Raw genomic sequence first — 144,179 nt, 5'->3', positions numbered from 1 at the left:
GACGAGTCAGTAAGGAGCCAAGTGCCGATCTTGACATGTCCAGCATCCTGCCCCTGGTGGATGCTCAGCCAACATCTGCCCACAGCGGGAGGTGAGGGCATCTCCGTGGGGTCGCTCAGGAGCACAGGTGTGGCCATGAGGCAAGAGACATCATTTTACAAAATGAATTGAATCGCATAGTGTGTTCAAGGTCCATCCATAATCTAGCATGCTATTAGTACTCTGTTCCTTTTTACATGGGTGAGTCATGGTCCGTTGCACGGACAGGCCACTATGTGTGTGTCCGTTCATCTGTGGATGGGCTTTTGCATTGTTTCTACTCTTTGGCTTTGGGACCAATGCTGCCACAAACATTTGCATGCAAGTTCTTATCTGATGTTCAGCGAGAGAAACCAGACCCAGAAGATCGCCTACTGTATAATCCCATTTAAAAGAAATGCCCAGAATAAGTAAATCCGTATAGAGACCGAGGGCAGATCAGTACTTGCCAGGGTCTGAGGACAGGGAGGAACTGTTTCATGCACTTTCCTTCTGGGGGTAGTGCAGGCTGGTGCCCCACAGACGTGGTGTTTACACAACCCTGGGAATGTAGCAATGCCACCGGATCGGACCCTTTTCTTATGGTTAATTTTCTGTGATGTGAGTTTCGTGACTAAAAGCCTCGCTCAGGCAACTTCTCTGCCTGCTCCAGGTCTCTCTCCTTCCGTGTCTTGCTCCGGCCCTCCCCTCCTGCGTTTCCCCCCCTCAGCCAGTCCCTACCCTCCTGCACTCTCTGAATTGATTTTTCTCACTCTTCTTGGCAGGTTAGTGATCACCGTTCTCAGCAGAAATCCCTTCCATTTCATTACCCCTGGTGAGAAACACAGGGCGGTGGGGGGTAGCATGGGGTCTGTGTTTCGCTTCCCTCACCATCTCTGCATCAGGCGAGACGTCGGGGCGGGTGTGGTCTCTGCACTGGACACCCCCAGGGAAGGAGGTCAGTGGACTCAAAGGCGGTAGAGACCCCTTCTTTGCTCTTTCCAGCCTCCAGAGCCCTGTCCCATGGCCGCTGTCTGGCTCCCTCCTTTCTCTGCCCTCAATCAGCACGGCATTTTGAGGGCTTCCCCTGACTCGCAGAGTGCATTTCTGTGCATCGCTCCACTTAATCGTCACACCACATCTGAGAGGTTGGGACTGTCACCTCCATTTTCCAGGTGAAGAAGTGAGGCTGGGAAATATGGAGCCGCGGGTCTGCAGGTTCTGGCAAGGTTGTCCTGGACTGTGCCAGACTTGGCTAATTAAGGATGTCTCCATCCGTCTTCCTGCCCTGGTGGGGTCCTGGCAGAAGGAGCTTGGCATGTGGGATGCCATGGCCTGGGGTCCCAATCCCAGCTCGGCCACTCACTGGTCATGCAGCTGTGGGCAAAGGGCACCATCTCCCTGGCTCTGCTCCTTGAGCTGTCCAGCTGAGAGGGACAGAGATGGCAGAGGACGAGCTCCTAAGACTGGGAGCCCCGTGATGCAAGCCGGGGCTCCCCCGGCACTGGCTGTGGGACCCAGGGGAGGCTGCATCTCCTTTTGGGGGCCCTCTCCCCCGCCCTCAAATCATGCTTAGGAATAACACCCTCCTCTCTGGATTGTTGCAAGGGTCATGAGCTAGCTCCCAAGCACCTTTTAGCACAGGCCTGGCATGTGAGCAAGCATTTAATAAATACTCTCAAGTGAAATAATACCATTATATTTCATTGAATCTAGGAGGCTCTCACAAGGGTAAGATGTACCCTGAATTCACAGATGCTACCGTGTGAAAAAAAAAAAGCGTGCTTAGAATAAGAAACACTGTCCTGTGTGAGGCACAATGCTGAGCGACTTACATGCATTTTCCTATCGGATCCTGATGATATTCCTAAAACATGGGGTCTACCTTCCCATTAGGTAGGTGGGAAAATGGAGGCTCGGGGAGAGTGAGATCACTTCCTCTATGTTACACAGTTGGCAAGAGGTGAAGCCAGGATCCACTCAAGTCTGTCTATCAAAGCCGACGTTCAGATGAAACAAACAGATATGATCATATGAGCGTGTTTTGCAACATAGTTACAGTCCTGTGTAGGGTGAAAGACAAACATCATCATCATCATGCCCACTAAGCATTTTATGATGAGGATTTCATTTAATCCCGGCCAACAACTCTGCTATAATCCTCATTTTACACGTGAGCAAACTGAGGCTCAGAGAGGTAAGGCAACTTACCTTAGGTCACACAGCCAGGAAATGGTAACCCACATGAGCTCCACGGTGGACGTCTTAAACCTGAACCTGAAGTTGGGTGCAGGGAGGTGAGCTGGAAGGACTCTGTCAATGCTTGGGGGTCTCCCAACTGCCCCCTGTCTCACCGGGGCTCTCAGCCGTGAGTCCCCCGAGCTCCCACCCACTTCTCTGTGACTGTTCTGTCCTCAGCCACTCTCCCTGCCTGGGGGGGCGGGCAGGGCTGGGGCAGTGGGCACGGGGAGAGAGTGCACAGTATGCAGATCGCTCCATTAAAATTTTATGTGGATTCAAAAATTCAGTGTTGACTCTGGTGACGCAAATAGGTATGAAAATTCTGAGGAAGGCACACTCATTGTTACCGAAATCAAATGGTTGAACGGCCACTAATGAGGCAGACAAGGAGCCTTGCTCACCCTCTGAGGATTGGGGAGACAGAGGAGCGATCGCGCTACATTATTCATACCCTCTTGTTTGAGCTTCAAATCTCAAGGAGGCTCTGGAAGGGGAAGGGAGAGAGGGCAGAGGCGGCGGAGGGGGTGGGGGGAAGAAGACCCCACTCTGCCAGCTGCAGAAGGCCAGTGACTAATTGACAACTACTCACAAAGCCCCCTTCCCTAGGGCACCCCTCTTCTAGCTCATTTGCAGCGCCGGCCCACAAGCACCTGCCGCGGTGCCCGGATCTTCCTCGTGTGGTTGTGTGTGAGTCACGGACGGCAGGGAACAGGCTTTCTGGGCCTGGCTCTGTGAGTTTGGGCTGGTGGCTAAACCTCTCTGAGCCCCAGTTTCTTCCCCTGCAATGTTGGGGAGGCCACGTGGCGCCTCTTCTCACCTACGTGGAGGGGAGGTGGCATTTCTGAGGTTCAGATGCTGCAATGCAGTGCTTCTCGGATGTGATGCTCATGGGAGCCACTCAGGGCTCTTGCTGGAAGGCGGGCTCTGATGCAGCAAGGCAGGGGCGGGGCCTGAGATTCTGCATTTGCGGTCCAGCTCCCATTGGCAGACCCTCCTTGGAGAAGCCAGTGGCGCCATAAAAGTGGGAAAGCGCCTTGCAGGGTCGCTCTGCTGGTCTCAAGTCTTCTGCGCATTGGCATCTCCGACGAGTCTGTGAACACACAATGTCCACCCACATCCCTTGGAGGTCAAGTTTAACTGGTTGGGTCCAGGCATCTGTAGTTTTAAGCCCCACACCTCTTGGTTCTTAGATGTAGCCTGAATTGTTGTCATTCTTATTACTAACACTCTTCTACTGTTTAGCCCCCTCATATTAACTGCCCATTTTGCAAGCTCTCCTCTCTCCTAATTCCCCGTCAGCAACCATTGCCACCATGTCATGGATGCGGAAACGGATACATGTCTCCCTTGTCACTGAGCAAAACTGTTGGCCAGAATGAGCCTGAAGAACCAATCGCTCTGAGTGGGAAGAGAGGTTGGACCCCACAGGACTGCCCTCCCTCCATGAAGGATGCACTTGGGGCCCGCTCTCTAGAGGGGGTGGGGCACGTATGAATGGCAAGTCGCCCTGGCAATGCCCCTCCCGTTCTTTCGGAGACCAATGCCCCATCACACGGACGACGCGTGCTCTAAAAGCAGAAATGAGGCTCCCGAGGAGGCTCGGAGGTAAAGCCAGCTCGCGAGGGGAAGGGATTGATCTCTGCCAGCGAAAGCTGTGTGGAACGTGCAATCCCACCGCTGACCACGCACCCGGCATAACTAATAAACAGGTTCCCCAGTACTCCCTGCATTTCGTAATTATTACTCGGCTATAAAAATCCCTTCTCTCTCCTGCCAACGTTATCTTAGTAAACGTTATGAGCGCTCACGAGGTTAATGCAGGGCTGTAAATCCGCGGTGGGTCGAACAAGAGAGACTTGAGGAACTGTTCATAAATCTACCGGAACGGCTCCCGTTTGTTTATTTAATAAAATATCATTTCCTAGAGATGCACGGGGCACTGCGGGGTTCACACTTTGGAGGGCGCGCGGGGAGGGAGCGAGGTGAGGTCCGCAGAGGACGGCTGGTCCTTGCACACGGGCATGCGCACGGGCATGCGCACAGGCGGAGCACGTGGCTGCGTGGCGCGCGGGGGCAGCGCTGAGGTCTGTCATGGCATCAGCCGTTCTGAAATCAGGACCTGTTCCTCTTAAGGCAGCCTGTTCTCTCAGAATTATTTAATGGGCCTCGTCAATACTTCAAAGCCGAGGACATCTCCCCGAGACAATCTTCTGGGATTTGTTAGGGGCGCTTTGCCCCACGCTGGGCTGTTAAATCAACAAGAAGTCAGGCTTCCCTACATGGTGTGGAAATGAAATGCTAAGAGCATGGGCATCGGAATCGACAGACAAGGGTTCTACAAGCAGCGCCGCCCTTTACCAGGAGGATGGCCTTGGTGCTCACCTCTCTGGTCTTAGTTTCCTTCTCTGCGCTGTGGAAGTCGCCATGGGTGCCTTCGGGAGTACAGACCGGAAGTGCAGAGACACGGCACGGGCACCATGGCTCTCGTTCCTCTTTCCTTCAACTGCGAGGCCACAGCACTGCAGTAACTCCGAGGACCCTTTGTTAGTTAATTTTGCTTGAAGGTCATCCACAGGGCCCTCATTCTTTTCTTTTTCATGGACTAGTCCCCAACCTGGAAACACAAGACGGTGGGATGGGTTGATGGGAACAGAGATGCTGCAGAACCCTTAAGTGGCACCCCTGCTTGCTGGGGATTAGCATCCCTGAGCCTCTGTGCTGGGGATTAGCATTCCCGAACCTCTATGCTGAGAATCAAGCCACTCACCCAAGGAGACAGAGAGTGTGATCTGTTGATGAGGATCTCAGAATCTGGGGGCCTGGGTCTGAGTCCTGATTCTAACATTTAACCAGATGAGTGACCTCTGTGGTCAGGTAATTTCACTCCTGGATTCTTGTGAAATGATTTTAACGTCTGTCTTTTGGGGTTCTGAGTATGATGTGAGGTACTATGGATAGAGCGTTTGTATAGGCTTGGCATGTTGTACAAGCTCGACAAATAATGGATAGATGAAGAGTGGAGGAAACAAGAGAGAGGTAAAAATGAGGGTGACCAACCCGTCTTAAACAGTCTTAAGTCTTAAATCAGTCTCAGTCTTAAAACAGGAAAGTCCCATATCTTGGGGACTCCCTTTGTCTGGGAAAAACTGGATGGCTGGTTGCCCTAGCAGGAATGGATAAGTCAGTGCTTGAAGCACTCTTAACTCCAGGTTTAATCTGGCCACAGCTATTGATGATTTAATAACAGCTGGCTGATTATGGAGGCTTCATCTAAAAGGCTCTAATTCCCTAAGGCTAATTGCTGAGCGTTTGATTAACCCAGTGGCTCTCATTAGAATCACCTGAAGAGCTTTCCAAACATACCAATGACTAGGCCTCACCCCAGACCAGGGTTTCTCCATCTCACTACTATTGACGTATTGGGTTGGATTATTCTTTGTAGTGGGGGGCTGCTGTGTGCAGTGCGGGATACTGAGCAGCATCCCTGGCCTCCACTCTAAAGATGCCAGTAGCGATGCATTAGTCTCCTGACAACCGAAAATGGATCCTGGGTGGCAATATCATCCCCAGTTGAGAGATGTCCTGGACCAATTCAAGAATCTGGGGAGTGGGGTAGGAACTGAGCTTTGGTATTTTGTAGGAAGTCCCCTGTCCCTGGCTGACCATACCTTTCAGTCAGGGCCAAATTCATTGTGAATGTGGGTGGACGCTGATATCCAAGGTAAACTTCGGAAGGGGCTGGAGCTGATTTGGGGTTCAGCTCAAGATGACCATGGAAAGAGGAGGTAGGCAAAGGTGATAAGAGGTGCTGAATTCCGGCCCCCAAACGTCTCCTCTTTCACCTGCTACCCAGCTCAAATCTCACCATTATATACGAATTTCTCTAGGAAGTTAAAAGTGTCCATTTGAGTTCTCTTTATGATGCTTCAGGAAGGCAGGACATGACACTTTATTAGTCATTCATGACTTCTTCATGGTGGAAGCTGTGCTGGTTCACAAAACATTTTGGCATGCTGAATCATTTGAGTCTTACAGCTCTCTGGGGTATTTGCACACATTTCAGAAAAATGACCTTTAGAGAGGTTAAGCAACTTTCTCAGAGTCACACAGCTGGTTGGCAGCCTAGCAGAAAGCAAAACTCAGGACAAGTTACTGATTTGCAGTGACTGGCCTGCTTTGCCTTTCATTTCTTCCTGTTCCTCAGAGGGCCAGACACTAGTTGAAAAGTGTGGCACCTGTGTTGCAACTTGGCCAAGAAGGAAACATTCACTGGGTGTTTCCTATAGGCTAAGCCTTGTATTTGTATTATATCCTTGAATCATCTCAAAGTCCTCGGGCAGGGATTGCCATAATTCTCTCTTTGGGGGAGAAGAAGGCTAAGGTCTGGAGAGAGAAAGCAATCTACCCAAAGCCATGCATCTGATAGTAAGTGAAGGAACAAGGACTCCCAATCAGGCTGTGGGGACAGCATTCTATGGAGACTGCTGGCTATAGAGAATAAATGAAAAATTTGATACTTGTTCAAGTTTGTCAGCTCTTGAAAATGAGAGGCGCTCCATTTTTGGTAACATTCTCAGAATTACTTAGCTCCTAGTGGAAGTGGCCACCAATCAGATGTGCCTCCCTAGCATTCTGATTAAACATTAGGACAAGTACATATTTCCGCCTTTTTTAGATTAAATCAGATGGGTCAGAGGAGAAAAAAGAAAAAGAGGGGTGTTTGTGTGTGTGTGTGTGTGTGTGTGTGTGTGTGTGTGTGTGTGTAAGGGGGAGGGTACAAGGTCTTCCATGTTGATTCATGGGAGTAGCCATCTTCATTTTGCTAAAAAAAAGGGGGGGTCTATCTTTAACCCGGAAGGGCTCAGCCCAGCTCTGCTGTGATTGGCTGCCACACACAGGAAGCAGCTACAAGTCTTGAACTGAGGCAGGAAGTGACTCTGAGTGAGGTCAGTGGGTCTCATCTTTCCTGCAAGGTGAAGGGTAGTGACAATCTAATTGTGGAAAGCGATTACAAGGATCATAATAGTACAAATTGAGAGTGAGTTTTCTGACTGCTGGGAGAGGAAACATTTTAGGATTGGTTTCCTCAGAGAAATCCATCATTTTGATTTTAACTGTGGTGGTTAACACCACGTTCACGCTAATTTTAGAAACATTCTGAGACAAGAATAGGTTGTCAGGCAGTAGGTAACTTACATTTTCTAGTCTAGAGTAGATAACGGCTAAAACATTGCCTTCAAGAAAGTTCTATGTCTTTAGAGCCACAGCAGAAATTTCTAATGTAAGCACAGAGATTCCTGGCCCAGGTAGAACTGTGTATCAGTTGGAATATTTATGTTGATTGCCACCAGCCGCAGAAGTGAGAGAGAAGGGAAAGGTGGGGTTAAGAGGAGCCACGTCTCACATCACAGAGGAGACTCGGAGGATAAGATGGGGTCCACTAGTAGGGTTAAGTGGGATGGTGATGGAGGCAGGAACAGCACCCGCAAAGCTTCTCTAATGTGGGACTAGAAGAAAGGATCCTACAGTAGGGATTAAGTCGACTGGATTCACGTTCTGGCTCTGCCTCTTACTAATGGATGGATGATTTTGGATTTGTTCTTACCCTGCTTTGGGTCTCAGTTTTCCAGTCTTGTGATGGGTATGGGGGGAGATGGCCCATAAGCAATCTACTAGCTGTGACCCTTCTTGGAGTGTGTGTGTGTGTGTGTGTGTGTGTGTGTGTGTGGCACTTTTGTGACTCATCCAAGGCCCTTGGAGTGGTTTTCTGTAAATGTGGTACTTCACATGATCACCTTGGGAAGAGATTTTCTCAGGCCTCAGAAGTTGATGGTTGTTACCTTGACATAGTTGCTTCTCTCCCCGGGGACCATGGCTTAGGTTCTTGAGTAGGGGGCTAGGGTCAAGAGAGCATTCAGAGGCCACACGCCAAGTCAGCTGGTCTCTGCTCATGTTCATTCCATGTTTTGGGATACATCAGTTCCTCCTTGAATTCACAAAGCAAATCAACAGTTAAACATGTGAATGTTGGTTCCATCTGCCAAATTGATCCCAAGACTTCTTTGGTGCAGTGGGAAGGCGTGGGTTTTGCAGCCAAATGGATATGGGTTTAAATGGTGGCTGGGCCACTTGCCTGTGAGCAATTTACTTAAACTCTGTGAGCCTTAATTTACCCACCTGACAAATGGGGATTATAATAGGCAACATTAGATAACAATAGAGCCAACCTCATAAGATTATTATGAGGATCAATGTGTTAATTCATGTAAAACAGTATAATTGGTATGACTTGCAGGAGGCATGAGGAAGTGTGGGAAGTATTAGCCCCACTGAGGAGAGGTGTGTGACAATCATAGAAAACTTCCCATAGGAAGTTGTACCTAAGGTGATTAAACTGGGTGTAATGGATGTAAAAAACTTGGTCCAATACCTGATGTGAATTACATGCTCAGAGAGAAAGAAGAAGAGAAGGAGAAATGGGACTTTCTGAGGTTGATGGGGAATCTTAGATGCCTCCCAGCCCCCTACTGATTCTGATGCACCTCAGTCCTGAACCTTCTCCTCTTCCTGCTTCTTCCTCCTGCCCCATTGTTGCACGCATGCTGGGTGCTGGCCTCTTGCCCTGAATCCTACTTCAGGGGCACCCAGCAGGCACAGACTTGACAGGAAAGGGAGAGAAGCAAGCTGGAAAGAGGGACTTGAAGAAGATTGATGTCGGCATTGTTGTCATGGCAACGACAGGATGGGCTCGAGGCCCCACTGCCTGGAGCAGCTCCTCCAGCTCTTCCTGGATTCCAGAGTCTTTGAGGGGGGTCCAGAGGCCTGGGTAGGGACCCTAAGAACACAGGTGGGGCCTTAGGGTGACAGCCAGTGAGAGGGAGGCCCTGGGACCCAGGATGATATTCTGGTAGCACCTGCTAAATCGATGGACTTTTAAAGAAGACCTGTTCAAACCCCTGAATTAAAAGGCGGGGAAACTAAGTACTAAGGAAGAGAGTGGTGAGGACACATATTTCCTGGGAATCTACTGTGTACCTATCTGGTACTTTCAGCCAACTTCTAATTACTTGTGTCTCTTTTTCCACCAGACTGTGTGATCTGGGGGAACAAGGTGGCATCTTGGATAAAGGCTAGGTATCAGATCTGATTTAAATTCCTTCTCTGTCACTTACTAAGTAGGTGGCAGTGCATATTGTCTCCCTTCTCTAAGCCTCAGTTTCCTCATCCACAAAATAGATAAAGATTATGGCATATAATATTATCTGCCTTATAGGGTGGTTGAGACTTTTGAATGGCATAATTGATATAAAATGCTTCGTGTAGTGCTTGGTAAAGCATAAATACTCAATAAATGTCACATGTAATAATATTACAAGACTATTTAGAAAAAAGAAAATTCACATTTTACTGGCTAAAAAACCCCCAGTTATTTGAGTAGCTGTGGAGGGGCAAGATCTAGTTTACTTCTTGAACCATCTGATGTCCCTTTGCTTTACTTACATTTATATCTATATTTTTCTGCGCCTTAGAGAGCAGAGCCCTATGGGCTAATGGGAGCACATAGGTCACCAGTCAAGAGACATAGGTTAATAATAATAATAGTTCTCATTTATTGGGAACTTAGATGTGCCAGACTCCTCGCTGAGCTTTTGACATGAATTTTTCTAACAGCTCTTCAAGTTAGGTGCTCTTATTATCCTGTATTATGAGAGGAAACTGAGGCTCAGAGGGGTTACACACATCTTTCAAGGTCACACAGCTGGTAAATGGCAGAGATGAGACCTCAGTCACCACTGGAGTTTTTTACTGAGGATGGCAGGGGAAGTGTATCGGTGCTGCTGACCTTGGTCCTGAAACATTAGTGACGCGAGGGACTGAGCTGTTCCTTAGAATGCGTGTTCATCAGTGCCTCCTGCTCTGCCTCCCCCAGGACACAGGCGAGGGAAGAGGCAGAGAGAAAAGGCACAGAAGGGAGGACACAGGGAGAGAGTGAGAGAGGATTAGGGTCTTTTGGAAGGACAAAGCTCCTGACTGATCGCTAAGGGAAATAAAAGTGACTTGATATATATTTTGGATAACAATGTCGCTTTGGAAAGTGCTGTAGGGGACATTCGATCCTCTTTCTCCTTGCCACACTAGTGGCCAGTCGTTTGTTTTCCTCACAAATGGGGTCGCATTGTCCCTACCTCACAGATTTGTTTTGAAGAGTCAAGGAAAGAATAGTGAACAACCCAATCATAGTGCCTGGCACATATGAGTGGTGAGTACATTCTCTTTAGCCCTTCTCCTGGTCTCACCAGTAGCCTCTGCCCATATTTCCTCTGGCTCAGGCAGGAGACCTGCCAACCAGTCCCTGTCCTAGAACGTGGGTTTCCCGGGGAGAATTTCTGCAGCCCAGCCACCCAAGTTCATTTGTAATGCGGGCTTTCCCGGCCATAAAGCTCCAAGCTACTCGGAAGAGTTAGGAACCACATTTCTTTGCATTAAAAAGTGCCTCGAGTGAGGATCGTGTTCCAATGGTGGCATGTAAATGCCTCTTTCAAGAGGGGAAATTGCTTTGAAGTTACTATTTCCCTGGCTTTGATAATAATCTGCTTAATGTCTTGTGTCAAACTAATTACAGCATAATTACCTTTTTTAATAACAGGTACTTTTAATTGGTGCAGGGTTAAACAATTCTGTTGTAAAACTCGGTTGTTTTACATTCATGGCTATAGTTTACAAAGAACTGGGACAACCTTGTAATATTAAACACTCCATAGAGCTGGGATGGGTCATGAATGAGGAGGCTCCATGCCTCCTCTCCATGACACTGGACCCCTCTTTTTGCCTCACCTGCTCACAGACAGAACTTCATGTGCCAAACTCTTGGAAGGGAAGAAGAAGAATGCTTAGGGCTACGTGTGTTCACATACATCAGCTGGCTTCCTTTATAGCTGTACATGCACAGAAGCATGTGAAAGAAATATCACAATCTCCATCATATGGATGTGTAAACTGAGGCTCAGAGAGGTTAAGCAACTTACTCCAGGTCACAATGTCAAATGACTGAATCAGACTTTGAACCCATGCCCCTTGCTTCCAAATCCTGTGTTTTTAAAAGGTGGTATAATCGAGCAGTTAAGAGCTTGGGGATGGGTCTGGAATTCAAAGTACTTAGACTTGATCCCAGCTCTATATCATAATTGCTGTGTGACCAAGAGTAGTTTTACACCTTCTGTTTTTTTCATCTGTAAAATTGAGATGTAGAAATGGTATCTCCTTCATGGGACTAATAAGATACTATAAACTAACATAGGCTAAGTGTCTAACATAGCAGGTGCCCAGACAATGGTAATCCCTCCCATCCCCTCTGAGCATTGCTCTGACCCTGCTTTTCTCCCTCCAGATTCCTTCCTTATAGAACCCCGAGTACCCCATAGATGTATTTCCTCACGTCTTGGCTGAAAAAGTGCACACACTCATCTCATTACTGCAGCTTTTTGCATTTCATTAAAAAACCTGACAGGCCATTTCATAATAATTTATTAGCACAGAGTCAATTTTTATTAATTACAATCATTAATTTATCAGTGTTCCCGTCATCTGAAGTTTGGTCAGAAGTGAAAGGCGAGAAGTGCAGAGAGAAAAATGGGGAGAGTGGAAGTTGCAGGGATCAGGATCCAGTTGGGTGGGGGTGGGGGTGGAAGGGGTTGGTAGGCTCAGTGGGATGGGAGCCACCATCTTGAATGCAGAGCCCAGGAGGGTGGCAGCATCTAGCATTGGAGAGCAGGAAGGAGTCTGGCCGTCCAATGATGCTTCCTTCACTGATGCAGAAACAAAGGAAGTATATGAGTAGGGCTTCACTGACCTCAGGAACAAAATCTTTGTCTAAGTTCTGGCTCTGTGTTGTCCTCCATCTCAGCTCCTCCCCTGCTTCAGCTTGCTCACTGAACTTGGGTTTTCATTTTTCTAGTTGGTGTCTGCCTCTCCCTCCAGGTTGTAAGCTCCTGGAGAGAAGTGACCTTGTCTTAGCTATCACTTGGTCTCCAGAATCTTGCAGAGAACTCAAGAAATACTTGCTGAATGGATTAGCACATGAATCATGTACCCAGCCCCTGCCTCTTTTACAGAGGCAGACACTAAAGCCCAGAGGGGACGTCTGAACCACCCAAGGTCACACAACTAATTCATAGCCTAATCAGACTCAGGAATTAAACCTGCTGGCCTTTTCATACCTTGCATGTCTCCGTTTTTGTGTTTTGGCTTTTCCCTTCCAGTCTAGCCTTTGTGCTCTCTTTTTAATAAGAAAAAAGGTGAAATGAAAAGAAAAAGTATGGATTGAGAACAAGGATGAGGCTAACTCCTCAGTGAGGGGCAGAGTTTGTTTCTGTCTGGGTCCTAGTCTTGCTTCAGCGAGTCTTGTCTCTGGTGCCCACATCTTAGCTCAATGCTTGTCCTTCTCTGGGCAAGGACCTGCTCAAATAGTTGTACCACAGAATCATTGGGGGTGCTGGGGAAGCACTCACATGTGGAGTCCACCCTGGAACTGTGACCCATACATACCATTAATGCTGAGACTGAAGTATGGGAACAGCTGCTCTTGGTCCTGACTGCCCGGAGTCAACTCCTTGGGCAACTGCTCCTACATGCCAGATCTGGGTGGGGATGCTTCTCCTATCCTCTTCCCTTTCTGCTCTTACATTCCAGGATGGAATCTGGCAGCAGCATCCTTCTCTCTCCTGTGTCCCAATCCCAGTATACCAGAGCAGATGACTGTCCTGTTTAAGAAAGACCTGGGGCCCCAGGACCACACAGACTTTGGTTTGAGTCCCAGCCTAGGGCAGGTGCTGTTGCTATTACTGTGCCTCAGTTTTCTTATCTATAAATGGACCTAATAATAGCATAATAGTGCCCTGCTCCATGAATTATTGTTAAGACTGAATATCAGTGCACATACCCCAGCTAGGGGTGAAAGTTGGTGATAGGCATGGAAAGCTTTCTTCAGGAAATGGTAGCATTGCTATGGCCTTGATAGATGAGTAGGAATTAGCTAGGGGCTCTGTTAGGGATGAGCTAGAAGACATTCCAGAAGAAGGCGATGCCATACACAGAGGCGTGTGGGTAAGAAACAGCATAGTATATGCAGGGAAACTCAAGCATCTTGATATGCACTGGGTGTAAAGTGCATGGCAGAGAGCACTGAGGAGGATGGCAGGGACCAGATCAGACTAGAACTCTCCAGGCCATGGCAAAGTGAGTGCCTTTTGTTCCGAGGACAATGGGGGGCCATGGGCAGGTGTGAAGTACGGGAGGTGGCATGATGCTAAGTTATAGAATTCAAATATAAGAGAGAGATTTGAAGATGAAGTGTGGAAATAGCCAGTGAGGATTCTGTAACAGCTATCCTGAGTGAGACATGACAGTGGCTTGGTCAGAATGGGGGAAGGTTGGTGGCCATGAGGATGGGAAGGAGAAGTAGGATTCAAGAGTTTTTAAGAAAAATCCTTTGCTGGGGATCTTCTCTGTCTACATCCTCAAAGGTCAAACCTAAAGCATGGCCTCTTGCATGAAGATGTTATAAGTCACCAACCTTCCTGAGCTGGGGAGGTCTCCCCTCTGCTGTCTGTAGCTCTCAGTTATGGCATCAAGAGATCATGACGTGTCTAGGTCTTTTCCCTTCCGAGAAGAGTCTGTGCCAGCTATATTCTGTTTCCCGACACTTAGCTCAGGGCTTGGCCCAGGCTTGGCATGAGATGAGTAACCACTGGATGGAAGAATCAAGTAGTGTTTGTGCCATCATCCTACACCCTGCTTCCTGGATCCCAGGACCCGGAAAGGATATGAAATACCTCATGTGTCACCCTTCAGAAACCTTGATGGTATCCACTCTGTCTCTTGCCCAGAAAGTAAACCCTTTTGATGGTATTAGTCTTTCTCTTCATGAACAGCTTAAAAAAAATCCCAGGACCCTAGCTCAGTTCATCCACAATGACCCTATCTGAGCCTCAGCTCACTTGTCTGAAATTGAGGATGCCCACACCAGTCTTGCCAGGTGGCTGTTTTCTGAATCCCTTTAACATGTGAGCATTCCTCTGGATGGAAAGGGAACTCCGAAGGAGCAAGCTCTCCTTTCACAAGTGATTGCAATTCTTCATGCTTGAGCTGTGGGGTCCAGCAGGATTGCAGCAGGAATTATGGGGCCAAGCTGTTCTTGGCCAGGGAAGTGGCACAGGGCAGAGGCTGAGGAGGGTGTGATTCAAGACTAATAACCCAGTTATTGGGGACACTTTGTTCTGACCTGAGGATAGCCATCACTAGCCAGGCTGGGGACAGATGGTCACCTGCAGATTCAGCCCCTATGGGGTTTGTTGTGGTTAAGGGTTATCAGCCAGGAGCAGGGTCAGCCAAGTGGCCTTTGCAGGTTCCATTGGTGGGGGGGGCGGAGGGCAAAGGTGGTCCAAGAGCTCCATGAGGCTTGAGGCTCCCTGGGGTTCAGGGAAAAGGCAGGGACCCCGAGGAGAGGGTTTGCAAAATCTGAACAAGGGCTTGTGCTTGGAAGCCATGAGCAGTGGGCGAGATCATGGGTTTTTAGTTGGATTCATGAGCTAGGTTCAAATTCTGGCTCTGTGGTTTTGAACTCTGGAATTTTGGGTAAGGAGTTTAACCTGATCTAGCACAGTTCCCAGCAGCTGGCTGGCTCTCAGCTCATAGCAATGGGCATGACAAACACATTCAGTGAGTCACACAGCAAGTTAATAGCTATACCAACCTCTAGGTTTTCCCTGGAGCACACCCATAAATTGTTAAGAGGCATTTATCTTGGTGGATCCTATTTGGGTAATGACGTCGGGGCAGGAGAAGAGAGAGAGGAAAGAAGGAGGATCCTCATAATGTTGATGCCAGGAGTCAGGACAGACACTTCCCTTTTGTCAGTCGATGGAGTGGCAGTGTGCTTTGTGCTTCAGAGCAACGGCTGGACATCCTTTTCCCGGCTGCCCTCTCATGGCTGGTGTCTTCGAGGGGCCAGGTGTAAAGCTATTCATGACATGTGTTCCCTACCCTGGAAAAGTGTCTGGACCTTACCTAAGAGATATAAATCTGTCCAGTTCCAAAAGGTACAGAAAGTGAGGATTAAATTATCCACGTTGAATGACATATACATTAGACACAGATACACCTAGTCTATATCTAATCTCCATATCATCTCCCTTAGCATATATCTCACGAACCTAACAAATGGAATCCATGATATTTTCTGGGAGTGAGGCTCGTGCACAAAATTGAGTGGCCCCTCTCTGCAAGGACTCTTGTTTGAAACTACTCCCCTCCGCCTTCCACCCTGATACTCCGCCTCTCAACACACACTGGCACTCATCCTGGTTTATATGCCCCCCAACCCACCGTCTGGCCATTCGTACATGTTTGCATCTTTGAAAAGTACATGGTGCATGTGCTTTTGTAAATTAATGGAAATGGTTTTGAATTCTCTTTCCGGCTCTTACTCTTGCATCTTTTTTGAAGTCTGCCCATGCTGCTGCCTATAGATCTGGCTCATTTCTTCTGACAGTTGCAGAATATTTCCTAGTTCTTCCACCAGGTCTGGCTCGCCTGGTTCCCAAGTGAAGGAGCCCTGCAACTTTGTCAGCAGGACAAGAATGCAATGAACACCTTTGGTGTACCTTCTTGCATATGGCCCCAGGCTGTATGACCAGCAATGGGTTTGCTGAGCTCTTGGATATCTGCACACTTAATTTCACTAAGTCTGGCCAGACTGATTTCAGATGGTTGCATCGTTCACACCCTCTCCAGCTGTATGGGGGAATTCCTCTTTTACCACATTTTTGCCAAGACATGATGCTATCCTTCTCTTTGACTTTTGCCGGTCAAATGGGGATAATGTGCTACTCCTCGGTTATCTCGATTTCCATATCACTTGTCACTGATAATTTTGAACACATCTTTTATGCTTTTTAGTAATTTTCTTTCCTTTTCTGTGAATGATTTATTAACATATTTTGTCCATTTCACTATTGGATTTTCTAAGGTGTTCCCCCCCATTTGTAGATTTCTGTGTTTCCTAGTTAGCTATTCTTTCCAAATATCTTGTTTCACTACATTAGCCTTGTGCTAACTTTTTTACATGGGAAAGTAATGAATTTCTTCCTTTACCACTGTCTTAATCTCTAATATTGGATGTTTGCAAGAAATCCTACCCCTACCACTGAAGGTCACAAAGTATTCTCTTGTATTTTCTCTTTGCTTTCTAGTTTTTCCTTTCTATGATTAGGTATTTAATCTATCTGGACTTTTTTTTTTGTATATGGTGTGAGGTAAGACTCCATCTTGATATTTCCCCACAGTGATATAATGGTTTTTTCAATAACATTTACTTAATAATTCATCAGTTTCCCACTGTTTGTGATCCTATTCTATCTATCTCTATCTATCCATATCTATCATCTATTATCTATCTATCTATCTATCTATCTATCTATCTATCTATCATCTATCCATATCTATCATCTATTATCTCTATCTATCCTTCTGTCTATATATCTATATATCTGTATCTATATCTATATCTATATCATCATCTATATCTATCTACCTGTCTATCTATCTGATCTCACTTATCTTTGTGCTCTCCGCTTTGCTCCATTTGTCTTTTAAAAATATAAAGAAATTACAAAAAATACATTACATATAAATATAATATATATTAAAGTATAATGTATTAATATGGTTGTAATCAATGACAGGGAAAGCTGAGCATCTCAACAAGGTTACAGGAAATCAGGCCTGCAAAAACACCTTAGAAATGACTTCACCTGATCACGTTGCATCACACGTGAGGCAATTAGGCTCAGAGGATGGAAACTCCATGTTCAAGGACATAGTCAGAAATGGAATTCTTGTCTCCTGATCCCCACCCCCACTGCATATTTGTTCCATTTCATGACACCTGAGGGTGATTGGACGTGAGTGCCTTTTAGGGGCAAACACATTCCAGGCCTTAATGTTAGATTGAATACCAAATACCTTAACATTTGAAAAAATGACATTTATTATACCGAGTTGTAAACAGAGAAAAAATTACAATAGAACCCAGTGTAGATCTTACATAAACGGCACCCATTCGGTGTAATGACTCTGAGAATGTCAGTGCTAACAAGCACATAATTGGCACCGGGGAGATAATTTTTGCCACCTTATGCAGAGGGGAAACTGTTCTGCATAATGATTTTACCTAGGAATATTCTTTATTTAACAGACCCATTTGCATACCCTCCCAACTTTCTCGAGTTAATACAGAATGCTCTGGAGACATTGCCAAGTCTCTTCCAAAAGATGTCTGCTTCTTCTTTTTTTTTCTTTCCTTCTTTTCCCTCCTTCCCTCATTTCCTTCCTCCTCCCTCCCTCCCCTCTCTTTCCCCTTCCCTTGACTCCCTCCCCCTCCCTTCTTCCCTTCCTTCCTTCTTCTATCTCTTTTTGTTCATCCCTCCCCCTCTCTCTCCCTCCCTTTCTTTCTTTCTCCTTCCCTCCCTCTTTCTTTCTTTCTTTCTTTCTTTCTTTCTTTCTTTCTCCTCCTCCTCCTTCTTCTTATTCTCCTTTTTTTCTTTCTTTCCTTCTTTTCCTTCCCTTCTCTTCCTACTCTTCCTACCCTTCCCTCCCTCCTTTCTTTCTTTCTTTCTTTCTTTCTTTCTTTCTTTCTTCTCCTCCTCCTCCTTCTTCTTATTCTTCTTTTTTTCTTTCTTTCCTTCCTTTCCTTCCCCTCTCTTCCTACCCTTCCCTCCCTCCCTCCCTCCCCTCTCTTTCCCCTTCCCTTGACTCCCTCCCCCTCCCTTCTTCCCTTCCTTCCTTCTTCTATCTCTTTTTGTTCATCCCTCCCCCTCTCTCTCCCTCCCTTTCTTTCTTTCTCCTTCCCTCCCTCTTTCTTTCTTTCTTTCTTTCTTTCTTTCTTTCTTTCTTTCTCCTCCTCCTCCTTCTTCTTATTCTCCTTTTTTTCTTTCTTTCCTTCTTTTCCTTCCCTTCTCTTCCTACTCTTCCTACCCTTCCCTCCCTCCCTCCTTTCTTTCTTTCTTTCTTTCTTTCTTTCTTTCTTTCTTTCTTTCTCTGTTTTCCCTACCTTCCTCCAGCTTTATGGAGGTATCATTGACATATAATATTGTGTGCTTGGTGCTTCCTGAAATGAGCTTCCATTTCTCAAGCATGCACTGTGCACCAGGCACCATGCTCCCTGCCTCATGTACATTATGCACATTTACAGATAAGTATCCTGAGGTTGGACATTTCTTAAGGGCAGGGTTCCTTTCTGTCCTGTCCATCACCATATTTCCAAGATCTGGCGAAGGACTCCAGACACAGGAGGTGCTCAATGTCGTTGAATGAATATGTGAGTGACTGTCATGTCTATCCTATGAGGGAGAGTTTTTTGTTACTATAAATTGAAATCACTTGTCTAAGGTCAAAATGCCAGTCAATGGCCAACTGGGATTTGAACACAGGTCAACCTGACTCTGGATATACTTACTTTACAAACATAGCCCATCTTCCCTTGATAGAACAGAGTGACTAGTCTCACATTATTATCCAATATTATCCAATATCCAATATCATCCAGCCACATGTAGCTTTTTAATTTTAAACTCATTAAAATTAAATAAAAGTTAAAACTCTGATTCTAAATCTTAAGAGCCACATATGGGCTAATGTGCTGGACAAGGTAGCACTAACATTTTCATCAATGCAGGAAATTCTACTGGACCTTAGCACATTTATATTTACTCTTCTAAGTGTCAGCTTTGTGTTGTGCTGTGTCTTAGATCTGTGTATACATACCGTCAGTACCTACTACTATTTGAGTTCTGGGGTCACACAGGCATGGATTCAAATCCTAATTCAGGATTTGACTTTAGGTGTGAGTCTTAACTTCTCCGAGTCCAGGTTTTCTGTTCTGTAAAGTGGAGATAATACTAGGATTTAATTTATAAGGCTGTGTGAAGATGAAAGGTGGGGACACAGAAAAAATTTAGTGCCATCTCTGGCTGTGAAGATTAAAGATAACGATCCCCATCCTACAAGGAGAAAGCTGGCATTCAGAGAAGTGATAGGCATGGAGAAGGTTGCAGTGCCCTCAGAGGTAGTGCAAAGGTTACAGAAAGTGGCTAACAGGTTAAGACATGGGCCGCTGGCACTGGAGCATTCCTAACTCCGGAAGAAGTCATCGTGCTGCCCAAATGTTTAAAGAAAGTATTCTATTAAAAAAAAGAAAAGAAAAGCTTAATCAAACCAAAGGCAGATTTTGTTTTACATAAGGGAGAACTAGGCCTGGTGAGGGAAAATGAGTGATTTAGGGTCACCTACCTGCGTAATCTCAGAACTGGAGTAAAATTTCGGATATTTTAACTCCCAGTTTAAAGCCCTATTTTGCCCCCTGCATTTCAGTGATGGCTAATAAAGAACTGCATTTGGGAAGCTAAATGCCAGGAATCCAGAAGAAACCGTTTTCACCGAGAAAGGGAACGTATTGCTGTGTGTGTCGGGAAAGAGCTTCCTCTCTAGGTGCTCAAGCAATGTCAAGCCTATCTTGGGTCTGGTTTTCTTTGAGTTGGCTCCATTCTTGGGGAAGGAGTTTCTCTCTCTGTGGACAGCCACAGCAGCTGCAACTCCACTTGATTTGCCCCTCTCCTTCTCCCAAATAGTCTCTTTCCTGAGAGATGCAGCCAACGTCACAGGACTGGCTCTCATAGGATAACTTGAGTCAGGTACCTACTCTTAAAATAATCACTGCGACTTGGCTTTCATGGGATGGCTTGGGTCGTGTGCCCTTTTCTATGCCAATCACTGGGACCTGGAGGAATAAGACTCACCCCTGGAGCCAGGGAAGAGACTGAAAATGGAGGAAGCGTGGGTTCCTCAGGGAATGCAAGAACCCTGTTCCCAGAGGACAGAGAAATGGATGTTGGGTGGTCAAGAATAACAGGTGCTTTCTGCACATTGTCCAGCTCACTGTTTACGATTGCCCTGTCTGCACACTTGCCTGGAAGTGTCTGATTTGCCACCATCATGATCTTTATCAACCACAAGAACTTAAAGACTCATTAAAGGAGACATTCAATTCCGTGCACCCATGACTATCAGCAAGGATCCTGGGTAGCTGGACAGTCCTGAGCTCAGAGAGGTGTGGATGGGGGGGGGGGGAGGGATGCCATGAAAAGTGTCACTGACACCAGCAGCCAGGAAAGCATTTCAGCTGTGCTCAGGCCTTGTAAGATGAAGCTTCTGGCTCATCAGGTCACTCAGCAGGAGTCACTCACTCAGGAGCCCCCTTTGGGAGATGTGGACAACTGGGAAGGCTTCCTGGTGTTGGTGACGACTGATCTGGGCTTTGAAGTGTAAGTGGGATTGGTGTGGACCAGACGGTGAGAAGAATATTAACCACGAGATGAAGTGGATGGCTCAGCAATGTGCAGAGCAGGAAAATCAGCAATTCTGGCGTTTTCTTTTCCGCTCCCCTCCTGTACCTTCCTTCCATTCTTCCATCAGGGACTATGCAAATTAGTAAAAGGCTCCTCTTCTGGGTAGAACCTATTCCTGACCAAGATATGCCGTCTCAAAGTACACTGGGAATTGGATTGCAGCCTCTACCTGGCCCACTGGCTGAGCATTCTTGAACAAGCAATGACTCAGACAACTGTCCCCAGTAGTCCCCTTTCTGTTTCCCCTTTCCCTCCCTCCTTCCTTGCTTCCTCCTCTATACCTTGCAGTTCCTATTAGGCAGGTCCTGCAAATCAAATCCGGCCTTTTCCCTCTTTGGCCACCCAGCTGCCTCTCTCCTGCATTATCTTGGACCATTTCAACAATCCCATGGCAGGGAAACTTTGACCTCCTTTTCCTTCCTCTAAGAGCCCCCACCTCGGAGGCTGCCCAACCCCTCACCCTGTCTGAATCCACCTCCAATTCCTCCCTGGCTGAAGGGCTTTAACTCACAGGCCCAGACCCCCACCCCCCCGCCCCGACAGGCTTGATTTGGCTCCCTGCACATCTGGGCCTCCCATCTGGCCCCCGCGCATTGGCTGTGCGGGTTGCTTTATGGATATAATAAATATTACTTCCTTAATATGATTTCACTTAGGTTCCCAGTGACTCACTCAAGCAAATCTTCCATTTAACACATGACTTTCTCTTCAGAGGGAGCAGAGAAAATATTGTTATTGGAGGAGGCATGGCCGTGAGGGGCTGGGGGGGTGGGGAGTGTGTCCACTTAACCTCAAAGTCTGCGGCTGCCCACAGGCCTGGCCCTAGCAAGACCTCAGCATCCCGAGGATCTGGCTTCACCTGTGGGCCGGAAGATTTCCAGAAATGTTCCAGCCACATCCAGTAGGGACAGCCACAAAAGTACTTCAAGTGCCACATGCACACTGCCCAGTGTCACCTTGGATCTCATCTCCCTTTGTTGGTGTATGGGTTGAAGCCCAGTTATGTCATTCATCTGGATGGGGGAGAGGACCAAGCTTATCACCCACGGTCAGTTTGTCAGAGGCACACAGACAGCCATTACTTTCAACAGATAATGGAAAAATTACAATTTGGATGTAGATTTATCTTACCTGATGCTGAAAATGGGAAAGGATGGGACGGCAAGCCAGAAAAAAGGCATGTGGTCTGTTAGCGACACCTACTGGTTGAGTGGGACATAGCAACCCAGCTCTACCTGTCTCACTACATCTGTGGGGCAGGAGGCGTCAAGTAACAATGTTTATTGTTTGCATACGTCACACATGTACCAAATCCTCACAGTTGTTTTTAAAAGTCGGATTTATTGAGGCATGACTTACCTGTCATAAAGTGTATCCCTTTAAAAACGTACAGTTTGCCAAGCTATGACAAATGTGTACAGAAGTGTAACTACCAGCACTAACAAGATACAGAATATTTTCATCTCAGCTGAAAATTCCCTCATACCGTGTTACAGTCGATCCCCTAAGCCCAGCCTCAGCTTCTAGCAAGAACTGATTAGATTTCTGTCTTATAGTTTTGCTTTTTCCCAAATGTCACAGAATAGAATCACACAGTACATAGCCTTTGTATCTGGCTTTTTTCCATTTTGCCCTCATCTTTCTGTGATTCTTCTACATTGCTGACATGTATCAATGGGTCATTCTTTTTTTTTTTATTGCTGAGTGTTTTTCAATTACGTGGATACATCATAGTTTGTGTATCCATTCTCTTGTCCATATCACAATTTTCTTTTGAAGTAATATATCATCCCCACTTTAAGGAGAAAGAAATTGAGGCTCAAAAGAGTGAAGAGAGTGAGGGAGACCCAAGGTTGCTCAACTAAAGAGGACTGATCGCAAATTCTGGAAGTGGTGATACTGTTCCCATTCCTTTTCCTCCTAGTCAGCTGAATGACTTCATTCAATGAGGAATATGCGACTTGCACAAAGCTTGTGTTTCCTCTTCCTCCTCTCTCAGTGAATGCATGATAAATACATAGGGAAGGACCACCACGACTGGGAAGGATCTGTCATCAGTTGTCTGAGGGTTGTGCTGGAGGGACTAACCAGCGATCACCCCATGTGTTCAGCAACAGTGTGTGAATGCTTTGCAGAAGGGTACCTGGTTGCAAGATTCCCACCTTGGAGTAGGAAGTCAAATTACATAGACTCTTCTTTCTTGACTTTCTTATTATTGGAAGAGTATCTGAGGGGAGAAAAATAATACACATTCTGTTTCTCTGTGTAACATTGTTATTTCTTTCCCTGATCCTCAGTTTTCCCATCTGCACAATGGACATACCCTCCCTCTGAAGCTGGGGAGGGGATCGTTTAAGGTGACCTACAAGGGCACAGCACAGGGAATACCATCAGTTCCCCATCCCGCGTCTTCCTCACTGAGCTGTATCAGGACAGAAAAAATTTTTTTCCAGCTCAGTTTCTCTGCATGGGTGGCCCTTTCTCCATGGTGCAGGAGACATGTCCCCAGTTTTCTAGGAACTTGGAGGATGTTAGGGACTCATTCACAGACCCTGCCTTTCTCCCGCGCAGGCCTCCACCTGACAGATGAATTACAGATCAATGTTGTGTGCATTAATTCTTCCAAGGCATTTCCATTGGCCAGGGGCCGTATTTCACGGCCAGAGAATTGCTCTATTCCTGTCTTAACACAACACCTGGGCTGTTCAGTGTGGCGCGTGCTCTACCTAATCCCTCTCCCCAGACTCCACACTTGTCCCAAATCTGTTGAGCTGGCTCAACAGAGAGTTGTGTTGGTCCACGACCAGCCGAACAGGGGGCTGCGTTCTATCCCTCCTATTTTCCACCTTCCGCCCAAGCTTTGTCAGAGGACGGAGCTGTCCTTGTCTGGCGACTGTGTCTGCCCCCACCTAGACTGGTGTACCACGAGGGTGTACAAAATGGAAGCCAAAGCTCAGAGACATATGGATCTCCAGAGCAACATAGCAGCCGGATCACAACAGTTCCTCGCAGCCGACATTGTCCTCTGTGCAGGCAACTTCTCCACGCTAACCGTGGAGTCTTACAGAAACCCCATGAGAGAGACTCTACAATCATCCTTATTTTTGAGACGAAGACACTGATGCTCAGAGAGGTTAAGTCACTTGCCCAAGGTCACACAGCTCAGACATGGTGGAGCAAGGGTTAGTCCGGGTTACCTGGCCCCAGAGTGTCTGCTCTCAACACTCCTGCTGTGCTACATTTGAAGGATCAGTCCGCACAAGACACTGTGCTAAGCATTGCAACAAAGACTGAGATGGGGAGCTAATCCACAGGAGACCAGCATAAAGCTAGGTTGAAGGTATAAGTGCAAAAAAGCAATAGCCATAAGCAAGCCTTGAGGGAATAATTTCTAGGAGGAATACAACATCATATGATTTGAAATTTGGCTCCTGTCCTGTGTGTTCTGTGGTCCCTGAACTTTCCTTTTTTCCCTTTTTGTTGTTGTTGTTGTTTTTTAATGTTTGTTTATTTATTTTGAGAGAGATGGGGAGAGAGAAAGTGGGGGAGGGTCAGAGAGAGACAAGGAGAGAGAGACCATCCCAAGCAGGCTCCCTGCCATCAGCACAGAGCCTGACGTGGGGCTTGATCTGACGACCAGGAGATCACCACCTGAGCTGAAATCAAGAGTCGGGTGCTTGACCGACTGAACTACCCAGGCGCCCCTCCCTTTGATCCTTCTCCTGTGTCTGTTTATCTGTTTCCCACTGCTGAGCCTAGAGCAGGGGTTTAATAATGGTTGTATTAATAAATCAAGGGAAGAATGACAGTTTGAAAAAAATGAAAGAAAGGCTCAGAGGAAGCAAAAAAGGAGGCAGCTGGTTCCAGTCTCCTAGAAACCTCGAAAGAGACGAGTCTGGCCTTTGCCAGAAGTCCCTGGAGGTGTGAGGGTGGGTTGGGCTCTAGGGGGCACAGATCTGGAAGGGGGTTGGAAGACTGTTTATGGCCTGCCCTCGGGTGGGTAGGGGTGCTTCTGCAGCTGCCTTGACTTTCGGCTTCCTCGTTTGTCAGGGTGAGACGTTCACCCCAGACCCTGGCACCCCAGGCTTGCTGTGAGCCCCTGATGGACAGCCTTGCAGAAAACGGCTGCTCCTAACCATGTGGGGCATAGAGTCCAAAGACTCCAGTTCGTGTCCTGAAGGCATCGTGGGGCTTCTGGGTCTCTGTCTGCCCACCTGGGCACTGTTGACTGCAAACATCTGATAGATGAGTCAGTGACCACGGAACTTTCTCGTGTGGCCAATGCTCCTGTAACACGCAGAGTGCGGTGTGGTGAGAGGGAAGCCGGCGTTTCAGAAGACGTTGCCTCTGGCTTAGACCAGCCCTTGGCTCCACAGGCAACCTCATGGAAGCCATTCCCTGGCAGAAACCCTCCCTGGATCTCCACTGAACCCAGAATGAAACCCAAAGCCTTCACCAGCAACTCCTGGCCTAATCTGCAACCCCCCTCCTCCCAGCCGTGAAGCTCCGTATCCATTTCCCTTCTGTTCCTCCCTTGTCTGTTCCCCTCAAATCTGTTCCCACCTCATGCCTCTGGGCTTGCAGCCTCCTTTCCTGGAATGGCCTTCCCCAGGCCTCCAGAGAGGTCCCTCCTATGCTTCCTTTAGGCCCTGCTCCTGCTCCGGAGTCCCCACATCACTGTTCCTGAGCGCTCCACTGAAGAGGTATATTCCCCCATCTTAAGTTTTCCGGCTTGTTGGTTTACTCGTTTACCTCTATTTTGCCATGAAGTCAAGGACCACAACTACCTCCTTCACTGCTGCACCCCGAAGGCCTTAGAAGAGTTGTCACTGGCTTCGGTTCCTCACGGGTGAATTCATCAACGAGGTTTCCTCTCAGCCTCAGGCCCCCCCGGCCTCTGCAAAATCGGGAAGGGAGACTCCGCACCTTGGAAGGGGTCCCCACGCCCTCCGCTCTCTCCCCTGTCACCCTGCGCGGGGGGGGGGGGGGTGCGACAGGCAGTGATGGGCCTTGGGTGGCCCAGAGCCCCCTGACGAATGAGGCTGAATCGGGCGACGCGGCCGGTTATTGATCTGAGCAGGTTGTCAGTGAAGGGGGAAGTTGTAATTGTTGCTGTAGTTTCATTGTAACCACCAGCCCCGAAGGGAAATTAAACTTTGCAGCTAATGGGGCTATATGATCCTTCAACCTTTGATGTATTGAATCCGAGCGAGGTCCCCGGAATACTGAGTGGCTGCTCAGAGCATCCTTTTCAAGCAGAAAAGCTGCCTCAAAGCTGCCATTCTTTTTCAGCCTGGGGAAGAGGTGGAGCCAGAAGATGCCTGTGTTCTTACATTCCATCCGTTTCCCTAAGAGGCTTAGAAAAATCTCTAGGAATCAAATCGGGAGGCTTCCGATCAGGAAGGAACCTCAGGGTGTAAGCCCCACTTCCTCCTATTCACGCTCCGCACAGAAGCCTGACCTGCTCCTACCGCCTGATGTGAGGATGTCACATCCCTGCCTCAATACCGCCAGTGCAGCCCCCTTGCCGAGAACTCCACTCCTCAAAGGGGACCAGCAGCTTCAGCGGCCCCCGGGAGCTGGTTGGAAACACAGCCTGTTGTGCCCCACTCCAGACCCGCTGACTCAGGAATCCGATTCCAGTGTGCAGACAAGTTCGGGAAGCACTGGCCTGCAGGGTGGCTTCGAAGCTAATTTTCATGGCATGTGAGCAATTTTGACCTGAAGAGATATTGGGCTATTAAGGATTGAGGGTCCGGATCTATGCAGACTTTGGGTGAAACCTTGACTTGGCCACTTAACCAGCTGCGTGGCTTTGAGAAGTTTCCTTCCCTGCTTCGAACTTCACAGGGCTATTGTGAAAATTAAATAAATTTTTTTACAGGCAAAGTGCTTGGAGGAGGGCATGCTATATAGTAAACAGAGGTTCCCTTCAGCTCCTACCATAAGCCTGAGTGTAGACCCCTCATTCATACTAAAGTGTAAATGACTGATATAACCACTAGTCAACATGTTGATGGTTCTTACACAGGCCCATTTTTTAAGAGGAGGAAATGAAGCTCAGAGACTTGAAGCAAATGGTTGGAAAGAGGCAGAGATGGGATTTGAGCACAAGATGGCCTGACTCTAGAATCTAGGTGCTCGACTAATGCATGCTTGACTTGATTTCTCAGCCAATTGCCTGGGAGGTAGATTTACAGAGAGAAAAATAGGGGCCCAGAGAGAGGAAGTGGCATCTAAGATTCCCAGCTTATGGGTTGTAGGGCCAGGAGCTACATTAACTCAGAGTTATCCATTCAACCTGAATGTCCTGAGCATACCTGTGGGGAAGCCACTGTGGACAAAACAGGCTCATTTCCAGCCTGCAAGTGCTGCGGGTGGAGACCAGGCTCCTTCTTACACAGTGCGAGGGTGCTGGATCTCACTTGCAGATGCCCTGGGCACTTGGAGAACTCTCCCACCCCTCCCACCTGCTCTGCTGCCTGCTGTGCCCCCGCCAGCCCTCCCTCCTCTGCCCTTACCCCTCCACATGCCCGGTCCCAGCATGCCACATCTCCTGGGCTTGCGTCCAAGCTGAGTAGGAGATGGGACATATTTTATCCTGACGCCATTTCTCATCCCATCATGGACTTACAGGAAATTACCATTTGTCCCCAGCCAGCTCTCTCCCCTTGTCCTGTCTCTCGGGAGAGGGACTGTGGATGAGCCCTCCCTGGAGACTCCAGTGATGGGAGGGGGGAGCTGATTTCTCTGGGGCTGGTGGCTACTGAGGTCCCAGGAATGGGGACGCAGGCAAGATTAAGACAGAGACCAGGCCAGCTGGCAATTCACCCGGCTCGGGGCCAGGAGGCGGGATTGCTGGCTTTGCAGTCTGGGTCTGCCGCGCTGTTTTCAACGATCTTGGGCAAGTCGTACAATCCCTTTGGGCTTTTTTGTATCCCCACCTGTGAAGTGACGGACACCTGAAAAAGTGCACTGCAGATGAGGTGACTCCTAGGTCCCCGTGTGCAACAATTTCCTGTGCTAAGATACGTAAGCATCTTTCATAGACACGTGCTATACAGACCACCCGTGCTCCAGAAGGTCAGATGAGGGACTGAGCGTTCTGGGCTGCAAGGATTAGGGAGGTCTCCAGGAGGAGAGGGAACCTGCGCCCCTCCCACCTCACCCCCTCAGATTCCATTTAAGGACCCGCAGCATGCCTGGCATCTTGTGCTGGCTGTTCTATATCCCATCACATCCTTTGTAGAGCAGCATCTCGGTGCCCTGGGGGTAGGGACAGTCCCAGGTAAAAGCCCAGTCTGGCCATTGAGGAGGTGACCTTCCGGTACATCCAGGTCCTTCCACTTGTCAGCATCCTCATATCTATGCTATTTGCTTCTCATTGCCGCCGTGACAAATGACCACAAACCCAATGGCTTAAAGCAACACACGTTTATTATCTTACCATTCTGGAGGCCGGAAGTCTAAAATCGAGGCATTGGCAGGGCTGTGTCCTTCTGGAGGCTGCGGGGCAGATCTCAGGTCTTGGCTTTTTCAGCTTCTAGAGGCCACCCGGGTCCATGTCTCTGGGCACTTACCTTTGATGACCCTGCCCTCTGCTGCTGTTGTCACATTTTCCACCACTCTGAGCCTCTCGCTTCCCTCTTATAAAGACCCCTGTGATGACAAGATAATCTTCTCATCTCAAGATCCTTAATGCATGCATGCCTGCAAAGTCGCCTTTGACATGAGGATGAGGACGTGGGCATCTTAAAGGGAGCCATCGATTCCCACCCCAACCTCTGCTGGCAGTGTTTCCCATCTTCTGGAAACCCGAACTGAGAGACGGAAGTGGCTGCCACAAGGTCAGCTACCATAAGTGGCCAGACTGGGGTTTGCACCTGGGACTGTCCCTCCTCCTGATACATGGAGATGCCTCTCTGGGGAGGGTTGGATGGTGTCGTGGGACAGGGAGTAGAGAACATTCTCGATAAAGGCTGGGTGGAGGGTTTGGGTGAGTAAACCCTGGTTTTCCCCTTGCGTTATGATGAAATCTTCTCCATGCATAGCACAGTGCCTGGCACGTAGGTACATAGTAGGTGCTCACTAAACATCTGATGAATGAATTGGCATAAAGAAGAAAGCATGAGACATTTTGCCAAAAGAAAGCAGTCCCTTCGCCAAAAGGGACACCATAGCCATGGTGTCGGATTGTGAAGGGTCCTAAGTACCAGAACAAGGAGGTTAAAAGTCACTGTGAAGACAGTTGTGGACTAATGGCAATAGGTGATATGCATGTGGCATTTCAGGGAGAGGAGTCTGGTATTGTCACGCAAGGAGACTAGAGTCCAGAGAGGTTGGGGTCTGGAGGAAGGTTTAGAGGGCCGCTGGAGAAGTCTGGTGTTCGGCCAAGCCTGGATAATCTTGCAGTAGCCAAGACAATAAAAGCCGGGAGAGGGGGAAGAAGTAAGAGCTACGCGATTGCATTGGAAAAAAGAGATTCCAGTTCGATCACTGATTGGAATAATCATAGTTATGAAAGACTGAATGCCTAGTATGTGTTATAAATTGGACTAGGCACTTTTTCACACATAATCAAACCAACCCGTAAAATCCAATTTAAAAATGTCCATTTTGGGGCACCTGGGTGGCTCAGTTGGTTGAGTGTCTGACTCTTGATTTCGGCTCAGGTCATGATCTTGTGGTTGGTGGGTTTGAGCCCGCATCGGGCTCTGCACTGACAGTGTGGAGCCTGCTTGGGATTGTCTCTCTCTCTCTGTGCCCTTCCCTTGCTCATGTTCTCTCTCTCTCTCTCTCTCTCTCTCTCTCTCTCTCTCCCTCTCTCTCTCTCTCCAAACAAATAAATAAACATTAAAAAAATGTTTTGTGCCTGTTTTGTGGATGACACCAGAGAAGCTCTGAGAGATGAGGTGAGAGGCACCAGTGTGAGTGCAGCTAGGATGTGGCAGCACCGACATTTGAACTCTTGTCCCCCTACGGCTAAACTGGCACGTGCCTCTGTGGCATCACGTGCCTGGTGGTGGGATGTGCTGAGGGTGACAGGGTGAGGATGCACCATGGGCAGTTAGTCCCTTCTGGGCATATGGAGGAAATACGGTGGGCCTGCCATGATGACAGCTGGGGTGAGGCTTCTGGCTGGGAGTAGGGGTGGGTGGGATGTTCGAGATGACCTCACTGAGTCTGAGGAGCCCGGGCAGGTCCAGCGGATGACCACCCAAGTTGGAGAATTTGGGTCTGGAACTTGGGAGAGGAGCTGTAGTTGGAGATGAAAATCTGGGAGTTGTAGCAGACACAATCGGTGCCCCCAGCCGTATCCCTGGGGCTTCACCTTTGTAAAGCTGGCTGGGCTGAATTCCAACAGCCCAAGGGCACTGCTTTTGGCTGGCACCTGTTCTGCCTGGCGCATGCTGGCTAGAAGTGCCTGAGAATTAACACTCTCCAGGAACAACCTTCAACTAATGACTGAAGGGAGCTGGCCAATAAGTGGCCCCGGCCTCCTAGCTCCTCAAATGGGATAATCCCAAAGAGCATGTTCTAAACTGAGTCCCAGCATTCTCCAGTGGGGTTAAGCTCTGGTTGCCCACAGTGGCACCTGCCTTGGTTTTGTACCTTCAGTGGGCTCTCTTCCCTTCCCTATGTCGCTTCTGCATCCCCCATCCTGATGTTTCTTGGGGCCACTGAGTAAGCTGTCTACACTCAAAACTTTGGCTCAGAGCCTATGTTTATGGGAGAATTCAGACCAAGATGGGAGTCCACCCCCCTGCCCCAGAGCCAACTAGGGTCTGGAGACAGGAGAGAAGCGAGTTCAGAAGCCAGAAGCAAACCTTAGGGATGTGGGTTCATTTAACACATAGAACTGAGAAGGAAGCTCAGAGGTAGAAATACAAGAGGAAAGAACAGGATTCTGGGGGACGGGAAGGAGGGAGACTTAGCTGTGTTGGTCAGTAGTGGCAAAGCCACCCAAGAGGTTAAGGATGAAAACTGGAGCCTTCTTCCATGTAGCAGTCTTATCACTAATGATTATTTGCAAAACAGTTGAGGTAATGATGAGACCAGAACTAGATTTCTAGAAGTTGAAGGAAGTGGAACAAAATATAAGTGAGTATGATTACTTTCCAGCTAGTGTTTATTATGCACATTTGATGTGTGGTGCACTTTCCGATTTATATCACTGGGTCTTTCGTGTATTCCTAGAAATCAGGAATGATGCCCATTTTAGGGATGAGGAAAATGGAGCTCATGGTGGTTAGGGTGAGAAGCAAAATCACTAGCCAAGGAAGAAAGGAGACACATGAGAGAGGTGGAGGAAGAAGTGAGGTATGGAGTTACTGTTTACTGAACGTCGATCTTCTCTGTGCTATCCTTGAAAATTACTAGCTGTGTAATCTTGTGCTTATTACTTAACCTCTGTGTTTCTCTATCTGAAAAATGGGGACGTTTTTAGTATAACCACATGGGGTTTGTATGAGGACTTAATTATGTAGAACATGTAGAATTATGTAAACATGTAGAACAGTGCCTAGTAAATAGCGAGCATTTCATAAGTTAGTAATTACTATTTTTATTATTAATGTTAAGATTGCTGTTAATAGGGCTGCTGTGACGTATATATACATTGTTGCTAATTTTAATAGCAGCTAAAGGTGGGCATCATCCTCAGTTTACAGATGAGATAAATGAACTTCAGAATGTTGCCCAAGCTCACAGAACAAAATGGAATGGAGCATGTATTTGAATCCTTCTCTGCCTGGTTCCAAAGCCCACTGGTTTCTGTTGTGTCAGGACTGGGCAGAGTTTTTCCAAGTTTAAAGTGACTTATTATAGTTTGAAGGGAGAACAGAAGGAAGAAATTGAAGACAGAAGAGAATAAGTGGAGACCAGGTATGTCTACTATTGTAGGTGGGAGAGTGTGACCAGAAGGCAGATTTACAGATTTACCCTGGCCTTATACAGACAGGAGAGAAGGAAGGAGAAGAAGTTGAATTTGGCATTTCAGCAACAGTGCATTGTGGATGAGAATTTTCCTGTTCAGGACTTTTTGTGGTCCTAAAACAAGTTAGTTTTCATGTTTTTAAGCTGTGAGGGTAACAGGAAAGAAGGGGGAAGGAGGGATGATTAGGGAGCAGTGAACTATGACCTGGTTATTGTGGACATTATAGCCAATAATAAAGACAGGGGGGAAATCATGCAGGATCCCACAGGGACCAGGGGGAATGGCTCAACCCACCTTTGGGATAGGTTAGCTGTGTCCTGCTTCTTGCTCAAAAATTGCAAATCTTATTGACTCAAAGTTCAAGGAATACCATTAAGGGCAACGTAGCATGGTAGAAACATCAAGGGCTTGAGTCAGATAATGTGGATTTGAAGCCATATTCTGTGAATTCCTGGCTATGTGTCCAGTCATTCCTTTCTTTGAGCCTTAGCTTCCTCATCTATGAAAAGGTGTTAATAGTACCTTTCTCACAGGGTGGTTGGGCAGATTAAATGAGGTTATATTTACAAGTTTCCTTGGAATGTAGAAAATGCCAATTGTAGATATTAACAAAGCCATAATCAGTATTTAGGCTTTTCCCAAATCCTAACGCAAGCTAAATTGGTGTCTCTCTTTGCACCTCGCTTGTCCTCATGGGGAGACTGGCAGAACCCGTACTGTTTTCTCCACATCTGCTTTTCATGAATCTGGACTTGGACTAAGCCTGGCCTGAGCCTTGAAAACACTGGGATCCCTAGGAAGACAGATTGTTGATGGTCTACCTTCTCTCAAATACTGTCTAGTTTTCTAAACTTTTTGGGACAGGGGTGCCTGAGGGGAAGCCCTAGTCAAACACTGTGTGGGAAACTCTTGCTTTAGATGAACCTCCATGCAAGAGATGTGACTATGAGATACTGGGTGTGGCTTTGTGGGAGGTTGGGCCTCTATGCACCTCATTCCACCAAAGGGAGAGATTATGGCCCTCTGGAGGAAAAAGTCCACACGAAGATCTTAGTTTTCTTTTCTTATATTTTTTTCTCTTCCTTCCTTCCTTCCTTCCTTCCTTCCTTCCTTCCTTCCTTCCTTCCTTCTTTTTCTTTCTTTCTTTCCTTCCTTCCTTCTTTCTCTTTCTTTCTTTCTTTCTTTCTTTCTTTCTTTCTTTCTTTCTTTCTTTCTTTCTCTTTCTTTCTTTCTTTCTTTCTTTCTTTCTTTCTTTCTTTCTTTCTTTCTCTCTTTCCCTTCCTTTCTTTCTTTCTTTCTTTCTTTCTTTCTTTCTTTCTTTCTTTCTTTCTTTCTTTCCTTCTTTCAAAATTAATCAAATGACTTTCACTCTACATTGACCACAAGCATTAAGCTATGCAAGGGTCGGCTTAACTGAGCATGCCACCCGGAAACTGTCCGTGGTGCTGAAGTCTTTGCCTTAGCACTCTCACCTTGTGGAAGGGAGCTCCTCTCTGGCTCTGGTTCATGACCTCTACCTCTGAGAAATCCTCCTGATTTCACCTCTCTGTATGACTTGCGGGTTATTACACATGTCTTATATGTTCCAGAATAACCTTTAACCATCTACCAGCCCTGATCCTTGTCCATTCTCATCTACCAACAATTCCTGTCATTAGCTTTGCCTGGAAAACGAATGGGCAACTTGAATCCCATGCTTGGTTCTCAACTTCTTATTCCCAACCTCACAGGTGTGCTCTACTAACACATGTCTGGCAGACTTCAAACCATATTTAAAGAGGGCTGTATTCTGTACAGAGGAGAAACATAGGGTTGCAGAAAGACCTGAATTGAATTATAAATTCAATATTGGCCAGATGCGTGTCTTGCACAGATATTTTAACCTCTCTGAACCTCATTCTCCTCATCTGTACAATGGGTAGTGTTGTTGAGGAGGTAAGAATTAGCTTTGTATAGTACGTTTAGTGGATCAGATCCTCCTAGGGCTCCATAAACTGGAACAACTCATGTTAATGACAAGGGATATTTCAAGACAAACATTTCCTTTTCACTTTTTTCCTCAAAAAGTGCATAACTTGTTAGCTTTGGGCAAATCTCTTAGCTTCCCAGTGCCTCTGTCCCCTCTTCCATGTTGATGGTGATGGTGGTAGTTTTGGTGGTGAAAGTTTCTTTAACAACTTTAGGATTGTGTGGAGGATTAAATTTGTTGAAAAAAATTGAGTAAGATGTAAACTATACAGTGCTGAGTGTCACTTGGGATATTTCACCCTTCATGGGCCAGCAAAGGTTTATTTTCTTCATGAACACTACCCATCACCTTCTGGTAAGCCTTTAGTGCAGACTCCAACCCCCAATAAACCTTTCCTTTGTGCTCACTGTACATCTATTTTCGCACTTATTACCCTGTATGGCAATAATTTGTGTTGTCATGGCTGTCCCCCTACAAATAAGACTGTGTAATTCTTGAGGATGGGATCCATTGGTAGATTCCTGAGGTGCATGTTCACTCCGTATTTATTTGGTCATATAGTATCTACTTATATTTAAATAAATGTTTAGGCAAATAAACTTGGATTTGACTGAAACCAAATACACATGGCAGATTTAACACTAAACTGGCAGTCAGATGACTTGGATCTACTCTAGTTCTGTTTTCATTTTACTACGTGGCCCTGGGAAACCCTCTCTCCCCCTCCAGAGGCTCAGTTTTGCTTTCTGAGAGGTGATGGAGTAGGATTTGATGAATTGTAAGGGGACTTCCAGCTTCTAAAATTCAGCACACATTCAGTGAGTATTTATTAAGCACCTGTTGTGTGCTAAGTAGTAGGAAGCCTGATGAAGAACAAAACATGTTCTTGACCCCAAAGAGTTCTTAGTTCAATGAAAGCAGAGAGAAAAACGATCAGAAAAGTACAATACCACATGGATGTGTAACGTTCTAGGACTATTTATAACTTGTATCAGCACAAGTGGCTATGTCTGTCCAAAAGACAGGTACTCAACCCAGCCTAGGGAAGTGAAGGATAGGAGGGCTTCCTGGGGGAAGTATTCTCCTAGATGACGCTTAATAAAGGGGTAAGAGTTGGTTACTACAGACATTTAGAAGGAAACCTGTGGGTGAGTTCTAAGTGGAAAAGGAAGGCCTTGCAGATGCCTGAATATAGAGAGGGCAGTACGTATTTGTGAAGCCACTAGCGGAGGCATGGAATTTGTGTGCAAGGAGGATGTAGTGGCAAAAGGCCATGCTAAAGATTCAAGCAGTGGCCAGAGGTCAACACAAAAGTTCTTTGACTATTATCCCAAAGGAACAGAGAGGGGTTTCAGTCAAGAATGCCTGTATTCTCAGACTGCACTACAAAAAGGACCCTAGTTGCAGGGTAGGTATCACATGGATATTGGATGGGAGTGAGGACAGGCTTGGAGATCAGTAGGGTGAATGTTGTGAGAATCCAGGGCCGGGGGCTTGTAGTTGGGACTGGGGTAGTGATGGTGGGGTAGCGTGGAGCAAAGTGAACAAAATCAAGAGGCATTTACAAAGTCCTGTGTACTGACTGGGTGCCCGGGAAACTAGGTGTCTGGAGGTCCATTTATTGAGCAGAGAGCACAGGAACGGAAACACATGGGCCTGGGTGTGGGTATGTTGCTTTCTTTCCATTTTGGGCATTTTGATTTTGAGAGGCCATGGAGAATCCAAATGAAGGTACGTAAGTCCAGGGCTCAGAAAACTGGTTTTGATGGAGGCTAAAGGTAGACTAAAGATATAAATGTCCTCTCCTCCCATTCTCTACCCCAAAGGATCTTTTCCTTCCCTGAACTCTTTGAGCTTGTTGGTGCCACACAATTAGGCACTTAATTGCTTTCTAATTGATATGTGCCTTAGGCTGTCACACCCGATAAATTTGCAAGCTCCTTGAGGGCAGAGGGCTCCTTACAGTGCCCTCCCAAGCCTCTCCCTGGGCACCACGGGAGATTTATGAGATATTTGAAGGGGGAAGAGGGGAATGGTGAGCTTGTCAGTCATTGATGACCACTCTGCACCTCAGTTTCCCCATCTGTATGATGGGAATCACCAGGCTTCCTTCAATCCTTCTGCGATCTCTTAAGATTTCTAGTTTTGTTAATTCCTCTGTGGAGAGGGAACAAGAGAAGGAGACAGGATGCAGCTCATGGGACTTCTATAATGCACCCCCCCCCCCCCCCGGTCTGGTCAATGTCAGGATGTCTGAGCAGGAAATAGAAATAACATCAAAAAAATAAGAGGAGAAAAGCGAATTGTTTCTCTCCACTAGTAGCAGGCGCTCAGCAAAACAAACAAGCCTAACGGAATGCTTTGGCGATTATACAGACAAACAAATCACTTTCCCAAAGTGCTTCTTGGGGGAATTACGGCTCCTGGAAATGAAACACAAACAGATTATTAAAAAAGAGCTCCCCGTTGGGAGAGAAACAGTATTTACAAGAGAAGATGTGCCTAGCCGGACCTCTAATTGCCGTTCATTATCTCATATTGATTTAATTAGCTGTTGCACTCCGGTCTGAATTGCCTGCCGCCCGCAGCAGGGGACCGGCAGAGAGAGGGGGTTCGGAGTGACCGAGCAGGCTCCCGCCACCTCTTCCCCTCCTCCCCGCTTTCCCCTGGAACACAAGGGTCAGCGTGTGGGGTGTCACTGTGGTGGCAGAGTGGTGGCCAGCGGCTGGAGGTGGCCAGCCACGTCCAAAGCTTTGCAGGCTGCGCTGTCTCTCGTGCACTTCGACTGGGGTGGCTGTGAGGAGCTAATTAGCTGCAGTAATTAGAGAGAGCGTCTTCATAATGTGGAATTAGAGTGGCTTCGTGAAAGCACCGGGAGATATATGGCCCAGGCTGGCGGCGGTAATGGGGGAGAAACAGGCAAGGGGAAGATGAGGCGGCCTCCCACAAGGTCCTCTGGTCCCCGTAGGGTGACTTTTCTACCCCCTTCTGTAGGGTCGCCCCTCTCGTGTTAGGCTATTCAGCCATTCGTGGCCTCTCCACCCCTCTGCGACCCAGAGACTCCGACTGAGCCGAGATTTCCAGATGAAGAAGAAAGGTTATTAGCGTTTCTCTCTAGTGGGCGTCTGGGACCAATTGTTTTGAAGATTTGGGGTTTATAATTGCAAGTGATTAATGGAAGAGTTGGCAATCAGGTTTAAAAGGTTGCTAATTGCTCTTTTAACATAATTGTGTCCGAGTGAGAGCAGTCTGTGTGCACGGGCTTGGCATGCAGAATGCACAATGCGGGGCATTAAATGGTGTCCGTGTCTTTCCTCCCTCCCTCTGTCCGTGCATCTAATCTTGACTGAGAACCCACGAAGCTCCTGACTCTGTGCAAGGTGCTGGGGACAGGGCTGTGCATGAGACAGAGCCCGTGCCCTCGCGGGGCTTACTGTCTGGTCGGCTTGGGAACACCGAGTTCCCTTATCCGGTCTATTTGTGACAAGACGACTGAATCACCCTATGCTTGCTGGGGAATTCATGGGAGCTTACCGTATTGTCCAGAAAGAGGAGGCGGGGTAACCTTGAATTCGGCAAGAACCTGCTCACTTGGAAGTGCCAAGTAGGACACCCGTATGTAGGTGCAGCACAGTCAAGAACCAGAAGGAAAGGAACGCAGTCTTGGATAGGCTGAAAAAAAAAATTCCAAGTCAATGAATTAAGTTCCTGGACTGCTAGGAGAAATCCTCAGACCTCCTCACTTACAGCCTAATAACTTTAATTTTTAAAAATGTTTTATTTACTTTTGAGAGAGAGAGACAGAGTATGAGCAGGGGAGGGGCAGAGAGAGAGGGAGATACAGAATCCGAAGCAGGCTCCAGGCTCTGAGCCATCAGTACAGAGCCCGATGCGGGGCTTGAATTCATGAGCTGGGAAATCATGACCTGAGCTAAAGTTGGACATTTAACCAACTGAGCCACTCAGGTGCCCCTCAAGCCTAATAACTTTATATTTACACACAGTTACAACAATCCTGGTAATCTGATTTTATTACAACAGGTGAAACGCAGTGATATATGTAATCTAGATAGATAGATCGATTGATCACAACTTATAAAATACGCCCTGACAGAAAAGGAAATTGAGGCTTATAGAAATTGGGGTTTACTCATGGGTACATAATCTGTAAATTAGGTTTCAGTCTCCAATTCTCATATTCTTTGCATTGGGCACATGGTAGGTCCCTGAATTTCAGATATTAAGGCCCCTCAGAGTTTATTGTATTGAGGATTGGCAAATAAGGTTTGTCTCGCTCACAAATGTTGCATTTCTTAGTAATGAATGTTTGGAATGTTGCCTTGAGAAAGCATTCTAAATGTAGATCTGGTCTACAGTGGGGGGGTATCGGTGATCAATTAGTAATGTCTGCTTTGACTCAGGGAGGGGATGCAGGGGTATGGATCCCACAGATTTGACATTCTTGCTAAAATCTCATCCCTTTATCTTTTGGGAATGAAACCAGGGTCTCAAAGAAGAAGAGTTATTTGAGCAAGGATTTATTCACCTGCATTCCTCGGTTCAGTTCTGCAAGGAAAATAGGAACCATGGCTCGGGCTCTTGACTGGGAAGGGCAGGCGTAGACACGTGGTGCATGCAGAGAAAGGGTTCAGAGAAATGGTGAAGGCAGGGCATCACAGAGGAGGAGGCTCTTGGAGGACTGAGCTGATCTGGGCAGCTGAAAAGTTTGAGAGCAGGTAGGTCAAGTGGGGGCACAGCAAGAGCGAAGGCAGAGTCAGAGAGGAGGTGCGTGCATGACATCCATACATGAGAGTTAAGGAAGAGGCTTGGTTGGAGTGGATGCTAAGTTAGGAACGGGGGTGGGGGGCAGAGATAAAGCCAAGTATCCCATGAGAAAGGGCATCCTTCACCACTTCCAGTCCCATTGTAATGATCACTGTGTCTTGTACACACTGGGTGCTCAAGAGGTGTGAAGTCTGCCTCCAGTTCTCCTTTTCACGCCATTAATTCACTCAACAAACTTCAGTGGGTGCTGGGCATGTACCAGATCCAGGCTTGAGTGCTGTGGTTATGCAGGGAAATGAAAAAGACATCCCTTACCGTCTGGCAGGAGAGGCCACGTGGCCAGAGAAAGAGCCCTGGGCTGGGCATCACGAGACCCAGGCTCTGGGGGGGGGGGTAGCCCCAGATTTGCGTTGTGGTTCTGAGAAAATCACGGGCTATGCCTGAGTCTGTTTCTTCCCCCATAAATGGTGAGTAAACCCGGAACACCACAAATGGAGCCCCGTCTCATCCTGGCTGGAGGTCCTCCGAGGACTGTCTGTCACACTCGGGAGCCAGTACATTCAAAGGCCCACTCCGGTGTTCCTGCATGACCTCCACGGGTTCCAGGACTGCCCACCCTGATTCCTCAGCTTTGAGCTCATTCCCACCCCCACCAGTGCCTCCTCCACCTTCCACCTGGCTGGCTCCTTCTCCTCCTTTGGGCCTCACTATGAGGGCCACCTCTTCCAAGAAGCCTTCCCTGACTACCTGACTACCTGTCACAGCCCTCTTTGTTCCATGCAGCACTTACCACACTTGGAAGGTGTCCGTTTCCTGGTTGCTTACCTCTTTTTTCCTCCGTCGTCCCCGGCTAGGCTGAGGGCGGTGATCCTGTCTGCCTTTTCCCCATTGTGTTCCCATTGCCTAGTCTGGCACCTGGCTCTGGTTGGTTAAAGCTACCAGAAAGCTGATTTGGCTGGACCTTTCCAGAATCAGTGGTGTAGACCTCTTCACTGGGATTCTGGAAAACATGGGTTGGTATTCTAACACCCACCAGCTGTGTGACCTTGAGCGAATTCCTTCACCTCTCTGGTCCTTAGCGTCTTCATCTATAAAAAGGATGTAATCACTGTACCCACTGTACCCACTGCTGCCTTCGGGACGAAATGAGATTAAAAAAAAAAAGGCCAGAACTCAAAGTCTGATGTTCAGAGCTACCCAGTGTTAGGCTATTTAAGATTGCTGTGCTCAGTGTTTCCGAAGAGCAGAATAGGCTGCTTAGGGTGGTACGGGGGCAGGCATGGCGGAAGGTCGAAGAACTTCAACTATTGGGCTGAGGGCAGGAGGTCAGAGCAGACCTCCAGGTGCCATCCTGGCCTGCGCATCAGCCTCTCGCCGGTTCCGGGCTATAAAGAAGCCAGCCCCGTGGAGCTCTGATTTAATTAGCTCCGTGATATTGCCCTATCGATCACTCATTTCAAGTCTGCCAACTGGGGGATGAGCGCTTTGCCCACCATGCTCTCACTTATGGGAAGGAAAAGCAGTATCGACTTGTTTATTCAAGCCCAGCTGGGGAGCCCCCCGAAGCACCCCCACACCCTCCTGCTCGCACACATATTAGAGTTTGGATAAATCTCTCTCTTCTGTGCGCTCATCAGCAACCCTTTTATCCTTCTCCCTGGGCTCTTCCAAGGTCCTCCCCCACCCCCATCACCTCTTCCCCATTTGAATTAGCTTTAATATCTTTTTGATGGAAAAAGTGTTTGCTTTATCTCCGGTGCTACCTCCTAATTGTTTCCCCGCCATCTTGGGGAATGCCTCATTAATGGGTAATACCTCCTCATTCCTCCTCTTCCAGGGCAGCTATAGCTTTTGGGTTGGTTTGGTTGTTTACTTGTTTTCTGCAGCTGATGATGCCTGGCCTGGGGTTGGGGGACTCGAAGTTTACTTGGGGCTCTTCTTGCTGTTGTGCTTCTTGTTGATCTGTTTCTCTCCATCCTTTCCCTTCCATTTTCCTTTCCTGGTCTCCCCTCCCCTCCCCTCCCTCCGTCTCCTCCCCTGCCCCTCCCCCTCCCTCCTCTGCTTCCCTCTTCTCCCTCCTTTCTTCCCTCCCTCCCTCCCTGCCTCAACTCCCTTGGTCCCTGCCTCTTTTTCTCCCCCCTTCCTCCCTCCTTTCGTCCTTTCCCTTCCTGCCTCCCTCCATCTCCTCCCCTGCCTTCCCCCTCCCCCACCTCCCCCTTCCTCTCTCCCTCCTCTGCTTCCCTCTTCTCCCTCCTTCCCTCCCTCCTTCCCCCTTCCCTCTTTTCATCCTTTCCCTTCCTGCTTCCCTCCCTCCCTCCTTTCCCTTCCTGCTTCCCTCCCTCTCTCCATCACCCTCACTCAGCCTCTCCTCTTTCCCTGGAAACAGAGTTCAGACTAGCTTAAGCATGAGAGCTTGGCAGGAAAAGGGAATGTGCCGCTACAACCCAGAGGGGTAGCTGGGATTTAGGTGCTCTGTGACTGTCTCCACTATAGGCCATGTGTGATTCCTGGTTCCCTTATCCTCGGAGCCACAGCGTTCAGAAGTGGGGGTTTCCCTAGATGTGTGACACACAAGGTGAGCCCCAGGGACCCTTGGTCAGGGGACAGGAAGAAAAGGACTCAGGGATCTCATAAGTTGGGAAATGCTGCACATTATCTAGGGGGCTCTCAGAAAATCACAAGGCTCTGAGACGGCCCCTGGGAATGAAACCTGTTGAATTTTGTTTCATCCGAAGATTTCTGATCTCGTTCACTTTGCCAAGTGTTACAAGGAACTGACTCCCTTGGGAAGTATTAGCCTTGTCAACCAGCACTCTGTCCCCTCCTCCTTTGGCATCAAATCCTTTCTGTGTTCTGTCTTCTCAGAGGTTCTAGCTTCCTGAAGAGGACCTAATGACTTCTAATTTGTGCCCAGAAGAGATGAGTTTGAGACTCTTTTATAGAATTATGATGGTCACCTCTTCTGAGCTTGTCTCTGGTTGTGTGGTACTGAAGGGCAAGCAATCAGGGGGGAGTAGACCCTTGGCAGTCAGATGCAAATTCAAATCCCAGCTCCACCATGATATTGCTGTGATATTGTCTTCCTGGGTCCATTGCTGAGTCTTCCTGGGCCCATGGCTGAAACTGTTCAGTCTCAGTTTACTCATCTGTTAAATAGGATCATGACACATACACCATAAGTACCACTGGATCATACAAGAAACTATCAAGATAATGTGCATGAAATGCACACCTTCGGGAGGTGCTCAGTACATTTGATATGTGTGTGTGTGTGTGTGTGTGCGTGCATGTGCATGCATGTGTGTGTGTGTGTGTGTGAAGGAAAATTTCACATAACATAAAATTAATCACTTTCAAGTTTACAGTTCAGCGGGGTTCAGCACACTCACAATATTGTGCACCCATCACCTCTAGTTTTAAGGCGTTGTCATCATCCCAAAAGGAAACCATGTCCCGGTTAAACAGTCCCTCCCCACACCCTTCCTCTTAGCCCTTCGCAGCCAACACTCTGCTCCTGTCTCTGTGGATTTACCTACTCTGGACGTTTCATATAAATGGGATCCTACAATAAGTGACCTTTTATGTCTGGCTTTTGTCACTGAGTCTAACTAATGTTTTCAAGGCTCATCCATGTGGTAGCATGTGTCAGTGCTTCGCTCCTTTTTTGTGGCAGAATCCTGTTCCATTCTAAGGCTCTGCTATATTTTGTTTGTTTGTTTGTTTGTTTATTTATTTATTGAGAGAGATACAGTGTGCACAAGAGTAGAGGAGGGGCAGAGAGGGAGGAGAGAGACAGAACCCTAAGCAGGCTCCACAATCAGTGTGGAGCCCCACATGAACCATGACCTGAACTGAAATCAAGAGTTGGATGCCTAACTGACTGAGCCGCCCAGGTGCCCCTGTATTTTGTTTATCTGTTCGTGGCTCAGTATATTTTTATTGGAATTACTTCACTCCTTTTGGTAACTGGTCAAGCTCTACTCAAATGAATTTGTAGGAAGCACACGGTGGTTAGAATTAAGAGAGTTAATAAGAGATGGTGGGATGTGGTTGATAGAGCTTGTGACTGGAAGTCAGGAGGCCCAGACTCTGCTTTTGACTTTGCTACGTGACCTTGAGACTCTCCCTTCCCCTCTCTGGCTTCAGTCTTCTCACCTTTGGTCAGGATGCTTTACTGGCTACTTGCTGCTCCAATGTCCCACAGACCTAGACATCTCTGGACTTTCCAATGGGGTCACTCTGTCCGAAAGAAACTCATCTTAGGAGTATCAGAAGCCTGGATCGTCAGATTCTCTATTCACGTGTCAGGCCTGGAGTGATGCAGGCGGAAAGGCCTGTTTCCATCTGTAAAACCAGGAGGAAAAGTGTTGAATTAGGCTTCAGTTTTATGCTCCTGTGAATTACATGCTAAGTGTAATGGAGCTAGCATTTCCATAGCTTTTCCTGACTGGCATGATGATGGGGCTGGGATTAGTCACACTTGATTTGAAAAACCAACGCTCATGAATCGAATCCATTTGCCAGCAGCCTGGTCAACTGCTCTCCAGGAAAACAGTCGCATTGAATCTCGTCGTGATACCCGTGAGCACTCGGGATTTGAATGTTCTCTGTGGTAGCTTCTCGGCAAGACATATGTTGACAAACCAAAAACGCCTGCATTTATTTCTGCTAAAACGGAGCAATTGGTGAATGGAGTCTAATTAGAAAGTAACGAGTGCTCTAGCATGGGAGCCCCACTCCCTGACATCAGGACTGTGGTCACGAGAGCTATGTTGCGAATAGTAGTGGAGAGAAGAGGAATCTACTTGGCATTCGCAGGAATCCACTGTGCTTGCTCTCTGAATTCAGGGATCTGGGCTCAGAGATAGAGACCCCACAGCTGGACCACAGAGGAAGGGTCTACTGGCCAACTGCTGTCTGTGGGCACACAGGAAACACACATCTCCTGGGTGTTGCTGGGCCAATAGCTGCCTCCTTGAGCCACTTATGAAAGGTAGCATCAGGGACTAGACTGCATGCTCCAGGAGGGAAGGAACCATGTCATGTCACTCATTTTGCTCACTGTTACCTCTCCGGTGCTAGTGAAGGGTGTCACCCATAGTAGGTGCTCAATAAATATTTGTAACTTGCCCCAGAGGTATGAAGCTGGAATGTGGTAAATGTGGGATTTGAACCCAGGCAACCTCAGACTAGAAAGTCTGGGCTTTCCACCTGGTGCAAGCTTCCTTGTCTCTCATGTGTCATGTGGTGTTGTCACAGTCTTGTACTGGGGCATGAACTGCTTAAGGAGGAATGCTGTCTTCACTTTTGTATCTCTCTATCTATATTAGGTGCTCAGTAAATTCTCATCATATTAAGTTGGGTAAGATCTCAGTGAGCCAGGGCTGTCTTTCTGCTTCAGGAGGGACTGGAGTTTTAGACAGAAGGTGAGAACTATTGTATATCTCAGGTCCCAGTGCAGAGCCTGACATACAGTCAGAGCTTATTACTGGTGGGGTAAACAGAAATGTCCATATCAACCCCATTCAACCCAAGAGAATGAAGCACATTGCAAGAGGGACATTTAAAAATGTCGCCATGCGAGATACATTGCCTGAGAGCCAGTCATAGTTAAGACATGCTCTCATCACCCCCAGAAGGGTTGTTTTGGATTGGGTTGCCAGGACACAGATTCTGCAATGGAAAGTTGCATGTAGAAGGGTTGCTGGGGAGTGATCTTGAGAGGTACATCTGGAAGGCAGGAAGGGAGGGAGGAAGGAAGGGAGGAAGGTAAGGGGGAAGGGAGGGAGGAAGGCAGGAAGGGAGGGAGGAAGGAAGGGAGGAAGGGAAGGGGGAAGGGAGGGAGGAAGGCAGGACGGGAGGGAGGAAGGAAGGGAGGAAGGTAAGGGGGAAGGGAGGGAGGAAGGGAGGAAGGTAGGGGGGGAAGGGAGGAAGGGAGGGAGGGAGGAAGGAAAGGAGGAAGAGAGAGGGAGGGAGGAAAGAAGGAAGGAAGGAGGGGATGGAGGGAGGAAGGAAGGAGGGGATGGAAGGAGGAAGGAAGAGAGGAAGGGAGGGAAGGAGGGAGAGAAGGAAGGAGGGAGGGAGGGAGAAATATTGGTAAAGACAACACATTGATCCATCATGCAATTGCTACTGAGGGTTCCCTCAGCTGATCATATGGGGGGCTCTGGAGCTGAAATACATCTTCAAACTCGCCCCAAATTGAGCTATGGGGCTGGGTCTTTGTATGCCCACATAGCCAGTCATGGTCATATAAGTTGGGATTGTGACTTTGGGCAAGGTAGTTCCCAATGATGGAGGGCATCTCGGTGAGGGCTGCAGTCACGAGCCATCACCAGTTGAGGGTTGGGGGCTGCGTCAGTCCCGAGGAGTGTGTCTGCAGGTGGATCACCACAGTAACTCCAGGGATGGTGGCTCGCTGTGTCCCCCAGCTTCCAAGTGGCAGACCCGGAATGTAAACCCTGGTTTCTGAAGCCTGGGTATACTTCTGCTCTATCAGTGGACTCATCTTGTGATAGCCAGACAAAGCACACCTGTCTCCATCACACTAAAGAGCACAAACCAGTGCTTGAGGTGACTAAAGGGGAGTGGCATGGCTGGCAGGTGTCTGGTCTGGGCAGTGACCATTAGCAACTAAGGGACAAAGGCAAGTAAATGCTAGCCTGTGAACAGAGTAAGTGGGATGTTCTCAATTTCATGGGCAGGGCTAGAACTCCGATTTCCAAGACTGCTATCCTAGTGCTTGCCCCCTATGCCACATTTTATAAAAAGGGAAGGGGGACTGACAATTATTGTACCTCTACAGTGTGCTAGACACATCATGATAGGTGTTACTGCCTTCCTTTTCCTCTCTTCCTCCTCCTTCTCTTCCTCTCCCTCCTCATCCTCTTCTTCCTCTTCATCCTCCGCTTCCTCCTCCTTCTCCTCCTTTTCATCTTCCTCCTCTTCCTCCTCCCTCCTCCTCTTCCTCCTCTCCCTCCTCTCCCTCGTCTCCCTCCTCTCCCTCCTCTTCCTCTCCCTCCTCCTCTTCCTTCTCCTTTTCTACCCTTCTTGCTCTTTTGCTCTTCCTCTTCTTGCCCCCTGCTCCTTCATCTTTGACTTTTCTCATGTAATATCATCACAACCCTGGGATGTAACAATCACATATACCCAACTTACATAGGGATACACTGAGGCTCTGAGAGTTGAGTGGTTTGCCCAAGGTCACACCAGTGGTGAGTGGAGAATGAGGAAGAAGGAAGGCCTCAAAGCAACTTCCTTACCCATAGTTTCAAAATTAAGCATTGGGTCTTGGAGTTTTAAGTGAAATCTCCAATAAACTAGAAAGTCTGTGGATTCTCAGCTATCCATGACTCAGCCCTGGGGGAAGCCATAAGAAATCCTGTGATCACCAACAGGATTTCTGTGGACACAGTCATTGCTTTTCAGACTGCATTCCAGCTGACAATGACTAGGCCCTCGTGGAAAGGGTGGCAGTGGGTGGGGTTTTCCAAGACCAACTCATAACGGGGTTGCAGAGCATCCTAAGAGGTGCTCTGAAGCTTGACACAAGACTAAGACTTGTTTTATTCCGTTTTTATCTTCCTTCCCCAGCAAGGGAAAGTTTTAGCCAATGAACAGGGTAAGGGAATCAGTGGATGGAAAATTAATAAGAACTTGATTAAATATCAAGGGTGAGGGGATTCTTTGCCAGAGCTTGGCAAGGCCAAGGGTGGAGCCTAGTTGAGAAGTGCACTCAGAGAGGCTGACTAAATTTGGTCATGGACAGAGTCTTTGTCAGAGAGAGGTCCAAATGTCTGGGTAAGTAAACAGAGGCTCAGAGAAGATGTCAGGCTGGAAAGTAGCCGAACAGGTTCAAACCTGGTCTTTAACATTTCCCTGCGCTCCATTCACAAGCCTTGATGCCCTGACACAGAAAGCTGATGGAGGAAAATATTTCAAATCCTACATCTGATGAGGAGTCAGTATCCAAAATATAGAAGGAACTCATACAACTCAACAGCAAGAAAACACAAGCAATCTGACTGAAGAGTGGGCAGAAGATTTGAATAGATATTTTCCCAAAGGAGACATTCAGATGGCCAACACATACATGAAAGGGTGCTCAGTATCATCAGGGAAAAGCAAATCAAAACCATGATGAGATATCACCTCCCATCTGTCAGAATGGTTAGCATCAAAAAGACAAGAGATAACAAGCGTTGGCGAGGATGTGGAGAAAAAGGAACCCTTGTGCACTGTTGGTTGGAATGCAAATTGGTGAGGCCACTGTGGAAAAGAGTATGGAGGTTCCTCAAAAATTTGACAATAGAAACCCCAGGTTATCAGCAATTCTACTTCTGGAGATTGATCCGAGGGAAATGAAACACTAATGGGAAAAGATACATGTTCCCTTATGTTCATCGCAGCATTATCTACAATAGCCAAGATATGGAAGCAGCCCAAGTGTCCATCAATGGGTGAATGGTAAGGAAAATGAAGTGTGTGTGTTCATTTCCCTTGTCATTCATCCATTGATGGACATTTGGGCTGCTTCCATATCTTCGCTGTCCATGCAAACACACACACACACACACACACACACACACACACACACACACTCAATGGATTATTATTAAGCCATAAAAAAGATTGAAATCTTGCCATTTGTAACAACACCAATGGGGCCTTGAGGGCATTATACTAAATGAAATAAGTCAGAGAAAGATAAATACTGTGTGCTCTCACTTATACGTGGAATCCAAAAGCAACATAAACAAAACCAACACAAGCTTCTACCAAGCTCATAGAATCTAAGAAAAGATTGTTGGTTGCCAGAGGTGGGCGTGGGGGGTGTAGGAATCTAAAGGCACAAATTTCCAGTTATACATAAATAAGTCATGGGGGTGTCATATACAGCATGACAACTACTGTTAACAATACTGTATTGCACATTTGAAAGCTTCTAAGAGAATAAATCTTAAAATTCTCATCACAGGGAAGAAGATGCTATAACTCTGCATGGGGATGAATGTTAACTAGACTTATTGTGGTGATAATTTCTCAATATATACACATATTCAATCATTATGTTGTATGCCTGAAACAATATAATGTCATATGTCAATTATACCTCAGTGGGAAAAAAAAAATCACAATTCAAAAGAGGAGAGAAATCCTGGAAGACCTCTGAGAGGTGGTGAATTTTCAGTTCGACGCGAACTCACAAAGGGTGTCCCCATCTCTCCACTGAGAACTCTTTCCAGCTTCACTGTCATCCATTTATTCCATCATTATTCTTTAGGTAGGGTGCCAGAGGAATATTAGGGAAACAGTTGCAGAGAGATGGATAAATGAGTAAACACACCCATAAGTGTGTAGGTGGTAGGAACCAGGAAGAAAGGGAACAGCTGATGAAAAAAAGAAAACCGGGGTTGAGAGTGTGCATCTCTTCCAGAAATTGTCTTGCAGATGATTTCTCTTTCAGAGGCTCCTGGAAAAAGTCCTGCTTTGTGGAATATTCTTAAGAGAGAATTGAAGACACAGTCTCTTTATCAAAAGTGAGCTGTCACATTCTCTGGTTAGATGTCAGAGCATCTCTTCTGGCTGTAGTGTTCACAAGAATCATTGCCAAATGCTATTATTTGCTCTGTGCCAGCCACCTGACTGTTTTCATCCCTTGGAACTTTCCATTCACCTGATAAGGTAGGCATAACTCCTTGTTCCACTGTACAGATGCAGAAACTGAGGCTCTAAGTTGTGATTGAAGCTGAGATCTGAGGCCAAAGTCCATGCTCTAGGCTACTATGTTCACTATCACCCAGAGGACCAAGGGCTTCCCTTTTTCCTAGCAGCATGTGGCTAGCGACGGGCCCAGGAGGTGTGTGCACTGGAGGATGGGTGGTGGTGATGGCAGCTGATCACCAGGCCCACAGCCCTCGGTGTACCGGGAAAACTGTTCAGTGCTTTCAGTGTGCTCATCCTGATCAGGAAATATTTTAGGAGGGTGTGCCTTTGGAGAGGACTGACTTCCTTCCTCTGGCTCCAAGATCCCTCTAGGGAATCATACATTTCAGGTCTGCAAGCCACTCTCTGCCTGGGTTCAAGGGAACACTTGCGTATTTCATGCAAGTTTCCCTTACTAAGGTACCCAGGCCCTAAGTTCCCAAGACTTTTAGGAAAGGGAGGCTGATTTGCATGGTGGTTACAATCTGGGACGCCTGGGTGTGCTCCCTCCTCTGGCTGTCCTAGCTATGCAACCCTGGTGCCTTCCCCACCTGACCCTTTAGTTCCCATCTATGTTAAATGGGGGCAGTGCTGCTTAATAAACATTAAATGCAGCCACACAAGCACAGCACCCAGGAGGCACTCAATTCTTTCCTTCCCCCCTTTGTTCTCCCACCAGGACTGGAGTGAGGCACATGGGGTTCTTCTATTTTGTGTTTTCTGAGTATGGAATAGTTGCTCCGAATCCAAAGCACATTCTGAAAATAGCTCCTAATACAGGCCTTTTCCTTATCCCCAAGAGAGGCTGGCTACATGCTGATGTTTTGTTGATTTAAGAACTCGGTGTGCCTGTCACCTCCATGGCACTACACATTCTGAAAAGTCCCTCCCACTCCAGCCATTAATCACCCTCTGTAATTAAATAACACAGCAGCCTGTAATTAGGGTATTGGTGTGTCAGTTAAACTGTTGACTCCTGGGCTCTCCCTCTGGCCTGTGAGCTTCATGAGGGCAAGGGAGATATCCACTTTTATTCACAGTTGCCTGCCCCGTGCTTGGCATATAGAAGATTCTCAATAAATGTTGGCTGAATAAAGGATTTGAGTGAATGCAGGGGCTCATGGCCAGGTTTTCCCAGGTACAGCAAGGATAGTGACCATGATGAAGAAGATGATGATGATGGTGATGATGGTTTTGGTGACCAAGATGGTGGTGATGACGATGATGGTGATGATGGAGATAATGGCGATGGTTGGTGAAATCTCTGTGTGGTCAGTTTCACCACCTAAACGAATACCCTCTGAATTGCTCCTGGCTGTGATATTCAAATGGCTCCCAGGTAGTGACATAAAATGCTTTTTTTTTTTTCAAAAACTAAAAAAAAAAAGGCATGACATCTAAATGCTGGACTTCATTGCTGGTAAGATTTATAAGAAAGGGCCTCTTATTCACTATGCCCCAGTCACCTGGCTCATCTTCCTGTCCAGCAAATACTCCATTCCCTGTCCCATCTTGGGGCTTTTGTGCTTTTGGTTTCCTCTGCCTGGAGCACGCTTTGCCTCCCTGCAAAAGGGTGTCGGTTCAGCATCACCTCCACAAATAAGCCTTCTTGTCCACCCCATCTAAAGGACTGCCACCCCATACTCCAACATCATTGCACATTGCTATGGTGTCTTTTTGGCCGTCACCCACCCAGCTGGAATCATCTAGTCAGTTTATCTTATTCTTCGTCTCCAGCTCAAAAACATGCCCCAGGAAAGTTGGGCTGTGTCTTGGTTATCACTGGATAAGTGACTGGCAAAAAAAGTAGGCACTTAATAAATATTAGTGGAATGAAGTCCTGAATACATGAGCTTGTATCCCATGTCACATGGGGATGCCCATGTTGTTGCCCATGGACTCTGATTCTCTCAAGCCCAGATAGGAGATGCCACGTCCCATTTCCAGTCCCCTGAGTCACCGAGTGTCATGCCTGATAAATGGCCATCATTGTGGGAAGGCACCAGACCTCATTTCTTGGCTAGAGCTGATACTAGTGCCTTCTGCCAAATGTGGGTGAGGGAGCTGGGTCCACCTTCTGAAGGACCAGCAGGAGGTGGGTGTCCCAGCCCGTGTTGTTTCTGGAAAAACAGTCCAGTTCCTCCCTACTTGCGAAATCTACTGTCACCCTTTTGTAAAGATGTCTGAGAAAGTGTAAAACCACATTTCTCGGGTCTGGGGACGCAATAGTTTGTGCAATTATAACTCAACACATCACAGAAGTCAGATTGGCGCTCGTTGCCTGCATAATTCATCACTGATTTTCCTGTCAGGGTCTAAGACCTTTCATATCCGGGAGACAAAAAAATTAAGTTTACATTGCTCGATTAAAAATTCAGAAGTTTAAGGGCAAGTAAAAAGGAGGATGTGAATTGTATCATCATTAAATAGACAGGGATAAATAAAGCATTGGAAGAGGAAACATGAAAAAAAAAAACCTTGCTGGTAACTTGTCATTTCTCAGAGTTAAGAATGTCAGTAGAAACTTCATTAGTTTCTTGTCTTTAATGGTCAAGATTCAGGGGTTATGGCAGGATGGGAGGTGAGAGGCTTTGGGGCTCAGCAGGTATTCTAATTCTCCCATTCTTCCTTTCCTTCCTTCCTTCCTTCCTTCCTTCCTTCCTTCCTTCCTTCCTCCCTCTCTCCTTCCCTCCCTCCCTCCCTCCCTCCCTTCCTGTCTCCTCAAATTTTATTCAATACCTCCACTCTTTTTTTTTTAATTTAGCGTTTATTTTTTGAGAGACAGAGACAGAGCACAAGCAGCGGAGAGGCAGAGAGAGAGGGAGTCACAGATTCCGAAGCAGTGCTGATAGCTCAGAGCCTGACATGGGGCTCAAACTCATGAACCATGAGATCATGACTTGAGCTGAAGTTGGACGCTCCACCAACTGAGCCACCCAGGTGCCTCTCAACCTCCCACTCTTTACAAACCATCCTGCGAAGTCCTAGGCATATGAAGTGAATAAACTAGAGTCCTATATTGACGAAGGACCTGAAGGTTATTCTGAGAAGGGTCCATTATAGCCTAGAGTGATCAATGATGTGATGGTAGAAACAAGGAGGGCTATGGGTGTCCAGAAGGGACAACTGATCCAGCCAGGGAATAGTCTGGAAGATTCTAAGAGAAAATGATGTGTAAGTTAGTTCTTTTTTTAAATTTATTATTTTGAAAGCTTATTTCTTTATTGAGAGAGAGAGAGAGAGAGAGAGAGCAAGTGGGGGAAGAGCAGAGAGAGAGAGGGAGAGAGGGAGAGAGGGAAGAGCAGAGAGAGAGAGAGAGAGAGAGAGAGAGAGAGAGAGAGAGAGAGAGAACCTCAAGCATCCTCCACGCTGTCAGTGCAGAGTCCATAGGAGTTCAATCCCATGAACCGAACTGTGAGATTGTGGCCTGAGCAAAAATCGAGAGTCAGCTGCTTAACCGACTGAGCCACCCAGGCATCCCTTGAGTTGGTTCTTAAAGGAAGCATAGGTGTTAGTCAAGTGATGGGCAGGAGACAGAATGAAGAAAAACACTTAATGTAAGATTGAACAACATGTGCAAAGGCTCAGAGGCACGATGGGTGGGAATGGTGTGGTTTTGCAGAATGCTTTGACGGGATGAGTGGAGGTGTCGTGAGAAGGAGGCAGGGCTCAGGTCATTGAGGGCCTTTGGAGCTCCATGAAGGAGCTTGTACTTAGCTCTCACCAGAAAGTTCCTTGAGGGGGAGGAAGGGGGTAGTGGTATTTTATAAAGGATGGTTGGTCAAGTGAAGACTCCTTGGTAAAGTGATTTTGAGCAGAGAACTGGATGGAGTAAGGAAGGCGCAGGCCAATAGGACATCAGGGGAGATTCTTTAGGCAATGGGGACAGACATGCCCTGAGGTGGGACTGAAGGGCATGTTGATCAGTAGTTAACATTCTCTTTCCCAGCTAGGCTACACCTATTCAATTCAGCATGTACTTTCTTGAGCACCTACTATGTGGTGTCACGTCTCGGAAGGTAATGGAGTCTACCAACATCTACCCTCAGGGGGTTCACAGATTGGCAGGTGAACCAGACCCACATTAGAAACAGCCTGATGGCCCCAGGGAGGTACAGACAGGGCTAAATAAAATAGAAATGAAGGAGAAATCTGTTTGGTCAGTGAAGGACTTGCCCTGGATTTAGAAGGCAGGTGGAATTTCTTTAGACTCTCTGTTTTAGTAGCATAAATACTTGAGACAAGCGTACAGCTTGATAAATTCTCACAAGATGAATGCCCCCATGTAACCAGCAGCCTGATCAAGAAACAATATAGTCAGCTCCCCAGAAGTCTCTGGAGACCCCTTCCAGCCTCTTCCAGGGAACCCCCAACCTGACTTCTCACAGCACAGGTTAATTTTGCCCGTTTTCATGTACAGTATGCCCTCTTTTGTTTCTGGCTTCTCTTGCTTAAGATTATGTTTGTCAGATCCTTCCGTGTTGTGTGTAAGCGTATCTCATTTATTCCCACTACTGTGCAGAATCCCAATGTGTGAATACGCCACGATTTTTTTTTCCCTTTGGCCTGCTCTGCTGTTGTTTCTTTTTTTGGCCATCCCAGGTGGTGCCGCTATGACATTCTGGTACATGTCTTTTGGTGAACATATGCAGGCATCTCTGTTGGGTATGATCTGGGAGTAAACTTGATGGGTCAAGGGGTGGGCATATGTTGAGCTGTGGTAGACGCAGCCAGACAGGCTTCCAAAATGGTTGTACCAATTAACACTCCCACCAGAAGCGTGAGAGTGTTGAGCAACGTAGTCTCACTAACGCTCCATATATTCTGCCATTTTCATTTTGCTTTATTTCACGTTCATTCTTGTGGGGGTGAGGTGGTATTCCATTGAAGTTTTAAACTGCATTGCCTCAATGACTGATGTAGTCGAGCATGTTTTCATATGTTTATTGGCCATTTGTTCATCTTCTTTTGGTGAAGTGCTTCCCCCACCCCCACCATTGGGTTGTCTACTTTTTTCTTATTCACTAGAAGGTGCTCTTTATATATTATGGATATGAGTTCTTGATGGAATATACTATTGAGAGGATCTCTCACACTCTGTTGGGGTGGTTTGCATTCTCACTCTCTTAATGGTCACATTTGATGGACAGATGTTCTTACTTTTAATGTAGTGCATTTATTTTTTTTTTTTACAGCAAGATGTAATTTTCTCAAGCTTATTGGAATGCAGAAAGTAGGCTTTTCCAATGCAGGGAAGGTTTTGAGAAGAAGTGGGGAGGTGGGAAGATCAGAGCCTTGGAGGAAGCAAGCACCATCTGCTGTGACCCGACACTCAGAAGCTGTAAGAGTCTGGGGATGGGGATGAGACTAGAGGCGGAGTTGGGGGATCACCATGAGGGCTTTCTAATACCACACTGTGGAGTTTGGACTTCCTGAAGCCCAAAGAGGGCTGAAATTTTGAGCAAGGGCTGCCAAGACTAGATCTGGTATTGGGAATATTCATTCAACAGCAAGTGCCTGGTTGCAGGTTGTGGAGTGAGGGAAAGCCAGGAGAAGTAGGGCTGGTGGGAAGTGGGGAGTGTCCAGCCTGGACAGACCTGGGGTACCTGCATAGGCAGGGCTTGGCATTCCTTCTCCCTAGATGGGGCTAAATGGAATATGGGGTATGGGGATACATTCATGGATGATGTATCCTTAAGGATAATGTCACAGTCCTCTCAGGACCTGACTCAGTCTGGCGTGTTTGCTCTTGAATAACAAGTCAGAGATCAAGCAGATGATTCAGAGGGTCACAAACCAATCTTCCGTCTATCAGCCCTGAAAGCCTTGGAAAAGATGGGGCAAGCCTGCCTATGCTGTGTCCTAGAAGAACCCTGGTTCCCTGAGGTAGAAGACAGGGCAGAAGAATTGGGGGTCATGGGCAGAAGACCTGAATTACAGGCTTAGGTCTACCTCAGCTCACTGTTGTGTGTCCTTGGGGGACGTCCTTCCCCCTCTCTGGGCCTCAGTTTACTTGTCCACAGAGAGGGTTGTGAGATACAGATGAGCTCATGGACAAGAGATTATTGGTGGCTAATACTTCACATATGTAAAGGATTACTGGGTCTCTCCATACCCAGGAACTATAAAGTTAGCGCACTTTGTAAACCCTGCAAACAACTGCACAAGAAGTAGACTAAGGGGCCAATAGTGCTGGATCTAACCCAGAATTGAAGATGTTCATTACCAGCATTTCCTTACTTCCTAAGGCACCAGGACTTGGCCACCAATGCCCAACTCTCCTCTTTGAAATCTGAACACCATAAATCCCAGATATGAACGTTGGAAGTATAGATTTTAACTGTTTAGTTCCTTTAAAAACATTTAAGGTGGCTGACAAAGTAGTAACAACAACATCCCTTTAGTACATCCTCAGGGGAAAACACCATGCTGGCCACCATGGTAAGAGATGTGCTTGGAGGTGTAGGCGGAGTGGGGCTGTGAGCTGAGGCATAGGGTGGGAGATAGTGTGGGGGCTCAAAGAGCCCATGACAGCAAGTTGTATGTGTCAACTTGTGTAGGCTCTGGCACTTGGTTATTCAATCAAACACTAATCAAGGTGTTGCTGTGAAGGTATTTTGTAAATGTGGCTCACATCTACCTGCATCTGATTTTAGATAAAGGAAATTTTTCCTTGATAATCTGGGTGGGCCCCACCCAATCAGTTGAAGGGCTTTAACCAGAACTAAGGCTTCTCTGAGGAAGAAGTCTTGTCTCAAGACTAGAACAGCAGCTCCTGCATTTAGACGAATTGTTCTACAGACAGCTTTGGGCTTGCCAGCCCCCACAACTGCATGAGCCAAGACCTTGAGATAAATCTTTTGATATGTCTAGATCTGCATGTAGGTCTAGAGACTGGTCCTGTTTCTCTGGAGACCCCTGATGGACAAAGAGCCCCAGATGAAAACTTAAGGCTGGGGTTGGTGGAGGCAGCAGGTGATGAGGACCAGACTCCTCCATGTTCCCCTTTTGCCACTGCAGCTCTAAAGACCTTTCTACTCCTCAAACATGCTGAATGTGTTCTAGCTGCCAGAGCTTGGCACCTGCTTCTCCTTCCATCTGGAGACCTCCTCCCCCGGGGACATGCATGCCCTGTGCTACTGCTTTACCACTGCATCTCTGCCTAATGACAGCTTCCTGGAGAGGCTCTGCCTGAGTATTCTGATCTAAAGTAGCCACCGTCATCATCCGTCTCTACTCAGATTAATCCCCCCTCCCGCCGATGCATATCACTACTTGCTATTTTATACATTTCTTTTAATTGTCTGTCTTGCCCACTGAGATATGAGCTCCCCGACACCAGAGACATTACTTCTTCATTCCTGTGTTCCAGTTCCTAGCACAGTGCTTGGCACGGAGTGGGCAGCTAGTGGGCTCCAAATTGTGGTGGGTTTTTTCAGTACTGTGCCAAGTCATTATAAGGAGTTTATACCGGCTTCCACCGACCAATCTCCTCTTGACAGCCGCGGACTCCCGGAGAGATGCCATGGGGGGAACTCACAAAGAGATGCCAGCGAGAAACAGCTTGGAGGCGCTTGACAATTTTCCCTTATCTCCTGTGATCCACGTTGCCTGGCCAAGTTGTTCACGAAGGAGGCCTTATGATGCATCTCAAAAAAGCAACCACGGCCTCTCAATCACTCAGCAAATTTTGGAAGGAAAAACAGATATCAAAAACGAAAGTGCGCAACGGTAATATATGATATCAGATCCGTCATTCTTTACAGCAACATGGACGATGGCGTTTGGCAAACAGCAGTTGCACCCAAAAGATAGACAGGCAGTTTTGACACGTCTTGCCAGAGAAGAATTACCCTCCCCCCCCGCCCCCCCCCCCCCCCCGGCCTGATCACAAGGAATGACAGAATTACAAACAAATCAATCAGGCAGAGAACAGAAGCAGTGGAGACTCGGGGCTTGGGTGGTAATAGCAATATGGAGTGCCAGGGTACTAGTATCAGTGTATTCTCGATCATGGGCAAGTGGGTGGCTGCCCAGAAAGGAGAGGTTGTGGGCCCTGGGAGGACTCATGGGCCTCCAATACCTAGGCCAACGATCTGTCCATGGTTCTGAATCCCACTACTCAGCGTTAATTAGTGTTGGAGAGAAGTAGTCACAGGGGATGGTTAGCAGCCATTTATTTCCATCTGAGAATGAGTCTGTTGTGAACCGATGAAGCTGGAGTGAGGGGGACAGATACTCAGAAATCAAAAACACATAGGTCTACAAAGTCTAGTTGATAATATAAACAAAAGAATCAAGTTGTAAGACAATAGGGAGGGGTGGGGATTGTGATGAACTAAATGGCACATATCTCCTCTAAACAGGACACCTGCCCCTCAGTTCCAATTGTTGGAGACCATGTGTGAGTGTGAGAACAGTGTTGCCAATTGGAATATATAAGAGGAGCTTTAAACCTCTTTTATGTGCAATCTCCTGATTTTAAAAATGTTGGCAGCTAATTCAAAAGTATTCTAGACTAGCCCCTTTTTTTAAGACAGAGGGCTTGAGTTCCAGAGAGGGAAAATGACTTCCTCAAAGCGGGTCAGCAAGTTGGTGACAGGATGAGGCCTAGAATCTCAGTGCTTGATTCCCAGTTCATTTACTGTTCCCTTCCCCCTAGCTTGTTTTTCTGTTTGACAGAATAAGGCCTTTGTCTGAGCACTGGATCTAGGAAAGGCAGGTGAAAGGATAGAATATAGAGGAAGATGTTTGGTCAAATCAGTCCTAAATTTTGCAAAAGCATACTATAGCCAAAATTATTTCAACATATCAGCTCCAGCTGAAGTGCCAGACCCAGGAGAGAGAGGCTGAGGAAAGGAAACAGCAGGATGGGAGGTCAGGCTGCCTTTGCAGAGATGGGTGCTCCTTCTGGACCACCAGGAAGTTTCTGGGTTATGCATTGGGGAGCACCTCTGGGCTCAGTGCCAAACACTTCCCCTCTTCCTTTTATACCAATCAAGCTTTATAATAAAAGATCCTGTAACCCCTGTTCTAAATCCCATTAATATCAACCTCTCTTCGTAGGCATTCTCTGCACCAGCAAACCCAGACAGACCATGGAGAAAAATTAGCCAGAGTTTCCTGGGTCTAGCCAGGAGCCCCACCCCTCCTTAATTTCAGCCTCATCCTCCCCCCCCCCCGACCTGAGACCCCAGAGCCCTCATCCTCCAAAGCTGGATGAATCTTTCTCTCAGCAATGCTGGGGACACAGTCTACATTAGGCGAATCAACAAGGCCATTTCCAAAGAGACCAAATAGGAAATAAGAGGCCCCATTGCCTAATGGGACTTATCAATTATGATCTAGGGCCATATTTCTTTGAGGGGTGATTGTTTCACGGAGTCTGACATCTCATATAGCTTTAAATTACTCACAACCGGGACGGCTTACAAGATAGCAGTAAAATCAGGAGAGGATTGGGCAATGTAATTATAGTATGGAAATGATGTTGATCACTCAAGCAGGGAGCAGACCTTGAATCGAAAACCCTGCTTTGTCTCCCCACCCCCTTCCTTCCACTCTTCCTGCTTGGGGCTATAGAACACACAACACCTGGGAAACATGGGGGTAACTTCGCTCCTTCTGGGAACTTGGAAGTTGGCCAGGTCACACGGTAGGGTGTAATGAGCCATAGGGCCGGTGTGGACCAAAAGATCAGAACCAAGGACAGATCCCATAGGTCTTGGCCATTAGGGTCTAAAGGTCAGGAAGACAAGAGTCTGCAGGAATTGCCCACTGCCCAAGTTTATGAGGGTAACAATTTCCCAAACCCTTAACATATGCCAATAGATATATTAGCATCTTGGATTATAGAGATTTTGCCTTCCTTCTTTCCTTCCTTCCATCCATTTCTTGAGAACTGTTTCCATGCGAGGCACTATGTAAAGCTTCAAGAATACAGATATGAATTATTTCAGCTGTTTAATGAGCATATACTATGTGTAGACATTGTTCTAGAATCCAGATAGAGAAAGGCTTACTGCCCACATTGTTTATTCAAATACTTATTGATCATTGATTAGTTTGCAGGACGGATAAATTGATCCTCAAGTTCATTTCCTCTTGTTTCTGAGCACACAGGTAAGTTACATTTCCCTGCCTCCTTCGAAGTTGACTTGACTGAATTCTAGCCAATAGAATGTGAGAGGAAGTGATGTAGGTCACTCCCTGGTTCATAAAATCCTTCTACATGTTATCTTCCATAATTTTCCCCCAGTCTTCCAGGTGGGTATCAACACCCAGGGTCACCCTAGAAGGCCACTTGTTGAAACTGGCAGAGCCATCCGTATACTGGGTCCCTGAAGGAACAAGTGGAGCATAGACTCCCCCACCCCCAAACCTCTGCTGACTTGAACCTGCATTGTATCATCAGGTGAGCAAGATATGCCTGTGCTTCCTGAGCTGCAGAAATATGGGGTTGTCAGTTACAATGGTTAGCTAGATGCTCTACAGGCATTGGGGGCATAAACATTCATTTGAACCTTTCCTTGGCATTTACAATGATCCAGACAGCATACTGAGTGCCAGGAATATGGAGCCCGGTTCATTCATCCAAGTATTAGACTCTGAGGTTACAGAGATAAATTATTGATGGATAATAATTAACTGATTCATTCTACAAACATTCATCATGTGACTCGTATGCCCCAGTCTTGGTGTTAAGTTTTGGGGACACAGAGAATAATTTATGCAAACATGGAATGCATTTCCGTCATGTGCTAGGCACTGGGTTAGACAACTGAAGATAAAAACAGGGTTCTTATCCTCAGAGGTTTCATCATTTGGTTGAAGAGCCAGGTTATGGTCATGCATTGTGAAAAGTGCTAAGATAGAAGTTTTTATGAGATTCTTCAGGGCCTGCTTGGGGCTGAGAGAGAAGAGGAGGGATCAGGGAAAACTACAAACAGGTGAGAGTTTTAGATCTGGGCTTTGAACGATGATTATAGGCTTTCTAGGCAGAGAATAAGTGAAGGGAAATCTAGGCAGAGAGAACACCATGTGCAAAAGGGCTGTGTCTTGGGGTCAGTGAAAAGTTTGGCATGAATGGAGCTCAAAAACATACGATAAGGACAAAACTAGGTGAGCAGAGCTTCAGCTTGAATCTGGGGCAAACGTCCTTACCTTCATATGTGCAGGGTACATGTTATTGGAGCTGGGACAGTGGTAGTCCAGAGACTGTGTTAGTTCCATCCTGAGCTTAGGTGAGAATAGACACTGTCTTATGCTGCTCCCACCTCCATGGGCAGGGACTGTCTTGCTCTTCCTTTCTGAATTTGATATTTAATGAAGATGCAACTTTATGGCATATTCCACTTAATATTATCCCCTTTTTATGAATGAGCAAACTGATAATCAGAAAGGTGTAGTGAGTTACCCTCTCAAATCACACAGCTGTCTGACCCCAGGGTTTGCATTTAAACCTCCAACTAAGGTCACATTCTCAATGTGCTGGTGGCCCTCGGCGGAACGGGAAACCGGTTTTCAGTCCCAATGATGCAGAGGTTTTGAAACTCTCCGGGTTAATTGTCTGTTTGGCAAAGGCCAAGGAGCTTCCCCTCCCAAAAGCTAATCGGAACTAGCTCAATGCTGAGCTCATGTGCGTGTGTGGTAAGGGGCAGAAGGGTGTGGGGAGTCTTAGCTGAGCCAGGACTAGTCTGAGCTATGCTGGGAAGGAATAAATCTCTTCATGAGCCAACATTAATACAAGCTTGGCAGGTTCTGGGCAGGCCCCCGGTTGATTATGCCAATGGACGCCGGGGAGGGGAAGATTGAGCTGCCGGGGGTGGTGTGAATGCACATCACACAGGGTAATGCCTTGAAAATATATAGCATCTAAGCATGCAGGCAGCTGAAGGCGGGGCAAAGGGGGATGGTGGGGGGGTGGCATCTGTTTGCAATTACGATTACTAGAACCCACCAAACAAGGCTCTCAGAAAGGGTGTCTGGGGCATCTACTTTAAGTGATCTGCAGAGGTACCAAACATTCTTTCAACATGTATTTGCTGAGTACCTACTTTGTGCCAGGCACTGGGGGCACAGGGCTGGACATCTAGACACAGTGCTGCCTTCATGGAGCTCACAGTCTGGTAGGGCAGATAGAACCAAACAGGCCATCATACCAATTGCATAAAAAGTACATTAAAGAGAACAGGCAGTGGTAAAGGCCTATGATGCTTGGGCAGAGGTCATGGAGGACTGCCTGGAAGAGGTGATATTTGAAATGAGAGCTGAGAGATGAATTACGGTTGACTTGGTGGAGTGTGCATGTATGTAGCAGATGGTAGGGGACAGAGGAGAAACGTATACAGAGGCCCTGAGGCAGTAAGGTATTTGTAACTTGTAAATGACAGAAAGGAGGCTAGAGTGGCTGGTGCACGGAGAGTCAGGACTCAGACAGATCTGAGATTTAGGCAAAAGAGAAACCAGGCTTGACCTTGTGGGCATTGCAAATGCTTGAACGTCATCACAGAGCAATAGAGAGCCATTGACATTTCTAAAGCAGAGGAGTTACTGATCAAAATCTCTTTTCTCAAAGTCTTGCATCAAATCCTCACTGTAGCCTGGTGAGATTACAATCCTCATTCTAATTATAATCCTCATTATTTGTGTGAGAAAATGCAGCTCAGAGAGGTGAAGCGATTTGTCTGAAGTCACATAGCAAGAGAATGGCACACTGCACCTGTTGTATCACAAAGACAGTAAGTGGTTCAGTACAGATTCCCTAGCCTAACATTCTAGACTTTTGGCTAAAAAGGGAAGATTTGGATTCCAAAATGTGAAGAGAGAACTTCCATCCCTGGATATAACTTCAGTGGGGATTTGACAAAGGTCAGGAGGCTTTGATCAGAATTTGGGAGCCATGGGTGTCTGTGTCCTAGAGAAAGAGCCCAGTTCCTCCATGACCTCCATGGAGGCCTGGCTCGGGGATGGGCTAAGGGGGACGGCCTGAGGATGCCAAAGGTCTGCAGAGAGCCAGACATCCCCAGCAGGCAGAGAAGAGAAGGTGCCAGAATGGGCTCTTGCTCTAGGGTGTGGGAAGCTGAGGAGGTGCCTTGAGTATCAAACCCACTGGAAATTCCAAAGGAAAATAACAAAAGCCAAAATAAAATGCAAGACCTTCCTCCCCCTGGGACTATTGTACCAGCTCCAGTATGAAAAGAACAATCCAATCTATTTGCCATATCTTTGCAGGCTCAGATTTGGCCAAAATAATGGTGATAATGGAGATTAATGGCAACAATACATTCATCTGGCAAATGACTAGGCACCTTCCTTGAGCCTAACCCTGAACTAGGCATGGAAGATAGAACAGAGAGGAAAGTGGGGATGGAGTTTTGTTCAGAGTAATATTAGTTATGCTTTCTTGAGAACCTTCTATGCACCATCATAGCAGGATGAGCCAGGAACACATCCCCTTCTTGAAACCTCAGAGCCACTCTATGGGGTTGGTACCTGTAGTAGACATTGCAGGTCCCGTTTACCTGGCCAGTGCACTCAACCCCCAGCTTGTGTGAGTGCTCATGGCTGATGGTTCACAACTTCCCACTTTCTGGAGACTTTTTCTAGAGCCACCTTGTTCAGAAATGCCTGGGGAGTTACACACACCCAGGGGGAGTCTGTCGTCAATGGCTGACTCTTACAGGAGCTCCCTTGGTTTCCTGTAGGACCATATTTTGGCATCACTGGTGCTCCAGAACTCCCTGTGGGATCAGACAGAAAATGGATTTTAATCAGCACCACATCTTTGCTTGGCTCCTTCTTCTTTGCTGTCCACCCCCTCTCAACCTTACCAGTTTTTCTCTAGAGCACTCTCACAATTAATCTCTTGCACCAGGGTCCTCATCCAGGGCTCAGGGATGGGACTAGGGTGAGGCAAACATGATGCTTTGGGCATAAAATTCAAGGAGGCGCCCACTCACAGGGGCTGACCTTGCACTTGTATGAGCACAAGAATGAGAGTTCCCTTACATTTTGCATCCTGGACACCTGGATTCCCCCATCTGCATCCTGGTTCCAGTCCCAGTCTTAGGTTCTCCTTTTAGGGAACACATCTGAGGACAGTATCTTTATTGCACCTAATCCATGGTTGGAGACATGAAGCTGAGCAGACTAAGAAATGTGTCCAAGATCCCACAGCTTGTAGGTGGTAGGACTCAGACTGTTTGCAATCCAAGTTTATATATGCTTTTCCTATGATCTTATGGCCTTTGGGTCAGTGTGTCCAGTTATCTGGGGAGCAGAGACTCAAAGATGAGACAAATTGAGGAGAGAAATCCCAGATCCTAGGAGAGACCTCCAGTTTCATTTGGTGTAGCTTCTGCCTCCAGCATCTAAGATAGTTGCTGTGACCATTTTAAGGATGAGATAAACAACACCCAGGAGGTCAAATATCCAGACCTAAGTAGCACTCTGAGGGCTTAACTCACCCTTCCAAAGCCCCCTGGCTGGCAAGTTCAATCAGGACTTGAACATTAAAAATGTCTCTGGCTTTGACATTCTGAGATCATCTTGAAGGGTGAACAAGATATGGGAGAGGCAGGTGGTGGGTGGTAGAGACAGTGCCACCGGAGAAGACTGGCATTTTCCAAGAAGGGCGAACCTGGATATGACCCAGGTTCCAGAGTGATGGGGGCTACCTTCCATATCTGTAAGCCTGGGTGTATGAGAGTGTATGTTGGAGTGGGGTTTGTGCTCTGCCTGGCACCCACTCATGACCTCACAGCTGCCTTGCTGTTGAGTTCTGACACGTATAATTCTCAAGGAAAATCAGCTCTCCTTTATGATCGTCTGTTCCCCAAACAGAACAGTTGATTGTGCTATTATAACATCCCCTCCTTTTTTAGTTTACCTTCTGAGCTGGAGCATTGGTCATGCCTGCCATCTTGGAATTACAAAAATTGAAATGCAAGAAGGAATAAATTTAAATGTGGTATGGAAGAACTGGATGTGTGTGAACTTGTGCCAGTCAGGTCCCAGCCCAGACTTCAGTTTCTTCCTCTGTGAATTGGTGAGAGGAGGGAACTGTCCAACCTTATTCCTTCTGTCTATCCTCTTAGATGATCCCATCTCCCACAACTATGCTCTTCCAGATATGCAAGGGATGTGCACCAATGGTGGGGCACTAAGAGGGGCAGAGCCTAGAACACAAACTCTGAGAACTCAGAAATGAAACAGATACTTATACACCCCACTCTCGGGATATTTTAGGCTGCTGCAGGGGTTTCTCTGAATGAACTTCTCTGTGCCCAGCTTCCCTATTCTCTGCTTCCCTACCTTCTGACCCCACTCCCTGCCCCCATTGCTCTAGCGCCCTGTGCTCTGGGAACTGTTTCATTGGAAACTTACTGTCTAGGTCACTGACTCTTTTAAGGCACCATCCATGGCCTTATGCTGAACTCACAAAGAGAAGAGCTCCCCAAATACCCTATTCTTTTGAGTTTTGGTACTGAACCACTTACTCCAAAATGTTTCTTATGTTGCTCTGGACCAGATTTTCCTTCCTCCAGGATTTCTGCTTCATCCTGGTGGATATTTCCTGCAACCTGATTCTCTACAGATTCTTGATAAAGAAGACATGCTGCCCTATTTGGAGATCTATGTGTCTCTAGTGCTGTCAGGTAGTCTTAAGACTAGGAGCCTTATCTCTATACTGAACTCCTTCCTTGATACCCCAGCATCTATAAAATAAAGACCCAAGTCTTTCAGCTATACTACGGCTAATGTCAGCGAATCTTGTCTGGGCTGTTTTCCCTAATCCCACACTGGAAGGCATGAGTCCTAATCAAAGTCCTAATCAAAGGTCAACAGCGAGTAAGGACTCCTTCTGTGTTTTGACGACAGGGAATGCAATTAGAAGTTTAGAGAGCTGTGGATTCCAGAAGGGGGAAGGCTGGGTAAGACTGCCATTTCTCCACTTTTATTTTCCTATAATCCACATGGAGAGTATAAGGCTTGCTGGGTGATGTTCAGGAAACCAGTTCTCTTCTCTGATCCTCAGCATTCCCCATCTGTTCAAATGGGTGGGCTGGATGGGCTCAGAGCCAATGATTCTCTGAGATAAAGCATTATATGCTGCCTGCTGTGTCTTGCTCGGGTCTCACGGGGCAGAAGGGTTTTCAAAGCATTCATTGGTTAATGCATCACTTGTTCATTAAAGATTCTTTCTGGACTTACCCGTAGCTCTTACTTTTCCAGGCATTCAACCCCCAGCCCCCACTGGTGCTGACAAATGGCTGCTTGAAGTTCATGGTCCCAGAAGCCTTCTTAACATGTCCAGGAATGCAGGCATGGGGGGTGAGGAGGGAGCTTGGGGAGGTGTTGGCTGGAAGCCACAAGCTGCAGCAATGGGAGGAGGGTGCAGGGGATGGGGTGCAGACACCCCGAGATTTCTGGGGCTGCGAGGCGGTCAGCAGCGTCCTGACTTTGAAAGCAATCCAAAACAAGGTCTGCGTTCTAGTCTCCAGTGATGTCACAGCTAATCATTAGCCTGGTAATTACATTGAAAGCCTTCTGCGATCCTATCCTCAGCAGGGTCATTAATGCAAGGCAACCACACCAGTAAATGTCTCATTAGTCTTATTTTAGACTTATGTATTTTTCAGGACTACAGAATTTTAATAGTCTGCCCTCCCCCCAGCTCCCCCTCCTGCGACATTAATATCTATTCCACATGCCAGATTCTTCCAACTCTTCCCCCTCCCTGTTCTCCCTGCTCAAAGCCCCTAGAGAAGGGCCCTGCAAGGAAGGAAGGCTGGAGTGGGGAGTCCATAGGCGCTAGGTCTTGCCTCCCTCACCAGCCCCAGATCTGTTTCTGGCCCCCGTCTCCTTTCTGTAATGACAGCCTCTTCTTGGGTTTTCTGTTTTTCTCAGGAAGATTTACTCTTTTTATTTTAACCCTCTTTAAGCCTTTGTCCTTATTAGTAAAGAAATGTCTGCTCACTGCAAAGACAGGAAGAATTACCCTTAATCTTAGAGCCCAAGCAAAATGATCCCTTCTCTACCTCCTGCTCACCCCCTTCCTCAATGCTGGCTTTCCCTTTGTCATTGGAACGGGCTCAACTTCTCCCCTCCTGGGGCCTTTTGAACATTGCTGGTCCCTCTGCCTAGAGTGTTTTCCTCTCTTCTCTGCCCTTGAATGACCCCAACTCTCCATTCAGGGTACAGCCTAAACACTACTTCTTCCTGGAAGTCCTCCCCGTCTTCCTCCACATTCAGATGTAGGTTTGTACCTTTGTCACTTGATGCCATTGCCTGTGTCCTGCATCACACATGTCACAATCAGCACTAGCTCTCTCTATATGACATTAGTTGTTTGATTGCCATCATCTGACTAGACAGATCACTCCAGGTGGGCAGGGAACACCCTTATGTGGTTCATTAACTCCATAGTCCCAGTGGCCATCTCAGGTACAGTACAAAGAGACGTCAGTAAGTACTTGCTGAGGGGCACCTAGATGGCCCAGTCGGTTGAGCCTCTGACTTCGGCTCAGGTCATGATTCCACAGTTCATGAGTTTGAGCCCCGCATCGTGTTCTGTGCTGACAGTTCAGAGCCTGGAACTTCTTAAGAGTCTGTGTCTCCATCTCTCCCTGCCCTTCCCCTGTTCGTGTTCTCTCTCTCTCTCTCTCTGAGGATAAATTAACATTTAAAAATTAAAAAAAAATAAGTACTTGTTGAATGAATGGATGGATAAATGCGTGGGTGGGTGGATGGATGGATGTATACATGGATGGATGGGTGGATGGATGGATAGATGGTTAGATGGATAGATGGGTGGGTGGATAGATGGAGGGTGAATGGGTAGATGAGTGGATAAATGGATGATTAGGTGGTTGGGTGGGTAGATGGATAGATAGATGGTTGGATAGACAGATTTTGGAATGTTCTCCTCCAATCTTTCCTTAGCATTTTTAGATAATGTTGAAATAATGCAATGTGTAATTTGTATCTGGCCTTTTCATCTTGCATTTTTTTTTGTCAACAACTGTTTGTTATCAGCTTTATTTTTGATGGTTGTGCAAAATTCCATTGGGTGGATGCCCCCTGGTTTACTCAATTAATCCCCTACTGCCACACATTCTAGAAAGTGATATTTCCTGTAAGTTAAGGCCTTGGGCTCCAGCCCCAAGCACCAGATGTCAGATACAGCCACACCAGCAGCTCACCATGTACTTATGGACAAATTATCTAATTCTGTGTGCTTCAGTTTCCTCATTTGTAAAACAAGGGTGATTTACTTTGGGGTAAAATCAGTCCAAGCAAAGCACGTACAACAGTGCCTGGCACCCAGTAAATGTTAGCTGTTATTTCCAGTATTTGCCCATACATGATTTGGTCAGGGATGTCTGGATGGGTGGAGCTGTAGCTGTATCTATAGTCAGATTCTATTAGGATATCCAGGGAATTGCTGGAATCCTAAACCTTGGAATACATGGGGTAGGAATTGAAGTATCTTCTTTTCCCATCACGAAGCCACGAGTTGGGGAGGCTTTTCTCCAAAGCATGTCTGCCAGAGACCTGAACTATCATTTCCCTTTTCACTAGTCTGGTCACACCCCACACCTTTCCCGTGAACAGTGTGGTAGAGAGAAAAGGGCTTTGGAGTCAGAGAGGCCCAGGCTGGGACCCACTCTGTCTCTTGCAAAACGGGAGACCTGTTTCTGAGCATGAGTGTCATCCATAAGTGGGGCCAAGGGCACCCCACTCACTGGTTGAGCAAGTGTGAGTCGAGCGTTTGGCCTGTGCTGTCACCCCAACCTCGGTGATGACTGTCCGGAGACACACGTGTGGATGCCCTCTCGGGGGTAACTTACTGAAGGTCTCCCATGTGCCACACTTTAAGGGCGTGCTATGCCGTATCTCAACTGAATTCAGAGAGAAAGGAAAGAGGAAATGGGAATGCAGGGCAGGTGTATTTCAGTTATGGAAAGCCTTCTATATACGTAGAAGATGCCAAACCCCTTCTATATACGTAGCAGCCCTCGGGGCACCTGGGTGGCGCAGTCGGTTAAGCGTCCGGCTTCAGCCAGGTCACGATCTCGCGGTCCATGAGTTCGAGCCCCGCGTCAGGCTCTGGGCTGATGGCTCGGAGCCTGGAGCCTGTTTCCGATTCTGTGTCTCCCTCTCTCTCTGCCCCTCCCCCGTTCATGCTCTGTCTCTCTCTGTCCCCCCCCCCAAAAAAAAAGTTGAAAAAAAATTTATATACGTAGCAGCCCTGCAATGTTCCCATTCTCATTGGGAGGTCTTTACCTCTCTGAGGCCTCCTCTGTTTAGCATCAAGAAAGAAAAGAAGGATCGCTCCAGGTCGATGCTGATGATTCCATGCGATGACACATTTGCACAGCTGTTAGCACATAGTGAGCTCACAACACCAGTGGGATAATACTTTTTCTCTGGACAGTGGTAAGGGAAGCACCAAGAGGAATTTGCAAGTCACAGAATCAGAATGGTAGGGCTGAAGAAATCTCAGAAATCAGGTCTTCTTTCTCTTGGTGCTGTGCATCCTGCCCTGAACCACACTGTCTCTGGTCTCCATCATTTATATTTATTTAATTCGTCAATGAAAGCCACTCTCATATGCCCCCTCACCACAAATCTCTTCCTGGCTACTGAGCCTGGATGCTCAGTATCACTCTGGTTCACAGACCTGTGCCTTAAAGATTGGGGACCTTCCCACTGGTGTGTCTGCATCATAGGACATAATCTGTGTTGGTCTTTTTTGCAGCTGGGTACCCTGAGACTAGCATGGTGCCTGGCACATGCACAAGTCAGGGCTTAAAAAATATCTGTCAAATAAATGAATGAATACATTTTTACCTCAAGAAGGAGCTGCTACTTCAGAGAGACCAGCTGCCAAGCTTCCCTTCCTGGCTCTTTCCCTGGAGTCTGTGATATTTAATTAATATGAGCCAAGCAGAGCCCACTTTATGGTGCTGGGCCACCCATAATTGAGAAATGATTGGAGGCACCTGCGACTTGACCTTGGCTAATGATGGATAGATCCACACAGAGATCAGGAGTTAAAGACCCAGGGGCTGGAGCATTCATCTAGAGAGCCCAGGTGGAAGGAAGGGGAAAGGGATGTCTGCATTCCTGGCCAATGACCTCAGAAGGTGGAGGCAGCTCCCGGAAATTCTGACAATGACAGTTCCCTGGGGGAAACACTCAGAGGTGATGAAGGCTCACCACATGCCAGGCTCTGGTGAGCACTTTACAGGGAGCCTCAGAATGGCAGCAGATGTTGCTGTCCTGCAGCGTCCTGACACGATGGAGACTCAGTATGTACCTGTCAGATAGGGTGTAGATAAGTGAAAGACTCCAGGGGCGCTTTGGAGGGAAGCGGAATGGAAGGGAGGCCCCACATGTTGCAGAATGGTCTGGGGTGCAGACGGCTGGGGTTCAGACAGGCACAGTACTCCCCACTCCTGTCTTTGGACTTGGGTGAAGTTTTTGGAGTGAGGAGGAGCTCTATGTTGCTAACCCCATCTCAGGTCACCTCTGGTCCCTTGGGCTCAGAAGGGTGGAGAAGGGGGGAGAAGGCCTATTGAAAGGCAGTGCTGCTATAATTTGCAGCTCCGGGAAGTGGCTACAGGACCATGTGTGTCCCACATCTGTGTGAGCCATGTGTGGGTGCAGACAGCAACACAGGGGACCCTTTCATGCCCTCACCGGACACATCACAGTCACTGAGGGCATGAAGGACAGAAACGGAATTCAGATAACCAGATCCCTGAAGCATGGTGGGGCCTTTGGCAGGGAGGGAGGGCACTTGGCTCCAGCCACAGGGTCGAAATGTAGATCTCCAGTGGCCAGGAGGTGCACGGAAAATGGCAACACTGCAGAGAAGAGCACTTTCAAGTTTATAGAGTATTTTCAGACTCAGCAGCAAGAGGAGGAAGAGGCAATCAACGTTCCTATACGATGGAGGTGCTAGCTGCTGCTTGGACAGTAGATGCACCAGCCCAGGGCTCCGAGCTGTGAAGTGTCAGCCTTGAGGCTCTCATTAGGGATTCCTGGCCAATTGCCTGCCCTTGTCCCCTGGCCACCTCCCCACCCCTTCTGAATCCACGAGCTTGAGATGGCCTCTCTCTCTCTCTCTCTCAAAATTGTGCTAAAATACACACACCATAAAACTTACCATCCTAACCATTTTTAAGCGTGCAGTTCAGCAGCAGGAAGTACATCCGCATTGTTGTGTGACCATCTCCACCATCCGTCTCCTGAATTTTTCATCTCCCCAAACTGAAACCCATTAAACACAAACACCCCATCCGTCTCCCCCAGCCCCTGCACCCACCCTTCTACTTTCTGTTCATGAATCTCACTTCTCTAGGTACCTCATGTAAATGGAAGCCTACACGATTTGACCTTTCGTGACTGGCCAGCTTATTTCACCTACCATCATGCCCTCAAGGTTCATCCATGTTGTGGCAGGGGTCAGACTTTCCTTCTTCTTTAAGGCTGATAGTCCATTGTGTGTATAGACCACGTTTTGTTTATCCATTCATTCATCTTTGGACAGTTGAGTTGCTTCCACCTTTTAGCTGTGGTGGTGATGCTGCTGTGAACATTGGTGGCCAAGCATTGCTTTAGTCTCTGCTTTGATTCTTTTGGGGAACACACCCAGCAGTGGAATTGTTGGATCACATGGTAATTCTCTTCATCATACTATTTTCTATGGTGGCTGCAATATTTTATATACCACCAGAAATGCATGGAGTGTCTAATCTCTTCACCTCCTCACTGACACTTGTTATTTCCTGTTTTTGTTTGTTTGTTCATTTGTTTTTGGGAGGAACAGATGAGAGATGATATCTCATTGTAGTTTTGATATGCATTCCCCTAATGATTGGTGATGTTGAGCATCGTTTCATGCGCTCATTGGTCACGAGTAGATCTCTTTTGCATGAGATGCAGAGAAAAGAGACTAGACTTTTTTGCAGTCCAACAGGCTTGACACTAATCATGCCTCAGCCTCCCAACTTTTCCACTGTGTGGCTTTGGCTAAATAGTTTCACCTCTCTGGGCTCTAATTCCCTTGCTGATGGAGTGGAGGAAATCATTCAGACCCAGGGAGGCCGATGTGAGGACCCGAGGAAGGTTTAGGATTCTAGTTCCTAGCTCATAGACAGTCATTAACCATGCTAGTTTATTTCCCCCACAATTTATCATCCTGTATTGAACTGGGGATGCTGGTGACCCAGAGTGGGCTCACAGTGTCTCTGTAAGCTGTCTCAGTGACCAGTCGGAGGCACAGGCAAGCATTCCAGGAAATGACGATTCTGACCTGTGCACTTGCTTTTTTTGAACAGTGGGCTCAAGGCTATCTCTAGTCTTGGCACTCCAGGGCTCTGTGTTTGTGTCTCATCTCCAAGAAGGGGAGGTTCTGTGAGGCCTGGGGTCATGCCGTGTTCAGCTTTTTCTATCACCCTATGATGCTGAATGCGAGCTAGCTGTTCAGCAAGCCGATTCTCCACTCCTTATGAGTATGTCCCCAGGCTTCAGTTCCACCAGCCTCTCCTCTTTGGGGTGGGGTGACTCTGCTCTGGGCCATGTGAGGAGAGCAGTAGTGGTTTCTGTCACTTGCAGACCATGGGACTCCCACCCCTTCTCCCCTCATTGCTGACCTGCATCATGACCTAAGAGTGCTTGCTAAAGGAGATGGGGCCCAATTCCCTTCCTGATGCCAGTTGGAATCCAGGAGAGCAAGAGATACACTTCTGTCTGGTGATGCCACTGAGATTGTGGGCTGGTTCTCTCTGTTGTGTCCTCCTAATACACCAGGGTCCCTGAGCTCCATGGGATTAGAGACCTTACACATCTGGTTCTCAGCTCTGCACCCCTGGGACCCAGCACATGGTAGGTGCTAAAGAACTTTTGTTGAGTGAGTCTGGGAAGCACATGGCACCCGGCGGGTGCTCCGTAAATGTTGCCTCAGTGGAGGATTGGCCAACTCAAGATGGCCAAGGTCACAAGTTCAATGTATGGGTGGACCTGTTAATGTTTCAGAGGAAGGGAAATCGGCCCCTCAGAGCTGGGATCCAGGCTGGACAGCTTGGGGATACTTCAGAGCTGATGCTTGGGTACTGGCCATACACAAAGCTGAATGGGAGGCCAGAACAAAGTACTACAGACTGGGCAGCTTAAGAAACAGATACCTTTCCCCTCACAGTTCTGGGAGGTAGAAATCCAAGACCAAGGTATTGGCAGTGTTGGTTCCTCCTGAGGGTGGAGGGAGAATCTGGTCTATGCCTCTGCCCTGGATTTTGATGGTTTGTGGGCCATCTTTGGAGTTCCTTGACTTGTGGGAGCATCGCTCCTGTGTGTCTCCATCATCACTCATGTAGCGTTCTCCCTGAATGCGGGTGGGTGGGATGGTGGCTCCTGTTCTCCTACTGGCCACACACACTTGCAGCTGAAGCCCATCCCTAGCTGATGTCTGCCTCGGTCCTGCCTCTGCTCCCACAGAAGGAGCCTCTGCTCTCTGCCACGCTGTCCCCAAGCCCCTCCCCCCCCACTAGGCAAAGCTCTGTCTGTTGCCCATTGGGTTTGAATCTCAGCTCTGCTACTGCCTCCAATGTGAACTGGAGCCTGAATGCTCTCTGAGCCTCGGTTTCCTCCCTTGTAAAGAAGGATAAATTAAAATCCCTACCTCTCCAAGTTGCTCTGAGGTTGCATATTATGGTGACAATGACAGGATTTCCTAGTAGACCTAATTGGTGCCCAGAACATCAACATCTGTTAGATGTGATCTTGGTGAGTCACCAGAAAGCAGCGAGTTCCCAGTAGTCAAACTACTGCCCACCCGTCAAATCCAGCTCATCGCCTGTTTCTGTAAATAAAGTTTTCTTGCAACACAGACGTGCCCATTTGTGTACACATTTGCCGTGGGAGTGGCTTTTGCAATACAACAGCAGAGCTGAGTCATTGCAACAGGCACCATGTAGCCTGCAAAGCCTAAAATATTCATTATCTGGCCCCTTACAGAAAGAGGTGGCTGATCCCTGGCATAGAACAACAACATGGGCATTGGTGCTTCTGATGCTGGGGTTCAAAACTCAACCCTCGCCCTGCCTTGCTGTGCGGTTGGCTTCATTATGTGGAATCATCCTTTTTCATTTGCTAATTTGAAGCAATAGCTAATGCCACACAATGATCGGGGCAGTGAGACAAGATGTTCAGTTTGATGCTTCTCTCTGCGTCTGTGTGCAGGAACAAAACGAACCATCAGCCTACGGTGTGAGTGTGTCACAGTCCCTGGTATACAGTAGGTGCTCAATATACCCTTACTTCCAGACGCGGAAGTTTCCCCCTGATGTCTCTGCTTAGACAGAGGTTGGGGGCCTCACCTCTTTGCCCATGATGTCTGGAATAGTGGCAGCTGCACCGTGGACGCTCGGTGACCACAATTAATGAGGCCACTCCAGACCTGTGTGGCTGCAAGTGCAGCCCCAGTTCAAAACCTGTCTTCTCACTGCCCTGTACCGCGGGGAGCACTGTTCTGTCCTGGTACCCTGTACTCCACACTCAGCCCCCATCACGCCTCGTGTAAGTGATGGAAGGAAGTCAGTCAGAGGAGAAAGACAGATTGAGTGCCTCCCTGGCCCTGGCATTTCCCTCCGGATCTCTGGATTTCCATATATTTGAAAACCTAATATAAACAACAGAGAAGAAATTTGCATTTCGGGCAGCACGGAATGAAAAATTGAGGCGGCGTAATGTATTGCCGCGCGCGGGAGAGAGATGACCGTGGTGAGACCAACCTCTTACGACAGACCCAATAGGCCGGTGGCAAACTCATTTCCTGGCAGAATATAGGGTTCATCTGCTGGAACATTTAACAGGCATCGAAGAAAGATCACTTCCACCTCTCCCTGCTGCCTGCGAAGCTGCTCTCCTGCCTCTCTCTCTCTCTCTCTCTTTTTTTTTTTTTTGCCGTTTTATTAAACCCCTTTATGCGGTTTTAATACAATATGTATGATCCACATGGAGACAAATAAATTCTTATGTACTTTTCAGGATCCGGAGTGTTCTAATGGTTATGTATGCTTTATTTATATTTTCGGAGAGACATTAAAAGGGCGATGTGTAAAAATATGCAACCCAAACCAACCAATGGTGATTTATGGTTACTCGCAGAGCCATGGTGAAATGGGAAGTTATGAAGTTAATTTCCAGATGTGTGGGGGGGGTGGAGGCTGTGGCCTGCGGTGGTGGCTAGGGGTGGGTTACTCCTGGCAAAGGCCAGATTTGGTGGGATGCTTTGGAGTCTGGGGCTTTTTAAAGAAATGACGTAGAGCCAGTGGAGGATGTTAAGGATGTTGCTGTTGCAGATGGGACAGGGGGTGCTCAGACAAGGCAAGCCCCTTTTCTAAAATCACACAGCAAGCGAATGGCAGAGTTCGGATTAGAAGCTCTTCCATGGCTTCTCCTTGGGGTTGCCACAACGCTGCTGAAGAATCTGTCAGAGGTTTCGTGTCTTCCATGGTGGCCTCCACGTTGCAAGAAGATGTGCGACAACTCCCAAGGGGCAAATGAAAGCAAGCCCATAATGCGTAGAGCTTCCCTTCCTGGTCGTCCACTGACAGAACTGGTTTGTGCAGAAAGTCCTCTGGAGCCGGAATTTACATGGGTGGCTCTGGGAACCCACTCACTGGGGGACTGGGGACTTGGAAGCTGGCAGTGCTATTATTCACTTTATGGTCCAGATAGGCATAGGTTGACATATGGCCCTTGGCTGGAAATATTAGCTTATTAGGCGATTGGGGGGTTGAGGGATTCAGAGCAATAATGTTGGAACAAAGTCTATGAGAATGCTCCCACCCATCCCTTGTGAGACTGCCCCAAACCCCGCCTTCCTGGTCTAATGACTATTCAGCTCCTAACTCTGGGCCAGTGATGCCAGCCTAGTGGTTGGAGGACAGGACCTGGAGTCAGGCTGTCTGGGTTCAAATCCCAGCTTCGCCACTTAGGATTTTGGTGAAATTGAGCTAGCTGCTGAAGTTTTCTTGGGGCCCCACCCACCATCTGTATAAAGGGGATGGTGGTACCTAACCTGGAGAAGCACGGTAAGCACAGGATGACCCACCTGCCAGGTGTTTATGACAGCATCCCCAGGCTTCAAAAGTGTCTTTTTTTATTTTTTATTTTTATTTATTTATTTTTTAATTTTTTTTATTAACATTTATTTATTTTTTGAGAGTCAGAGAGAGACAGAGCATGAGCAGGGGAGGTACAGAGAGAGGGAGACACAGAATTGGAAGCAGGCTCCAGGCTCTGAGCTGTCAGCACAGAGCCCGACGCGGGGCTCGAACCCACAAACTGTGAGATCATGACCCGAGCCGAAGTCAGTTGCCCAACCGACTGAGCCACCCAGGGGCCCCGTGTCTTTTTTAAAATCACTGATGTTATTCTGCTTGTCTCACCTTGGGCAAGTCCTCACCCCTCCCTGAGCCTCAGTTTTTCCCACCTGTACAACAAGGAAACAAAATAGTTGATGTGAACATATCTGGAACTGTATCCTGGGTCTTGAAGGGACCATGCCTAAATCTGGCAACTCCAACATTCACTAATGCTTGTGGAATGATATTTACAAGGGGTCCTGTCTACTTTTTGGCTCTATGTATCAAAAGCCATAAAAGCGTTCATTTCCTTTGGCTCAGCAACTTTTACTTCTGGAGCTTTTACCTTAGGGGATTAATCATGGGTGTATGCAAAACAGTAACTACAGGCATTTGTGTTGCCGTGTTTAAAATAGAGGGAAAACTGGAAGTTTTCCCAAATGGAACCAATAGGGGATAAGTTAAATAAATGGTCGGGTTAGCAGCAGAATATCTGCAGCTAATTGAACACTGACTGTGTGCCCAGCCTAGGAGGAGCACTTGACACTTTGCATCACATTTAATACCCCAATCACCCTGTTAGGTTGCAATTAGTTCCTCCAGTTTGGCCACAGGGAACCAAGCTTAGGGAAGAGCAAATCGCCCGAACCTGTACAGCTGGCAGATGGCAGAGCTGGGAGTCATCTGGTTGTCTGATACCAAAGCTGGCCTCTTTCTTACCACCCCACACTCCTCACGTTGATGTCAGGAAGATGGCACCAAGAAGGAAAGGATGCACCGATGACTGGCGTGCATGGACAGTCATCTGTGAGATGTAGGTCTTGAGACTGTGAGAATACGTGGCCATTCATGACTTGACGTAAGCCCTTACCACTGTACGTATTTATGAGTTTGCCCTGGACCCCCTTGCTCTGGTTTTTCTCTTGTGGGGAAAAAATCGCCTTTTGTTTATCCCATGGCAACTTCTAAGCTCCAAGATTCTGGTGAACCTGGACCAGGTTTATGTTCCTAGTCTATACTTTGTCCATCCATCTGAACATCCATGGTGTTTATCCAACCACCCATACAACCACTCATCCATCCACCATCAATCATCTGCGTATCTGTACTAGTCTTCTGTTATGGTTGTAACAGATTCTCATGAATTTAGTGGCTTAAAATAACACACATTTATTCTCTTACAGTTTGGAGGTCAGGAGTCTTAAAGTTCTGTGCCAACATCAAGGTACGGGCAGGGCTGGTTCCTTCTGGAGACTCTGAGGCAATAATTGGTTTCCTTGTCTTTTTTTTTTTTCAGCTTCTAGTGGCTGCTTGTAGTCCTTACCTTGTGGCCCCTTCCTCCTTCTTCAAAGCACATTACTTGAACCTCTGCTTCTGCCGTCACATCATTTTCTCCCCTGTTTCTGACTCTCCCTGCCTCCCTCCTATAACAATACTGTGATTAAGTCAGGCCCACCAGGAATATCTGAGATAATTTCCCCATCTCAAGATCCTTAAGTTAATCACATCTACATACGTGCAGAATGTGACACTAACAGATTCCAGGGATTAGAATATGGACATATTTGGGGGATTGCCTTGTTGAGTCTACCATACCATCTGTCCATCCGTCCATCCATCCATCCATCCATCCATCCATCTTTTCATTTATCTATTCATCTATTGACTGATAGGTTGATTTATTCATTTATTTATTTTCATCCATCCATTCATTAAATCATCAAATATTTATCGAATACCTTCTATGTACCAGGAACTATGCCAGGCACCAAGTAACAGAACTGAACAAATCAGACACAATCTTCCTTGAAAGAGGTCACAGACAAGTAGAATCATCGAATGAGTAAGCAAATTACTGTGATCACTTCCTGGTCAACAAGGAGTTTTGTTACCTTGCTTTATTTTTCTTCATAGCATTTATCATGACCTGCCAGGACACTGTTATTTTTACTGTTTATAATATGTCTCCCCACATGCTAGCTCATTTTGTTCTGTGACTACTGAAGCTCTCATTCTAGAAGAGTACCTATTCAATGCAAAATTTCTCAATCAGTGAATAAATGGATGTACGGGGTGGTTAAGGCTGATATGATCTTGGCTTCACAAGCTTATTGTGCCATAAGGAGAGAGACGATGATAAAGTGTATTGAAATGTCAGGTCAGTTTGGAGGAGACATACAGCATGCAGCAAGGGCCCACAGTAGGAAATTTGGTACAGTCTGGAAGTTTCAGACCGGGGAGGAAGAGTTACTTCACTGGAGTCTTTTTTTTTTTTTAATTTTTTTTTTCAACGTTTATTTATTTTTGGGACAGAGAGAGACAGAGCATGAACGGGGGAGGGGCAGAGAGAGAGGGAGACACAGAATCGGAAACAGGCTCCAGGCTCCGAGCCATCAGCCCAGAGCCCGACGCGGGGCTCGAACTCACGGACCGCGAGATCGTGACCTGGCTGAAGTCGGACGCTTAACCGACTGCGCCACCCAGGCGCCCCTACTTCACTGGAGTCTTGAAGGAGGGGTCAGAGTTTGTCAGGTGACAGGGTTGGGGTGGGACAAGGCACCAAAAACAGCATGTTTGAGAACTTCAAGTTGCAAAAGAATCTTCAAAATAATCAAGTTCTACCCGTGAACAGAGCACTTCCCAGTCAGTAAAACTTTTCTCCTTCACTATCTCCTGGCACAATTACAGCACATTTATATGACAAGGCAACCATTTTGCCCCCCATCATATTTCCAGATATAGAAACCAAGTCCCCAGGAAACACACAGCCAGGACGTGGCAGAGTGAGCCCTCCGGTCTTGACTTCAGGGCTGGTGGGCCACAAGGTCCTGCCACTCAGAATTGTGGTCACTGGGCTGGGCTCTATATAACCCGCAGAAAGTGGTGACTGTACCTCACAGATTAGTGGAGATAGCCATCAAATGCTTTGTGGATTTTAAGTGAGCTCTGCCTCCAGGGGAGATAGTGACAGCATGAATGCAGATTCTGGGGCCAGGTGGATGGGGTTCCAATTCTGCCTCCATCTTTTCCCCTCTTTATGCTCAGGATATGCTCATCTGGAAAGCAGAAAGGAGACCCAATACTCACGAGTAAGTCCTCAGTAAGTGTAATGTTTCCTTCAACAATACTGGTGAATCCTTCTCCTGCAGCCTCTGTACTATGATCTGGGAATGCAGTGTTGACTAGGATAGGCTGTCTAGAACACCTCTCTCCCAGATGGCTTTCAAGGCAGGTGTCTCCTTGTCCTTTTCATGCAATTATTGTGTAATTTTGGACAAATCACTGGGCCACTCCAGACCTCAGTTTGCTCATATTCTCAGTGATCTCTTCAAGTCAGAACTCAAGATCACCTGATTGCAAATGACCCTATGATGGTATGAGACCCTGTGGTTTATGTGTCTACACATTTCCAGAGGTCTAGAGGAGGATCAAGCCAACTGATGATCATGAAATGATTCTGGGGGGTGCATGGGCTTCCTGCAGAAGCCTTTAATCCTGCAGGGGCTCACTGCCCTAAAAGATGACAAGGACAGATTTCTCTGTGACTCTACCAAAAGAGAGAATAAAGCTAGTTTGTAGGCAATGTGCCCAGACATTTGAAAGCTCATTTATAAGAGAGGTTTCCAAATAGTCCATCCTTGAGATGTCGCTTCCTGCTGGGGTCTCTGGGAAATTTATGGCTGTCCCTCTGGGCTAGAGGGAGTTCTTCTCTGTCCAGGTGTGAGGGTACACACAGCACGCAGACAGGAGCTACCAGGGACATCCCTGTGATCACTGTGCATCACTTACAAACTCTCTTTAGCTGTAAAGTTGTTTGGAGCAAAGCTTTTGCTATGGAAATTCCAGTATTTGGGGGGAGCAGTTTTCTAAGAAACCCAGGAGTATAAGGAGAAGGCTTTCATCTGAGCTCAAGAAAATGACAGATCTGGTGGGGCTGAACTGTGTGAATCGTTCCCCCTCCTTTGAACATCGAGCGAATCCATTAGCAGCTACCATCAGTTCTGTCTGCAGATGCCTCCATACATCTCTCTGGAGTCTGATCGCATCTGGCTACCTTTGGTGCTCCATTTTGGTGCAAGCCATCATCATCTCACGCCTGGGAGGTGGGGAGAGTCTCCTCCCTGTCCCCTTGCTTCTTCTACTCCTGCCCCTCCCCTGCCCTAATCTTTTATCCACCAGCACAGTGGAGCACTCCTAAAAGAAACTGAAGTCAAATCTCATCTTTGCCTGTTGAAATGTTTCAGTGGCTTCCCAGGGATGAGGTTCTAACTCCTGTCCTTGACCCAGAGGTAAGATCTGCCTGTTGGTGATTCCCTGACATCATTCTGCTTTTCTTTCCTTGTAGTTACTGTGCTCTAGCATATGAACCTTTTTTGTTTCCTTGAACATGCCAAAATCTTCTCTATCCCAGGTCCTCTCAAATGCTATTTGTTCTGGGGGAGGGGATGCCTCCTCCCCAACAGCTGGCTGTCACTCACTTTTCCAGTCTCAGCTCACTGGCACTACTTGGAGAAGCTTTCATCAACTACTTCCTCAAGTATTCGCTACATCAGCACCCAGTTCATGAATCTGTTAGGGCATTTATCATGATTTGGAATGAGCTCTTTGTTGACTTCTTTATCTTCTGTCTTTCCCACTAGATTATAAGCTCCCTGAAGGCAGAGATCACAGCACTTCTGCCCACTGCTGTCTCCCCAACTCCAGCCCCCAAGCCTTTATTTTCCATCCATATACCACAGGAACAATGATGCCATAATCATTTGCATCATTATGAAGGGAGCTAATGTCCCCAGGACCCAGGTGTAATCATGGATGTGGAAATATCTTCACAGATTGGAGAGGTGCATTGGAAGGAGAGGAGGTCCATGCTTCTGTGAACATGGTACCTTGTGACCTCTATTTGTCTGAGAAGCTCTGAACTCAAGAACGTGACTTCAGTGTGGTGGGGCTGAGAAGGGTGGGGTCTTTGGAATCAGACTTGGATCAAATCTGTTTTTTGTTTTTTGTTTTTCTTTCTTAACACTGGATGCCTCCAGGTAAAGGGCCTCATGTCACTGAGCCTCTGTTTTCTTATGTGCCTACATGGTGCTCATAACATGTATCTTAAGCTTAGAAAGCTCTTGGAGCTTCATAATGGGCCATAGAAGAGTCTCAGTAGACAGCAGTGCTCATGTCCTGTGCTCATCCTTGAGACGACTCCATATTCAGTTCAGTGAATGTGGTTTGGCATCTGTGAGAGCTTGAAGATCTCTTCCAATTCTAAGATGCATGGAAATTATCCTGATAATCTGATCCTAAAGTACCCCAGGTCCAACCTAGAAGTCATACGAAGGGACAAAACGCATTGTGACATCTCAATGTGGATGAGGAATTCTGAAGCTAACCATGTTCTTCTTTATTTTTTTTAATGTTTTTATTTTTGAGACAGAGAGAGACAGAGCATGAGCAGGGGAGGGGCAGGGAGAGAGGGAGACACAGAGTCTGAAGCAGGCTCCAGGCTCTGAGCTGCCAGCGCAGAGCCTGACATGGGGCTCGAACTCATGAGCTATGAGACCATCACCTGAGCTGAAGTCGGACACTCAACCGACTGAGGCACTGAGGCACCCATCTTCTTCTTCTTCTTTTTAGTGTTTTTTTGTTTTTGGGAGAGAGAGAGAGCAAGAGAAAGAGAGAGAGAGAGAGAGAGAGAGAGAGAGAGAGAGAGGACAGAGGATCTGAAATATGTTCTGTGCTGACAGCCGAGAGCCAATGCAGGGCTTGAGCTCATGAACCGCGAGATCATGACCTGAGCTGAAGTCAGATGCTCAACAGACTGAGCCACCCTGGCAGACCCAACCAGCCATGTTCTCCTTAATCTGCCCCCCCTCCAACAGTGCACCCACCAACCTGCCAACCCCTGTTGCGTGAGGAGCCCAGTGACTGAGCCAGTTCAACCACTTAGGGGTGAAGAGCGGCTCCTTCAAAATATATGTCTACTCGACTTGGAATGTGACCCTATTGGAATAAAGCTCTTTGCAGATATAATTAAGGTGAGGATCCTGAGATGAGATCATCCTGGATTGGGACAAGCCCTAAATTTAATGATGAGTTACTTAGAAGGGGAGAGAAGAGGAACAGACACTTGAAGATGAATGTCACGTGGAGATGAAGGTAGAGATGGAAAGATGTGCCCATAAGACAAGGACTGCCAGCAACCACCAGAGGCTAGGAGGAAGACCCTGAGCAGATGCTCCCTCAGAGCCTCCGGAAGGAACCAACCCTGCAGACACTTTTTGTTCAGACCTCTAACCTGCAGCACCATGAGGCAATAAATTTCCGCTCATCTAAGTCATCTGGTTGGTTGTAATTCACTACAGCAGTGAGTCCCAGGATATTGATACAGTGACTTTGGCCAACCTGGTTGGACTCTGGAGCCTCCGTTTCTTCATCTGTAAAGTGGGTGTGCTTGTAGTCTCTATTCTCGAGAGGCATTGAGAGAAAACTGATGTGCAAATGCATTAGACACTGGCACACAGCTGACATTCAATAGATTGTGGTTGTTATTAACAGTTACGATTACAGAAGAGCTGTTCTCTCAGCATAGGCCAAAGCATCCCCTTGCTTCCCCTCCCCCCGCAAGAGGTGGGAGTAGGGAGGGAGGGTGACTGTCCTCTAAGTGCCAGTGTGAGGTGCTCACCTGCCTCCTTGTCGTCCCAACCCTGCTGCCTCTGCCTCCATTCCATCAACCACATCCCAGCCCCCTCTGTACCATTGGCATTTCCTTAATATTCTTTGGATGCATTCATTCTCAGGAGGAGAAACATTTTCTTCGAAAACAATACCAGGGAGCAATTACGAAAACGCAGCTCATGGTGATAAATGTTAAGGACGCCTATGCTCTGCCAGTCTTCCGCTTTCTCTATCTTTCCATCCCATCCCTCCCTCCCTCCCTCCCTGTAGTCTTCCCCCTCCCTCTTTTTATTGGAATGGCCATCTTTCAAATGTTTAACAGATTTGCAAAAATAATTCCTCCAAGAGGCATTCATTCCATAGGAATACGCAGAGGAGGGCGCACGGGCAGGGAGCAGAGCCATAAATTGAACATCGCCAGCCTGCGACACGCCAGCCCAGGGCGGGCCCAAAGTCATAACTTTCTCCTCGTCCCTCCCCTCCTGCCAATGCCCGGGCCCCTGCCCAGCACCATTCTATTTTCAGAAAGGCTCCCTTGACCCGTGGGTCCTTCAGCCACAACAGAGGTGGCGCCGGCTGGAATCCAGGCGTGAAATTATGAAAGAATGGGGCAGACGCTGCCTCCACTTGTGCACTGGCCTCAGATGTGAAATTGCCGTTTTTTTCTCCCCCCTCGCCCCGGCCTGTCGCATGCGGGGCGGAAAAGATTGTATTTATCACCTGTCAGGATCTGCCAGAACTGAGTTACGTGAGGCAGGACAGCATAAAATTATCATACACAAGCATGAAATTACAAAATCGCTCGGAACTGAACAACAAAATTATTTCATTTCGGAGGGAGGCCATCCCATTTTTTAGCTCTGACACCTTGACTGCCAAACTTTGAATTGAAATTGAGTGTGAGGGCCATGGAATAGAGACAGCAATAACAAGCAGTAGCATGTAAACTAGCCATGCAGACATACTACATTAATGGCCCCGAAACCTCCCACCAGAGATATGTAACTAAATAAATGTCACATGTCCCAGTTACTCAACTTGCCTTCCACAACTAGAAGTGACTTAAGCCAATGTCAGAGCCCTGGTCCAATGTCGGAGGGTTCCTGGGAGGGACTGGTCAGGGTTGTATTTTTTAATCCACAGAGTGATGCCCCGATGAAATAGAAAGCATGCGGTCTTTGGAGTCATGCGTGTGTACGTTTGGAGGCCAGCCCCAACCGTGACGAGCTGTGTGGCACTGAGCAGGTTTCTAAACCTCTCTGAACCTCTGTTTTATCATGTGTATAAGGAACACAGTCACAGGTTGTTGTGAGGATAAAAATGTCTCATACGTAGTGTCTGGCACATAAGTTTTCAGTACAGGATTGCAAGGGTTGGGACAAATGGGTTACCCATCTCTTTCCTCCTTCAAAAACATTTTTTTTTTTGCTATTTTTACATTCTATGGTGAAAGCATTTGTCCAAGAAGCTTTTATTAAGCATGGGGGAGAAAAAGAGCCATGACAGTAATTGGTGTTTAGGTGTAAAACAAAGTTAGGTTGGATTATTGATTATTGCTCCTGATTTTTTCCACCCTTCCCTGTACCTGTATGCTTTGCCATGTGACTTTACAGCCCCTCCCACTGGAAATGGGACTTATTTCTTCTTCCAATTGTTGTTAGATGTGTCATGGGACTTATTTTGACCAACAGCCTGTAAGCAGACATGATACAAGCAGATACTTTAAATATACTGTGTGGTCTGGCTTGGCCTCTTTCACTGACGCTATTTGCTAGAGAACGGCATGCTCAGGTAGATGCTGGTCCGTGGAGGAAGAGAGTCAAGCAGAACAGCCTAGCATCAAGCCCAGCCACCCTGTAGATCGGTGAGCAAAGGAAATAAATGCTTGCTGGCCGTTGAGATGTTGGGGATTGTTTGTTACACAGCAAAAACTGACTAATAAGGTAGCTAGACTCAGGTGATTATAAACAGAGTTTTGCCTTCATGAATGTCTTTCTGAACACTTAAAATTCATATAAGACTCGGGCAATCTTTGGTGAGAAGAACTGCCTGTGAATTGCAGTAGTTCTAGTGTCTCTGTCTTCTGCACTTTAAACGCCAATGTTCCCCCATCAATATGGGAATGAGTCTAGGACTGTGGGTCTCCACTCTAGCAGACTCAATACTCTCTTTTCATTACCTATATTTTATAACACCCGCTTTACTATTCCGAAATGAAATTCATGCATTTCATCTTCATACACGCGTAATTTCAAAAAAAATCAATATAATGCCCTAACTGTAATATAAAAGAGGAATAAAATGAAAGCAATTTATAATAAAATAATATCTATTTCAATATGTAAATTATCGGGAAGCCACTATATGCCAGGAGACATAATGAAGCAGTCTGATGCTTGTACCTACTTATAATGAATAAGTTGGGATTTCAGACAAATATTCAGTTGAATATTGTCGACATTTTTCTCTATATTTGACATTTTGAAATAAGAACTAAATTAGTATATTCATATGTATGGGTGCCATCCCCGTGAGTGGGGACTTCTGCAAATGTCGACCCACACAGGTTTGTTGTGGCAGCAGCTCATGTTCCACGAGCGGCTTTAAGACCAATGCCTGGATTTTCCAAAATGCGAAACAACTTTTGATAGAATTTTGGGTAAAACAGAGTATTGCCTTCCTCCACTTCACAACGGATGGCTGCTGCATTTCAGGAAAATCCCTGTAAGGTAAAGCTGTACAGTTAAAAAAAAATGTTTTGCTGTATTTAAGATGATGTAAATTCGAGGCTCAGGTACCTTTCGAATGTTCAGAAAGGGCATTCAACATTCTCAAAGGACTCGGGACCATTCTTGGCACAGGACTGTCCCGGGCATTTCATATCCGGCATGGGTGATCTAATCCTTCCCAGCCTCTAGGACAGGCTTTCTCAACCTTGGTGCAACCAACATTTTGGGTTGGGGAGGGGGTGGCTGCCCTATGCATTCTGGGCTATTTGGCAGAATAGATGGCCTCTAGCTGCTAGATACCAGTGGCACCTCCTACTCAGGTTGTGACAACCAAAAATATTTCCAGATATTGCCAAGCGTCCCACAAGGGGGCAAAATATCTCCCTATGGAGAACCACTGGAGCAGGACCGTACAAAAACTCTTCCCATCACCATTCATTCCCCAAATTCCCCTTGGAGAGGGCCCTTGGCACGCTCTCCATTAAGAAACATCTGTCCAGGAAGCCCTGGGTTCCATCATGTCATTTCATCGCAGGACAAGGCACTGAGTACCTCCAATAAGCCAGGTGTCGTGGGTACAGCGATGGATGTGACAGGTCTTTTTTTTTTTAAGTTTATTTATTCATTTTGAGAGAGAGAGTGTGTGTGTTTACAAGTGAGGGGGAGGGGCAGAGAGAGAGGGCAAGAGAGAATCCCAAGGAGGCTCCGTGCTGCCAGCGCAGAGCTCTATGGACCGTGAGATCATCACTGGAGCCAAAATCAAGAATCAGCCACTTAACCAACAGAGTCCCCCAGGTGCCCCGGATGTGGCTGTTCTTCAACTCAAAGAGCTCAGCCTGGAAGTCGCCCCTGGCTCCTCTCTGCATCTCCCACATCCACCTCACACATCCCACCCCAGACTCATCCCGTCTGTCCTAACTACGGATCTCAACTCAAATTTGTCCACTTCTCTCCATTTCCATCCCATCTTTTCCAGTCTTGCTTCTCTCCAATCCATCCACTGTGTGGCTAGAGTCATCATGTTAAATTACAAATTCAGAAATTTGATTCCATCTCCTTCCTCCTGAAAACTCTTTCCTGGGTTCTGTTACATTTAAGAAAAAAAGGGAAAACAAAACGAAACAAAAGCCCCTACTGTGGTCTGCAAGGCCATGGGTCCAGTCTTGCCACCTCCCCACTTTTGTCTGCCAGGTGTTGTGAACTGGGGCTGGCATGTAGGAAGCCTTGAATGCCCAGCTAAGGAATGGTCAAACCTCAAAGCCGGATGACCCTTTCAGAGCATGTGGTCCTCCGATGGCTGTGTCTAGCAAGGTTGGACCTTCTTCTGAGGGCATGCTGTCCCCTGCAGATCCCTCAAAAAGGGCAAAAGGGGCAGGACTTAGATTGTTCTAAGATGAAACGAGAGAGAAGAGGGGCAGAGGAAGGGGTGCAGAACCTACCTGAAGTTCCAAGGCAGCTTCTCCTGATTCCTTTCCTCTGCTGGGATAAGACTTCCCCATCTATTCCATCTTCTCCATGCCTGACATGGTGGGTAACTGCAAGGGGTTATCCCCAGTTTACAGATGGTGCCACTGAGCCTCAGGAAGAGAAAATTCCTTGCCCAAGACCACTGAGTTGGTGTCAGAGCTGAGATCTGAATCACATCCTCCAAGGACTTAGCCAGATTGCCAAAGCTACTCATGTGATGACCACAAGAGTCTCCTTAATGGTTTTCTCAAGTCCGTTCTGGCCGCACCCCACTCCACAGCAGAGGTATTCTAGAAAGTGCAGATCTGACCATGTTAGTGCATGTCTTGCCTTTTCCACTGTATTTAGGACTAATCTGCAGCAGGATCCACAAAGCCTCATGAGATTTATCCCTACCTACCTCTCCAAACCCATCTCTCTACCTTCTCCTCCCTCCATCATTGAGACTCAGGCCTCCAAGCCATCTCTTGGCAACTTGATCCTGCCACAGGGCCTTTGCGTATGCTATTCCCTTTGCCTCCTTCAGAGGGTTTTGCCTTCTGCTCTCTTGAACCTCAGATCAAGCATTGCTTCTTCATGCAAATTTCTCCCCTCCCCCACATGTCTCCCTTGGTCAGAGTCAGGTCCATTCATTACATGCGTTCATGCAGTAGTGTGCCTCTCCTATTTTCATGGTTAGAGTTTATTTTATTTTACATTTTTAACATTTTACTTTATTATTTGAGAGACAGGGAGAGACAGAGTGAGAGCAAGGGAGGGGCAGAGAGAGGGAGACACAGGATCTGAAGCAGGCTTCAGGCTCTGAGGTGCCAGCACAGAGCCTGATGCGGGGCTCGAACCCACGAACGTGAGATCATGACCTGAGCTGAAGTCAGACACTCATCCATGGTTAGCTTTTAATCTCATCGCCTCCACTAGGATATAAGCTCCATAAGGGCAACAACTCTGCTTGCTTTGCTCATACTAGATTCCATAGCCTAGCACACAGTAGGCGCTCAATAAATGCCGGATCAGTGAGTGAAGGCATCCTGCGGTCTCTCAGAGTCCTGTGCACTCTCGTCCCCACCCACCACCTCAACGTTTGGTTGGCACTGACCCGAGGGGCCTCCTCCTACCCCTTGGCTGGGCCCAGACAGTCCTTCCGGGGGACATGGTGTCCGGGGCCCCAGAGCCAGTGGCTGTTGGCGTCCAGGTGTGCAGGGGCTACAGACGCTCACGGGGGAGAGCCGCAGGCTGCAGCGGGCAGCGATGCTGTCATTTCGCAGACTGCTAACAGCTGCAGGTACTGGTCACAGGCCATTGCCCCCAGCCTTCGCCACGTAAATCCTCCACTAACGATTTGTATAAACTTCTGTTACACGTGTTATTTATCACTGCAAATAACTTCGCAGTGGGTTGGCCTGTGCGCTTTGTTCACTCACCCACACTCCTCAGGGAAAGGCAGGGACTGGGGGGGATGGGGTTCCTGCAGTCAGACTGCTTGGATGGGTTCCCGGCTTCCACTCCCACTTACTAGCTGTGTGGCCTTGGACAAGACCCTATCCCTCTCTGTGCCTCAGTTTCCTCTGTTCAGTAGGGATAATATAGTGCTCACTTTGAAGGGGGGCTGGGAGGATGAAGGGAGTGCAGATAAATCACTCATGGGGGGCTGGACACATAGTAAGTGCTCAATGAAGGTTAGCTATCACCGTCATCGCCGTCATCATCATCATCATCCCACACAGCATCCCTCCCCATAAGGCTGTTAGTTCCAAAGAGAAGGGACTCCATCTCACTGAATCCCCAGCACACGTCCTGGCACATAGTAGATGCTCAACTAATCCTTGTTAATTACATGAGATGAAACAGATTCGAGCTCAGAATTCGCTCCAGCACTTAGCTAGGCGAATAAAAAGGCTAGACTCACCTGTTCTTATGCCCGGTTTCCAGTTGGTGCAGGTGGTGGCCTCACCCTAACCAGGTGAGGGACCTTAGGTAAGTCACCTCCCCTGCCTGAGCTTTGGCCTCCTCATCTTTAGCGCATGAAGGACGTGATGGCTTTCCTGCACTGTCCGTCTGGCGTTTGAAGAGTCAAGTGGGATAATGAGGTGGAGCTCTTAGCTCAGGGCCTGGCGTGCTGTGTTGGCTCAGTAAGTGGAGGGTTTGATCATTCATTCAACCAGTGGACTTCACTGGGTATCGCTATGTGCCAGGCACTGTACTACGAACGGAGGACAGGTCAGTGACCAAAGCCCTGCCCGCAGGGGTGAGGGGTGAGAAACATGACACGTAGCCAACCAATAATATAGAAGGTCAGGAGGTAAAGCCACCTGCTTAAAAAAGAGTGGCGGCCTGGGTGGCTCGTTCCATTAAGCGTCTTGATTTTTGTCTCAGGTCATGATCTCAGGAAATTGATCCTTCCATTGGGCTCATCCCCTCTCTTCCTCTTCCCCCTGCCCCTCCCCCTTTCACATGTGCAATTACTCTCTAACAAAAGGAAAGAAAAGATCAAGGTGAGGGGGTCAGAGGTGACAATGGAGAGAGCTACACTTTTCAACAGGGAGGTCAAGTGAGCACTCAGGAGAGATGCCATTCAAACAAAGACTTGAAGAAGATGAGGGGGTGATAAAGGCCCTTCAGGCAGCATGGGCAGCACATGCAAAGGCCCTGAGGCAGGCACATGCCTGTTTAAGAAACAGCAAGAAAGTCAGCGTGTCTGGAGCAGTGAGTGGGAAGGGGAAGTGAGGTCCGCGAGTTAACATGAATCTGGATTGTGCACAACATTGTGGGATGTCGTAAAGACTTTGGCTTTTGAAGGGATGGCAGCTTTGTGTATGTGTGTGTGTGTGTGTGTGTGGGGGGTTCCTGAGTAGAGGAGTGACAAGATCAGGCTTCTATTTTGAAAAGGCCACTCTGGCTGCTGTGGGAAGAATTCACTTGGGGGGGGGGGTCAAGGGCAGAAGCAGGAGATCAGTTAGAAGGTCACTGCAGTGACCCTGGTGGGGGCCATGGAGGCTGGGTGATGCCTCGGCATGTCTGCCCCAGGCTTCATCAGTTCAACCCCACCTCTCGGGGGAAAGGAGGGAGGACGCTTTGCTCTGGCTGAGGCACCCAATAGGTAGAGCTCAGTTAGGCTGGCGAATCCTTGTCCAGTTTGAGGATGGGCGACGCGGTCTCCTGAAGCTCTGCACGCCTCTGGGACACAGGTGATCTCTTCCGCCAGGCTCCAGGTCTGCCCATGTCACACTGGCTCCCCTCCCAGCCCTCCACCTGCCCCTCCACTCCCAGCCTGTGTCGGCACCTGGGCTGCCTTGCACCAGCGCTTGGCCCACAGCTGCCCTCAGAGGCCAGCAGCTGGCCCGGAGGAGAGTGTATCTGGGGCCTGATCCCTCTTGGGGGGCTTGTTGCGGGCTTTGGGCCACTTCTGCCGGGAGGGCCACGCTCCCCCCGCAGGCTCTGCGGAAGAATCCTTCCTTGCCTCTTCTGAGCTTCTGGGGGTCGCTGGAAATCCGTGGTGCTCTCTGGCTTGTAGACACATGGCTCCACTTACTGCCTCCGTCTTCACGCGGCTGTCTGTGCTGTGTGTGTGCCCGTGTGTGCACCTCTGTATGCCTCCACACCTCTGTCTTTTTATAAGGTCCTTGGATTTAGGGTCCACCTTAACATGGTATGACTTCCTAACTTGATGGCATCTGCCAAGGCCCTATTGCCAAATAAGGTCACATTCACGGGTACCAGGGGTTAGAACTTGTACATATCTTTTAGGGGGACACAGTCCAATTCAGGCCACCATCCGCTCTCAGTTCCCCTCGCTGGTCTCCCCACCTCAGCCTCTGCCTGTCCCGTCCAGCCTTTTCCCCAAGACCAGAGTTCTGTCTAAACCATCTGGGAAAGCCATTACCTTGCTTGACAGCCATCCATGGCTCCCCCGTGCCCTCCCCATATGGTCCTCCCTCCTTACCATGTAATTTAAGACCTCGCTGCTCTGGTCCTTATAGATGTCCCTCTTCTCTCGGTTTGATCTCTCTGTCTTAGCTCAGTGGTTCTCACCTCTGGCAACTGGAGACTTCCAAAGCATACCCATGTCAGGGCTCCTAGACTCATTATTCAGGGGCCCTGGGGGTAGAGGCTGGTTGTTGTGAGTTGCAGAGGCTTCCGAGTGACTGCAATGCATAGTGAGGGCTGAGAACCAATGCTGTGCCAGTGGTTGTCACACTGAGAGGCTTGGAGTCCCCTGGGGGGCTCGTTATACCACCTTCCCCCCCCCCAGTCTGTTCAGCAGGTCTGAGGAGGGCCAGGGAATGTGTTTTCTCTAGTAAGCTCCCAGGTGATGCTGTTACAGAAAACCATTTACCAGTTTCTCAGACTTGTCACTATTGGTATTTGGGCTGGGTAATTCTTTGTAGTGGGGTTTGTCTTGTGGCTCCCTCTTGCTGGCCTGTCAGCTCTCAGCATGGCCAGAGAGGCGTTCCCTGACTACACCCGGCCCCCGCCTGGCTTTTGTGTCTCTTTGGTCCTCCCCCAGCCTCTGTGACGGCGAAACCCAAAAGGGATGCCTCGGAGCTGAGCAAAGTAGCTGGATGCGGCGTGGGTGTGTGAAGGCAAGTTCACTGTGGTCAGGCCAGAATGGAAAGGCTTCTGGAGGGAGGGCAGTGGAATTGCCAAGGGTGGGTAAGAATTGGATAAGCCAAGAGGAGTCGGGAAGACGCTGCCCTCAGGGAACCTTGATGTGTGAGCGCGGAAGTTGGAAAGGCAAGGGTTTTCCTCATCCGCAAAATGGGGCCAATACTTACTGCTGCTTCATAGAGTTTCTGGGCAGAGCTAACAGGGTAGAGGGTGCACCTTATGTGGTATAGAAAGGTGCCCAGCAAGGGTTGAGGAGATGATGACTGCGGTGGTGTGGAGAGCCAGTGCAGCGGTGGAGGGGCTGGCTGAGAGAACCACAGGTGGGGTGGGCTTCGAGGCCATGCACGGAGGGTGTGCGTAGACTGGGGCAGGGGGCGTGGAATGGGGCATCCTGGCAAGACGGTTAGAGGCAGGGAGTGAAGGGAGGTGTAGCAGGCAAGGCTCTGGCAGGGAATCTTTCCACTGGCTAATTTGAGGAGGACGAGTAAATGGACTGTTTACTTACAGGAGGAGGGACCAGCACCCAGGGGTTGGTAAAGCAGGGAGATTTACCACCTCCAGGACTGAAGTGAGAGGTTTCTAGAACCACAAGGTGGAGAAGCCGGGCCAGTTAGCTCAACGTGACTTTCCTGGAAGGGAGCACCCCAATTTCCTATCTCCCCACCTCCTGCTGGGCCGTCCATTGGCTAGACCCAGGGGCCCTCGGATATGGTCCACACAGGTGGATCCCCAGTGTGGAGAGCGAGCTGGGCAGAGAAGGGCAGGGAGGGGGTCTGATGAGGCAGTGGGAAAATGTCCAGCACACAGACTAGCAGGGGACGTGGGAGGGGATGGCTTTGCTTCAATGGAAAGCGCCTGAGGCCAGCTGGACGGCCCCTGGAGTGAAGTAGGTGCCTGTTTACACAGGTAAGCCGTCCTCCTCCAGTGAGCCTAGGAACTGGGGGCTGGAGATGGTGGGTCCTCCCCTCACCTGCGGGTCTCTCCAGCCTCTGTTTCCAGGCATCGGGAGATGCCCTGTGATTGGGGGCACTGAGGTGGGGCTGGCCCGGGTTTGGGTTCCGGCTCCGCGCCTTGTGTGATGCCGAGCCTTTCTGTACACTGTGTCTTTTACTCTCACTGGTCACTTTTGGAGCTCCGTTTCTATGGACTGAGAGTCTGTGTCTCCCCAAAACTCATATGTCAGAACCTAATCCCTAATGTGATGGTATTAGGGGGTGGGGCCTTTGGGTGGGAGGTTAATCCCCTCCTGAATGGGATTAACGCCTTTATAAGACTCAGGAGAGAGATCGCTTCCTCTCTCTGCTCTCTGCCATGGAGAATTCGAGAAGTCTACAACCCAGAAGAGGGCTCTCCCCAAACTCCTCCCACCCCCAGACTGGCGCCCTGATCTTGGACTTCCAGCCACTGCACCTGTATGATGTCCACTTTACGCTACTTTATAACTCATTGTTTTGGTTGTTAATTCGATAAATTCTTGTTTTCCTTCTGGCTCACGATCTAGCGAATTAGGGTTTTTTTTCTGGACCCCAGGACATATCCCAGCAACTCTTGGTGCCTGGGGCTGAAAACAAATCAGTATAAAATAAAATCAAACCAAATCAAACCAATGCAGGGAAACTCTCTTTACTAGGGAGGGAGCATTCCCCCGTGCTGAGATCTTACCAATAACTGTGGGCCTAAAGCCAGATCACAGCTCTGAATTTGAAGAGAAGCGACCTGATGTTCTGTGACGGGGAGAGAAAACACAGCCTTTCCTGTGTTCTGCACACAGGCCAGCACCTTCCGGCAAATCCTAAGCCCCCAACCCCCAGCCAGGCACCCAAGGCCTCCTGGAGAGCATCTTCAGAGTTCGTTACAGTTGGGGACCAGAGCCACTTACCCTGCAGGGAGTGGCCTGGGATCCCTTGTCCAACCTCCTCTTCCCACAGACCCAGGGAGCCTCTGAGACTTCCCTTGGATATTTTACGCAGGAGAAGAAGCCTGCAAGGTGATAGAGGGAGGGCCTGGCTTCTGGTCTACAGTCCCCATTTTACAGATGAGAAAATTGAGGCTCAGAGTGGTGGGGATATGCAGCCAACGTGACCATAGACCTGGCCGCCTCAAACCCGAGCATTTGCCTGTCATTGGCCAGAGCACCTGACAGGAAAGAGCTAGGGGCAAGACAAGGGGGTCCCGATGTGGCTTCCCACCTGGACGTCATGGGTTTCTGGCCAGAGCATGGGTTGGGTTGGAGGTCTGGTCTGAACTGCAGGCCAGGGGAGGGTTTCTGCTATGACTGACTTCTTCGCACTGGTGACCCCAGTTGCATCGACAGTCCACTTTCCGGCCATCCTCATATTCTGGAAGCATGGGGCTCTTTGCCCCTGCCCAGGCAAGACAGTTTTGGCACCAATAATGTTGTGAGTGTGGCCTCCCTGGTGTGCTGTCTGAAGTCCCCTTTGTGCTGGAGGCTGAGCCCCGGTGTCCTCCCTGGAGCAGGGGGACATGTGCCTGGCTCTGCCCGTCCCCCTGCACAGCATCACCCTACCCTCCCGCTTCCTGTCACCCCAAGCTGCTGCCTCTTTCTTCTGTCCTGGCCCCCGCAATGGCACTTCATGCAGGCCAGTTACCCGCCCCTTTTAAAAGTATTTACTTAATCTGGGGTGCCTGGGTGGCTCAGTCGGTTAAGCATCTGACTTGGGCTCAGGTCATGATCTCACTCTTCGTGAGTTCGAGCCCCGCATCAGTCTCTGTGCTGACAGCTCACAGCCTGGAGCCTGCTTTGGATTCTATCTCTCTGTCTCTCTGCCCCTCCCCTGCTCATGCTCTCTCTCTCTCTCTCTCTCTCTCTCTCTCTCAAAAATAAATAAACATTAAAAAACTTTAAAAAAAGTATTTACTTAATGAAGCACTTATTAACTTTCTCTCTGTCTCTTTTTTTTAAATGTTTATTTATTTTTGAGAGAGAGAGAGAGAGAGAGAGAGAGACAGACAGAGCATGAGCCGGGGAGGGGCAGAGAGAGAGGGAGACACAGAAGCCAAAGCAGGCTCCCCAGGCTCTGAGCTGTCAGCACAGAGCCTGACACGAGGCTCAAACCCATGTACCGGGAGATCATGACCTGAGCGGAAGTCAGACGTTCAACCAACTGAGCCACCCAGGCGCCCCTAGCTTTTTCTCTTTTTAAGAACAAGTCATGTGCATTATAGAAAATGTGCAGAGGGGCACCTGGGTGGCTCAGCATCCGGCTCTTGGTTTTGGCTCAGGTCATGATCTCACGGTCCGTGGCCTGGAGTCCCGCATCAGGCTCTGTGCTGGCAGCACAGAGCCTGCTTGGGATTCTCTCTCTCCCCTGTCTCTTTGCCCCTCCCCTGCTCGCTCGCTGTGTCTCTCCCTCAAAATAAATAAACTTAAAAAACTAAAAAAAAAGAAAACATGTAGAAAAATTCCATTCCATTCTTTCATCAAATAGTCATTGTGCACCTACTAAGTGTCAGTGCTAAGCCAGATGCTGTCCTATAGGGAGCCATCCCTGCCTCAGTGACTTATAGGTTATGGAATTGGGGGAAGAAAGTTTTTAAATATCCTTTTTTCTACTTGCCAGAGAAAGCGACCATTAGCATTTTGCTCTATGTGCCTCAAGGATCATTTCCCCATAAAATTTATACTTATACATATAAATACGCGTTTAAATAGTATATAGCTTTAAAATATAGCATCATACCGTACATATTACTCTGTAACTTGCTTTTCTCACGTGATAATTTTTTTTCCACTTGAGAATTGATTGTGAACGCCATGTCACGTCCACACATTTTTACTGTTGTCACTCACAAAATGCCGAGAGGAACGGGGAGAAATTTTCCCAGGGTTCAGCTATTCTAGATTCTATTCCTGCTATTGCTGCTCTGGAAAAGAACGATGCGGGCGGGCAGGCGTGGTTGTGGGTGGGGAGAGAGGGAAAGCACCCCCAAGATATGGCCCCTCCTCTTCAGGGACACATCCCGGATCCGCTCCTTTAAGGTGGGAATTGGTATCCTCAGTGGGGGCATTTCCGACTCGACTCAACGGAGGACTTTGAGGCAGAAAATACAAATACCCCGAGGAGGCAGCTGCCTGGGTTACAGCTGGGTCCCCAAGGGTCTAGCGTTTGAGTCCCAGACGTAAGAAGCAAAGCCAGGAGTGTCAGAGGTGGGCTTAGGTCCTCGGCCTAGCTGCCCATTTTGTGGGTGGGGCCACTGAGACCCAGGGAGACTCACAAGGTGCCTGAACCAGGTCTCCAGCCCCCAGCTTAGTACTCTCTCTCAGGGTGATTGGCTGGAGGCGTTTCTGTTCCCAAAATAGGAAGGTGCCATCTTTACATCAGCATTTTGGAAACTCACAGCACACATAAAAGCCCAAGACAGGCACATTCCAGGAAGAATAAATTGCTGGAAGGCATAAGCCATTGACGGAGACTGAATAGAGAGAGAACAATTTCGGTTCTTCTAAAGCCCTCTGGCTCAGGGGCCGTCTTCCCCCGGGGTTGGGAGGGCTCACAAGAGGAAGGGTGTCCCTTCTGGAAGGGCAGCTGCAGACTGTCCTTTCTGTACCCTCCCCACAGAGGCAGTGAAGTTGAGCCGCCACCCTGGGATCTGCAACTCGCTCCAGATCTGTTATCTGACACTTCCTGGCTGTGCCACCCCAGGCAAGTGGCTTCACCTCTCTGAGCCTCAGTTTCACCCTCCATACAATGGGGTTGATAATGTCTCTCCAACAGGGTCGTGTGAGGGGTGTCGATAAAGTCTAATAAATGCCTCATGTATGGGAAGGGCTCAGTTAAAATTAGATATGATATAGTCAACTACTAGGAGGCCGAATACCTTTATGTCTTATAAGAACACAGCACTGGGAACAGGTGACCCGAGCTCTATGCTCTGTTCCTGTGTGACCTTGGACAAATTAGCCTACCTCTCTGGACTTTTATTTTCTGACCTGCAAAATGGGGATAATAGAATCTACGTGGAGTGACTGCCCACATGGAATAATTAAGATAATTACGACACCTAAGGAGTGTAGCTAAGCACTGGGCGGGTAGGCGGTACTCAGTGCTATAGCTGTTGTTATATTGACGGTGGTGTTGTAATTATAACTGCCACTTTTTAAAAAAAATGTTTTCTTCATTTATTTTTGAGAGAGAGAGTACAAGTGCATGTGAGTGGGGGAAGGGCAGAGGGACAGAGAGAGAGAGAGAGAGAGAGAGAGAGAGAAAGGGAGAGGGAGAGAGAATCCCAAGCAGACTCCTCAGTCAGTGCAGAGCCTGACATGAACCATGAGATGGTGACTGGAGCCGAAATCAAGAGTCGGACGTTCAGCCAACAGAGCCACCCACGTGCCCCTATTACTACCCTTTGAGAACAAGAAAGACTCCCCGCCTTCTAGCTGTTTACTTAGCCCAGGTCTGGTCAGGGGGGCTTGTTAAGGGAACTACATTCATTGAGCACCTACTATGTGGCGGATGCTGAGCTGGGGGATTGCACATGCTGTATTTCACGTAATCTTTGTAAAGCTGTTGAAGTCGGGAATCCTCCCCTACGCCGTTACCACAGAGGGAGAAAGTGAGGCCCCAAGAGGTGAAGAAACTTGCCCAAAGTCAGACAGGTAGAAAGAGACAAGCCGGCATTTGAACCCAGACCTGCCTGGCTCTAAAGTCTTAACTCTTCCTGGCTGCACAGTGCAGAGCTACAACATTTCTCTCATCACAGCAAGTTCTATTCGACAGCACCGCTCTGGAGGCAGGAGAAGAAAGATGCAGGGGAATGCAAACAGAAGGTTAAGTGTGAAAAGTTCTATGAAGTAAGAGTGGCAAACACCATCAACCACAAGGACGGGAGCAGCTACCGCAGTCACTTGTTGGTAAAGAACTTTATGATTTGCAAAATCCAGCTGTACCCCTCTGTGGTTTGAACACCTTGCTGAGTGGGAATTTGAATCCTATTTTGCAGATCTGGAGACTGAGGCTCAGAGAGAGGTGAAGAGACTCACCCAGGGGAAGTCTCTGCTGCTGCTCTTCTCAGGGTGCGGAAAAGGAGGCATCAGAAGCCAAGACTCCTTGTCCCTCAATCAGGAAATGCCCACCACCCGGACGCGCCCCCACTCTTCCGCATCCTGTCGTAACTCTCTTTAAATTCCTTAGCTCCGGTGAATCTGAAGCAGCCAGCCTCCTTGCTTCTGGCTCCTCTCTGTTCAGTCCGCCTCTCACAGCAGCCACAGGAAAGCTTTCCCAAGAGGCAAAAGTGACCCAGTCCTTTCCCTGCCTGGAACCTCCCATGGCTCCCTTTTCCTTTTAGGGAAAAATCCAAACTGCATACCGGGGCCTGGTGAGTCCTCAAAATCCGGATCCTCCTGCACACCCAGCCTTACCGGCTGCTACCCCAGTCCTACCTGTGACCCCACATAGGGGTTTGTGCTATCGCTCCCTATTTTATACTTCTGGGTCTCAGCAGATGCTTTCCTGAACCTTTTTGGCTCTTCACTGATGTAGTTGTAGTATTTTTTTTCTGACACTCCCCTCAAATGTGGAGACCGTGCCTAGTTATGTATGTGTATGTGATGGGGAGTGAGAGGTGGGGAGGGGAGGGATCTAACGTGACATTTGTCAAAGCATTTTTAAGCAATTGTTTTGGAGAAGAGGGACCTTGGGGGTTTTACTTTCAATTTTCCATTTTATTTATTTATTTGTTTATTTATTTATTTTAAACAATATTTATTTTCAGAGAGATAGAGACAGTGGGAGTGGGGGAGGGCAGAGAGAGAGAGAGAGAGAGAGAGAGAGAATCCCAAGCAGGCTCTGTGCTGTCAGTGCAGAGCCTGATGTGGGGCTTGGACTCATGAACCGTGAGATCGTGACCTGAGCTGAAACCAAGGGTCAGATGCATAACCAGCTGAGCCACTCAGGCGCCCCACAATTTTATATTTTAAAATCACCATCATCATCATTGTTTTAGTCCGTTAACAGACATAACTTTTACAAAAGGCATACAATGGTAAGAAAGTAACTTTCAGCTGTGAATGCCTTTCTGGACCCTCTTTTCCCAGAATTACGCACTCCTTCCTCCCGAGATGGAAGGGTGTGGCCGGCCACTTGAATGTTGTTAGAGTGGCGTCTTAGGAGTGGGCGGGCAGCTCAATCCTTCTCCGTCTCCGGTGACCCGCACAGAGCCCGGCCAGGACAGGATGGGCCTTGTAAATGTCTGTTTAATGAACAGAGGAAGGAAACTCATTATGACACCATGTATCGTCCCGGTTAAATAACAGAAAGGATTATTAGAGCAATGATGCTGCACTGTACCCTCAATTAGCCACGGCCACGAGGAGTGTCGGGACAGCTAATGCCACCAAAGAAGGGATCATCAAAAGGCAATTGGACCTTCTCGGGAGTGCCTTTCACTCTGTTGGTTTGTTTGGATTTAGTCCTTTGAGATTTCCCACTTACCCCCACCCCACTCTCCCAGTCCCCAATTTTTTTTTTTTTTTTTTTTGTTTTTAGAGCAGGGGCACTGATTTACATCTTGATCACATTTGGTTCATCATTAAACCAGTTGGTTTCTTAGCAGAAGTGATGGCCCTGCAGCGAGCTGGTGTTCTCAGCGGTCCCAGGAAATTGTTAGAGATGCAAAATCTTGGGCTCCACTCCTGGACCTCTGAATTTGAAACTGTGGGGCGGGGCTCAGAAATCGTTGTTCTGACGCAAGCCCAAGTTTGAGAATCACTGGCCTGGGGGTCAAGGCTGTGGATTCTGGTGCTTCAGCCCAAGTGCTGGTGATGCCACTTACTACTGGCTGTGTGTCCTCTGGAAAGTCCCCTTACCTCTCTGTGCCTCCAGGACCTTATCTGTAATAGAAGATAACAACAGTACCTGTCTCATGGCTGAGATGTGGTGCCTATATTTACTCCAAGCAGATGGTACCTGTTACCGTATTTCATGGAGTAGAAGCCGCCTTAGATCATCGGACTCCTCCAGATTTCAGACAGTAAATGTGGAGAGAAAATTTGTTTTAAAAGAGTGTTTGTCGAACTTCAACATGCACACAAAACACCTGGGCTTTGGAATGCAGATACTCTAGGGCTAAGGCCAGAGATTCTGCATTTCTAGCGAGCTCTCAGGTGGGAGAATGCTGCTGGTGCATTGACCACACTTTGAGTATGGTTTGAATCCAGTATCTGGGGCTTACACTGGGCTCACATAGTGAGCTGGCTGGCGATAGTCATGGGCTGGTGCTGGTGAGAGTGATGCAGCAGGGTACGGGGCATAATGGCCAATGGTCTCTGGCCAAAATTACGGCAATCTTTGGAGTGGGAAGTGGAGATTTGGGTCCGTGCCCACATACTGGTCTAGAATGGGATGTTCCTTCCCGTCTCTGCCCTCAGTATCTCATTTATCATGTAGACCACTCAAATGCCCATTCCCAGGGACAGCAAACTGAATGAAATATTTATTTTCTTAATGAGTCATCTGATGACACATCTTTCCTTGGAATCATGGATTTGCCAGAATTTTTAAAACGTGACCTGCCATGGGAATTTAATGGGCATTTAAAGGAGTCAAGACAAAGCATGGCTAATGGAACTTGGCAGGTTATTACAATAGTAATATTATCAGTGTTAATGATAATAATTATTATTATCAGCGTTATTGGTGCAGGTGATAAGCTTTGTGCTGAGTCTGTCCCTCTAACACCAGCCCTGGGGATGGTCAGCTCTGCAGAGTCACAGGAGAATTCTGACCGCTCTAGGGGATGACTGGCAGGTTACTCTCCTGGGTGGCCTCTGCATACTGAGGGCCATGTGGAAGGACCCCCCAAGCCTCAAAGCCTCATCACTACCATTATCCTCTTTGTGGCCACTCTCAGATTTCAGGGCGCTGCTCACTTCCAAGGGGATGTAACAGTGCCGGAGAGAGAGAAAGGGTCATGCACGCCCATTTCCAGAGTGAACAAAGAACACTTACGGGGGAAAGGAAAAATGCCTCTGGCCCCCACCCCCACCCCGCGACACATGTGCACAGGAACACACACGCACACGCACGCACACGCACACGCACGCGCGCACACACACTGCCTGCCCCAGCCTGCGTATCACCATCAATCAGCTCCCTTCTGCTTGCTGTTTGCAGGCAGAGTTCCCTACAGATGTGCTCAGGGGCTGGGAGCTGGAGAAGAAGGTGGAGCTGGGGGCTGGGGAGGGAGGGGAGCAGAGACATTCTCAAAGAGTTAAAACCTTGCCTTGCCAGACTGTGAATTCTCCTCAACTCTCCCCCACCCCTCCTCCCCCCTCAATCCAGCCAAACAACAGCTTGACATTTTCCATCCTTCACGAGAAAGACAAAGACGGGAAGATATTCCCATGATCCCTTTCTGCATGCCTAACCGTGAGCTCAGGTGCTGGAGCGTTTGCCCTGCGCCGGCCCCATCAACGTGAAGGGCGAAGGCATCCCTCCGCATCTTTTTCTTGCCACTGCTTGATTAATTGGCTGACTACTACGCCGGCGGAATACCTAATGCTTCTCCTTCCCTATTCTTCCTTCGCAGGTTTTTTTTTTTTTTTCCTCCTTTGCTCCATTTACATATACTTTATATTCCATAATCTTAACCCAAAAAGAAAAAAAAAAAAGGGAGCGGGCCCATCTCAGTAATTTGATGTAATGACGGCATGTCGCCAGAAAGAGGAATTAGAAAAATCTGTAGGTATTTAATTTATTCTTGTTTTTTTCAAGTAGATCTCTCTGAGAGGAGCATTAATATTCATAAGCAAGGGGAAAAAAAGTATACTCAATAGGAAAATTCCAGATTTTTTTTAGGGGGGAGGGAGGCGGCTAAATTCAATGCATTTTTAAGCACCATTATTTAACTAATAGTGCTCGGGTCCCTCTGGTCCTGGTTCCTCCCCTTCGATGAAAGTAAGTGGGTTTTAGTTGCCTCCAAGGGCTGTGTGTGTTGGGCTCACACCCACGCTGCTGAAACAGGGGGGAAAAATGGGTTCTGTGTTTTCCTCCCCTCCTGGGAAGACTTGAATAAAGACAGAAAACATAAATAAAGGTCCTTTCAGAGTCCCCAAGCTGGAGTTTTGACTCCCTCCAGTCTCCCCTGTTGGCTGGAATAGCATTTTGATGGCTCTGCGGGAAGAAGGACTTCCCCAAGGTTTGCAACGAGGCCGTCCTCTCGCCGTGAACTTGGGTGCAGGTTTTCGTGTTGTTCAGGAACTACTTGGTTATCAGGGTAAGCGTTGAGTTAAACGGTAATCGTAATAGCTGCAGAGGAAGCAGGGGAAGAAGACCCAAAGTGTCAGAAAGATGCCTGGATTGTGGAAACTGGGTGGGAACTGGCTTCTCTCTCTGAGGCTGGTCTTTCCAAGGGCCTCGGGAGAGCTGGCTCCCCCAGGGACGGTGATGTTTGTGGGATCCCAGCCCACTAGGAAGGCGGGCTCTCCGCCACGGGGGCCATGGTGGGACATAGATGCCTGTGCCCATCTTAATCGATGGGATTGGAAACGTGGCTGAGTTCGCAGGCCCTGAGTCTGAGCCACTTGCTCATTGCGGTCGTAATAAAAATTATTCTAATAAGCCATGTCATGTATCATTATCTTTTCTTTATTTTTTTTAATGGTGGCAAACCTCACGCACAATAAGCTGCATGAATAGTAAGTGTGTGAAGTGTAATGTTGATGAGTATTTTACTGAGGACATAGAACATTCCTGACACCCCCAGCAAGCTCTCCTGCCAATCCACACACTCCTCCCCGAGGATAGCCACGCTTCTGACTTTCGGGACTATTGGATTAGTTTTGCTGGTTCCCGAACTTCTCACAAATGGAAGCATACAGTAAACATGTTTTTGTGTGAGTGCCTAGGCTTTTTTCCCCCCTGAAGACATAAGCATTTTGGAGATTGGTCCGTATCATTATGAGCAGCGGTAGGTAGTTGATTCTTTTATTGCTGCGCGATATTCCAGTATATAAATGAACCCAATCCGATTATCCATTCCTCCTGCCATGGTCACTCAGTTGGTTGGTTTCCAGTTTTAGCTATTATGAATAGAGCTGGGGTGTGCCTTTTTCTACATGCCTTTGGGGGGATATAAACCCTCATTTCTCCTCAGAACAGACCCAGCCACATGAACTATCCGTCACAGGGTAAATGAGACTTTAGGTTTGCTAGAAGCTGCCAGACCATTTTCATGGTGTTTGCATCATGGTACCCGCCTACCACAGTGGTCCAGGAGCCTGTGGCTCTGTATGTTTTCGCCAACCCTTGATATTGTTGTGATTCCTTTATTTATTTAAAAATTTTAAAAAATGTTCATTTTTGAGAGAGAGAGAGAGAGAGAGAGAGAGAGAGGCAGAGTATGAGCAAGGGAGAGGCAGAGAGAGAGAGAGAGAGACAGACAGACAGAATCTGAAGCAGGCTCCAGGCTCTGAGCTGTCAGTGCAGAGCCCAATGTGGGGCTCGAACTCACAAGCTGTGAGATCCTGACCTGAGCCGAAGTCGGAGGCTCAACCGACTGAGCCACCCAGGCGCCCCATGTTGATTTTCCTTTTAATCCGACCTGTTTTCATGGGTTTGGGACAAGTGGACACCCTGGCCGACAGTAAGCAGGGAAAAAACAGAAGATGCCAGGTCAGCGATGCAGAGAAAGAGAAACTGGGAGATCAAGAGGGAGAGAAAGAGGGAAACAGAGGCAGGAAGAAGCCGCAAAATGGGGGTGGAAAGCCAGCCAGAGAGAGACCTGGAGGGAGAGGCGAAGTGGGGTGGGGGAGGGAAAAGGTGCAGGTGCAGAGAGGGGAGAAGAGAGAGTGGAAGAAGACAGGGAAGAGAAATGGAAGGAAGAACGGAGGTGAGGGGGGAGGAGGCAGGAGCTGGGCAGGAAGGGGTAATGCTTCCAGAGGACAGAAGGGCTGGCAAGAGGAGGAGGGAGTGGAAAGCGACCCTGGGAGGCGGCCCGGGGAGGAGGGCAAGCGTGGAAATGGGTCTCTTGGTATTTTATGAAACATGTCCTTTTTTAAAAAAGTGCTTCTTGATATTTTTATGTTTATATGTTTTAACTTGGGCCCGGCTTCATGGAAAATGCATGAGGAGTAAGTGGTTTCTGGGAATGTTTTATACATGACCGGGGAGTTGGGAGGATGCAGGGGGTGGGTGGGAGAGATGGAGGGCGTGGATTGCTCCCCCCTTGGGCGTCCTGGCAGGGCTCTGGGGAGGGGCAGGGGGCAGGCGGTCAGAGCTGACTCTACTCAGCTGGCTCTAGTCTCGAGGTTACGTGGAAGGCAACCCAGGGTGGGGAACAAACTGGTGTGGCCAGGATCCATCAGCCCTGGGACTCTGGCCAGTCCATGTCCCCACACCCCCATGCCGGCTTCCTCACTGGTGGTGCCCGTGGGATCTAACCCCGGGCCGGGGGAGCCATCAGGGTGGCCTTTCTGAACAACAGGGATTTTCCAGGACAGCGCTTGTCAAACATGGCCCTGCCCCTGGGGATCTTGGTAGCATGCAGATTGGGATTTAGCAGGTCTGGGGTGAGATCTGAGATGCTAGGTTTCCAGCCTGCTGTCCAGGGAATGCCCTTGGTCCCTGGGGCCACAGAGCTCTAGGAACGCTTGGGTTACCTGGGGTTTGGAGTAGAAGGTAGATTGCAAAAGAGCTAACTGGACTCAAGAGAAGGGCAACCTTGAGCATCAGTGATTTTTCCTGATGCATCTACCAGACCAAAAGGAGCTAGGTGTTTAAGAGGTGGGCCCTGTCTGCTGTCCTGCTTCTCACCAACCCCCATGCCCCTCCCTCAGGAACTCTCTTCTTCCAACGTGCCCCACACATTTACACCCCCTTGCATTTGCAATTGCTGTTTCTACACTTGCACTTGCCTTTCTCCAACTTCTGCAGCTAGAAATGCCTTCTCATCCACACAAGGGTTCTTCAACTCTCAAGGGAAGAGGGACTTCAAATCCCTTTGGACAATCGGATAACAAACTGCCCCCCATCTCCCAAGGAGAAAGCACACATTTCCACCATTTTGCACACAATCTCACTGGTTCCTGGGCCTCAGTGAGTCCCGTCTCTGGATGCTGGTGTAGGTGTCTGAGCTTCAAGAACATGGACCCAAAGTCAGTGCCTTCACAGAAGCATCTGTCCAGGTTTTCCCGGAACAACATCAGTGCCTCTCCTGAGACTGGCCTCCCCAGGACTCGGGTCTTTGTTGCATCATGTCTACTGTTTGCGTCACCTGTATGTGTCTTTCTCTTCCACTGGCATCTGGATCCAGGAAGGACGAGTGGTGCTTGCTTCTGTGTCCTGCAGCCCAGTGCAGGAGCTGGCCCGGGGGGTCGGGGGAGCTCAGGAAATCTAGAATGCACTAGTGTGCTTGGGTCTATTGGGAAACCCAACTGCTAGAGTTTTTCTTCTAGAAGCTGGAGTCTGGCTCTTTGCAAGGATGAAGGCAGGCTCCAGTGGAGGTGTGGATTTGAGTAGGCAAGGCAAACCCTCCCAACAGACAACCCCCTCCTTCCCGTGGAGCATAAAGTTTCGTGAGATCTTGAGAATCCTTCTTGCTCAAAGTGGTGGGGGTAGCCGGACATGGTAGAAAGGACTGAACTCAGGGGGGTGAAGCATGGGTCCCTGTTATGGGCTGAATTATGTACCCTCACAAAATCCCTATACCGAAGCCCCAAGCCCCAAAGTGACTGTATATTTGGAGAAGGGGCCTTTACAAAGGTCATTAAGGTTCAGTGGGGTCCTCATGGACTCTTATATGGTGTCTTATAAGAAGAACAGGAGTCACCTGAGGGTTGGCTCTCTCTCCACACACACAGAGGAAAGGCCCCCTGAGGACACAGTGAGCAAGCCAGGAAGAGAGCTCTCACCAGAAGTCAGCCCTGCCAACACCTTGATCTTGGACTTCCAGCCTCAAGAACTGCAGGGAAATAAATTTCCGTCATGCAAGTCACCCAGACTGTGGCATTTGGTTATGGAGGCCCCAGGACACCAAGATCGTACCCATTTCCTGCTCTGTCACTGGCCCCCTTGGCGGCCTTCGGGCAGGGTCATTCCCCTCTCTGGCCCTCAGCTTCCTCATCTGTAAACTGGGACTGCGGGGAAGAAGGGCAGGGAGGGGAATCTTCAAGGTCCTTCCCAGTTCTGAGAGTTTATGAGCTCGGAAGATGCTTTTCAGGAAGGCTCTGATTTATATCACAGATGTGCGGGAGAAAAACAGTTGTGTGGGAATCAATTTTCTCTTGTAAATAGGATCCTTTTTAAGGCACTCCAGGGAGAAAAGAAGGAGCAAACCTTTCTAGAAGGCCTACTATGAAGTTGAAGTCACTCTGCGAGACAGTGTTCCATTTAGCGCTTTACGTTACCATTTATTTACCTTGTAAATGTATCACACGCCTAATTCTTTTTAAGAAAATGATGTTTTGTTTCACAAAGAAAGGAACTGCACGCTCCTGAGGAAAACAGGGAAATACAAAAAAAATAAGAAGTAAAAGGAAAAATAGACTATTCATCCAACAGGTATTTATTGAACACCCACTATGTGCCAATCACTACACAAAAGGAAGTGGGTTTCTACTCAGCTTTTAAATATATATGTGTATATACACACACACATACATATATATACATACAATTGTAAGTGTAGATGCGATAACATTTAAATTCTGCAGTTTTATTTAAATGTCTGTTATATTCATTTTGATGTGATGTAGCTGGTTCTTAATAAGCCTACCACTTCCAAGATTGCTTTCTTTTTCCTGATTTTAAAGTAACATGTATGTTTATGGAAGGAAATGTGGACATTACAGGCACATAAAAAGAAAGACAGATTACTTGTCATTCACCACCCAGACTTTTTTTCTATGTACACATCCAGACCCTCAGCACACGTGCTTAGAACCTGCTCCTCCCCTCCTCCCTGAGACCACCCCCCACCTCCTATCCATTCCCCCCACCAGACTTACATACACTAGAACGTGGAAACCTACCCGAGGTCAGTAACTGTTGTCCATTTAACTCATGGCTTTATAATTAGCACCCAGAACAGCACCTGGCATACAGTAGGTGCTCCATAAGTAGCGAATGTGTATAATGTAAACGTCACGTAAAGACTGGAAGGATATGAGTGGATAATATGATAATAGTGTAGTAGAACGGGTGAATAATGTAAAGAATGTAAATGTCACGTAAAGAATGAGTGACAGTGAGGTCATGTGAAGGATGCAGCTGTATAATCGGCTTTTCAAAAAATTATCAAAATGCCGTAAGTACTTTCTGGTATTATAAAATCTGCCACAATATATTGGATGATGATTTCACAGTATTCCATCCTACAGATATATCATAAATAATTTCCCCAGGCTCATCTTGTGACTATCTCAAATAACATCTTCAGGGGGTGCCCTGGTGGCTCAGTCAGTTGAGTGTCTGACTTCTGCTCCGGTGATGATCTCGTGGTTCGTGGGTTCAAGCCCCGCGTTGGGCTCTGTGCTGACAGCTTAGAGCCTGGAACCTGCTTCGGATTCTATGTCTCCCTCTCTCTCTGCCCCTCTCCTGTTCACACTCTGACTCTCTCTCTCTCTCTGCCTCTCCCTCTCTCTCTCTCTCAAAAATAAGCAAAACATTAAAAAAATTTTAAATAACATCTTCAGGAAGATCCCGGTAGCTGTTCTTTGCACAACTTCATGATAATTTTCTTGGTGTAAATTTCCAGAAGTGAGGTTGAGGGGTCAAAACGCAGGCTCATGCATTGGACTACTATGCAGCCATAAAAAGGAATGAGGTATTGGTACATGCAGCGACATGGAGAAGCCCAGAAGACTTGAAGCTAAGTGAAAGAAGCCAGACACAAAAGGTCACACACGGCATGATTCCCACGTATACGAAAATCCAGAAGAGGTAAATTCATAGAGACAGAAAGGAGGTTGGTGGATGTCAAGGCTTAGGGGGAAAGGGGGTTGGGGAGTGAATGTTCAATGGGCGTGGGGTTTTCTTCTGGGGGTGATGCAAATGCTTTGGAGCTAGATGTGCAGCACTGTGCATGTGCTAAATGCCACCCCGTTGCCCACTTTAAAAGGCCTAACTTTACATTATGCGAATTCTGCTTCAATTAAAAGCAATAACATGGGTACAATCTCAAGGCCAACAGAGAGCACCAGTTTGTGAACCCACCAACCATGCATTGGAGGGACTGTTTCCTTGCAAATTCAGCAGTGATTTTCTATAAACCTGGCCAGGTTTACAGGCGGAGTGTATTGATCATCAATGATATCGATTTTTTTTCTCCCAGAACCAGTGACTATTTACATCTCATTTGCATATTCATGTTTGCCAATCATAGGGGAGTGTTGGTCTTACTGATTTGCAAGAATGCATGCTTCACTGATGATATCAACTCTTGTCATGCATGTCTTGGAATCCATGTTTGTTTATGGTTTTGCCTTTTTAACGTTAATTCTAACTTTTTAATTGCTACTAATCTACTAACTAGTGCCTGAGACACCATCCTGTGGTTAATCGTCTCCCTGTTGATTGCCTACCAGACATTCCGCTCTGACTCCTATCTTTCCCTTCCTGATAGAGTCCAAGTTCACCATCGTTGTCTGGAGCTGGTCCGTCTTAAAGCTCACGGACCGGTGCTGAGTGATCATGCCAATCTTGGTCATCTCATTTCTCTTTTCGGTGTTGGGTAAGACCTGGGCACCCGAGACAACTCAGTCACAGGTGAAGGGAAATAAAGGAAAGTTTGATGGTGGGGAGGGCCTCTGGGAAAGATTGCTTGAGTCTTACAAGGACAATGCTCTTGTTCTAACTCTGGAGGTGGCTGGATCTGGGAGTGATGCCAGGAGCCCTGAAGCCATCTTGTGTCCATGAGGAAGCCATCCCAGGGACCAAGGCAGCATGCAGGGAAGGATACATCAGAGCAGGTGCAGACCCCCAGAGGCTTCTCATCAGTGCACCCACCCCCTGGGCTTGCCGTGAGGTGAGATTATGGACATCCCGAGCCTTTCAGGTATCCAAGTCAGGTGCTTATTCCCTGTGGCTGACAGTATCCTAAACCACCGAACTCCATTTAGGGACAGCTGTTTCCTTCTTTGGTTTTCAAATGTATAAACCAACTGCTTCCACAAACATTTTGTAAATAAAACTTTTTCTATAATTTGACACAGAGCTTCCAGTAGATTCCAAGAAGTGGAATGACAGGACAAGAAGGTATTCGATTTTAAAGTTGCTGGATTCATATTTTCATTTGCCTTCCTGTTGGCAACTCCACAGGCTTAATCAGTCTCTCAACCAGAAAACGGGTGGGGGGGGGGTGGCGGTTTGAGTCAAGGTCTTCCGCTATCGCATCCAAAGCTGGATATTAAAAGGAAGCTGGCCTTTAGTCTTGATTAAGTTCCTTCAAATCTGAAATCATGGGTAATGAATTCAGTTTGCCTGAATAAAGCATCCCCTGGAGAGCCAAACCTGGCTGTCATGCTTCTCTGTGCTGTACCCTTCATTATGGACAATTCTAGAATGTCCGGATTGGAAAGGACTTTAATGGTCTGAATAGAGTGGGATGGGTCAGAAGCCCCATTGGTAACCGGAAGAAATGTATGGCCAGCCTCCTAGGAAATTCTATCCCCACTCATAGTAGTGTCCTGGGGCTGCTATGACAAAGGACCACAAACTGGGTGCATTTGAACAACAGAAATGTATTGCCTCACAGTTCCAGAGGCCGGAAGTCTGAAATCAAGGCGTCAGCAGGGATGGCTCCTTCTGAGGGTCATGAGGGAAAATTGGTTCCTGTGCCCTCTCCTGGCTTCTGGGGGCTCAATGTTCCTTGGCTCATAGAGGGTCTCCCTGGGTCTTGACATCATCTCCCCATTATGTGTGTCCATCTCTGTGTCCAAATTTCCCCTTTGGTAAGGATGCAGTCATGTTGGATGACCTCATCCAACTTGGTCTTCTGCAAAGATCCTATTTCCAAATATGATCCCATTCACAGGTCCTGGGGGTTAGGACTTCAACACCTTTGGGGGAACACGATCCGTAACGCCATCCAAACACACAAGACTGTGCATAGAATCAGATCAGGGGCCGTGAACCCAGTAAGTTTTATCTAGGGACCCCAAAAGGAGACTCAACTCTCTTCTGGCCTCTTGTCTTTGGAGTGGGAGGCAAGAAAGAAATAATGGGAATACCAAGGCCCAGAGAGGGAGAGATGTGTGTCTAGATCCTCACAACACATGGGGGGATGTGCCAGGGCTGGAACCCATGTCTTCTGGGTTTTCACACAGCATCTCATGGGGACCCTGGCCCCATCAGGGTCCAGTCCTCTGGCGGCTGCAGAATCCGAGCCTCTGAAGTAGCCAAGCTGAAACAGGACAGGTGGCCAGACTCCAAGGGAGGCAGAGAGGAGCTGGTGGGGACTGGGGCAACCTCCTCCCTAGCAGACGGAGGAGGTGACCATGTCGGGAGTCAGAGGGCAGGAATGTGGCACATCCCCGGGTGGCCAGAGCCTGTGAAAATCAACAGATAATAGAAAATGTGGGAGAGGAAGCTTGCAGACTCTTTGGGATGATGGCAGGTGGGTTCTGGCTTCAGTTCACCATTGGCCAAGGTCCCTGGACATTTAAGGGGGCAGCCAGGAGGGGGCCGAGGAACCCTTGTCTCTGCTGCCTGTGCCAGCTGCCCATCCATAGGAAGCCAGCATGTCAGCCCTCCTGCCCACTGATGCCAGCCCAGAGGTGCCAAGGCACCAGGCGCAGCAAAGCCAGCTGGCAGCTTAATGGAGAGCCAACGGCCCGGCCGGCTGGCCCATCTGCTCCTGGCTGCCAGCTGCATGCCCGTGGGAGGCGGGCCGGCAGCCCATCCAAGTGGCCAAGGTGCCAGCCACTGGGTGCTCCAGGCCAGCTGGCAAGCTGGCAGGACTGGCCAGCATCCCCATCTGCCAGCCGGTGCCAGATGAACGCGCAGGGGAACTGGGCCTGGGGATCTCGGGTGCTAGCCTGCGGGGAGTTCCAAGGCTTCGGAGCCCTGGCTCTCCCCTTGCCTCTGTCCCACACTCCCCCAGGAGCTCTGAGATGTTGCTCATGAGCTCCCCAAGCGACGGCCCCGGGAAGTGCATGAATGGTTGAGAACATGGTACTCCAGAAGATCACAGGATGTTAGAGGCGCAGCACTCAGGTGCTTAGGGACATGGACTCTGGGGCACCCAGTCTGGGTCCGAGTCCCAGCTCTGATTAGCTGCACGACCTTGGGCGGGCCAGTTAACTGCCCGTACGTAGCCTCCGTTTGCTCACCTGTAAAACGGGAAAGCATCTGCCTCATTGGTAAAGTCAGGATCAAACGAGGTGCACATACGACCCTTAGAACGTGGCGAGCTCTCGATGTAAGATTATTACGATCAGTTATATTATTAGAACCAGAAGGTTAGAGTGTTTTAGGTTAAAGGTGCTTTTGGCTCTCAAGTTGGGGAACCAAGATCCAGATTGGGGGAAGAGTTGGGTTTTTTTTCCAGGTCACAAACAATCTGATAAAGAGAAAGAAAAACAGAGAGGGTGGGGCAGGGGGACTTGGGAGGAGGTCAAAGGGTACAAACCTGAGGTTCCAGGAGGAACAAATCCTAGGGATGGAACTCAGGACCTGACACCTGCAGAAACACGGCTGAGGCACACACAGGAACATTGTCACAGGATCAAAGCCTAAGAGTTCTCATCCCAAGAAGAAATTTTTTTTCTCTATTTTTAATTTCTTTTTTTTTTTTAAATTGTATCTCTATGAGATGGTGGATGACGACTGAGCTTCCTACGGCCATCATTTCACAACATAGGTGGTTCCAACCATTAGGCCTGCATGGTTTAAACTCACACAGCGATATACGCCAGTTACATCTCAGGAAAACTGGAAAAAAACCATCGAAATTTTGATTTGAAAAGCAACATTTTCAGAGGACAGCTAGGGATGCAAATGAATGCGATACATGCAGGAAATGGGAACCCAAAACAAGCAGAGGATCCGAATAGACCTTTCTTCCAAAGCAGGCATACCAAGGCCCGCAAGGTCAACGAAAGGCACTCGTCGCCACTAATCATGAGGGAAATGCAAATCAAAGCCACAGTGAGATGTCACCTCACACCTGTCAGAATGGCTGGATTCAAAAATATGAGAAAACACAAGGGTTGGGGAGGATGTGGAGAAAAGGGGCCCCTCGGGCGCCGTTCTTGGGAATGGAAAATGGTGCAACCACTGGGGAAAACAGTATGGAGGTTCCTCAAAAAGTTGAAAATAGAACTACCCCGTGCTCTGCAACTGCACTTATCCAAAGAAAACAGAATCACTGTCCCAAAAAGATACCTGCACCCCCATGCTGATTGCAGCATTATTTACGATAGGCAAGACACGGAAACAACCTGAGTGTCCATTGGCCGATGAATTGATGCAGAAAATGTGTTTGCGCTCAATGGAATATTGTTGTCACCAAAAAGAAAGAAGTCCTGCCATCTGTGGCAACATGCTTGGACCTTGAGGGCGTTATGCTGAGTGGAATAAGTCAGAGCGAAAAGACGAATACTGTCTCATCTCACTTAATGCGGAATCTTTTTAAAAAAAGGAGCTGAACTCATAGAGAACAGAGGTGGGGGGCTAGAGGGTGAGTGAAATAGGTGAGGACGTCAAAAGGTACAAACTTGCAGTTACAAAATAAAGAAGTTCAGGGGATGTCACGTACAGCGTGGTGACTGTAGCCTCCGTTTGCTCACCTGTAAAATGGGAAAGCATCTGCCTCATTGGATTAAAGTCAGGATCAAACGAGGTGCACATACGACCCTTAGAACATGGCGATTTCTCCCAGAAAATAAGTGATGCTCGTAAAGAAAAATTTGAGATGTAGTTCAAAAACAGTGAAGAAGACTGTATTTTGTATCTAAAAATTGCTAAGAGACTAGACCTCAGAAGTTCTTATCATGGGGTCCCTGAGTGGCTCAGTGGGTTAAGCGTCATCTCAGATCATAATCTCATTGTTTGTGAGCTTGAGCCCCACGTCGGGCTCTGTGCTGACAGCTCAGAGCCTGGAGCCTGCTTCGGATTTTGTGTCTCCCTCTCCCTCTGCCTCTCCCCTGCTTGCACTCTGTGTGTGTGTGTCTCTCTCTCTCTCAAAAAGAAATAAACATTTAAAAAAAATTAAAAACTTTCTCACCACAAGAAAAAAATTATCAGTGTGTGTGGTGATGACATTCATTTTGCAATATATCGGTTATTATTGGACCCTCAACCTGTATGTTGTATTAGGTCAATTATATCTCAATAAAATCATGTAAAAAAAAGAAAGATCCCAGCTGCCCAGTAAGTCATCTGCGATGTGGGGTCAAGGTCCTAGGTTTACCTGACACCCTCCCTGGTTCCTTGGCCCTGAAAGGCTCAGTTAAAATAGAGGAGGTGATAATGAGGTAAGGAGGGATCTCTCTGTTCTGCTCCAACCCACCCGGATGCCCCAAATGCTCGGTGACCACACCTCAGGACCCTCCAAATGCCCTGCCTTATGTGTGAGCGTGCATGTTTGCAAACACACACCTGTGTGTATATGTGTGTTTCTGAGTGTTGGCATATAGTCTTGTGTGTCCACTGGGTATATCTTAAGGGAAGGTCCCATATCGTTTCAGCAACATCTAAGCTATTCACGGCTCACCTCTCTGGAAGGTTCAGATACCCAGAAAGCTTCTGGTGTCCCTGAGCCCGTGTGCTGAGAACAATGCCTGGCTGGAACTCTGTAAACCCATGAGGGATGGATGTATGCATGCATGAATGAATGAATGAAGCAGATTGGAGCTTTTGTTTAGCCTGATCCAGCTCTTCTTTTAAAAAAAAATTTTTTTGCTAATGTTTATTTATTTTTGAGAGAGAGAGAGACAGAGTGTGAGAGGGAGAGGGGCAGAGAGAGAGACACACACACACGCAGAATCTGAAACAGGCTCCAGGCTCTGAGCTGGCAGCACAGGGCCCAACACGGGGCTCGAACTCACAAACTGTGAGATCATGAGCTGAGCCGAAGTCGGACGCTCAACCGACTGAGCCACCCAGGCGCCCCCTCGTCCAGCTCTTCTAATTGGACACCAGGACCCTTGCAGTCCATCCAGCAGCCAATAAGAGCAAGGGTCTTAAAATTCTACATCCTTCATCTTAGCCAGCAACTCTTGACTTTCACTCGGAGCCTTGTTACCCTGATTTTGCGTGCAGTGCTAACAAAAGCAGTTGGTTGACCTTGTCTGTAGGCTGGACGCAGCAAGATAAGGGAATAAGGGAGCAGACACCTGTAGGTAGAAGAAACAGATAAAGGTGGCTGTGATGCTTAAGTGTGCTAGCAAGGGAAAGAACTGTTGGGGGAAGACTCAAAAACGTCCCGGTGTGAGCAGTCCAGGGCTACCTTGTGAAGGGGCGGGGGCCCCAGCCTGTGGAGAGCCTTTCACATCTCCCTGGAAAATAAGTGATGCTCGTAAAGAAAGACTTGAGATGTAGTTCAAGGGCCCCGGTCCAAACTCTCAAGGAACAGAGTACATTTTGCAGAGATTCTTATCCAAAATGTAATTTTCAAAAACGGTAATTAAAGAGAGGTGATCTTCCATCAGCCAGAAAGCTTGGCTCTCTCAGCTGACTCGGTCAGGGAGGGTTACACGCTGCTGGGAGCCACTGCTCTTTGTGCGGACAGAGCTGACAATTAGAGAATTTAAGCAAAGCAAAGGGAGAAGGGAAGGTGTGGGGGCGATCAATCAAGATGGCTTTTCATTCTGGACATGAATGTTAACACTCTCTTCCTGAGCGTGTAGAGGGACGGGCAGTGCTCAGAACTGTTTCACATTCATTATTCATCGCCTCCTGTATTGGGCATCTTGTCTACCAAAGAGGAAACACACACACACACATATACATACCCCCCAACACACACACATGGGTGTGCACCCATACGTAAGGACACACACTCTTACACAACCAGATGTACACACAGACACGTACACACACATATTCAGATGTGCACACACACACACAGACGTACATCTATATGCACATACGTATGCATCCACACACATTTACATCCAGGGACACACCTGCACACACACTGCCAGTCTTTTGACTCCACAAACGGTTGAATCTGGAAGGTGCTTTTCACTGTGTTGGACTGATCAGACCCCAAACAATTCTGGGATCATGATGCTGCCGGTGGCATGGATGACACAGTGTAACTGCTACCATTTTGGGAGCACCTGGTGTATTCCAGATCTCGTGCCTGGTATTTGACACGGCATTTACCAGCCTCTCTGCCTCTTCCTTCTCCCTGCTTTCTTCCTTTTTTCTTTCTTTCTCTACCTTTTGTTGTCTTTCTTTTTTACAAGCAGTATGTGGCCACATTCTCATTGTAGAACATCAACACGATACTGACAAAACAAACCTTCCCCTTAATGTTTTCTGCCTTGTAACCACTCAATTTCTTAGCAATAATGGCTGTGAACCATGGCAGGTGGAACTCACATCCTCCAATTTGACATGCAACTTGAGAGCAGATACAGAAAAGAGCCCAGTTGCCCATCAACAGGATAAAGGTTAAGCGCGTTCTGGAATACTATGCAAAAGCCAAAAAGAAGCGACATTGGCGTTTGGAATAATATTAGCCAGTGTCTCCCGAGCCCTTTACCAGGGGTTGGGCATGCTCCCTGAAACCCATCTGTTAATCTTCTCAGCTATACAGTGTGCATTAGCAACACTCCCACTTTACAGACATGGCCATTGAGGAAAAGTGACATTTGAATGTTTGTCCGGCCAGCATGTTGCAGATCTGAGATTCGGGCCAGGTGATCTATCCTTCAAGCCTGCATTCTTTTTTTTTTTTCCAGTTTATTTATTTTGAGAGAGAGAGAGAGAGAGAGAGAGAGAGAGAGAGAGAGAGAGAACGAGCAGGGGAAGGGAAGAGAGAGGGAGAGAGAGAATCCAAAGCAGGCTCCATGCTGTCAGCTCAGAGCCCGACATGGGGCTTGAATCCACAAACTGTGAGTTTATGACCTGAGCCAAAATCAAGAGTCAGACGCTTACCCAACTGAGCTACCCAGGCGCCCCCTAAAGCCTGTATTCTTAAGCCCCAATACTAAGATTCCCAAGAACCAATAAGCAATATCTATCTATCTATCTATCTATCTATCTATCTATCTATCTATCATCTATCTCTTTGCAGAAGAGTACATAGAAAATGATTCTCTTTATACAAAAAAATGAAAACACATGTGTAGGTGCATAAATGAATCCATGGCCTTTTGTCACTCTTATGACATCCTCTCTTACATTTGACAACGAAATGGTGTCACAGAGGCAGAGTGATCTTCCCAACTGGGTTCAGGTCCACCTCTGCCCAACTGCAACACTTGGGCTGTTTGCACAACACTTTCCTTCTGCTGATAACACAGTGAACCGAGTAGTTGGGGAGGAGATTGTCTTTCAAGGATTTCCCCAAAGAGCATCTTCTGGGGAGAACCTCCGTTCCCCCGAGTGGCCCCTTTTCACGGTCCCATGCTTCTAGAAGGGCACGGGTAGCTACATGAGGTCAGAGAAGAAAGAATTCTGGGCTGCCTGAGGTGGGCTCCCACCGTGAAGGTAGGAGCCCTTCAGTGGCTGGCCATTGGACAGTGTCTCAAGTGCCCCCGTTACTGACCTACATGGTCACCTGGGTTTGGCACTGTGGAAAGCCTTCAAAGGCCTTAGCAAACCCCAAGTGCACAATGGGGTTGAGGACAGTGCCTGAGCTGGAAACTGGGAGACCTGGTTGTCAGTCCTGTCTCCTGCCCCTTACTTGCTGTCGGCTCTTCCCTGCTCTGTTCTCAGGCTCCACTTCTGCTCAGTGAGAGCTGTCAGGCTTGCAGAGATGGTAGAGAACACAAGATTTAGGATGCAAGACCCAGAGCCATGGCTTACAGAATCTGTATTGGAAGCAACCCATCCCCCCAAGCTTCACTTTCCTCACCCACGAAATATAAATGATGCTACTAATTGGGCAGCCGCCATCTATGGGTTCATGGTATATTTCAGATGAAGGAAACTGCAAGTGCAAAGGCCCTGTGGTGCCATGCTTGGTGCTCATGGCCACCATCTCAGAGATGAAGGCACCACCAATCGTGGGCCACCTCACGTCGATCACTCCATCTTAACTTGTGAGGGAGCCGAGGACCAGAGTGACCACATGACTGGCTTGAGGCTGCACAGCTGTCTGATGGCAAAGGGTGCAAAAAGCCAGGACTAGAACGAGGTGGGCTTTGGACACAAAATTTAAGGGAGTGCCAGAAAACAAAACAAAACAAAACAAATCCAGTGGTTGAGATGAAAGAAACACTTCCGTGAAAGATTTTTTTTAAATGAAAGTCGATGCAAGCAAATCTCTGATGAACAAAGTAACAAAATTTTAAACAAAGACACCATCAGTATTACTGATGTTCTCTTTTGCCTCGGGCTCCAATGGGATTCTGCGTGGCATTTAAAAAATTTTGGACTTTGTTCACTGCGGATTTTTGTTTGCGTTAAATTAGAATTTTTAAGATACTGCTTCAGAACATTCACCTTGATTACTGAGCTTTTTAGTAGCCCCTAAATTCTGTGCACTGGGTGCGTGCCTCACATGTCTATCCCAGTCTCAGCCCTACAGGACTCTTTCTGCCAACTTGGACTCTTTGTTCTTTCTTTACGTCTAGTCATTCATTCCCGCGTTCGTTCATTTATTTGTTCATTCAGTCATTCCACAAATACTTTAGAGGACCATGATTCCAGGAGCCAAGAAAATGGCAGTGAATAAGATAATCATGGTTCTGACTTCCTGGCACAGAGCATCTAATTGGAGTCAAATCATCACATAAACAAACGTACAAGTAGTGATGTGGCCTTTCCAGCCAAAGGAAATAATGAGAATGTTGACGGACAGTGGCAACCAAGGCAGGCTTCCCAGAGGAGGTGGTGTTTGGATGAGATGGAGTTAAGCAGGTGGCAGTGGATTAAGGTGGGTGGTTACAGGTGTTTTAGGCAGAAGAAATAGCAGGTGCAAAGGCCCTGTGGCAAGATCAAGAGGGTTGGGAGGCTCTAGAAACACAAGAGGACAGGGCAGCAATGTGCTGATAGGCAGGAGAGTGGGAGGCAAAAATGAGAATGGAGAAATAGGCAGGGCCAGGAGACACAGCAGGGAAGGTTTTGATCTCCTGCGCAAAGACAGTAGGGAGCCCCTAGCGGGTTTTGAGCTGGAGAGTGACATAAACGGATTTGTTCTTTGCAGTGCTCTTCCTGGTTCCGAACGGTATTCTATATAGAACCCAGACTCCCTAGGCTTCTAGTCCGACTTCCCCCTTTCATGGCAGGTCACACAGCCCTTGCCTTCTCTGTGCGTCAGGCACTCGTCTGTAAAATGGGGTTCCAGCCTCTCCAGGTTGTGAAGAAAATTACATGAGATAATAAGTGTTGGTCTCTCCAGGAGGCCTGACACATAGTAAGCGCTCTATAAATGTTGGCCATAATTACTATTACTGAGGTTGATTTTAGGCGGCAAAACAGAAGACAGCAAGAAAGCAACCCTCGTCCTCGGCCCCGGGGCGGCTCAGCCTGGGCGCCTCTGCCTGAAGCTCGCTGCTCCCCTCCTCAGAAGGTGGCTTTTCTTTCTGCCGCGTGCTCTCCGGAGGAGGGACACCGTGGAGGCCGCGGTAATGCTGTGAAGGTCTTAAAAGAAATTATAGCCTGCATAAAAATATTCACTCCAGTGGAGGGCCTTAAACCATTCCCCTGGGCATTGAACAGTGACAGAGAGTGTATTACTGTGCGCTTAAGGCAGTGGCAGCCACCCAAGGTCAGAGAGAACCGGAAGGCAAGCACTTAAGCATGGAAGTTCCCCTAAATAGCATCCTTCTGTGAGCAGCCCTCTCTCCGACCTGCCAACTGCCAGGCCCCGGATCCCTTGTTGCCTCCGTATCCACAGCACCCAGGACAAGTCACAAGAATTCCTGAGACAGAGGGGAGAAGGGGAGAAGGAAAGAGGACAGCCTGGGGCTGGGGGCAGCAGGGCGTCCAGAATCTGCCCCTTGCTGCGATCTGCGAGGGGATGAACTTAAAATCTCTGCCCTCGGTATTAACATCTGTAATATGGGAGGCTGTTTGCCTGCTGGGTTCTATTGTCTGTGGGGACTGACCGAGGAGCTCCGGCCTGGAAGGCCACCCAGAAGGTGCTCAGAAATGACCATTTGTCCTTCCTAGGGTTTCCCTTCTTCCCAAGATATTTTTTTCCTCTCTTCTCAACTCTCAATGACTTCACTTCTTGGCAAGTTAAGTAATGCTCCCGAGCCTCAGTTTGCTCATTGGCAAAGTGGACACAATACTAGTAAGGGTTTGTAGGTTGCCTGTGGGGATTAGTGGAACATTTTGAACTGCTACTCGCCAAAGGCAGGAAGATTGGGTCTCACCTGTTTTGATGTTTTTTTGTCTTCTCACAGCACATCAGGTAGATGGCAGACTCTTTCCCCTGCCCCTGGTCTCAGCAGTGCAGAATTATGGGTAGCCTTAATCCTGGACCTCAGTGAGCCCACAAATCCTCTGAAATTAAACACCAAGACTCATCATATCTTTATAGGCTGTGTCCAAAAGACTAAGGAGCATGGTGTCACAGGTACAGGTACTCTGGGCCCAGATTCTGGACATGGGCTAACAGTGGCTCAGGGAGATTGGGTTCTTCAGCCAGGCATGCTTGCCTCAGTTTTCTCATCTGTAAACGGGGGAAACAATGGTACACACTTCATAGGATTATCATGAGGGTTAGTGAAATTGCACTTCTGAAGGACTTTAGGAACACAGAGTAGGAACACAGACTTAGTGTCTTTTCTCTTTTTCCCTCTAGTAGAGCTCAATGGGGTCTTTATGGCATCCAAAGTTCTCAGAAGGAGCCAGCTGGTGAAATACGCATCACGCTTCTGCTTGCTCTCAAACCAGGATAAAAACGGGGGTGTGGGCCAAGAAAAGTTATGCTTACTGTTTCGTAGAAAGCCTCATCACTACCCAGGAATATTTTTGGCAGATGCAGGGACAAAAAGAGGGGTTGTGTGGTTAAATAGGTTTGGCAAGACTTATACCGCTCAAGTGAAATGGACGTCTGTCTTTCCTGCAGGGTGAGTCGGGGCCCTGAACAAGTGACGTGCACTTTGAAGCAGCAAACTGAACTCCAGTTACTCAGTACTCAGTGCTTCCTCAGCTTCACGGCCAGAGAGTGCTTTGCTGGGCTTAAGCCTCTACGGGACGCATTTTTCAGCAGGAAGTCAGGGGGATAAAAACCGTAGTAGCCAATCTCTAGGGGGCTTTACCAGCATGAAAGTTGATGTCTCAATTTTATTTTTTCCTTTAAATAACTCCCCTCCGTAATTCGCTCTCTTCTCGCCCGTTCTTGGCTTGATGCATTTCGTAATTGGGGCTCTACCGATGTGGCCTCCCTATTGCAAAATCCCTACATGTTCGTGATTTATTGAATGGTCACGTCTCAAGAAGCAGCTCCAACCCACGTCTGGATTAGGCACTTTGCCCTGCGCCAGGGGGGCAGGCCAGGACGAACGCTTGGCCCTGCCCCGGGAGCCTGCCGACAAGGGAGGCTCGCAGCTCTCTGGCCGCCCGCCGCCCCGTAGTGATTAGTTGGAATCCGAGGCAGCAATGCAAGAAGTGTCGTTGGTGGGCGTGATGGAGTGCCTGCTGAGTGGGCCGCAGATAAGCGCTGTGATTTCAGAGGACGCTTCATCATTTCGCCGTAAGAACATGTTAACGGGTGATTGTTTGAATGTCTCCAGCTAATAGGATATTATTCATAACACTCTGGCTAGTTGGAATGGAAGATGATAAGAAATTAAATCCTTAATGGCTTTCTTGAAAGCAGGACTTTTCCCTGGGGAACCCGGAACCCTGGGAATTTGCTCCCTGTGCCCTGGAAATATCTCTATGGAGGAAATTGGCTTCAAATGAACCCCCCGGGGAGACATGAGGGTACAAGGAAGAGAACAAAAAGCCGTCGACCAATGATTGGGCACCTACTACGTGCCACGTACCTAGATATTGTATGCTTCACCTTGGCAACATGTCAGTTATGACCAGGCACTATTTAGCTTATTTTAGAACTGGCAGTCTGAGGCTCGGAATAGTGAACCAATCCTTCCCAAGGTCTCATTTCGGATGCTGGAGTGTGGATGTGTGTTCCAAACTCAACTGCTTTCCATGAAATGCAATTTATAGAGGTGGCAGGTGTGGGGGGAGGGTGCCTGGAAGAAAGAGAAGGAAGACCTTTCACGAACTCTTAAAGGGCGAAAAGTAGGAGAAGTCATAGTACCCAGAGGCAGCTGCCAGTGGGGGCAGAGAGTTGGCAGTGAGAAGTCGTGGGTTCTCTGGGTGGCTTCTATGTTCAGTTTGGGAACTGTCCACTCCCAGGATGTGCGCAGCTAACATTTCCCATGATTCCTGTGCTTCTGGGGTCTTGGGAAGATTTCCTGAGCTTTGTTCCCTCTGCCTTTTCCATCAGTTACAGAAGCTGCTAACTCCCTATATTAAATCCCTTCCTGCTTGAAATGCCTTGAGCAGTGACCTAACCTTGACAAAATACCCTATCATTCATTGTGTGCACACACGTACACACACATGTACATGTACATAGATGTTCAACTCACAGGGATAAATTCCCAAGAAAAGCATTTCAGGTCACACATTCTTGAGGCATGTGAGAATAAATCATCATCACCAGCATCACCACCTGTTTTGCAATATGGAAACCGGGAATAGAGAACCCACTCTGCCTTTTGTTAAACAACTGCTTTTCCCGTGTAATTGAACCCTCTTTCTAGATGAACAGGGCAGAAATGGTGGCAAAATTCTTTAACAGGCCAAATTCACATTCATTGGGAACTCACCATAGCAGCCGGCTGTGAACATTTAAAAGTAAATGTGTTTTTGTTTGTCTTCCTTTTTGTGGGGTACCAATATCCAACACTTCCTCAGCCTTTCCACTCTTTTTCCTTTGGGTCCCCTCAGCTCCCACAGTGGAAGCTGGCTTGGTTTTCCATTTGCAAAGTTCACAATTCACCCAGCCATGAGCTGTGCCTTTAACCACTGCTAAATTGTTTCCTGACAGCCCTCGCTACAATTTTCTCCCCTGACATTTGATTTACATATGATCTTTAAGCACTGCCATGGCGGTAATAGCGATTTGGTTAATATTCCAAGCGCTCCCCCATGCCCCACACCTTGCAGGGCCATTTCATTGCTGCAGCGTGGCAAAATGCATGTACCAGATAAATGTATCGCTAATGAAATAAACGGATTAGGGGGAAGAATCAATTGCCCTGCTGCCAGGATGAGGCACCAGGAGTTAATTTTGTCTGGATCTGCAAGGGTAGCTGTTAATAGAATAGGCTTTTTACCTAATTGGAGGGAAAGTAAATGAAGTACAGTAATATTCCATGATGTATTGGAAGAATTTACTTCATTTTCTCTTAGTCTTGCTTGATGAGTGTTTACAGCACAATAGAATTTATAGTCTCCCTCCTCTCCCCATTTTTCTTTCCTTTTCTTTCTCTAGTCATCACTATATTTCTTTTCTTTTTTTGTGTATCTCATTTTCTTTTTTCTTATCCCCCATCCCTCCTTTTTGTCCTTCTTTCCATCCATCCTTCCATCCATCCATCCATCCATCCATCCATCCATCCTTCCAAACAACCAACCATCCATCTTTCCATCCTTCCAACCATTCATCCATCCATCCATCCATCCATCCATCCATCCATCCATTTCTTCAACCAGCTAATAAACCAAGGTCTCAAACACAAATGTCTTCAGGAGCCAGTGACATAAATGAGTAAATATTTGTTGGGTTTGTGGCAAAATGGAGCCATCATCACCCTCACTATCCCCATCATCATGATCTTTGTCATTGTCACCATGATTATCTTATCTGTCATTTATTAAATCTGTCCATCCTTCCTCCATTTTTGTGAACATTTATTGAAGGTTTACTATGCTAGTCAAGACCTGATTTATCTCTGTGAATATGATAATAGAAAAAAAAAGTGTAGCCAAAAAGTTCACTTACATCAATTTATATGTCTGTCTTATGCTTAGACTCCTTTCCAGGTCTTTTCTCTCTTCTCTTGATGGAGGCATTGAAGTTCTGTTGAAATAAATACACCTTCTAAAGACTGGAACCAAAAGGTGTTAGGACAAGTTTGGTCAGACTGGTGGGATAAGTAGGAGAGAGCTCTATAAGCCTGAAGAGAAGGGTATAAATGTATACAGGAGTTTCAGAGAATGTTTTCCTAGCATGAGGCAATGCACAGGTGACCAGACACCCGTAAAGGGACAGAACATGGTTTACTGCAAGAAGAGAGGTCGTGAAAATCACGAGAGGGAAAAATCAACTTTTAGAATGAAATTCCAAAGCCCAGAGCAGCACCAAGGACAGCTACCAAGACTTCTACTTGGGCAACTCTAACCAATCCAGGTGAGAATGGCTGGTAAGAGGCAGGGCTAGGACTCTAACCCAGGACTGCATAGCCCACAGTGATCCTCCACCGTTAGCACATCAGATCCCCTTAGGAGCTTTTACAGCCTGCTGATTACTGAAGAGTGACAAAGACTTTCCTCTTTGACCAAACTTGAGTCAAGCTCCTCTGAGTCTGCTTTCTGATTAGTCCCTGACTTCGGGTTCTGTCCTGGCCCTTTTATTCCAATAGCGAACATCCCGCTGAGTCAGTTCAGCAAAAACCCCCCACCCTTGGTCTGATCATCCTTGATATCTAATAAAATTCTTCACCCCCTACCCCTGATATCTTATCGTGGTGGCCTGCCTTAAACAAGAATCCTGTTAGGACACTATAGCAAAGAATTACCTTACCTTTTGTAATTTTCCATTTCCAGATTCCCCCTCCCCCTGTTCTGCTCCTTAGATATAAATTCTCACTTTTTCTTATTGTTGAAATTCTTACGGAATTTCAGAGTTGAGCCTGATCTCTCTCCCTCATTGCAAACTCCCTATCGAAGTAGCCACTCTCCCTCCCATATACCGCATAAAGTGTTTCTCACAATCTCTAACAGGTGTCAGAATAATGTTGTTGTTGTTGTTGTTGTTGTTGTTGTTGTTGTTGTTGTTGTTTTAATGGGACACGTGAAGAATCTGCATTTGTGATAAGCTCCCCACGTGATTCTGATGCAGGTCTTTTGCAGACCGTTCTTCGAAAACCTCCACCTGAGAGTTCTGGGGGCGTGTTTTGTTGAAGAGCCTTATTTTATTTCTTCACCGTTTCTTAGCCACTGAGTGTCATGAGGGATGTGACAGGCACTCAGGGAAGAATTGGCATGAGGCTGAAGTACTGGTAGGGACAGTAGTTACTTGCCCATGAATTTCATTGTTGTTGTTGTTTACGCGAGGCTTAGAGTTATATTTTCAAGGATTGACTTCATCGACCTGAAAGGCACCATCCATTGTCTGCCTCTTGAAACTCAAATCTCTGCATGAGTCCAGAACCTAGATTTTGTTTTCTAGTCAAATGCTCTGTCTAGGGCCAGTGATTTCCTAAGAGCCTACTCTGTGTCAGCTACCATGCTGGCCACTGGGAATGCAGACATGAATCAGCCAAAATTCTTTACTCCAGGAGCTCATTGTCAACAGTATAGTCACCCCTCCATTCTGCATCTGTTGGGCTAGGACCCTATAAAGCATTAATCATCTCATTCAACTGTCCCCTCTTTTCCCCCTTCTCCTACTGCCTACTTCTGCTTGTGTAAACTTTGCTGAGAATTTGAGCAGAAATAGTAAATAATGAAGCTCCAGAGGGTTGCACTAATTTCCCAGACATTTAATCAATACGGAGCTGCCCTGTTCATTACAGCTGTCAAAAATATGCAAAATCGTCCATCTGGTCCTCTCAGGTACGAAGCTCTGAGCTGGAGTCACCAGTTGCTTGGCTAATTACCACGCCCCATTTTCTCTCATTCTGAGGCCTCTCCATTAAGCACGAGCTACCAGCTCAAGTATAAAGGCAAACAATAAATATTTGAAATGGCATTGCCTGCTCTGGGGTCCTGAGCAGTGGTTTACTTGGGTTGCTGCAGATAAGGAGTACAGGTGGGGTTTTGTGAAGGAGCAGCCTCCCTCATCTTCTCCCACGCCCCTAAAACTCTCCCCAGCCCCCAACCTCCTCCCTCCTGAGGCCCCTCCCTGCCCTTCAAATATTTAGACCTATTAAAAACCATTGGGGGGAAAAATGATCTATACAAAAGCTTTGCATAAAAAAGTGATCAATGCAAATCCCTCTGAGGAAATTGCTTCAGCAGATGGAAACGGCCCATTTGCAACAAATGCCGCTGGCTGTGCAGATGGTAATTATGGGATGTATGTAAACATGCAAGCTCCGGCAAGCAGAGCAAACTGCACTGCTGAACTCAGCCGGCACGGAGGACGCCTGCCCTGGCACTGCCCCTGCCCTGGCTGGCCTGCAGGCCAGGGGCTCCAGAGGAGCCTGGGAGCAAGTAAAGATTGGGTTTGGAATTCCAAGACCTATTAGTCTAGCCTCAGTTGAATTATGGGTCTTTCTGAAATGGTCCCTGGGAGCAAACCACACATCTTCTGATCTCTTGGTGGACCAGGGCTATAGTGTGGCTCTCTGGAAGAAAGAAATCAACATGTATTGAGCACTCACTGCACACCAGGTATGGTGCTAATAGCCTGGAGTGTATTTTCTTGTTCAACCTTCACAAAGACTTTGGTGGGTTGACATTACCATTATCATCGTCATCATCATCATCATCATATTTTGCAAGTGGGGAAACTGAGGTTTGGAGAGGTAAAGTGATGTTCCTAATATTAGAAAGCTAAGAAGTGAGAGAACCAAGATATATCGGTTAGCTATTGCTGAGTAACAAACAATGCCACGTTCAGTGGGTTCAAATAATAAACGTTTATTATAGCTTACAAGTCTACAGGTCAACTGGGTGGTTCTTCTTGTTTTGGTTGGGCTCAGCTAATTATGATTTGGCTTACTCATGCATCTAGATGATCTAGGATGTTCTTACTTAAGTCTGGTAGTTGGCTGGCTGTTGGCTGGGAGGATAGGGGTTTGAGTCATGTGTCTCTCACCCTCCAGCAGACTGGTGGTAGATGGGCAGATGTCTCAGATGGCAGTGAGCTCCCTATCACTGAAGAGGGTCCTTGTTTGTTCTGGGTGTGAGTCCTGGATTCCCTTCACAGGCATGCAAGTGACCTTTGAGCTCAGATGATCCGGAAATACCAGGGACTCTTTCTGACATGAACTTTATAACTTGTTTTACAATATTCTCCTTAATGGTGGTTGTGGTAAAGCTTCACACCGAGCAAGCACTGAATCATTCATTCATTCATTCATTCATTCATTCAACAAACATGTTCTGAGCAGCTCCTCTGTGTTAATAACAGGAGACGTTTAGGGATCAATAGTACAGTGTCCCTGCCCTCACAGGTTGCAGGCTGCTGAGAAAGACAGTCATGCACAGAGTCAGCAACAATTTGGTGTGATAAAACCCAGCCCGGGAGGGATGAGGGCACAGAGAGGGCACTGAACACAGCTGGAGGATCAGAGAGGGCTGCCTGGAGGAGGTGTGACTTGAGCTGAATTCTGAAGGAGAGTAGAAGCAAAGCAAAGGTGAGGTGGGACATTCTAGGAGGAACAAACAGCCGAAGCAGAGTCATGCAGGTGGCAAAAAAGCATGTTCTATTCTAGGAACTGAAATGAGTTCAGCAAAAATATGGTTGGATGTACATTTTAGAGAGTTCCTTTGGGCAGCCATAGTGGAGATAGCATGGAGAGGTCAGACGAGGGAACAAGACCAACTGGGAGGTGGCAGGGAGGAAATTGATCGGACCCAGGGAACATCAAGAACTGTGACTCCTAGACACTGGGAAACAGGGAAGGAGGAGAAGGAAGTTGTCCAGGTTTCTGGTCTGAGGGTGGAGAGGGGAAATACACTGGGAAGGCACAACAGGTTATTATGGCAAGCTCTGGGACTGTGGAGCAGTCCACAACCTGAACTCCCATCCCAAGAACCCTCATGCATGCATCATAAGCGACTCTCAGAGAAAAACCCTAGTCAATGCTTGTTCTCCAGGCACTGGCCAGCATGCTTTGCAAAATGGGACGGAGATCATTGACTCTTCATATCAACCCTCTGAGTAGGAATTGTTCCGGACTTCATTTTTTGCTCAAGGGAGGAAACTGAGGCACAGAGAGTGACGGTAACTTGCTTGAGGTCACACAGCAAAAGGGCAAGGCTGGGAGGTGAGGTCCGGCTGTCTTTTTTCAGTTGTTAATTCTATGGACACATGCACAGAAACAGGCTAAAGATAGTGGCACACATTAACTGAGACCTGTCAACCCTCAGGCCCGGGAGGGGTCATATATGGGAGGCTCATGGGCTGTACATGGCCACCCAATGCGATTATTTTGTGCTCACCCAGAGTTGTGAAAATCCTAAGATCTCACCTCCAAATCCCCAAATTCTGCTTCTCTTGAAATGCCAGTTTGGGCAAGGCCAGGCTAGCATTTCTACATGGAAGCAGTTAGCAGGAGAGAAAGGTGGCCCTGTGTCCTTTCAATGAGCCTTAGCCGTCTCCACCGTTCCCTGTGACCCTCCATCTGGCCCACCTGCCTCCCTCATGTACACGTCTGTTCAGTCCCCATAGGTATTTGATTTTGAGCCTCTTGACTCAGGGCCCCTTCAGCATTAAAATCCTGTGGGTTTGGGGATCCCTGGGTGGCTCAGTCGGTTAAGCATCCGACTCTTGATTTTCACTCAGGTTATGATCTCAGGGTTTGTGGGTTCAAGCCCGTGTCAGGGCTCTGCACTGACATCGCAGAACCTGCTTGGGAGTCTCTCTCTCTCTCTCTCTGCCCCTCCCCAACTCGTTCTCTCTCGCTCTCTGTCAAAATAAATACATAAACACTAAAAAAAATTCTCTGGGTTTGTTCTCTCGTGACAATCTTGTGAAGAAAATATCATCATCACTCTACCCATTTTGCTGGTGAGGACACTGAGGTTTGGTGAGTCCAAAGCACTTATTTAAAGCCTCAAAGCCCCTGACTCTGAGCCGGAGACAGAGCCTGGGTCCCTTGACATCCCACCCACCCAGATAGGCCAGAAGCCCAAGATGGGACCCCAGTTTGGACCTGTAAGCTCTCCTATGTCCAGGTAGCTTGTTCTCTGGTCCTGTTGAATCATTCAGTTGCCCCATCCTTCAGATGCTGCGGAGAAGCCAGATCCCTCTCCCTTATGTCCTCAGCTCCCCTTGTATTGATCTCCAGCTTTATGAGGGTGACAGGCCATACCTTTTAATTGCATTATTACATCTTTATGGCCTGCTCATTGAGCAGGCCTCCTGCGCTGGGCGGCTGGGCCCTGGAATTTATATGCGGAACTGAAACGTTTATTGGAATCCTATTGATAAAGGCATATTGTGAGAGGCCCGTGGCTCTCAGGAAGAGGCTGGGGTTCTCACGAGGCAGGGAGGGGAGGGCAGGTCAGCATACTCCTGAGGAGAGAGTGGGTCACTCGTGAGATATGAGGGCAGTGCCTCCCTCTACACCCCGCCCGACCCTTAAATATTTCCTCTTTAATCACCCTGGGCAGGAAGGAGCAAGTTCTAGAAGCACTGCAGGGACATGGGCTAGGGGATTGCCGAAGAGAGGCGGCATTTTGGCATTGCAGATCAGTTGGCATTGAAGGCAGCGACTGCTTCTGCAGAGAAGGGAGAGGGCCCGTCAGGTGGAGACCCTCTACGAATAGAGAAAGATCAAAGAGGGAGTTTTCATGGAGTGCGAGGTCTTAGGGGAAGCATGTGGCCTGCTTGCCAACTTCCCCTGCCTGCCGGATAAACGCTTCGAACTTGGTGTGCCCCCATCTGAATGGATTCCCACCTCCCATTTTATTCACAGACGCGTCCCTTGCAGGAATTGACAAACCCACCCTCCTAGTCATCTGGGATTCTCCCCTCCATTCTACCCCTCTGGGTAGAGACTCTGAACTCCCTTTGTGCCTTCACTGTGCATGCCCCACCCCCCTCTACGGGCCCCCCCTCAGCTCTCTGTGGATCATTTCAGTAGCCTTGTAACACAGTTTGGTTCCACTGTCTCCTTCTACAAGATCTCGGTGAAAACCCAACCTTAATTGTGGTTTTAATGTTTTATTTTGAGAGAGAGAGAAGAAGACAGAGAGAGAGAGAGAGAGAGGGTGCATGAGCAGGGGAGGGGCAGAGAGAGAGAGAATCCAAAGCAGACGGCACTGACAGCACAGAGCCCGAGGCTGGGCTCCGACTCACCAACCGCAAGATCCGCCCCCACCTGAGTCGAAGTCTCACGCTTCACCTACTGAGCCACCAGGGAGCCCCTAAAAACTGGTTTTAAATCGCAGCCCCTCCCGCAGCACTCATCATGCTTTGTTTTCTTCCACGGCACCTCCCCCCACCTAATCTGTTATCCGTCCCTCCCATGAGAACGTAAATTCCTTCAAGGAAGGGACTTGTATCTTTTTTATTCACGGCTGTATCTCCAGCGCTGAGAATGGTGTCTGGTGTATAGTAGGTGCCCAATAAATACTTGTTTAATTAGTTCATGAGTGAAGGTGGTTGGAGCCAGGTCCTGGCGAGGCAGGGGTGTGTGTGTGTGTGTGTGTGTCTCTTAGGTGCTGCTGCACGGCAGGGTGGGGGAGAGGGGCTCGAGCTCGTGCCTTGAGCTCTGATTTCCACCCCGCGTCAAACGGTGTGTTAGTGGAGCCCTCACACGCGTCCAAGGTAATCAGTATGCCTTCCGGGAGCCGTGAATTAGTAATATCACGCGCCAAGGAGTCAACCCTAAATGGGGAATTTGGAAGAGGAATATAGCTCAGGGGTTAATTTGAATGTATTTCTATGTCTCAAAATCAGCACATTCGAGGAAAAAGGGAATCTGCTTTGCATAGTAAATGGTATTTGATGCGTAGACTCTTTCTTCACGTGTGACCTGGGTCATCTGTCTTTTTTGTTCTGAGAGCATTTTGGTGCCAAGAAGGAGGGGTCCGCGGTGCTGCTAATTGGACCTCGTTTGTGAACTTTTCCAGGCCATAAGCCACCCAGGCTTTGGTTCCCTGTGGTAATAACCACCGTCCTTTGTAAAGTGTTTCTGCCTTTGATGAAAATCAGCGCCTCTGGCCAAATGCATCTGCAGGTATCCAGGTATCTCTGCCTCAAGGGGGGCGGAGGAAAGGAGCATTTTAGGGTTGAGATCTCCAGGTGGAATGGTCAAATGGTAAACTCTGGGCTGGAGAGCTCTGTGACGGAAGCCTGGCTCAGCCACTCACTAGCTTACCCTGAGTAGGGTCTCTAACTTTGCCGTGCCTCAGTTTCTTCATTTGTATAATAGGGATGACAGGGCTTTATTCCCAGAGCTCTTGACGGGGAGGACCCAAGGGCAATGACCAGGGGAAGGGAGACAGGGAGAGTTTTTTGTATTTTTTATTTTTACCAGTGACTGTGGCTAAGCACATACCAGGTGCTTTGTGCTGTGGCACAGTGGGCATGTGCAGATCCCCCAAAAGAATCTGTTAGATGTGTAGCTGAATGCAAGCGTCATTGTTGAGTGAATAAACGAACGGATTGATGCTCAGGGATTACAGGGATGGGCAGTGTGCCCCATAAGGAAGGATGGTGGGATGGCTTGACGCTGTGGGCATTTAAAGTGTGGAGGATGTTCATAAAGAATCCCCACCTTGAAGAAGCCTAAAGCATCAGGGATTGAGGGGGCCCTTGAGAGTCCTCTCGTTTTGGAGGTGAGTAGAATCAAAGCCTAGAGAGGGAAAGTAACAGGGCCAAGGACACACAGGGGGTGAAGGACAGGGTCGGGTTGAAAAGAAGGTACCCTCCCCACGACAGTGTCCCCCTTCCTCCTGCCAATCTCTCCACTGTGGCTCTCCCCGAAATCCATGGGGGAGAACGGGGCAGAGTTCAGACCTGCGGTTCGAACAGTGGGCCGGAGAGGAGAAAAATAAGCAACGCTTTAACGGTCCCTTCTGACATCAGCCGGGAACTCCTCATAGCAGAAGGTGGACAAGGACGAACCTCATGAGGGGTCAAGAGAGGGCAAGAACAGGAAGGGACTGTAATTAATAGCCATCAGCAATGGATTGTGTTGGGGGTGAGCACTGAGATGCCTATTGATCAGAGAAACAAACACAAATTGCTGCCAAGTGTCCCTCCGGCCCTGGGTCAATACACTTCCATAGACAAAGGAGCCAGGAGCTGCTGCCGAGGCTGGGGATGTCTTAATCAGAGCGGCCAGGAGAGCTTGTGCCGCTCAGAGAGCTATCTGCATTGTGAGCTACTCTAGCGTAGACCTCCTTTCCTTCCTCCCTCCCTCCCTCCCTCCCTCCCTCCCTCCCTTCCAACTTCTCTCCCTCCCTCATTCCTTTCTGTCCTTCCATCCTCCCTCCTTCCCTCCCTCCCTCTCTCCTTCCTTCCCTTCCTTCCTCCCTTCCTTCATTTCCTTCCTCCCTCCCTTCCTTCCCTCCCTCCTTCCTTCCTTCCTTCCTTCCTTCCTTCCTTCCTTCCTTCCAACTTCCTTCTCTCCCTCATTCCCTCCTTTCTGTCTTTCCATCCTTCCTTTCTTCCAACTTCTTCTGCCCCTCCCTCCCTCCTTCCCTCCCTCCATTCCTTCCAACTTCCTTCCTTCCTTCCTTCCTCCCTCCCTCCCTCCCTCCCTTCCTTCCAACTTCTCTCCCTCCCTCATTCCTTCCTTTCCATCCTCCCATCGTTCCTTCCTTCCAACTTCTTCTCCCCTTCCTTCCCTCCATTCCTCCAACTTCTTCTCTCCCTCCCTCCCTCTCTTCCTTCCCTTCCTTCCTCCCTTCCTCCTTCCCTTCCTTCCTTCCTTCCTTCCTTCCTTCCTTCCATCCTTCCTTCCAACTTCTTCTCCCCTTCCCTCCCTCCATTCCTTCCAACTTCCTCTCTTCCTTCTTTCTTTCCTTCCTTCCTTCCTTCCTTCCTTCCTTCCTTCCTTCCTTCCAACTTCTTCCTTCCCTCCCTCTCTCCTGCCTCCCTTCCTTCCTCCCTCCCTTCCTTCATTTACTCCCTCCCTCCCTCCCTCTCTTCCTTCCTTCCTTCCAACTTCTCTCCCTCCCTCATTCCTTCCTTTCCATCCTCCCATCATTCCTTCCTTCCAACTTCTTCTCCCCTTCCTTCCCTCCATTCCTCCAACTTCCTCTCTTCCTCCCTCCCTCCTTTCCTTCCTTCCCTCCTTCCAACTTCTCTTCCTCCTTCATTACCTCCTTTCTGTCCTATCCTTCCTTTCTTCCAACTTCTTCTGCCCCTTCCTTCCTTCCTTCCTTCCTTCCTTCCTTCCTTCCTTCCTTCCTTCAATATACTCTAAAAACTTACTACCTGCCAAACTTCTTAGAGGCACTGGGATAGAGCAATGAACAAGAAGGCAATCCTTGCCTTATGGGCCTCACAGGATAGACAAAGAGACAAACAAGATAATTTCAGATGGTGATGTGGGCAGTGGAGAAAGTCACATAAGGAAGGCCGGTGGAAAATGGGTGGAGGAGGATGACATCTCACTGAGACAGGACAACTGAGGAAGGCCTCTCTGAGGTTTCTGTGCTAAAATCCTAATGAAGAAGGGAGCCACGAGGGGGCACCTGGGTAGCTCAGTCAATTAAGCATTTGGCTCTTCAGCTCAGGTCATGATCTCATGGTTCATGGAATCAAGCCCTGCTTCAGTGTGGAGCCTGCTTGGGTTTCTCTCTCTCTCTCTCTCTCTCTCTCTCTCTCTCTCTCTCTCTCTCAAAATAAATAAACATTAAACAAAATAAAATGTAAACTTTTAAGAAAGGAGCCAACTTAGTGAACACAGGGGGAAAGGTGCTCCCAATATAGGGAACAGCATGTGCATAGGGCCTAGATGGGATGTGGGAAGACAAGAATGGGGGCCAGAGGAGGGTGGCAGTGGAGGAGGTTGGAGAGGCGGGCAGGGGCCAGGTCACCCGGCAAGTGTTTCCAGAGTGAGGCGCCGGGTGTGTCTGAGTTATGAGGTTGTTATTTGGGGAACCAGCCATCCCCTTGCAGTGTGGGCGCCTCAGAACTGAGGCATTCACCTGGGGTAGGGGATGGGCTCCTGGCTGGAATCTGGTAGCCCCAGCCTTGCTAGAGTGTGGAAACCCGAGTCAGCTCCTCTCGCCTTGAGACTTCCGCTGGGCCCATGAGCTTCCGGCTCTGTCATTCCGACATTCTCTCAAGCGTATGTGATACAAATATATAGCCTCGCACGCCTCACTCACCACATGCGGGAAAACTGGCCACTAGGACCCAAGGCTTTGGTGACCTCGCTCTGTAGGTGGCAGGCATCCACGGTGAGAGAGGGAGGCTTAGCAGAAATCGAAGGAACATCAGAAAGCATCCTGGGGTTCAAGGTCACTCACCCCCTTAGCCTTGGGTCTCCCTTTGGCCCCCAGGTGTCTCCCAAGCCAGATGTGACCTGAGGAAACCAGCCTGTCTGACCCATCCCGCTTTGGGATGCACACTGTAGAGTCTCGGTCTGCACAGGCCTAAGGCCCTTCTGGGTGATGGGTGAACTGAGCTCCATCCATCAACCTCTGTGTCTGAGAGAGATAAGAGGTGGGGGTTTTGGTAGCCACGGGAGGAAGGGCTAGCAAAATCTGGAAAAGGACTTGTGTGAGAACAACTTGACCTGCCCGTGCATGTCCTGAGTGCACGCCTGTGCAGATCCGTGTTGGAGGGTGTCGGTGCCCGCGCGCGTGAGGCTCTGTGGGCACGCGAGAGTGTGATTGCAAACGCCGAGAAGGCGGGGGCTGTGTTTGTCTCGCGCACTGCTGAATTCCCAGCACCTGGCACATGGTGAGTGATCAATAAACATTTGTAGAGTGAATGAAGAAATGTGTGCTCATGTGTAAAAGTTAAAGTTATCTGTTTTCTAACTTGACAATCTGTTATTTGAGCTTTCTGTCCAGGAAATACATTGGGAAAATACTTGGCATCCCTACATACGCCCACTGTTTCTTTTTTTTTTTTTTATTTATTTTAAAATTTTTATCGACAAACGACACACATGCAGAAGAGCATACGCAGCATCCCTGTGCATCTTCCTGAATGTTCGCAAAAGGAACGCCCATGGCGCCACCACCCGGATCGAGAGTCAGCTGAGCGTGTCCAGTGCCCATCAGCTCCCACGGGCTCCGTTCAGGTACTAGCCTCACTGGGTAACTGTCACCCTCTCTCCAGCAGCATGGAAAGCCCTGCCTGTCTTTGCACTCGATGCAAATGCAATCGTGCAACAGGTACTCATTTGTGTCTGGCTTCTTTCGCACAATATTATGTTTGTGAAAATCATCCACATCTCCCAGGGAAGTTATAACTGTTTATTTTCATTTTTATATAGCAGGGGTTGGCAAATTTCATTCTGGAAAGGGCCAGATAGTAAATAGTTTGGGCTCTGCTGGCTATACTATCTCATAACTGCTCGTCTTTGCTGTTGTAAGGCAAAAGCTGGCATAGGCGATGTGGAATGAATGGATGTGGCTGTGTCCCAGTGAATCTTTATTTACATAGCAGGGAGTGGCCAGATATGACTGTGGGCTGGATGTGGCCAATCCTGTTCTGTGGCACACCTTGCTGGGAGTATGGCACCGTTTCTTGGTTACAGCGTTGATGAAGATTTGGGTACTTCTGTTTTAGGGTATCACAAAGAGGGCCGTGAACATGCACGCACGCATCTTTCGGTGCACATCTGTCTTCACTTTTTGTTTTCATGGGGGTGTTTTGGCGACGGGATCTCTGGGTCATCAGGTTGGTGCATGTTCAGCTATTGGAGCTTCTTGCAAAGAGCTGCTGGCTCTTGATTAGGTGAGCTCTTGTGACGTAACGGTCCTCCACTTTCTGCATGCTGTGCCTCGCGTGGGCACCCCTTGCTTGTGTCACCAGGATCCGCCCTCAGAGGCTGCAACATCACTGCAGGAACACAGGGAGCCGGAAATGTGGCTGAACCACGCTGCACCCTCGAGTGGAGGGGCTGGCCGTGCGATGACCCAGACCCAGCTCAAAGTCTGACCACAGTTTTTTCTAAACCACACTTCTCTTGGGTCCATTGGTTTTTCCTATCACTTCATCTCCCTTCCTTCACCGCAAACAGCCCACATCCCATGGCAAGCCAAAGGGGACTCCGCTATACAATGCAAGGCAAGTTGGGTCTTTAAGAGGGCTGGTTGGAAGCAGCACTGACCTCTGTTTCTAGATGGAGTGACCAGTTTAGTGAATACCACGTCCCCGCGAGTGTTGCCCTTTGAGGAGCTCCTACCCCAGTTCAGCCCAGAGAACCAAGTGGTATGATTGGGCTTTTGTAAGCACCTGCCGCCAGCATTCCAGGATTGTGGAAAGGAAAGTAGCAGCATGCAATTCAGTGGCTGAACAAACATGGCTGAGTTCAGGTTCCACCTGCACCATCTCTGTGACTTGGTTTTCCTTTTTTTCCCCTTCCATGACTCCACTACTATACATGATCTCATCTAAGAGCTCCCGACGACAACGACGAAGCAGGTATTATCATTATCCTCCCTTGACAGATTGGGAAGCCGAGGCTTGGAAACATGAGCCCTGGCCAGAGGACACACCCACACCTAAACCCTAAACTCTAGATTGAAAGACCATCGCTTGCTCTGAAGCTCTGCTCTCAGTTATGTGCCAAAATGGTTTCCTCTGGAAAAGTCAGCACATGTGCACTTAGAGCCCGGAGTTTGGCTCATCAGGAGCAATCTCCTTTTCCTAGAGAAATAATTCGGTGTTGGATGGAGTCATGGAAAAAGTGAGTTCCCTCCGAATTCTTGTAAGGAGGCAGTCTGTGCTGAGGATCAAATAGTGAGGTCTTTTGAGGAGACGGCACCCCTTAGTCAGTGGAAGTGCATAATTTTTTTTTTCTCAGCAAAAAATCTGCTGTTTCAAATTTCCGACAACTGGCTCACTGTTCAAATACCGGCATGAAGTGCATGTTTCGTACCCTGGGTCATCTCTGGATGAGTGAACTGCACCAATTTTCAGCACCAAGGCCGTCAGGAGTGGATGTAGTATTTTCTAATTAATGATACTCATTCCTGCTAGTCTTTTTTTTTTTAATTTAAGATTTTGTTTTTAAGTAATCTCTACATCCAACGTGGGGCTCAAACTCACAACCCCACGAGATTGAGAGTCACGCTCCACTGACTGAGCCAGCCAGGCACCCCCAGACCTGGTATTTTTAAATGTATTTCCACTTCTCCAGAAATAAGAGATGTTTGTTTGAAAAAAATGAAAGTTGCACAGACTTGTATTAAATATAAGAAGTAAAGCACTGCTCATCCTCAGTCAGCTGTCCACATTTTACAGGATGATGTTTTGCTCCGTCAGTGAATTTATCAGGTTGCGTCTGGCACTTTTGCTGAATCATCTAGCAAGGTATTTACCTGTAGAAGTGGACAGGTGGATTTCTGGCTGGGTGTTTCATGAATTCACCTGGTTTAAACGTTGTTAGGAATGAATGGATAAAGAAGATGTGGAATGTATGCACACACACACACACACACACACACACACACACACAATGGGATATGACTCAGCGATCAAAAAGAATGAAATCTTGCCATTTGCAACAACGTGGATGGAACTAGAAGTATTACGCTAAGGGAAATAAGTCAGTCTGTACAAAAGTAAAGATTGTATGATTTCATTCACGTGTGGAATTTAAGAAACCAAACAGAGGAACACAGGGGAAGGGAAGGAAAAATAAGACAATAACAGAGAGGGAGACAAACCATAAGAGACGTAATTAACTCTTGACAAACTGAGGGTTGCTGAAGGGGTGTTGGGTGGGGCGATGGACTAAATGGGTGATGGGTGTTAAGGAGGGCACTTGTTGGGATGAGCACTGGGTGTTATATACGTAAGTGATGAATCACTAAATCCTATTCCTGAAATCATTATTACACTATATGTTAACTAACTTGGATTTAAATAAAATTAAAACAAAACAAACAAAGTAAAAGAAACAAAGCAAAATAAAACAAAAACTGTCAGGAAGGCTGGGTTCAAAGTCCTGCTAGAAGATGGCCATGTGCTCAAAACTTGGCCTTTGAGGAAGCCTTCCACATGGTCACTGGAATAAAACCAAAATGGCGTCCCCCAGAGCCAGAAGTGACCATTCACACCCATGGGCTACTGAGGTTGAGAGTGACAGGTCATGGAGTGAGTTGGAGGTCTAAGTCGTAGCTCTGGAAGGTCCGGAAACTATGGAGAGCGACCTCTGGGTCCTAGATCATTAAATGACCCCTGGTCTGCGAATCTGAGCCCAAGTATATGGGATGGTCCCACCACTGTATAGGGAAGAGCCACCTCCTCAGGCAGCCTTAGTGTGGAGAGCATAAATGTCGAGCAGGTCCACTGTGGCATGAGACAATTCCTGTTTCCACTTGCCATTTTCCAACTGGGACTTTGCTGATCCTTTTCTTCACGATGCATTTCTGACAGGTGGGAAAACCCTCACCGACCGGCTTTGTAGGTGTTCAGAGGGGTTGTTGCAGAAAGGGGCAGGGATGGCTGTGCTGGCCAAGGCATCCCGACAACACGGTCCAAAGAAACAAGTTTATTTGTGGGAACAGGGGAAAGATTGCTCCAACAATTGACATTGGAAAACCAAAGCTGCTCGCTCATACCTGGCCTCGGCCTGGCTCTAGACATAAAGCAAAGGCAGCAATTTGTTGATTTTCCCGACCCTCGGATCCACCACCAGCCTGGGATCCAGGCCTTAGGTAATGAGCAGCCTGGATGGCGAATGAGGTTTGGAGTTGAAATCCATCTGAGGCCTCTCTCCCTGCCAATGTCTACAGCTTAATAATTGCTTCCTCCTTCCTGCCGCATTCAGGTTCAAGAGAAACGCAAGCCCCTCCAGCGGCATTATGCAAATAGGGCCCACTGCGTTCCTGCGGCGGCATATAGAATATGTAAATTTATGGCAGTGGCGGAGGCTGCTTAAGACAGAAGATTTCTCAATGATGAAATTAGATTTTCTGGAAAGAGGCTTCCGAGGACCTGTCTGTGTTCCCCTGCCTCGTGCTATGCCGTAGCCACCGAACTGGTGCCCTGGGAAATAATTAACTGAATTACGGGCTGAAACCTATTTAAAAAAAAAAACAAAACAAAGACGGAAAGGAGAAACAGACCAGGTTTCACGAGGCCACAACAAATCCATACTTTCTGGAACATGTACGCGGGGATGGTGGCCGTGAGGGAGGGTGGGTGGCAGGTACGGGACCAGAGGCACTGACACAGGACAGAGAGCTTTAGCACAACCTTGGCCTTCACACTGGGGGCCATGGAGCTTCCAGGGTGGGGCGCCAAGGGTGGGAGAGGGGACAGGGCCTTGGTTTCAGCTCCAACCTAGCACTCGCTGTTGCTTTTATCTGCTTTATGTACCTGCTTTCTCCCAATTTTGTCAGAAGAAAGCATTTATGTCCTTTAAAAACATGGAAAAATTATTCGTCTAGACCAGAGGCCCTCACAGTTGAACAGGAGGGCCTGTTAAACACGGATGGCTGGGTGCTGCTCACAGAGTTGCAGACTGAGTCGGTCCGGGGAGGGGGTACTTGGGGATGCACCTTCCTGACACGCTCAGGGTGACGGCTGACGCTGCCAGCCAAGGGATCACACCCTGAGAACCAGGGCACCAGGGCTAAAGTCTTCATTCGACAGACTGGGGAGACTGAGGCCCAAAGAGTTAGGTGCTTTATCCCAAGTCACACAGTGGAGGGGCACCTGGGTGGCTCAGTCGATTAAGCATCTGGCTCTTGATTTCAGCTCAGGTCATGATCTCAATGTCGTGGGATCGAGCCCCCGTATCAGGCTCTGTGCTGACAACTCAGAGCCTGCTTGGGATGCTCTCTCCCTCTCTCTGCCCTTCCCCTATTTGTGCTCTCTCTCTCTCTCTCTGTCTCAAAAATAAAGTCTGGGGCACCTGGGTGGCTCAGTCGATTGAGAATCTGACTTCGGCTCAGGTCATGATCTCGCAGTCCATGAGTTCGAGCCCCGCGTCGGGCTCTGTGCTGACAGCTCGGAGCCTGGAGCCTGCTTTGGATTTTGTGTCTCCCTCTCTCTCTGCCCCTGCCCCGCTCACACCCTGTCTCTCTCTCCCTCTCAAAAGTAAATGCACATGAAAAAATAAATACATGAACAAATCCCGGTCACACTGGAATCCAGTCCAGGGCACAGGCTTGATTCCTCATCCTTAGCACGGTCACTAGGATCAGCTGATCATTTTTGATGTCACTTCCATTTGCCGAGTGCTTTCCATGTGCTGGACAACTTACACACCTGACCCCATTTAGCCTTCACCACCGTGCCGGGCAGAAGCACTGCACCTCCAGCGGGGATACCGCTATGGCTGGAACAGTTGCCTCCCTGCGAAGTTCATATGTTGATATCCTCTCCCTCCCCCCCTCTCTCCCTCTCTCTCCGTCCCCCCCCACCCCCAATGCACATACGAAGAAGAGGTCGTGGGAACAGAGTGAGAAGAGATAGCCCTCTCCGAGAACTGAACCTGCCAGCACCTTGAACTTGGACGCCCAGCCTCCAGAACTGTGAAAGATCCATGCGCGCCATTTAACCTCACCCCCCACGCCCCCATCGAGGGTAGTTGACACAACAGCCCGAGCTGACGAAGGCAGTCACTGAGGCTGGGCATCACACTTCCTCATCATCAGGCTCCTCATCTGTAACGTGGGACGTCCTGACCCTTTGGAATGTTGGGGGGACCCCGTGAGGTTTTACCCGTAACGTGCGGAGCTCAGAGCCTAGGCCACAGCTGTCAGAGCATAGTCATTATTGTTTCTCTTGTAGTGATTATTAGTTGACTTGTGGGGAAGGGGAGACAGAAGGGGGGGCTGTGAACTGAGCTTAGGGTTGGGACTAGAAAGATCTCAGTTCCAATCCTGAGCCTGAAGTTCACCCGCTGTGAGACGCTGGGGACATTTCGTCGTTCTAAGACCCGGATTTTGCAGAAGGAGTGGATGGAGCCTGGTGGCCCCAGAACACCCAGCTTTACGATCTCTGATTCCGTAATTCCCAGGGCGGGGCCGTTTGTCACCGTCTCTTCTTGGCCTCCTTGCCGCCAGTCTCGGCCCCACCACTCCACCTTTCGAAAATCCTCAGGTGGCAACGAGTTCAGTGTTCTCCTGCTCAACCCTTCCGTGGCTCTCTATTTCCCTTCCTTGGGTCATGTACAAGCATCTCAGCTTAGCACCCAGCCTCCTTCATGCTCTGGTGCCTCTCAGCCCCTCATTCCCTGTCTCTCCCTCTTCCCGTTTATTTCCCAGGGACCCTCAAAAGTACCCTCAGATCTTGGCTCTCAGGCACCGTGCAATTTCCCACCTTCCTCCCCTTACTCTCGCTGTGCCTTCTGCCGGGTGCCCCACCCCTGCCCTTCCTCTCCTTGCCTGCAATCTGTTTGAACTTCAGCACTCAGCTCAGGTATTTGCTGCCCCGAGAATCCTCCCCTCACCTACCTTCGCCCTGCCTCCGACCCTGGGCTGCACGAAGTGCTTCCTCTTAGCTGCATGCGTGTGTCTCATTTTAGTCCTTAATACTTTGTATTGCAGTGCTCTCCTGAATTTCTTGCCTTTTCCACTGGACGGTGACTAGTTTACAGGAAGAGACAACCTTCTTCATCAGGCGTTTTGGAAATGTTCTGCTTTGTTGTTTTATCTGCTGCCTATAAACCTCATACGTGCAGGGGCTGTGTGTGTGTGTGTGTGTGTGTGTATATGTACATACACATATGTATATATATGCAATATATACACATATATTGTGTTTGCCACCGTAATCGCAGCATGTTATTTCCATGCCCGGCGCATAGGGAATGTTCAATCCTTGAATTAATAAATCCAAAATCTCTGCCCATTTTCGCAGATTTCTTATTAACCGTTATATCCCTATTGCTTTCCAAAATGTCTGGCATGCAAACGCTCAGGAAATGGTTCCTGAGTGAATGAATATACGAATAAAATGAATGACTTCATATGTAAGTGTATCAGTCAGCTGTTGCTGCCTAACAAGCAGACACGAAATCCCCGTTGCCTACAACAATAGATGTTTCTTTCTCAGCTAGCTTTATTCTACGAGTCAGATGGGACAGCTCTGAGCCGCAGCCTCTGTCTGGCCCAGCTCCACCTTCCTTCCATCCCCTGTGGGCTGGCAGTGTAGCCAGAGCACGTGTCTATCTTGATGAGGGCAGAGGTGTGAGAGAAAAAGTAGAAACTCACAGGTTTCTTAAGGTCTCATCCCAGAAGTGGCACCCTGGTCCTTCCATTCACATAACCCTGGCCAAAGCCAGGTACATGGTGAAGCTCAAAGTCAATGCTGAGGGATGTGTCCTCTAGGAGGAAAGGCTGCAAAGTCCCATGACAAAAGGCATGGGCCTAGGGAGGTGTGAAGGATGAAGGCCAGTAATTCAGTCTTCTCCAATGACCAACCCCAGCATCTAGCCCAGAGCTCATGGCACATAGCAACCACTCGCTATGACTGCTGAGACGAAGTGGCCACGGTGGCCCTCCCAATGTTCAAGGCACTAGAACATCTTTGCACATTCTGCATTTTACACCCTCCTTCCTCTCCACCCTGCAATTTTCAATGATTTTCCAGTGTTTGCATTAAACAATCTCCAGGTCTCTGCCCACAGGCATTGCCGTGCTGGGGCATGTCACAAACGTGCCCCCCACCCTGTCCTTCTCCCGGCCCACAGTGCACGTTGCGAGGGTCCCCCTGATGTTTAATGCATGAGCCCACATCCTCCCAGCAGCCGCCGCAGACAGATTCTCTCAGCATGGGAACGGCCATGAAATCAGATGACTGTACAGGAAGCAGTCGGCCCCCGCCCCCCGCCCCTGCCTTCCAATTGTTGTGAGGTTGCCCTGCTTCGACTCAATTCCAGTTTTGTAATCTCTTTTATTAATGTGCCGGAGGCAGAGAAAAATGCATTTGTAATTTCCCCTTAATGGCTGCTGGAACTTCTTTTTGCTTTCTTTGTGAGCATTTGTTTGTGGTACACGCACACACACACACACACGCACACACACACACACGCATGCACACACACATGCTTTAGGTCAGGATGAATTGAGTGGCAAGACAGTGGATATCAAAGCACAAGCATAGAGTCTTGGAATATTTCAGCAGGAAGGGGCTGAGCCCGATGGCTGCCATATTGTGTTCCCAGAGCCCTGGACTTCCTCATCAGAGGGTACTGCAGGGCGAGAGGAAGTGGGGTGAATTGGTAGCCCCCCACCCCTGACCTTGCCTCACTCAGAGCATCCCTGCTTTAACCTGCTTTGTATACTGTAGGTATCCATAGGCTTGTTTGGAATTCCAGGCGCTTCTGCTGGTGTACCAGATATTCAATAACCCTTGTCTCCTCTGCCCCCGGTTTCATAGAACACAAAACCAAATCTCAGAGAGCCTGTGACTCACCCAAAGTCACGAGATGAGTTGAGGGTGAGGGTACTTAGGGACTGGGCCCCTCGTCTTCTGATTCCAAACTTGATGTTCGTTGCCTGCAAGGAGGTTATACCCCAAAATGATCAGCATCGTCATTACAATGGTTATATATATATATATGTATAGTTTTCATCTCCCAAACACATTGACCATGGATGCTTGTGCTACAGGAAAAAGCCATAGGGGAGAGGTCGCCTTTTCCTTGCAGAAAGGAGATGAATATTTACTGAGCACCTAGCATATTCTAGGCCCTGGATTGCAGGTACTTTTGATACTTACTATGCAACCAAAACCTTACCACCAGGTGGGAATTAGTGTTTTCTAATGTTACAGATGAGGACGCTGAGGTTCAGATGGGTAAGGAACTTCTTCAAGGAGGCATGGCCAGGACATGATGTCAAGGGATTCCAACCTGGATTCTTCTTCTTTTAAAGAGCTAGTCAAGGGGCACCTGGGTGGCCCAGTCGGTTAAGCGTCCGACTTCAGCCAGGTCACGATCTTGCGGTCCGTGAGTTCGAGCCCCGCGTCAGGCTCTGGGCTGATGGCTCGGAGCCTGGAGCCTGTTTCCGATTCTGTGTCTCCCTCTCTCTCTGCCCCTCCCCTGTTTATGCTCTGTCTCTCTCTGTCCCAAAAATAAATAAACGTTGAAAAAAAATAAAAAAAAATAAAGAGCTAGTCAAGTTTTAAAGTATTTAGCCCATCATGGATTTTAAGAGTCAGAATCATTGAAACAATCGTATATGATGGTAGTGACCATAGATGCTGCAAGATATTGAGTGCTTACCTTGAGCCTGGTGTATACTGACTGCTTTACACACAGAGCTGCCAGGTACATTTGTGCAGGGTGTGCACTGCATAAGAGCTCCTGACCTCAGGGTCAAGGGAGAGCTGAACTCAATCTTTAAACTGCTCAGCACACCTTTAGGTAAGACTGCATGCACCTGGAGGAAGGGGTACGTTTTCTAATTGCCCTGCCTTTTCCCAAGTCAGTCAAAGGCACTCTGGGCAAGCTGCTGTCTCTGCTACCTACCTGATCTTGTGCTCCCATAGCCACTACAGTAGCTTTGTGACTATGCCCGTTTTAAAGGTGAAGGGACAGAGGCACAGGGAAGTTCGATTTCTCACCCAGCATTCTGCAGTTCTTTTGGTGGCAGGACCAAAATTTGAACCCACGACTGCAAAATGCCAGGGTTAGAGGAGATAGAAATTTGCTGCTATATCCGCTCATACTCCCTGCTCCCCTAATACTGTTGGGTTTCACGAAGTTCTAGAGATAGAATCTGGGGATTCAAGGTCCAAGGGCTTCTGGGAGGAGGTGTTCTCAGGGATTCTGAGACAGCAAATGAGCCTCAAGGATCAATCCAGATCAATCCAGTTGGGCTCTTCAAACAATCTCTCCACCATCCGTGTCCCCAAAGAAGACCCCATGGAGGGGACAAAAGATCCCCCAGGTTGTGTGGCTCTGACCTCCCCCCCCCCCAACCCGGTACCCTCTTTCCTGGAACAGCCATGAGCTGGAGGAAGACTCCCTGGAGATAAATGTCTACTCAAAGCGAATTGTCACGCAATGTCCCAGAGCCAATTACTTATTCTGAGGGACCCCGAGGTGGCTTGAGGACTTGACAAAGAAAGAGGAAATAATTTGCAATGTGCTGTTTACACATAATCAAAGTGTACTAAGGGGAAAAAATAGTATCACAGCCTACAGCTTCCCACGTTTTATTTTGATCTTCTCCTAAATCATTACATAAGTGGAGAGGCAGCTGGAGACTAATGTTTTGGGGGAGAAAAACATGTTTGGGTGTGTTTGGTTAAAGGAAGGAAGGACTTTCTGTAAGCATGAAGGCATGGCCAAAGAGGGCTGAATGAGACCACGTCCCCCATCGCCCCAAAAAGGAGGCAGTAAATGACAGGTGGAGGACCCCTGCTCGATGCCACACACAGAGGCAGGCACTCGACAAGAGTCATGGCTGTGGATCCTCACATCTATCCCAGGAGGCAGGTTCTATCACCGGCTCCGTTTCACAGGTGGGGAAGTTGAGGCCCCAAGAAACAAAGTCTCCTGTCTGAGGACATGTGACCTGCGTGAGCTGAACCCAGGACTCGCCATCCAAGCCAGGCTGATGTTGGGGAGTCCAGGCTGTTTTTTCACCTCGGTGTTCAGCCTCCAAGTCAGTTTCCCTGAGTTTTGATGTTGGTCGTTCATTTTGGGACCATTAAAGGGCTTAAAACAGGGGTTCCCTTCTCCAGAGGAGAGTCCTGGGAGGTGGTGCTGCTTCTGGCCCCTCTCCAATTGTCCTCTGATCACTTCTGCTGCATACGACTAATAAAGTGGGGAGAGGGGGTCAGTGGGGACAAAGGAGACTCAGGCAGGAGACCTCAGGGAGCTGCATGGTGACAGGGGGTGTGTTGCTCATGATCTAAAAGAAGAGCCCTCTCAGGGATGGCCCCTGCTCTGGATTTTTTTCTAAACATTTTCTGGAGTTCCTTTTTCCCCCCTTATATAGAATTTAATGTCAAATTGGCTAACACAGTGTATATACAGTGTGCTCTTGGTTTTGGGGGTAGATTCCCGTGATTCATCGCTTCCATACAACACCCAGTGCTCGTCCCCACAGGTGCCCTCCTCAATGCCCATCACCCATTTTCCCCTCTCCCCGGCTCCCCCATCAGCCCTCAGTTTGTTCTCTGTATTTAAGAGTCTCTTATGGTTTGCCTCCCTCTCTGTTTGAAACTATTTTCCCCCTTCCCTCCCCGCATGGTCTTCTGTTAAGTTTCTCCGATTCCTTCTTCTCTCTCCTGGATATCTTCACCTCTAGCGACCCTTCTTCTCTCTTACCTCCCCTGACTTTGAGGAGCCAAGATACTGTCTTAGAACTTCAGAGTTGTCCACCCTCCCGTGTTTGGACCCACCTTCCCCTCTTGTTGGCCTGGGATCTTGGAGCCACAAGGGACCTCAAAAGTAGATGTAGTCCGGCCCTGGAGTCAAGGTGGGTGAAGTGATCTCAGCCCCATTTTGGAGACACGTTCTCGGAGGCCAAGTGCTCACTTCAGGCCCCAAGTAGAAGAGAACTCAGGCCCACAGTCTAGCCCCCAGGACCACCCATCTACCGGGTTTCTTCGCAGGAGAACCTGCCCCACTCTTTGTTCTCCACCCGCCCCTGTGTCTCCGAGGCCCGTGCCATCTACAACTACACGCGCCCGCATTTGCATGAAACACACAGACACGCACGCAGGACTGCTCCCGGCTTGAACAGCAAGGGAAGCCAAATGCCGTTCACATCTTTCTGGGGAGGAGTGAGTCCGTCCCGCTTCTGTCCTTGCCAAAGCACCATACGTGCCAGACGTGCATATATTCCGCGTGAATTTCCTTAATCTCCCTCACAGCTGTCCCTCTCCACGGCCTCTGCTAGAGCATTCCCAAATTACTTGTCTCTTGGCGGGTATAGCAGCCTGTTCCCCAGCTCCTCTGTCCCTTTAAAAACAACCAAAAACAGCAACAGCAATGATAATCATAATGGCTGCTGTGTGTGTGGCCCTCTCGAAGTGCTAGGCATTGGGATAAATGACATACATGTTGCCACCCTGGAATGGAAGCATATGACCCCCTTTTACAGGTTG

The sequence above is a fragment of the Felis catus genome, chromosome D3 (assembly GCF_018350175.1).
Source record: "Felis catus isolate Fca126 chromosome D3, F.catus_Fca126_mat1.0, whole genome shotgun sequence".
Taxonomy (NCBI): domain Eukaryota; kingdom Metazoa; phylum Chordata; class Mammalia; order Carnivora; family Felidae; genus Felis; species Felis catus.
This window is presented reverse-complemented; position numbering follows the sequence as displayed.